General features: G+C 34.9%; 1 pseudogene; it reads left to right on the top strand.

The window, feature by feature from the left end:
- The first annotated feature begins 57306 nt into the window (after window positions 1-57306).
- Window positions 57307-93160, top strand: LOC123818703 (annotated as a pseudogene).
- The last annotated feature ends 51019 nt before the right edge of the window (window positions 93161-144179 follow it).

Below are 144179 nucleotides of genomic sequence, written 5' to 3'. Positions count from 1 at the left end.
CAGCTAAGTGGTACCTGAATCCCTGGCCTAACTTCATGGACATGGTACAAGAATTGTTGTTTTAAACTATCAAGTTTAGTGTGGTTTGTAATGCAGTAGGCAACTATATTGAATTTCAGTTCTACTCATGGAGTTAGAGTGTCAAGTATTTTTTCCCTGCCTAAAATCTTTGCAGAAAGAATAGAACAACAGCTATAAACATAGTGAGTGATTAGATCTTCCACAAATTAGAGGGGGGCAATTTTTTCTCAGCTGGACTTGAGTGTCAGATCCTCAATGCCTGTACATGCCTTGGACCCATTAAGAGTGCCCTAAAGTGATAGCAGGCAGGCAACCCAACAAGCACTGGGTGAAGATACTGACAGACCGAAGAGGCCTCATAATCAGGGACTCCTGTTAGGAGGCTAGTGTGGGACAATAACATTTCTCACACCATGTTTAGTATATGCTGAAGCAATATAACCAACACAATCTATTCTTCTGTCTCCTCCTTACTCATTGAATGTTTCCATTTCTCTAACCTTGAGAAATAAACTCTACCCTGATGGTGGTGGCCTGTATTTGAAGATATATCTAGGCTTCACTTAGAGACTATGTGACAATTAATTGCATGCAATGAATAAAGCTAGGTAATAGAATAGTAAAGCTGGTTAATGGAATGTTTAATGTAAGATGAGTTTATTCATTAAGAGACTAACCCTATTTACCTATTCTCAAATTTTCCAGTGAGCAAATGCCCAAGACACAAAGAAGTAGTTAGCACAAGTGAGAATCACTACCATCTATGGTGTATGGACTGGTGGGACTTATGGGGGACTCTGAAAAGCCATATATATCTCACAGCTAAAGTTAGTTAGACCATGGAGGGAGCCCTTGTAAAATACATTATGGGGAGTTCTGAGCTCTAGAGAAGCTCTTTCCACTGTGTAGCTGCTCCCAAGTGGGTCCAAAGCTAGGAGATTGGTGGCAAATTTGGGGCAACTTTGATCAGTACTACCAGTTCTTGGGAAGAGAAGAAGAGAGGAAAGACCAGCTGGGACCCACAGAGAGGACTCACCTCTCTGTTGGTCTGTCACTATGTCTGATTTTGCTGACTTTCCAGGAGAATGCCTTTTTGTTTAACCTCCCCAATCTCCCTCAATTCCTCTTTTGGTCAGTTCTAACCTAAAATCTTACAGAGTATGAGATTCCAGGAAAATGTTCCCACCTTTAGTTTAGTTAACCTCACAGAATTCGGGACCCTAATCAATACCCAGTTTAGGTGGGTCAAAGATAACCAGTTGTTTTTTTTTACCAAAACAATTAATACTTCAGCGCCTTCTCCCCATCTCTATTCTATAGAGAATGTCACAAATAAAAATTAGAAAAGGAACATGTTGAAGCTAAAGGACACATTTACATGTTTATGATATCTGCTGGCATTGTGAAAGCAATTGGTGTATTATAGCATACCTGAAGTAAAGGCATAAATCTTCATTAGTGTTTGTGCAGATTATAACTTCCTTAAGAATTACAAAATATCCTTCCACATTAGCAGTCCTCTTATTTTCAAACTGCAGTCCCTAAAACTTAGAGGGGTTTTATAAAGAGAAAATAGATTTAAAGGATTTCAAGCTTGAGGACTTCACCTGTAATTTGGAGGTGTCTGTGCTCAGGGTCATCTCATCTTTGCTCTCATTTGGTGATCTGATTCAAATCTTTTACGTTCTCGGGATCTCACTACACACAGCACCTGTTTCTATACCTGGAATATTAGATCCTGATCCCAAAATGCCACCTTACCATTATCTAAGATCAGACCATTTAAAAGATTGTACACTGTACATCCTAAGATCTCAGATCTCTTTAATTCTTCCGTCACAAAAGGATGAGGATTCAGAATGTCAAAAGCACCACCAGAGTTTTTTGAGAAACTGAGGAGAAGGGGAGCAAGGGCTCGCCTGGATGAACTGTAGAATTTGCTTCTGGTTGTTAGGTAGCCCTCATTTTACATATTCTTGGTTCCCAAACCCTGCTTAAGACAAATCGAACCAAAAAATAAAAGTGTAACTAATGAAAGAGGCTGGAGGTTAAAAATTGCCAAAAAATGTGACACTGAATGTAAAGATTACTCTTTGTGGAAAAAAAGGACCTGTGGACACTTTGAGTTTGCAAATAAAATGTTATCATGTCATTCATACAGGCATAAATACATTTAAATTAGATATATATGGAAAGCTGACCTCTCTAAAGTACTCTGAGTTCCACTGATGAATTTGGACATAAAGATCTTTCGACCTCACCCCACTTCTAGGTGAGGATGTCTGTTGTATTGACTAGGAACTTGGGTGATGTACTCCCTTTCTGCTCCATGGAATGAGGTGGTGCCTTATCTTCAGTTTCCTTCTGCAAATGGAATGCAAAATTTTCATTGCATCTATTCTAGTCTATCTTTAGAAATGTAAATTTTCCTGAAAGAACTAAAATTGTCATTTAAAGCCTTGCACTTAGCTACAGAATGACTCAAGCAAAGACAGTAACTCCCTCACCAGTGATCCTTAATTTTGACTTAGAGATTCTGGCTCTATAGGAGACACTTCTGTGTCCGTGTTCAGGCAGTGCCAGGTTTCCCTGATGAGACTGATAGAAAAGGCATCGACTTGCATCAATTGCGATGATAGGTTTTATGACTGGACTGAGATCCGAAATTCATTTTACAGACCACTGAACAATTTCTAAATGCTTGCTCACCTCAGTTTCCAAGCATTCACTAATAATTTTAGTCCTGGGGTGGATTTTATGAATACTGGTCAAATACCACAAGATTAAAAATATGAATTATGGAAAAAAGGGATGATTTTGCTTTAATATATGATCACATTGTCTTCTAAATTACCTTTTCATTTCATTGTGGCATCTTCTAAATCCATAAAAGCAACTAATTTCACATACTAACACATTTTTACTGTCATTTTATTTTTTCATTTTTAACTATTTTATTTATTTTTTTACAGAGAGGGGAATGGAAGGAAAAAGAGAGGGAGAGAAACATCAATGTGTGGTTGCCTCTTGTACATCCCATGCTGGGGACCTGGCCCATAACCCAGGCATGTGCCCTGACTGGGAATTGAACCCACGACTCTTTGGTTCACAGTCTGACTCTCAATCCACTAACCCACACCAGCCAGGGCTCTCACTGCCATTTTAAATTAAGCACCTTATAATGGATTGAAGTAAAAGAAAAATATAAATCCATATATTATATAATTTATTTTCTCTTTGTTTTTCCTTTTTTATATGTTTAGACTGTTAAAAAGAAAACAGTTTGCCACAGCTAACAGTTAATAGAGACACTTAAATGTAATATCATAGATACCATCAAAATTATTAGTTTACTATTACTTTTTGCCATGGAAGTCATAATAGGGTCACCAGCTAAGTTTGAATTATAAGAATATATTGATAAGTTAATGATGGTCAGTAGTGGTTCAGAAAGCAAGAAAAGAGGGTTTTTAATTTTTTTTTTATTCTCTGTGTAGCAGTCCAGTGTAGGAGCTCCATACAGGCTCCACATCTGAGTTCCAGACTGCTCTATACAACATTGTCTTAACGTGGTGAGTGCAATCCTCTGGAAGGGATAAAAAACATAACAGGATATATTAGAGAAATTATGGAGAAATTTTAAAAGAAAGAGAGGAGTAAGAACAACAGAATCTATAGATGGGAAAATATATATGTAAGCAGTTCCTTTGTCAGGAAGCTTAATTTAGGTTGACAGGAACATAACTCAAAATGCCTAAGAGAGGAACAGGGATGTGTCAGCTTCTGGATCTAGATGTGCAGATATATACCAGCTTCAGGAATGGCTGAATACAGGTGCTCAAATAGTATTGGCCTCATAAGGTCTCATTCTTCCTCTGTCCCTGGGTTCCGCTTTCCTCTCTGTCGGCTACATTTTTAGTAGATTCTCTAGTCATGGCTACCTCTATGGTAACAAGGACACATCTTCACAGTACCACCAACACTATAAAAAGAATATTTTTTAATTTTTATTTTTTAGGAAACCTTAACATTTGGTGTCCTTAGCTGTGTCTGACCATGTCTAGGTCACATGGCCATCTCTGTAGTCAGGGGATACATCTTAATGCCATAGGGACTATCTGGTCGGAGAATGACACATGCAGGTTTCCAAGAAAGCTGGGTGCTTTGACCTTATGAAAGGGCAGACCACACAGTCACAATCCCCAGATGTCCTCCACATATGAAGGAGAACATATTTTTGAGGTAATATATTAACTTTAAATGTAAAAAGAATTCAGTAACTGTGCTTTTTTCTGCAAAGATAGTTTTAGAACCCTGTATTCACTTGTCTCTTCAGTTAAGATTAACAGCCTTTTTTTGTGTTTTAAGAACAACTTGAAATCTATATTTTTAAGATGAAAATACCTAATTTTCAAAACATGGCTTAGGCTACACCAAAAACACCTGCAGGTTGATTTTTGCTTTTTAGGCTACCATATTGCAGTCTTTGATCTAAGCTTATCAATGGGAGCAGTTGGAAATTTCCACTAAAATAGGAAGTGTTGAAGGCTGCCAGTTTGTGAATAAGAGAAGTGAAGGTTTTTTTTTTAAATTGGTGGAAAAAGAATGACAGTTTCTCAAAGTTTCAGAGTGACACCAGACTCACCATCGGTGCATTAAAGGCTGAGGAGCTTGGATGGGAGTAAATGGGAAATACCTGTGATGATTTAAAGCCTTAGAACTCTAATCTTGGAGGTTATAAATGTCTCTGTGGCAGAGCTTTGCGCACTGCTTGTGGAGACTTCTCCCTACCAAGGCAGAGGCAAATGCACTTGTTTATGATGCCCCGATCAAGGAGCTTTAGCAAGTGACAGCTTTAACTGAGAGGCAGTGGAGTCCATTGTTTCTGGAGGATGGTGGCTACAGATTACAGGTGAAACTCGAGGGAAGGAGAGTGAACCATGAAAAATGATGAATATTGGCCTCATGCCACTATTGGTAAGTAGCATAGTTGAACCACATTTTTAAAATGAAAAAAGGTGACTCACACTAGAGATATCATGGAACATTTACACCTGATACGTTAGCATAGCTCAGAGACCCAGGCATGGCACATTCATAGATCTAGTAATGTTTTAGTGATCAGTACCCATAATTCCTGGTAAGGACACACACACACACATCATTGAGACAGATGGAACAGATAAAAGTGAGAAATAAAGTACAAATCATAAGGGTAATAAAATAGCCCAATATTTTCAGTAATCCCAAATAAATGGAAGCTATTGCAATGTTAATTACGGAAGAGTTTACTAAGTGAAAAAGTACGATGATTATCCATTATAGTCTTAAAATGAGCATTTTAAAGTAGGCAGTATCTGCGAAGAGTGACATCCCCAAGAGACATACTGGCCTCTTCTACTAATGAGGAGCTTGATTTTACTTTGTTTTGAAGGCATGTTCTTTCATCTCTCTGGATTTACCCAGGGCAGAAGTGCTGTAACCACACTCCAATCACCACTGCACCTAGTTAGTGACAGTTCTCACTGACACAGGTCTGCGTCCCTGACCTTCTCCACCTCCCATATTAGGAGAAAATGAAGATCATTACAGTTCTTTTTTTCCCACTTGCCGCAAACTCTCACAGAGCGATAGAGGCCGTGCTCACAGGGGAGAAGGTTGGGGCCGGGCCGTCTGTTGCCTCCATAATCCAGTTCTAAACCATTCAAAAAGAACATGTGTAGCTTCATTCTCTTTCTCTGCTACTTCCCTTTCTTTTTCTATGTATAAAACAAAGAAATTGATGTAGACTTTATTTCTTTCTAGTTAAAGGTTAAAAAGAATATTGATTACATAGTTGGAAAGGCATTCTAATGATTTGATAAAAGGAGATATAGTGAAAAAGTGCTAATATAAAGAGAATTAGTGAATGATAAAAATATACATACTGGAAAATATAAAAAAATATTTGTATCTCTTTGAAACATTCTTTTTATTTTGCAAAACTAAGATAAGAAATATGTATAACATATAAATGAAAGTGTATTATGTAGGAATTAAATTACATTAAAAGTACCATCCTAGATTTTGCCTTTATTTTTAAACCCTAAATTAACTCAAGTAATGATTTTTATGATTAAATCATTTGCAGATTAGGCAATTTTATTTTATGTCTTCTGGAATGAAGATTTCATAGAGTTATAAATAAGGAAACAACCCAACTATTTAAGGTAAAAAGTCCATTTTTAGTGTATGTGATTTTACATTTAAAAAGAAACATGCATTTTCTCACTGAAGACAAAAGACTCAATAATTATGCTGACTGACATAAAACATTTTATTTCGACAACTAAAATCAGATAATATCACCTTCTACCTTCAGATGCATTAACATTTTATTAACTGAAAAATGAAGCTTGTGTTTCATTTACCTTTTTTCCTGGATAGAGGCCACGGCTGTTGACCTCTGCCTGCTGGGGCCGCAAGTCTGCCTGAGAGTCTCTCTGCCCCTCCCGGCGGAGAGGCCTTGTCCCACAGCGAGGGTCCCTGGGGCTGATGAAAGAACTCAGGACTGCACCAATATCTTGAATATTTAGAAACAATAAAGAGTTAGGTGCAGCTTCAATTAATTCTAAACCTTGACTCAATGATGAATCAGATGTGAATTTATAGGTCAGAGTGATTTAAAACATTTAGGATTTTTTTCTTACTTATTAGAGCAAATAATTAGAGCAAATATATATGTGTGTGTATGTGTGTATATATGTATATATATTTGATATATATATATATAAACTTCTCAGTATCACTCATGATGGCTTCTTTGTTACTTTTTCATTTGTAGTCCAGTAAAATAGAGGCTTTTCTAGCCAATTAAAAAATGCAAAGCTTCACAGGCTGTAACTATTTGTTGAGTGTTTGTCTTTTTACCATAGGTTACAACTATTACTTGACTGTTTGTCCTTTTACGCATTTGGCCCTAAATTGCTGCATCCTGAGGAGACAAATCAGCCCTGTTGTTAAATTGTTCCCTGGCTAAGTGCTCTGTGGAGAAGACTGGCTGTGAGCAGCCAAGGGCCATTATGGGTTAAATGCATGAGAAGGTCATCTAGAGTGGGCTGGATCTTTTCCCCATTTTCAACCTGTTTAACAATTACTACCACTGACCTTCACACTTTCTTCCACCTCTGTTGGGGCTTGCTGTGGCCTCAGGGAAACAGAGCAGGCTCACTGCAGTGCAGCCTGGGAGAGCTTCTGTCTGACTGCCTAGGTATTAACCAGTTTAGTCACCTACTGAAGAATAATTAGTTAAAGAAAAATAAGGGAAAGAAAGAAGTAGGAATCTGGCTGACTGAGCAGTCTAAGAATGCCAAGGAGTTTATTTTAATGAACTTCTGAAGAGAACACCAGCAAATTTTTAAACATATATTAATCTAGAAATTCGATAAAATGTTACATGTTTGGATTTTCTGGCATTTTTGAATGGATTTTCATTATTTTGTTTATTTTGCCAAGATAACAAACCAAACAAAAAAACAAATCTAGGCTTAGTAAGGAGATGCTTTATTAGAAAGGGTTTTGTTGTGGAGGGGTCAGAAGCTGGTAGGAGAGCACACTGGTAGCAAACAGTCTCTGATCATAGGTCAACAAGTGACTGAAGGTTAGGCACCAGAGGGTTTTTCTCTTTTAGGGAGAACTGAACTGGGTGTGGAGAGGTGGGACTACAGGGGAGCTTTATAGGATAGAGCATGTTTTACAATTTTAAAGCCAGTCTATTCTCATATCTCTCAGCTGTATGCTTGCTCTGGCTGAAGGAAGACCTCATCTGTGTTCCTCCTTGGGAAGGAAAAAGGTTTGAAAGAAGTTTAAGCAACAAGCATTTTGTCCTGACTAGTCAACTAGTGGGGATAATAGACCAACTAATGCTTCAGGAGGCCCAAAATAAGGATTTGGAGGCTCTGTGTCTGTCTTTGTTATAGGTAAACAAGGGAAACATCCAAGTTTTAAAAGGTTATAAATACCATCACAACTTTAAAAAGTGCTATAATTTTAACATAAAGGAGAAACAAAAGTAAAGTGATTTATAATAAAATAATATGTATTTTACCATGTAAATACTTGGATATAAATTTATTACAAGTCAAAGTAAAGTACATGAGATTCTTGCATCTGTAGATAGAGCCACCCAGAACAGGATAGCTACAGAAAGCAGACTTAAACAGGTGTTTCTTGGGTGATTTAAAATTTGTGATCAGCAAAGCTGTCAGTGACATGATCTATTACATATGATGATGAACAAATTTTATTACTATTCCAAAATAAGTAAACAAACAAACAAACAAACAAATGCAAAACAAACTATCTTCTCTAAATGTAAAGTTTGTTTCATTCCTGGATGATGCATTTCTATTGAAAACATGTGAAAATAGTTGTGTCCATATATAAAATAGAGTGGTTGCCAGCCTCACATAATTATGAATAGTTGTTTCACTTATACAAAAGCAGGAGATGGAGGCAGTTTTTTCACATACGGGGCCTGAACAAGATAGCCCTAACTTCCCCCTGAGCTGGAGTAAACTTCAGAAAGCTTCTTCCTGGCTGTGAACTCCTAACTTTCCTTTTCTGAAAGCACTTACTTAAGGAAACTTACAATTGTAAATTCTTACTCTGCTTCTTTGAGATGCAAATCTTCCAGCCTCTTGCCAGCTTTAAAATCCAGAAATATCTTTCTTAGGGAAATGGAAGCCATCTCTTTGAAATTTAATCTTCAGGGAAGACTGAGCCACTATCTTCCATTCTCTGTGGGAGGGTGACAGGGTGGGAGCAGAACTTCCCTAAGCAACAATCAGCAAAAACAGATAGACTATTTCCTGGATCAACCAGCACTTAAAAATGCTCTTTCTTTTTTTTTTTAGGAGTTAAGTCTAATCTCTCTGTCTCTGTCTCTGTCTCTGTCTCTGTCTCTGTCTCTGTTTCTCTCTCTCTCTCTCTGCAACACCATTGCAAAATTCTTGAATAAAGTCTCCCTTGCCTGTTGCATTGGTCCACTGCAATTTTTCTTGGACAGACTCTTCTGCACATTGTAATAGATCTGCTTGCCAGGCCCCTGCCTGCTAAATGTCAGAGACTTACCTCCCAGTTAACCAGTATAATCAAAAATCTCCCACTCCGTTTTTCAGGATTTCTTCTGCATACAATATGTCTTCCCAGGAGATCTGATTTAAATGTTATGTATGTGAGATTTGAAAACCAGAGTTTATAATCTGTTTCCATACTACCTATTTGTACATAACCCAGAGAGAGTTACTTAAATTCTTTAAGACTTAGTCTCCTGCTCTTTATAAATATGTGGATAACAGTGTCGTGATTGCTGTGGGGAGGGAGTGTAAAGGGACTAAATGGTAATGGAAAAAATATAAAAAATAATAAAATGAATGTTAAAAAAGAAACATCTGAGTAGTAAATAATCTTTATATTAATGTTATGTTGAAATCATACTATTTTTGATAGAGTTAAATTAAATGTATTGTTAAAATAAAAAATACATACTAAAGATGCCCACTCTTTATATGATTAATTCAAACATGCTTGAAATTAGAACTACTGTATAAGTAAGTTACACAGAATTATCACAGCACACTATTTTTCAAGCTATCTCAATTCAACTGCATTTGAGAGAGAGCAGGAGGCTGAAAATATTTAGTGATCATCTGGAAGCAGATGGATAGAGGTTTCCTGGACCTCCTGTAGGAAGTCATTGAAGAACTAATTAAGGGCCAAAGAAAACATTGTCTAACAAATAGTTATATGTAGCTGGGAGACAAAGGCAAAATAAACAGAAAAAAAAAGGGTGAAAGCCTGCTAATTTTACTGAAGAATTCTAAGCACTGAAAATCTTGAATAAATTAACTTCCAAATATGATCCTTCCAGGGAACTTTATATAAAAATATATTCATAAATACATTATGCACCTATCATATAAGACAAAGTTAGAGTTGTGTGGACAAAAACAGGTTCATTGTACTTTATGGGTGAGTTGAGATTTTCAAGAGTAATTTTGAAAATTACAAAACTTTTGCAATTTTTTCTGCATGCGTTGACTTAAGACGCCAACCCTCCAGGTTTACATGACTTCTCTGTATAACAGACTATTTCACAGCCAAGAGCTGCTGGGTGCTTAGTGCATGCTCCACCTAGCACTAAGCCCTTCACATTCATGAATTCATTTAAATTCCACAGCTCCATGATCTAAGTACTAGTTTTCAGGCTTTTGTTCATTTCTACTCTCCTCAAAAATTTTAAAAACATATTTACAGATTGTCTGAGATAGGATGTACACAATACAAGGAATAAACTTGGAAAGATTTACCTTCAGAGAGCATACTGTGCAGAAAAAGAGGTAAGACTATAGAAAGCCAACCTCACAGGAAGGACAATAGAGATAAAATTTTATGTAGCACTTTAGAAACCACAGAAAATAAAAATGGCTGCTAATTAGGGAGGTCACAGATGTGGCCTTGGAGCATGCCATATGTTCCACTTGGTAACAAGGGATAGATTGAGGCGAAGTGTGCCAACTACACCAGTTTTAGAATCTGAGGATCCAGCTTCTCATCCACAGTCACTTAACTGCCCTTGCACTTCATTTTTTTTAAAGATCTGTAATGGGTATAAAATAGAGGCTGGATTGGGATCCAGGCCTTCTCTAAGTTCCTTATACTGGTTGCTAGTGACAGCATTTATTCTGATTGGTCAGTGCTCGTACTATACTGGTTGTTCACTATTCTGAATATCACCTCTGCTTACATGTTAACTTTTATGAATATAAAATTATTTTATGGTAAAAATACTTTATAAAATATCATACAAATGATAACAGTTATGTTTGCTCAGTAAGTACTTTGTCAATTTACAGTATAAAACAGTTTGCAAGTATATTTTATGAAATCAAAAACCCTGCCTCACTCATCTTTGATTCCCCCATGTCCATCCACCCTAAGGAATGGGCCTTAATCCTTTGTGACCCCATCTACCTTGTCTCAGTTGGTTACAGAAGGTGGCTACATAAGGAAGAACAGGGAACCAAGACCTGTAGCATGGCCTGGACATGATTTGCATAAATCACATTCCCGTTCTTGACATTCTGAACTAAGAATATAAGAAAACATTGACTACGGATAGAGAAACAAGGGAGAAAAAACAAAAGCTAAAAACAAATCATCCCAGGTACATACATATTTGTAAGGTCTCCAGAAATTCCTTGAGTCTGGAAACCTCCCTCAACTTGGCTTTGAGTAAGCTCTGGCCTTAAATTGTGTGGACTGCTCCTACTACCTCTAAAAGATACTTTGTCAATGTGATCTATTTTTTATGAAACTGTCATTCTTATAGCAAAATTATCCTAATTGAAATAAATGTCCAATTTTGGTTCCTAGTGTGCTGTGTACCATGCATACAATAAGCAACTTAATATCTAAATAGAAAATGTACATCTAAAATATTTTGTATGAGTTTTTGTTTGAATTGTCAACACTATCATAATACATGGATATGTATTACTTGTCATATATATGTACATATGAAAAATAAATGGGTGAAATAGGGAAGAACTTAAAAAAACATTAAAATGAAAGTTTTCTCTTTTCAAAATGCCTTTGTGACATAATATTCCCTAAAGGCATATAAATTGACCTAAAAACTTTTCCTTTCCTTACTCTTTTAAAATACACACTGCAAATTGCCCTTAGACAGCATTTGTATTCCCGTTTAACTTGATAAACACCTTTGTAGTTCACTGCCATCTTTATTATGCATGAAATGTGACTATATGGAATACACTGTGACTCTACAAGCAGTAATGTATTGCCTTGAGGCTCACATAGATCAAAATCTGATGGCTAGATTGAGAGGTAGGATGAAATGCAGGTTGAGTGAAATTATTTTCAGTTGAGGTTTTTTGACTTGACAGAATAAAGGTTTTATGACCATTTGGGTTACTTTATTGTGAGTATCATGCATCCATCAAAAACGCTGATGACCAACCTGTTCCACTATTGACTCTAACAATGTGTTCATCTCTTTCCATTTCTCATGGTGAGATTTGTCATTTTAAAATTCAATCCTTAGTATAGTGCAACTAAGCACATTTTTATCACTATGATACCTGGTGATAATGACAAGATACCCACAATTTCTGGTTCTTAATTTACCTCTGATATATAATTGTTCATTAAGTAATTAATAGTCTAGGCCCTAGCTGGTGTGACAGTATATTGAGTGCTGGCCTGAAATTTAAAAGGTCACCAGTTCGATTCCCAGTAAGGGCACATGCCTGGGTTGCAGGCTGGGTCCCCCAGTGGGGGTATTCGAAAGGCAACCAATTGATCTCACATATCAATGTCTCTCTTCCTCTCTATATCCCTCCCCTCCCCTCTTTCTAAAAATAAATACATTTAAAAAATTAATAGTCTAATCTTGGTAATAGCCTAGGAATATATATTTGGATGATTTTTTAAGGCAAAAAACTAAGTATGCACTAACAATTAGAAATTTGCTTATATCGATTCACTCTTTATTCCTGACTGGGGCTAGATTTCTACCAATGTCAATTCTCTGTTGTTTTTTTAATAAGATTTATTCTTTAAAATTATGTATTAATTTTTAGAGATGGGGGAAGGGAGGGAGAGAGTGGGGGGAGAGAGAAACATCAATGTATGGTTGCCTCTTGCATGCCCTTAACTGGGCACCTGGCCTGCAACCAAAGCATGTGTCCCAACTGGGAATCAAACCAGTCAGTCACCCTTTACTTTGCAGGCCTGCACTCAATCCACTGAGCTACACCAGTCAGGGCTCTCTTTCTGTTTTAATAGAACTTCTGAGTTTTAGGCAGGCACAAGGCTACTCAGAAATTATTACACTCCCCAAACTCATTTGAAGCTCTCTGTGAGAGGAGGTAATATGAGCCACTTCTCAGAAAGGTATTTTGTCCTTTCTTCACTCTCCAGATACACAGACATGGCAGGAAGAGCTGGCGCCGCTTCCTCCGGTCCAGAAGTTAGAAGCTGTGTATTGAGAGCGGCAGTGCCGCCAGAGTAGGCATGTCTTTCTAAAGCATGAATATGAAAGAGAGAGGTGTGGTATTTTTAGCTTCTATAAGTTTGCTCTTCTTGCTATGACAGCTCATACTATACCATAATAGTATACTAGCATGTTAAAATTGAACTTTCATTTTTATCTGAATTCATTTTCTCCTGTTCTTTTCTCTCAAACAGGTTTTTTCCCATTGTCCAGCTTAGAGAGCCTTAGTTATTCTCCTATTCCTATATCATTGTAGCCTTCTGTCATTCCCTCTGCACTCTATTCTATGTCCCTGAAGCACCATGGCCACCATGCTTTCTGCAGGCACTCATAGGCATTTTAAAATCAGCCCATAGCTCTTATTAACTTACATATTTCTAAAAATCAGGACTGTAACTGATGCTTATATCTTCACCCTCAGCCCTTAGCACATTGCTTGGCACACACTATGAACAAGAAAATTGACTTCAATGAACAAACACAGACAACCTCCAGAAAAGATCATAACCCCAGAAGTGCAGTGTGGGGGCAGGCACTGGGACCAGCAGGGAGGAGCTGCCTCGCTTTGAGACTTCCCCGTGGACTGAAAGTGGGAGAGCTCCAGGACTCAAGGCTTGATTGTTATGCATGTGTGCCTCGGGTTGCTTTTTTTCCCCTTAATTTTAATTTTAATTTTAATTTTTTAGTGCCAGCTGCCAGAGCCCACTCCTCCCCTGCCAGCTGCCTGCCTGAGATACTGGCCAGCCGCCAGCAGCTGTGCTTGTGGAAAGAGGTCTCCCTCAGACGCTCGGGGAAGGCCACTGAATACCACTCCTTTAAGGTTTCTTGAAAGATAACCTGTAATTTTTAGCATCTAATCATTAGGTTAGTTATCCTTTGAATAGTCACTTTTCTTCAAGAATTAAAGTGCTTGTGGTTCTCTAAAGAAATATTTCATTCAGACCAGCTTGTTTTCATGAATTCATTTACATATTCTAGTCACACTTTAGATTTTTGTTTGTAATTCTTAAGTGCCAAGGTATTCTAAAACCTAAATATCAGAACAAAAATAGATACTTCAGTTGAGTTATAAAAGCTTATTTCTCTTACTTCTTGTTACTTTTCCTGGCAAGTGAGATAGGTTTTTGTTGTTGCTGTTGTTTTGTTTTGCTTTTTGGCTTAGGTTTGTATTCATGATTCTGTCTGTATTAGTGACCATAAGTTGTCACTTAATGGAATAAGTTTAGTGACCTGTACAAACTAAATTAGTACTCTCTATCTAGTTTCTACTGGATATGTGTCTAAATTACAGTTAATTATCTTGGTAGCTGCCTCAGTTAAAAGTTCAGTTCAAGAATGAGCCCACCTTGCCTTTGTCCCAGGGGGGTGTTGCCCACCATACTGGAGGCTCATTAGCAGAAATTTTGCGATGAGATTGACCAGGGTGTACTTGTTCTAACAGGTTTTCTTATTTTGAAACATGGTAAATGTCTACTGAAAATCCAATTGACATTCAATTTTAAATCATCTTCTGTATTTGTTTGTAATTTGCTCAGGAAGTATGCATAGTTCCCATCTGTTGAAATATTGATTTTGATTTATGATTTAGTAAATTAAAGAATGGTTGGCTTGCATACTAAATTTCACAAGTGACTCAGAGTACATTACATTTATATTGCCCTTTAGAGTTCTACAAAGTCCTTCCATGAATGCTCTCTGTGAGCATATTGGGGAAAAGAGTCATGTTTAATTCATCTTTATATCCTGAACATCTAACTCAATGCTAGTACATGAAAGCTACATAATACAGGATTTTTAATAAATTAATTTGAATTTCTCAATAAGTCAAAAAGGATGATGAATGTAATACTTCTAAAACATGCCCACAACATATTTGATATTCCTTATATTAGATTTCTATTGTTGCTATATAACAAATTACCATAAAATTAATGGCCTAAAACAACACAAATTTATTATCTCATAATTCTGCAGGTCAGGATTCCAAAATAGCTAGAAAATCTAGGCAGGGCTCCATTTTTCCTGGGGGCTCCATGAGAGAATTTATTTTCTAGCCCTTTCTAGCTTTTAGAGACAGCTTTGCCCTTGTTTGTAGTCCTACCTCACCCAGACCTCTGATTTTGTTATTACAGCCCGTTTTCATATTCTGACCCTCCTGTTCCTTATTATAATGACCTTTGTGGCTACCTTGATCCCACCTGAATAATCCAGGATAATCTTTGCTTCGCAGGATCCATAATCACATCTGCAAAGTCCCCTTTTCCATGTAAAATAATGTGTACACAGGTTCTGGGATTAGGGAACGGACATCTTTATGGGAAGTAGAGGTAATATTTAGCTTATCATGTTCTTCAAAAACAAGAGTCTAATTCCATTTCCCTTAAGTGTGAACTGGCCTTGGTGACTTGTCTGTAGTATAAGGTGCAATGGGAGTGACAGTTCATGGTTTTAAAGCTGAGGTCATATCAATCAATATGGCTATACAGCTTCTACCAGGCTTTCTATCTTGGAAAATGAGTTTTGGAACTCTAAGGTTTTATATATATTATAAAGCTAATTTTAAGAAGATTTTATTTATTTTGTAGACAAAGGGGAAAAGAGGGAGCAAGAGGGAGAGAAATATTGAGTATAAGAGAAGAAACATGGATTGGCTGACTCTCAGAGGCCTTCTAGTGGGGACCTGGCCTGCAATGCAGGCATGTGACCTGACTCAGAATCCAACTGGTGACCTTTTGGTTCACACTGTTGCACTCAGTCACTGAGCCACACCAGCCAGGGCTACATACCAGATAGATTATATAAATAGATAGAAATAAAAATATGTATATATGTATATAAATGAGGTCACACTTATGACCTCATTTAACCTTAATTAGTTCCTTAAAAGCCCATCTCCAAATTCAGCCATAGTGGGGGTTTAGGCCTTCAAAATATAAATTTTGGACTGAATATAAACATTCAGTCCATATTTTCATTGCAAATAAGCTGTGAAATAAATATTACTATTACTATTTTACAGGAAAGCATATTGAAAAAAAAGAAGCAACTTACCCAATTAGCACTATAAAGCAGAATTTCTTGATTATTGGACCTGATTATAACCCAGAACAATAATACCAAATTATTAAGCATATTGTCATTTGCTGAGTTCCCATAGACTTTACAAATAAATCCCTTTAAAATTTTTTCCACTGACTATTTGCCTCTTCCCTTTTGCTGTTCTAATTATCAGCTTATAGACCATGACATAAAAGCCTTTGTGTCTTTGTACATGATTCTGTGTCTAGCCAACTTCCTATATATTTTCCAAAATTTAATATATATGTCACCTTCTGCAAGAAACCAATACTTAGGCATCCTCAGCTGCATACTTTGTTGGGAGTAATTCTTTTCCTATGACCTGTCATAATTCCCTTGCCTATCTCTTAGCACACTGATTTGTCATTGTTTTCTCTACCACTTCCCCAGTTATTTATGGATTCTTTAGTTTTAGTGACTGGTCTTGGCATTCCCTAGTAGATGGCACAGTACTTGATACACAGGTACATTTCCCTAAATGTTCGTTAAATGAATCACCTAAGGTTCTATATAGTAAGTAGGTGTCATTCCATTCTAGCAGCAGTAGTTTTGCTATTCAATCTGTTCCTAGTTACCTTAATGACAGGAAAGTTCACTGTTCCAGTTTTTCCTTCTTAAAATATGTAATGTGTATGTATAGATTGAAAATGATTTTGTATTTCAAGTAACAGTGCCCATTCTTTGGGAACAAACTTTACCTAGACATCAAGACTTGTGAATGTAGACCTTACAGAAAATTTTATTATACTATTAAACTTTGGAATATAATTTTTAAAGTGCAAACAGACTCCAGGAGTTATATTTAGTTTCTAAATTGACATTTAGTTGGAGCATAGTATTGAAAATTGTTGTTCAATTTTCTGTTAGCTTGTCAGCTGCTATATTGTTCAATAGCTTTAAGATATATCTGCTACCTTAGTAGACTAACTACCTTAAAAATGATCTGTGACTAGTGGAATTAAATTTTGTGTAGAATAGGTGTCTTCTTATATAATAATGATCATAAATTACTGTTCCTTTATATCAAGAATATAATAAGAAAAGTTCATGATGTTTTCATTTAGAAGAATAAAGAGTTTAATAGAAGGCTTTAATCTTATTATGTATTAGATAGATAACAATATGTTCATTTTATTTATCTGAATAACAATAAGATACTTTATGAGTTCAATCATCAGCCTAGAAAAAGCTCAGTCAGTAGCAATACCTGAAATCATGCATTTTTCATGTTGTGTTAATTAACAATGGCAGTCATAACATAGGTTGCCAAGACAAAGAAATTTTTCAGCTGCTAAATTTCATATTTGTTTATAAAACAAAAGGTACTTCAGAGTTCCTTAACCTGGAACTTGCCATTTAATTGTAAAGACCAGATGTCAAGTTCTCTTTATGCTAATACTTAACAAAGCAATTTTTAACACTCTGGTACCTTATACAGTCTTTTTGTGTTTCCCTATTCTGGCATAGATTTTAAGATGAAAGTGTCTCCTTCTCTCATTGTTATGTTTTATTGCAAAAGCAAACACTTCAGAAATATATTAGATGTGATTATTTTTTCTTTTCTAATTTTAGTGTAGTACACCCTGATTAGTCTTTCTTGAAGACATAGGACAAGGCAGATTTGTGTCAAGGTGAAAAACAAAAGAGAGAGACAGCACTAACATTAATAAAGATAATTTTAAGTTTATGTATCATTTATAAAAGTGCTTCTGAGAAATACTTATAGCCTCAGCAGGTTTTTTGTTTTGCTTTCATTTTTCAGAGTGATGATATTTCCCCCCCATTTTCACATTATTGTCCTCATACTCTTAGTAGGACTGAGGAGCAGTGTATTTAGTTTGATAGGGTTGCCATAATGAAATACCACAGACTGGGTGGCTTAAACAACAGAACTTTATCTTTAAAGTTTTGGAGACTGGAAGACCAAGATCAGATGCTAGAAGGTTTGGTTTTGCCTAAGGCCCTTCTCCTGGGCTTGCAGACAGTCATCTTCCTGCCCGTCTCCACAGGGCTGCACTCTGTAAGTACATTGCTGGTGGCTCTCTGTGTTCTAATCTTTTCATCTTATGAGGCCACTATTTAGATTGGATTAAGGCATGCCTTAATGACCTCATTTTACTTTAATTACTTCTTTATAAGTCTTATCTCCCAATATAGTCACTTTCTGAGGCACTGAGTGGCAGGACTTCAATATATGAACTTTGAGAGGACAGGTAGTGTCGGTAGATTGACACAAGCTATGCGATCTCTTTCCCCTTATGTTTTGTGATATGAAAGAACTGTTTTTATATGAAAGAAGGTTTGGGAGGTCTGTAAATGTCTATATTAATAGGGCTATTTTGGTTTTCTTATTCAAAGGGTAAGAAAACCAAAATTATCCTTAACAAGTCACTTTGACTTGTTAAGGATAATAGATTTTATTTAAATAATGATTATATTATCATTTTAACCAACTTTATAATAATTTTACCTATTTATTGTAATTCCTGTGTAATTATTCATGTATTATAAATTCTATTTATTATGACTGTCCAAAAATGAAACAAAATGAAACAAAATAACAAACAAACAAAAGACTGTGACATGAGATTAACCTTTCACTCCATCCATTGTGATGGGAGTAAGAAGAAGAAACAATTCCATGTGAGCATTACATTGGATGATGTCCTTAAGGTGAGTAAACATCTCGAGGATCATAGCAGCAGAAGTATAAATGAAAAACTTCTCATGTGAGGTCTCTAAATAGAAATTGGAATACTACCAAATATTTTAGTACTAGTTTCTCAGAAAAGTGAAAAACAAACTATAAGAGTTGAGATTTCTTTTTAATGACATAGAAAAATAACAGTCCACTGTTTTTTTAACCCTATCATTTGTTTACTATGTAGCACATTTAAAACTGAGTTATCATAAGGTACATGATTATCCACTGGTTTAGTAATTGAATTAAGTATCTCCCATCAAATGTGATGACAACAGTTGATTCATTCAAAGAGTATATCAAGATAGAGGTATATAAAACTCAAACTGTGACATTAGCTCAGTGTGAACCAGCACTGTAAAGAATGACATCATGGAGTACCTAAAAATACAGATGTTATTCAGTGTTTGATCTTCATGTTCTGACTAGACAAAGACCTCGTACCATTCTGTGTTTTCCATCCCTGTTAAGGGATTACACATCAGGGTTTCAGATGTTATTTAGCCTGTTATATATTTTTTCTACCAATATTTCTAGTCTTTTTTTTTTCACTTACAGTATCTTGATAATTTTTTTTTAAAGTATATGTGATCCTCTTACAAATTATTGTTCTTGGTTGAGCTATTGAATGGGCACTCAATAGACACTGGGATATAGACAAGCTAAAGGAAAACCTCTTGATCCCAAGTGGCTGGGATGTACTTGTGGAGATGGAAAAGCAAACTAACTTTTCAAAGCAATGTGATAACTGAGGAATTAGAGGTAAATGCATGATACTTAGAGGCAAAGACTATAAATAGTTAGGCTTAGGAGCTGGCTTGATAGTTGGTTTCACAGAAGTTTCACAGAATATGACAACATCAGAAATAAAGGTTGAAAAGGATAGAAAAATGTGCAGAATCAAAAATTCTTGGTGAAAAATCATTCACAGTTTCTGATAAATACCTATTAGACCATATTCCAGATTTAAAGAGGAGACTTAAACTAGCTTGGTACTACTGGGGACGGACAAAGACTTGAGAATTAAGACTACAGAAGGAGGCAAGACACCTTTCATAAAAAGCCTCATATGTTGTACTAAGATCTTTAAATGTTATCTTGTACGAAATGGGAGTTTTGAAGAGGTTGATGCTAGGGGTAATATTTATTGAAGACATATTCAATACAAACTATCACAAACTTAGTGTTTTAAAAAACACAGTTTCCATGGGTCAAGAGTCCAGCCATGGCTTATTTAGGTTCTCTGCTCACAGGGATTCAAAGAAGGTGACAGCTAAACAGTGTTTTCATCTGGTTACTCAACCAGGAAAAAAAATCTACTTTCAAGTTAATTTAGGTTTTTGGCAGAATTTATTTCCTTGTGTTTGTATGACCGAGGTTCTCAGCTTCTTATCAGCTGAGGCTATCAGCTGGAGGTTGTCCTCAGGTCTTAGCAGCTGCCCTTATATCTCTACTGTGTGCCTTCCATAAAGACAGTCACCAAGTACAGCATGGCTGGTTAGTTTTTCAGAACCAACAGGAGAATTTGTCTCTCTCTTGTCTTTTAAAATAAAGTCTTATTTATCATAATATAGTTATGGGAGTAAAATCACATCACTTTTGCCATATTCTATTGGTTAGAAAAAAGATATAGGCTCCTCCCACACTCAAAGGGAGCACAGAATACAAAGATTTGCAATAATGAAAATATTAATAAACAACATATGAACTGGATCAGAATCATTCTTTTAACCTACATCAGCAGCATCAGCATTTCCTATGAACTTCTCAGAAATTCATATTTCTGACAAGTAGAGGAGAAAGAAAAACTCCTGATAATGTCTTAAAACTCTGGAACCAGCCACAACTGATCCAGTCATCTATCACCTTGGACTTCCTATGAATGTACAATAATAAATTAATTTATTTAGATATTTGTTGCTTTAAATGGTTTCAGTTAGGTTTGTGTCACTCATAATTGAAAGTGTCCTGGCAATCTTATTAAATCAAACTCTGGAAGTTGGGTCCAGCATTCTGTGTGCTAAGTTCTCCAACTGATTATGCTGCTTGCTAAATGTTAAGAACCACTGATCTGCATGATGGATCTTTCTGCCCTCTTAGGAGTCAGGTTTGCTGTATCACTTGATGACTCTAGTAAATGAGCTAGGGAAAGTTTTCAAAATCAGATTATTTCCTCTAGGATTAAAATTATAGTTGTGAAAGATAGCAAAAAGAGAAACCGAGAAGCAAGCGTCATTGTGTGAAGCGAGGCTAACACAGTTAAATCATGTACAACGGTGTATGATTAAAAGATGGGAATTTGAGGAAGTGGGTGGTGAAAGCAATTCCTGAGCTAAAGCACAGAAAGATACAGTGAATTTTTATCTGTTTTTTTTTTGTATTTAGGGTCTTGGCTCAAGCATTACTAATATAAGAGGGGAGTAGACAATAAAAGTTGGTGCTTTTATTCAGAGAGAATCTATTGAATGAAATGACAAAAAGCTGAAATATATCCACATTCAAAGGGCATACGGAGAAAGAAATCAATAAATGTATTGAAAAATGCAGGAGGGAAAACTCAAGAGATGTATCTTGGAAGTTTAGGAAAGGGATAGTTAAAAAATAAAATAAGCCATATATAAGAATATCATGTACCACAGGACTGGTAGGACACTTTCAGTTATGAGTGACATGAACCTAACTAAAACCATTTGAAAAAATAAATACCTGGATAAATCAATTTACTTGTTAACATTCAAAGGAAGTCCAGCCTGGTGGCTGACTGGACCAGTTGTGATCGGATCCAGGGTTTTAAGACATTATCAGGAGTTTCTCTCTCTCTCCTCCTCTCTGCCTCTTGCCCTCAGTTGTTCCAAGTTCATCTTTTATTCCAGTGAGGGTGAAAGGGGGGACATGACTTTCTTTCCCCCAGCATCTATAAAAGTTCTGAGGATAGACTCTGATTGGCTTGGTTTTACTTAGATCACACAACTACTCCAGGAAGGTAAACTTCATGCCCTGGCCAGCTTGTGCCACATGCCCACTCTTGTAAAAAAGCTGAAATAACCAGTTAATGGATAGGCCACCAGAAACACTGTTACTATGAGTGAGGTAAGTTCTGAAAAATGTCCCTTGGTTTAGACAGTCAAAACATTATTGATGCCAGAGCTATTCTGGCAGCTAGGCAGCTACAAAAGAGAGATTGTGCCCTGGCTGATATGGCTCAGTAGACTGAGTGTTGGCCTATGAACCAAAGGATGGCTGGTTCAATTCCCGGTCAGGGCACATGTCTGGGTTGTGGGCCAGGTCCCCAGTTGGGGCATGTAAGAAGCAACCAGTTGATATTTCTCTCACACAGTGATGTTTCTCTTTTTCTCTTTCCATCCCCTCTCTCTAAAAATAAATGAATACAATTTTTAGAAAAAAAGGGACATTGCATTGGTCTGAGAAGTATAAAGAAAAGGAGTAATAGTGAATTGTTCATGTCCTGTCCATGGTGTCATGGCCTCTGAAATGGTTTTTCCACACAGAAAATCATCAGTAGCCACCCGCCAATGTTGTATCGCTTCAAGTTCAGTCACTACCACAGTAAATGAGAATTTAAAGTTACTCTTATTTTCTCACCTGAAATAACTACCATTATACCAAAACAAGGGGTTCTCTCTCCTGGCCCTGTGTCCTCCAGCGGCACGCTTACCCAAGGAGCATGAAGTCTACATGGGTCCAGGGCCATGCCCCAATTTCTACACTGTGTCCAGGGTTCCAAATTCCCTGTCCGAGTGTCCCCAAGTCCACTCATAGGGGTTATAACCTTCTTCTCCATGTTGTTCTTGCAGAGAAAATATCATACCATAGTTGGACACAACCCTATGTCCTACAAGGACATTTTTGCAGTCTGGAAACAATAAAAATTTAGAAATATGGACTATGATAACCAAACCCAGAGGTGTGATGCATCTTACAGTGCTGCAGTTAGGACATGGAGCACAGAAGAATATTATCTCCTTGGTCTCCACATTCCAGCAAGGAACTTTAAGAAGTCCAAGAAATTTGAACTTGGCCTTTCAGGCCAATATGAACATATATTCGTCAAAGTAAGAGAGTTGTGTATATTTATTTAACACCTTTCAGTTTGGTTTATGGCTTTTAAGTATTTAGATATATGGTATATAAACATCTGTTTATATTCTGGCCTCATGCTTCACAACTGTTAAGGGATAAATATATAAATACTAGGGACAAAGGATAGTATATATTGTGATTCTGGTCAATTTGTTAGTTATAAATTATTTATAATTAACACACGATACTCTATGCTATAAAGTTGTAGGTCAAGGGTTGTTTTCAGTAAATGGCCATGATTGTGCCTATGTTTGTATCCATGCTTTTGGGGAGTTCTTCCCATACTGATGCTGGCCTTAGCTATGGGAATTGCCTTGGCCAGTGAGACAATATCAATGTAATACAAACAGAAACTTAAAAAGTGTTTTACATTGGGGCTTGCCATCTCTTCTTACTTGGAGATTTCTATCATGTGATAAATCTTGAGTTAGGAAGTGGGATGGTAAGAGGTACATGGTCAGCTTATTGCATTACCACAGCGTGCTATCAGATACATGAGTGAGGCCATCATAGGCCCTCCAACCCAAGGTGAACTGCTACCTGACTGCATGGATCAGCTGAATTAGGCCAGGGCAGAACAGTCCAACAAAAACTGAGAAATCATAAGGATTTGCTGTTGTAAAGGCACTAAATGTTGAGGTGGTTTGTTACACAGCAAAACATATACCTTTTACATTTACTAAAACATATACCTAGGACTTTCACCCTTAATTCATTACTCATTTTCTTCTATTATATTCTAAACTCCTTAACATGCCAGATCTTCTAAGATATAATCTATGCTTACCTTTCTAGATTTATCTCTTATGTCTCTCCCCATCTCCAATCTTTGCATCTCCTTTAATGCTATTTATAGATGTTTGCAAGCCTTTAAATATCTCAAGTTGTTTTATAAATCATTAACTTTGATTTTATCACTTATTACTATTTAAATTGCTTTTCTGCTCCATGTGTCAATCCCTATCAACAGGTAAATATCTGCTCATATATTTCAAGGCCTATTTGCTATCTTTGACTTCTTTTTGATACACTCATATAGAATAGTGCATTCTTATCTCCCTTCATTGAACTATAAATTTTTATTGTACCCATTTATGTAAATGCATTGTTCTCCTTTTATTACATTATAAGTAAACTGGCCCCTTAACAGCATGAACAATATTACCTAGTTCTTTCTGAATCCTCAACCTCTAACTGACCTTATGGTATGCACTTCATGCAGATTTATTGAATGACAGATGAATGAAGGAGGGAAAAATGAACAAGAAAAAAAGAAGGGAGACAATGTATACAGATTTCTTCTTAGTTTGTTTCCAAGAATGAGATGGAAGAAAGACAATTACACAAACAAGGAAAGAAAATATGTTTAATTTAGTTATCTTTTCATAGTTATAGATTTTTTTGTAGTTGTACCTTGTACTTTTTTTCTTTTAAAGTTTTCTTTTTCTTAATTTAATTATTTATTTTTAGAGAGGGAAGGGAAGGAGATAGAGAGAGAGAGAGAAACATCAATGTGCGGTTGCTGGGGGTCATGGCCTGCAACCCAGGTATGTACCCTGACTGGGAATCGAACCTACAACACTTTGGTTCGCAGCCTGCGCTCGATCCACTGAGTTATGCCAGCCAGGGCTTAAAAAGTTTTCTTGAGAGGCTTCCCAGAGCATGGTTTTATTATGATTTAAAAGACTCAAAGTAGAGGCAGGAGGATTAGCTTGTGAATTAAGTACCTTGAAGATGATGCAGTTGTATTTATCAGACTCCCTGGCAGTCTGTATGGAAGGATATTTATGATTTCTGATATAGGATGCGAGGATATTGGTGTGCTTGCACATAGAAAATTGAGAACTTCCTCTACCAAATGTGCATTACTTACTCCATGATGTTTTAGGCAAGTAGGGAAGATCTTCTGCTAGAAATGAAAGGACAAGAGAAAGATAAGAGGAATGGAGAAGTTCAGTAATGGTCCAGAACAGCCAATTATTTGACCTTGAGAGAGAGCTAACTGATATTTAATGAATATCTAGGCAATTTTAATTTTTCCATTATCTTTCTTTGTAGGCCAATCTATTTATTATGCTCTTCATTTTTTCCTGTTGCCTGTTTTGTTTATTTGTTCTTTATCATTCATGCTTTCCCATCTTATTTCATAACTTTGTTTATATTTTTGGAGGATAGAATAGTGTCTGAGATTATGTAATTCTTTCTTTTAATATATCTAGAAATTTGCAGTTATAATTAGTTTATGACTAAGGATCATTGGTTAAAAATGGTTTCATAGTTTGTAAACCTTTTGATTTTAATGATACCAGAATTTCCCATAACCATTTTGCTTTTAGTACTTATACCTATTTTGTGAGAAATTCAACAGTGAAGATTTATTCAACTTGAGTCATTCAGCATATGCAAGGATTAAGTTGACAGAGTTGTTGTGATTGAATTAATATCCCCTTTATTCCTTGGCCTAGTAAGATATGAATAATTGAAATCTGGCCTTTTCCCTCACCTTCAACACAAGCATCTGCAACTTCTCAAGAAAAGATGTCCTTGTTTCAGAACTAGCTTATAAATATCTCACTAGGGTATGGCTGTATCAATATGTGGCTCTAAAATAAGTACTTCAGAGAAAAACGTTTTGGGAAGAATCACAGAGAAATGAAAAATATCCAGATGTTGGAGCTAATAAAAAAGCTTGGGTTTAAATCTTAACTTTGCTTCTTATTAACTTTGTGACCAGGATCATGTTTCACACACTCTCTTAGGGGTAGTTTTTGGATTTAATACGAGAGGGTGACTGTTAACATTAACTGAAGTAGCACTTCTAGAGTGGTGAGCAAAATGTATGGCATGTAATAGGCACTTGACAAATGGCATGCTTCCCCTCCTTTTACTACTTTCAACAGCAGCAAAGAAGAAATTTACAAATATATGGTCATTTACTTGTGAATTTACTTCTTTATGAAGACACAGAGGTTTGCATGAGTTGTGCCACGTGCTGGGGTGTTTCACTTTAAACATTATATACAAACACAGTATATATTGATAATTTACATTAAAATGTTAAGTTGCTTTGAATCTTCCTTAGGGGTGTCTGCCTTTGCAGCACCTTATTTACTTCTCTGTTCTATGTCTTAGTAAATTCATAACAGGTGTTAGAATCTAGCTGGGTAAGCAAAATATCCAAAGGCTATTCAAATATGTGAAGAATCTTCAAATATATTTTATCCAAAAAAGAATGAGTAGTGGAAAATTTGTGAAGAACATTTTAATGGTAAAAAATATGATATATCATATATGTATTTCAACATGGGAGACGTTTGGAATGAAGTTTCTAGGTTTATTCAGGATACCAAAAAAGAGAGAAGGAAAGAGGGAGAGAGAGAGAGAAAAGGGGGGGGAGGAGGAAGGAAAAGAGGGAGGGAGGGAGATAGAGTGATAGAGAGCTAAACCTATCATCAGGTTTAATTTGTACTCCTAAGGACAGCCTATCACCTGTTCACTTCCTTTCAGCCTTAGACAGCACACTGCCTTTTAGATCTCCCCTTTACCCGAGGACATAGAAAGAGGAAGTGTCATATCAGTATCAAGAGGGACCTCTTTAAGAACAGAAAGTCTAACCAGACCTCGCAGGTATATTCGGACTGTGTCAGCATAAAAGAGAGTGGAAGGCCTTTGGGAACTGTGGGAACAGCTCTCTCTTCTTTAGTCCTGCTCTTTCGTCTCATGCAAGCAGTTTTTAGAGTTTGATTCTAGTTCTCTGAGCAACTGCAAAGAGTTGCCTGGGCTTTAAATTCTAGAGCAAGAAATTGCCCTTAAGTGTCTATCATGGGCCAGTGACAACAGGAAAGCAGGCAGAAAAGGTCTTATACTCAGGAATTTTGAACTTAGTGGGTAAAATAGACTAAAAACAAAATATGCTAGTAAGATAAAAGTAAGGTGTATGCAAGAGACAGGATATTCAAATATAAATAATAATGCTGTCCTAGTTCCTTTACCCAAATTTTTCATTATATTGAGTAAGCATACTTTTACAACTCTAATCTTATTCCTAGATGCTTAACCTATAATTGCATATAATTTATTTCCTTGAAAAGCTTCATTTTGATGGCCAGGGAAGAAAAAAAATATCCAGAAGTTTGAATGAAGACCAGTAGTAAGGGTGCAGACTTACTTCTTTGTAATAATAATAGCTGCTTCTATATGTATTTAGAGAAATGCAGGAACCAGCAGCCCCTGTGATTTTTCAGCAATTAATTCAGCTAGGAAGAGCTGAGAAAACTGACTGGTGTAGACCAAAGATTTAAAGAGTCTCAAAGCCTGCGTTTGAATTTTAGTTCTGTCTTACAGGCTGATGATTTTTGACAAGTTACTAAACTTTGCCAATCCCCAGTGTCTTCATCTCTAAAAATGGATATTATAATAGTACCTACATCATGGGATGAAGAATTAAGAAAGGTGATCCACCTAAAACACCTAGCACATAAAGTCCCCAGATATTAGCTATTTTTACTCATGAAAAATGTTTTGAAAACTACAGCGGTGAAATTATTTTTTTTTCATTTACTCCATTTGTAAATATTTCTATTTGTATGTGCGTGAATGTAAATGTAATTGAACACATGTCCAGCTGCCTACCACTATGAAAGCCAATACTTGAGAGGCAGGTGCACATGCAAAGAAAAGTGGATGATTCAGATGCTGGCCACCTGGAAAATGAGGAACTTGCCACAAAGCCCAACTTCTGAAAAAATAGGGTCTGTCTCAAAGTCACTCTCCACCTCTCAGTGGAGGCAGATGTTTCTATAACAAGAGAGAGGGAACAGAACAAAGAGATCAAGGGAAGGATCTGAAAAGTTCTTTATGTGCAGATGAGCACAGTCCGTTCCAATAAGGCGAGTCATGACCTAGGGTGCATCATCCTCATTCAGTCATCCTGGCTTCACGTCATCCTGACTTTATGTCATCCATGTTCCACTGTTGAGGGTCAGCAAAGCTCCTGGAGCTGGGGTATCTAAGGGTCAGAGTCTGTATCTTTTGAAGTTCCTTCCTAGGATTCTTACACAAACATGCTGTTCATCTACAAGCTACACGTTACTGAGTCAGCTTTTACAGAAACAATGTCAAAAAAATGGTGAGGTGGGTTACAATTCCTCCCTATTACAATTCCCTACTGTTACACAAGCAGTTTGCAACTATATAGAGTATGATAAAATGATGAGAACATAAGTAAATTTGTTTTTAAAAGCATATACTGCACATGTATATAAAAATGTGTCCACATATTTTTATTGTCATTGCCTTTTTTATTTTTTATTTGAAGCCTTTACTTTAATTACCTTTTACTTTCACTCTCATTTTTCTTAGACTGTTGCTTGTGTATAGCATTGTCCCAGGGACATGGGAAGCACCAAGAAACCCCTTGTTGAATGAATGAGTAGATGAATGAATGAATGACTAAAGTATTAGATAAAAGTAATCACTACAATAGATACAGAAAAGGGGTAGATTCACAAGTTCTGTAATATAGAATAAAAATTGGCATGAATAATTGGCAAAAATTAATTTTATTGGCATAAAGTTGTCATGGATATCTGGAAAAGTGCATTTTTTTCATGATTCCTCTAACACTAATATTAATATTATCGACATTTATGGAGTAGGTAATTATTATAGGAACATATGCAAAGAGTTATATACAGTTCAACTAAAGAATTTCTTTAGCTCATCAGTGGATGAATGGATAAAGAAAATGTGGTATGTGTACATATATAAAATATATATCCTATATATGAATATAATGGAATATTATATTCCATTATATAATATTCAGCCATAAAAATAATAAAATCTTCCATTCACTACAATGTGGATGGTCTTGAGGACATTATGCTAAGTAAAATACATTAAAGACAAATACCATATGATCTCATATGTGGAGTATAAAAATAAAAATAAACAAACTTTAAGCTCATAGGTACAGAAAACAGATTGGTATTTGAGAGAGGCAGGCTGTGTAGGATAGGTGAAATGTTTTAAGGGGGTTAAAAAGTATAAACTTTCAATTATAAAGTAAATATCCTGGAGACATAATGTGCAGCATGATGACCATAATTAATAATGCTACATATTTGAAAGTTGCTAAGAGTAGATTTTTAAAGTTCTTATCACAAGAAAAGTTTTTGCGTAACTAGGTAAAGTGACAAATGGTATCTAGACTTGAGGTGATCTTTTTTCACAATGAATAAGAATATCGAGTCACTGGGTTGTACAACTGAACTAAAAATAATGTTCTGTGTCAATTATACAGCAATGAAATATAAAGAGATAGTACTGGAAAATCTCTTCAAAACATTATAAACACACATACTTATAAAACTGAGTGTGTGTAATACATGCTGAGGTACATTGATTAGGACATGGCACCAATTGGTCCATCCTCCCTTTATCCACATACTTTGTAACATGACTTTGCTGCTCCTCTCAATCAAAAGGGGGAAGCATTTACACTTGCTTTTGTCAAAAGGGTATGTGGAGGGTGACCTTGTTCTAATTCCAGAGCTGGGTGGTGAGTGGATTTGCATGTTTCCTCTGTTGGGACCCTGACACTATCACACGAACAGACCCAGCCTACCTTTTTGTATGATCAGAGACGCAAGAACCATGTCAGGCACAGCTGATGACAGTTAATCATCACATGAGTGAGCCTCCACATGACTTACCTGCTGAGGGCAGAAACCTAAGTAAAACAAAACAAAACAAAACAAAACCAGCCATGCCTGGATTATATCACCAGAGTTGCCAGGCTGATCAATTGTAGAAACCTACATACAATGATACATTCTTATAATTTTATAACATTGGATTTTAGTGTAGTTTATTATAGAGCAATGTGTAACTGCTCTATAATACTTAGATACTCATGGGGAATCAGTTATATAATATATGCATACTAATTTACACAACATGAATGAAATACATTTATAACTTTACATAGATATGTATGAGGGTGGACCTCTAAAAATGGAATTATCTTTGGGGAGTGGGCCCCTTGTAGTTCAGTCTTCCCCCACTAGGTGAGTGTTCTAGGAAAGGGTCTCTATCAGTGTACCAGCTGGCATTGTTGTGAAAGACTGCATTTGGCTTCAGTGAAGTTTCTTTTTTTTTGAAGACTCTTTCAGTGTGTTTGCCCATTTTATGATGGGTGATTTACAAGCACACCTGTCCACACTGTGCTGAGTGTTCAGCAGCTTTGAACTAAAAATGACATGACCCCCCTCCCCCCCCCATTCACCTGATCTTTCCCCTAGCAACCTTTTTTTTTTGGTTTTAAGATGGAAAAAAAAGTCCTCAAGGGGAAATATTTTTGCTGATGTGGAAGAAGTAATACAAAAAACAGCAGGAGCACTAAAAGGCATCAAAATTAACAAGTTCAAAAACTGGTTTGAGGAGTGGAAAAAACATCTTGATAGGTGTATTATATCAACTAGAGAAACTTTGAAGGGGACTGAAGTTTAAACACATAAGAATAAATACACAATTTTTTAAATAAATAAATTCTGATTTTTCAGGGGCCTCCCTCATGCATTTTTATGCACACATATACATATCTTATATAAATAGAGAGGGCAGAGATAGAGTAAGAGTAAGAGTGAGAAAGAGTAAGTATGTGAGTTTGAGAATTTTTAAAAATCTTTTCTTTAGCAATGCCATTGGCAAGAGAGAAAAACTAACTCTAGCTTTAGGTGAGAGATTTGCAGCAGCAAATCTTTCTACATAAATAGTCTTAGCTCATTAATTTCCTGTAAGTAGCAGCTGCCACTCAGTGGTCATGCCAACTGCAGCAAATAGGATAGGAACAGGAGAGATGTTTGAATCTCTCTGAAGGCTATCAGTGAAGATTCAGGCTTAAAGCCCTAGTGGGTAAACTAATCTTGGTTTCATAAATGTAATCTCAAGCAGATGTGGAATAGCCAGGGTCCATGGGATGTCATAATTTTAGAACTTTTTATCTTCTGAGAAAGAGATGACTGGACCAAACTTGTCAAGAAATAAGTTTATTTATAAACATATGAAAAGCCTACATTACTTTTTGTAGTATTCCAATATTTTGGTCTAACTCAGATTGTTATTTCCAATATTGTCCAATATTAACTCAATATTCTTTTACTACTCTAATGCAAATTGGCAAAGTGTAATTATAATTATAAGTCTGTTTGATCATGGGTTTTTAAGTTCTATATAGAAGTTTAATTCCAAGTCTTCTTCCTTTATTTCAATTTACACATATGAAACACAGAAAATAATATCCTAAAAAATTCTGATTTTGATAAAGGTAGATAAGATATTATTGGGAAATTTTTTTCAATGAAAAATGCTGCACTAAATAGAATGCTTTAAAAACATAAGAGAGAGAAAAATAGTAAAGAATTACTAGGTAAATTGTGACAACTGGACAGGCAGCCAGATAATATGAATAAAACCTGAGGACTCTTGTCAATCAAGACCCAACCATGTGGCAAATTGTACCTTAGTTTTGAGACTTTGAAAAGTAAAAGTCAAAATATAGACTATCTGGTAGATCTGTCTGCTCATTAAAATGAGATCAGAGTAAAGAATTAGCCATAAATAAACCAGCCACCCCTCCTTGTTTCACCCAGGAGACTAGAAAGAAAAGTTGCCTTGACACTGAGAGAGAGAGAGAGAGAGAGAGAGAGAGAGAGAGAGAGAGAGAGAGAGGGAGAGGAGGAGGAGAAGAAGAAGAAGAAGAAGAAGAAGAAGAAGAAGAAGAAGAAGAAGAAGAAGAAGAAGAAGAAGAAGAAGAAGAAGAAGAAGAAGTAGAAGAAGGAGAAGGAGAAGAAGAGGAGGAAGAGGAGGAGGAGGAGGAAGAAGAGGAAGAGGAGAAGGAAGGAGAAACAAAAGAAAATCTTGGTCAGCTCTGTGAATAATGTGCAGCCAAAATTCTCATCACTCAACTAGTCTAGAGGACTATCTTAAAGTAAAGTGTTTAAAGAAATGTGGTCCTTGTCACCTGTTAACAGACAGATCAAACACTAATCCATAATGAAAAAAATAATCTATTATAGGCTTTTAGAAACACCCAACAGAAATAATATTTCCAAAGCAACTCACAGTGCAGTGGTTGAAGTCTTCTAAACTTGCCATTTAAAAAGGTATGGAGAACAACCCTGAAGAAAACAAAAATAGAGAACTTATAGGTTTTTGTTAAAATGGAAAGTAGAGGGTAAGGACTAGAGAAGAGGTTGCAAATACAGAAAATTTTATAATGACCAGAGGGCACAAAAGTATTCAGGAACTGGAGAAGTAGGAGATGGGAAAGGAATAATAGTGAATAATTTGTGGTGATGACCTGGGAATTATGGAATTCTTATTGGAAGTAACATAGCCCCAAAATATAAGACATTCTGTGATTGGTAGATCTTGATCTCAAGGTAGAATGTTACAGTGTTCATGAGCGTGGAGATTTTTCTAGTAGCATGTGAATTCTTGGGGTTGGGTCTGTTGCTTGGCTCCTACAGAGCCCAGATCAGAGCAATCTTATACCCCCCAAATTTAGGGCTGCTTCATAACCTCTCATGATTAAGACAGGAATGAGGATGGAGGAGAATGCAGGAGGAGATGTCATAACCATGCTTGGGGCTTCTTCTTGACTCCCGAAGGTGGACATATGACAGGTCACCCTAAAGTTCTCTAACTTAAGGGATCTCTTACTTTTAAACAGAACTATAAAATGTAGTTTAGATATCTTTGTATTGCTCTTATAAAATGTTGGAATATATTTTAACTGCTTTTGTTTATGTGTAAAGGATCAATTGATTTCAGAACAGTAAAGTTATTCTTACAATCTTTGGTAGATCTTTGTTAAAATGTATATATGTGTAGCTTGAGAACAATGCCAATTTCATCATAAATTACATTTTCTTGTCATATTGTTTGGACTGGCATCAGTAGTAAAAATTGAAAGTGAGTGATGATAATAGATATCTCAGTTTTGTTCCTATTAAAGGAGAATATGTCTATTATTTTATCACCAAATGTGATTTTTTGGCACTTTTTTTTTGGTAGATACCTCTTAGTTAAGGCAGTTCCAAGCTGTTCAAATTCAGGAAGACATTTTATCATGAAGATTACTAAATATTTTAATTCTCACAATTTTAAGAAAATCATATTGTTTGGTAGACAGCAGAATTGGATTGAACTGTTTATTCTACCAACAATGTACCTAAACGCAGATACTTCTCCAGGCCAACCAATCAGTATCAACAGTTTACTTCTGAAAGTCAGCTGATGAGGGAAAGATTTATTCAAATACATCTGTTTCTGAGACTCAATCAATCAACTACACTCTCACCTCTGAGTAACTAAATTTAACTTGTTAATATGATGAACTACATGAGGTTTTTGTTTTTTGTGTCTGTGTGAAAAGCTGTTTTTATTATTATTATTATTATTATTATTACAAATGTAATCACAGATAAACTGAAACCATTTTTGATGCATGACATCCATTTCCTATGTGGGTGTGTGCACACAACACCTAAATGTATTTCATATTGAGCAAACTCTTTTTAAAACTAAAAATTAATACATTAGCTTATTAAGATTCGAATACAGTACAGGTTTCTGGTCACGAGCTCTTTGAACTTCTCATGGCCAACAGGACCTTTGATTCCATGTCACCGTTTTTGTTTTCAATGTTAAACTATTTATATATTTCTGGCATATATTGAACTTAGTAATGACAACTTTTTGTAAATGTAAATTAATAAATTTTAGTTATTAACATCGAAATTAAGATTTTGCCTCTTTATTGTGAGATTGGCATATAATCTTTTTTCCTATATTTTCCTTTTTGATATTTTTTACCAAGGTGTTTCAAACTTTAAAATTTGACTTTTTTCTACACTTTGGAATAAATTACATGAAATTTGAAAATACCTGAAATAAGTTATCTGGGTTTGTTTTGGTTGGTAGATTCATAAATTTGGTTATCTCTTTTAAACCACTTCAAACTTCTTTCAGCCCTATCACTGCTACAGCAGACATTTCTATGAGATGTTGATTTGCTTTGTGCAAGGACAACGGAGCAAGCCACCACAAGGAGCCTGTTCTTGTACCTCTCACTTTCTACCATAGAGCCACCTTCACAATTACTTTCCACTCAGCCATGCACAACCCAGAAATGCAGAAAAAATAGTGGCCATAGGGCTACCCTTGACAAAAGAGGAATGAGAACAAAAGGATATATGCTCCCTTCTCCCTTTTGTACCCCGGTGAAGAGTTCTGAGACTTACCGTCTTAGATTCAGGATCATTTACCTAGAGCTGGGTGTAATTTGATCAATCCCTCCGCTGGTTGTCACTCCCCTCAGTTTCCTTTGGCCTCTCCTGTACTCCCGACCCACGATCCACAGTATTACATTTCCACAAAAATACCACCTGTGAAGTTTTATGTCTTTTTTTGAGAAAACTCAGGCTAAAGCATTTTTCTGTTGTCTATCTCATTTGTCTACTTGTGTTAATTACAACAAGTTAAACTATTTGTGTAAATAAGTTAATTTTGACTCAGTTTTCATTTTTGACATAAAATCACTTTTAGTGCTTTTTTAAAATAATATTTATTCATTTATAAGTATATGGAAAATGTATATTCCCTTAAGGAAGACAAGAGCTTCACCAATAGTCAATGATATTGATTATAATGAATCCTGATTTCCAAGATGTTAAAATATAAAATATATACATTTTAAAATTTTAAATCCTAGCATTGATTTTTGACATTTTTATCTTCAATCTATTTGTTTGCATAGTCTTAAGTCTTAAAAAATAAGCTTTTACTTTCAGGGACCCACAATTTTTATATTTTAATTTTCTTATTGTGGTTTAGTGTCATTAATTCCTTAACTTTTACCTTCTTGAGAGAGTTATTCCATTCCTTTTCTAGCTTTTTATGTTGTACTCTAACCTCATTCATTCTCACTAATCTTTCCATTAATGTGAGCTTATGGAACTAAAAATTCTCCTCTAAATACTACTTTAGTTGGATCCAAAACAATTTGGTATGTAATTTTGATAGTCGTTGACAAATGAGCTATTTATATACTTATTTTAAAACTTCCAAACTTATATATATGAGACTTTTAAAAGTTCAATTAAGAAATAGAATTATAACATTTATATTCTTATTAGGAAACATCTCTGAATGGTATTCTTTCTTTCCTTCATGTTAAGAGTAATTTTCATGACTTAGTTTATTGTCATTTTAAAAATATCTATAAATGTTCTATGTAGGCTTGAAAATATGTTTATTCTCAAATTTGTGGGCTCAGGGTTATATCACTCTATTTTTTAGACCTGTTTTTTTTTTGAACTTCTACTAGAAGTATGTTGGACCTTATTATTCTGCCCCTTTTAATCCCACATTCACATTTTCAGTATCTTTAGGTCTCTACATTTTTATTTTCTGTAATTTTCTAGTCAAGATGTTTCAAAACTTAAAATTTCTACTTCTTGAATTCTCTATTCATTTCATTTGTATTTGATTAATCAATGGAAGTGATATTTTTGGTATATGAGGTCTGTGCAGAAAGTATCCAGCCATGGAATATGAAAAGTGGAGACATTTATTGAAGAAGATACAAGAAACATTGTATGTAGGATAATGGTGCCTCAGTCCCCTTCAAAGTAGGCACTTTGGGACCTCACACAGTTCTCTCAGTGTCTCTTCCACTGTCCAAAACAGAGGCAAAGTTCTTTATTGGAATCACCATCAGCTGCCCCATTATATTTTCCCGAGTCTCATTGATGGTCTGAAATCTCTTCTATTTCAAAGGTGATTTTAGCTTTGGAAAAAGCCAGAAGTCACAGGGCACCAAATCTGGGCTGTAGGGAGGCTGAATCATTAGGGTGATTTGATGTTTAGCAAAAACCTCTTCATGAGTCATGATGCATGAGTAGCATATCAATCACCAGTTGCCCAAATCTGTAGGCTTCTGAATTATCTGGTTAATTCCCACAGCGGAATTTTCAAGCTTAATGCAAAGTTTGATAGAGATTTGTTGCTGTACTCAGTCATTTTGAATGTGATGGCCACACAATACACATTCTCACTCATCTGGCATCTACTGTCCCCACTGACTAATACAGTGAAGTCATCATTGTTTATCATATGCATTCCAGTCTACTCTCGTTGGCTGCCAGATTACATCAGTGTCATGCAAACCATTCTCGTTATTTACCAATGGCTGGGCTTTTTCTGAACAGACCTCATATATTGTATTGACAGAAGTTTATTTTTGTTATTTTAAGGCCTGTTTATTCATTGTCAAAATGTTTTTATATCCTCAAGCATTTTATTCATCATTTAAAAGTCTGTATCTAATAAGTCTATTACATAGAAATCTTGCCTTTGTCTGCAAATTCTTGCTATCATTTGTGGTTGTGATTTTACATTCAGTGGGACTATCTGTGGGAATCCTTTCTTGTCTAAATTAAAATTGTCCTTCTAGAACCCTTTTTACATATTTTTGTCACTTGTGGTCCCACTTGAGGTCACTTTTTGTATTAATTTGTTGGCTTGAGTATTTCTGGTTCACACAGAGTTAAATATTCAGATGCTATGAGTTAACAGTCATATTTATTAACACTCAGGAAAGGCTTTTTACTTCCACATTGACCCCAGCAAAAATGAGTGTCTTTGTTTTCTAGCTGTCATAGATTGATTTTTTCTAACTTACCTGTCTAATGATAGTTAAGTCCTTTAAATGTCCAAGTAATTGATGATGAAAAAATTTAAATATTCTCAGTTTTAGTTACCCACCATATAATGGCTCAAGACTTACCTACTGTAAGTCTATTAAAATCCAAACTTTTGTTACTTAGACTGAAATACTCAGTCTCTACCCATCTCCCCTTCAGATAGATGCAATATCTGTTTCTTAAATGTCTTGTTTTCAGTTACTGTGTTATTTTTGACCCACCCATTCTTACATACTTACCTATGGATTTAAATAACTCTCTTTTAGTATATATGTGGAAAGGTATTCAGGACATTTAGTTTACCTAAACACTGAAAAATAAAATCAAAATTTAATCATGTATTAAATTTATTTCAAAGTTTAATAAAGTAACATCCTCAAATGTTTCACTTTTACACTGATGTGGGGGATACTTAATCATCTTTCCCTACATAGTAGAACTGCACAATGGACGGGGCACATGGATCCCTGAAAATCAATCTACTACAACGCATTGTACAACGTGGAAATGTTCAATGGCTTTGCCGGTAGAAGAGAACATAGTTGTAGGCCTTTCTGTCCATCCCAGATTAGCACTTGCTATTTTTCTACTCCAGAAGAATGCATCTAATAGCAGTTTACTGAAACTTCATCATTGCAAATGTCACTATTACAGGAAAAAAAATCTCCACTTACATAATCAGGGAAACACTATGTTTAGCTCATTTCTCCAGTCTCTCAAACTCTAAATTTGATAGTTTTTAAGTATAATTCAAAGTACAGCTTTGATTTATGAAGTTATAAAGAAATGATTCCTTATATAGGCTTTTGATTCATTCACTGCCACTAATGACTGTGGTCACCACTTGCACGTGTTACTTTGAACTAAATTTTAGACAAATATTATAAATGTGTAATAATGTAATGTGTAAAATCCTCAAATAGAAAACGAATGCTCTGGATTCAAAATTAAATATACAAATATAGAGTTGGTGATTTAAGCATCTTTAAAAATAGTCGCTTGTATAATTTTGTTCAAATGAGGTATCTAATCATATTTTTAAAAATATATCTGCAGTGAATACTTATTATGACAGCTACTAATTTATTCTCTTTTGGCTTCAAACTCACTCCTTCCTGCCTTGTCTTGTGTAATTGGAGCCGCTCCACCCCCAGGCATTTTTTCTTTGATACCTGGTACAATGTTTATTATGAGATGGCATTGAAAGGAGTGTAGAAGAAAAAGTAGAAGGAGCTTTTCCTTTGGGTTCCGATGTCTTTTGTTCCCTCTGCCTCTGATGGCCAGCGGTTTGAGGGGCAGCTCTTGGGCCTGCGCCTGCAGCAACACTCAGCCGTCCCAGTGGGCAGCTTCCTGCCGACTGGGGCATGGGAGGCCCATGGTGCATGCCTTCTAGCAAGTTTCATATCTCTGCTGAGGAAAATCATCGGATTTAGTAAATAAAGATAGATACCCAGTTAAATTTTAATTTCAAGTTAACATACATTTTGAAATATCTGAGATATACCTACATTAACCTTTTATTATTTATCTGACATTCAAATTTTGCCCCACATTCTCTATTTTATGTGGCACCCTTTGTCCAGTGGCAGTTTTCTGCTTGCCATGCCCGGGCGGGAGGCACCCTTGCTGGCAGTCCCCTGCTCCGCAGCTGTGGTGTGCAGAACCTCTGGAAACTTCATTGTTTAGTGGGCCACAGCCACACCTTCTCCAGCACAGTTTGAGCTTCTCTCTGGGTTTGGACATGGGTGGGGTGGGGTGGGTGGGTCGTTGTTCCAAGTTTCTTCCCTCTTTGCATGCTCTCCCTAGGCCTTAGATACAGTAGCTGTTTCCCAACTATGGTTATTCCTGTATTTTTTAATTATTGCCTTCTGTTTAGTAGTTAATCACCTTTAATTAGTTAATAAGTATTTATATTAAATTTTCCCTGTGTCAATGACTTGTAATGGATCTGTTTCCTAACTGGATCATGACTGATGCAAGATCAGGACTGGAGGTGGCCCTAAGAGATAAACATTTAAAGATGAGATTTAGGATTTAGGGATTGGTTTCATCATGCCCTTGGGCTTCAGCACAATGCTTATATCCTGACCACTGGGAAGCAGGATGCTAATAATTGGAGGCATGCACTGATATCACAATTAATCAAACTACCACCTGTTGCTGACTCAGCTAAAGTGCCAATTAGTGCACGTGCTTTTGGGAGCCTAAGTGGCTGTAGCACTTGACCATGAAGCAATCATGATACATACAATTGTTGTGGTATGAGAGTCATCTTCATGCACTGGAGTAATTACAAAGAAATAAATGACAAGCTCAAGTCCTCTAACTCTCAGTTCAATTTGTGATATGAAAATCAGAGAGTTTTCATGACAGCCCCCACAGAATATCTTTTATTTATTTGTTTGTTTATTTATTTATATTTACTCTAGAGCTGATATTGCTCAAAAATCAAACAATTGTATAAGTTACAAAATAACATTTTCAATTGAATCCACAATGTCACCACGTGGCACAATCTTTCATCTGAGTGCTGCTGTGATTGGGAAAGAATGGAACTTATCTTGGAAATGAAAACCTATGTTTGGACTCATAAAATAGGCACATCAAGCTCACAAGTCAACCTGAGGTCTCTGCTGGTGGAAGAAGCTTTTCCTCTTGGGTCAGAGGCCACTCGCCACATTTAGTTTGAAAACACTGTCATAACCTGACCTTTTGCAGATGCCTTGAAAGAGAACATCTTTTTTCTCCTCAAGGCCCATTACAACTATCCCCTGAGTTCACTAGGCCCACAGCAAGTCAAACACCAGAACACTGCCAGCGATGTGGGAGAGACCCAGTGTCTCTCAGCTCCCAGCATATTTTAAGCACCTGAATAAGCAGTTTCCTTGCTAGGACCATGTGAAAGACACAGTGGAATCACCCCCAGCAATTCCACTGTCATTTTTCTGAAAGCCTTCTTAGTGTGTTTTGCTGGCACCCCAGCAAGTGGCTTCCTTGGGAGAAGTATGCTGGAAATGTAGTGTTTATCAAACTTTAGAGAGTTTTGACAGCAGCCCAGCACGTGGCTTCCTTGTTATTCCTGTTCTGGAGAGCCAGGGCTGCACACCTTTCCATTTGCATCCTGAGGAACCTAGTGTATTTTCTTATCACCAGCTAAAATGAAGTGCTGTAAATAGACTTTCAGTGATGTGGTAATGAGGTTTAGGTGTAGCAAGTTTGTCCTGGTCTTTCGGTGAGTTTTTGTAGCCTCTGGACTACTGACTACATAAAACACAGGTGGCAAACACAAGGCCCTGGGGCCAAATCTGGCCCCCCACCCTGTTTAATCCAGCCCGGCACCTTGTTTCTACCTCAGTGGCAGCGCTGAGCTCCTTGCCTCTAGTTAAGGAGTAGTTACATTTATACAGTCCTAAAAGTACATTCAGCCCTTTGAAGGCAACTGTGAGGCTGATGTGACCCCCAGTGAAAATGAGTTTTATGTCATAAAACTTTCTCAGTGTTTTACCCCATTCTCCCCAGACTCTTACGTGAGTCTGGAAGGCCAGAGTGAGTTGGGGTTCGATATTTCGCTTCTTCCACGTGAAAGGCAGGAGCCAGCTGGAGTTGGTTAAGGCATACCTTATTTCAATGGTTTTGCTTTACTGCACTTTGCAGGCAGTGTGTTTTCGACACACTGACAGTCTGTGGCAACCCTATGTCGAATAAGTCCACAGGTGCCGGTTTCCAGCAACCTTCGCTCACTTCATCTCTCTCTGTCACGTTTTGGTAATGCTTGCACTATTTCAAATATTTTCAATATTACTGCATTTGCTCTGGTGATCTGTGATCAGTGGCATTTGAGAAATTGTACATGGAAGAGTCATTCGATGTGGCAAACTTTGTCTTATTTTAAGAAATGGCCACAGCCACCCCAGCCTTCAACAACCACCACCCTGATCAGGCAGCAGCCATCAGCATCAAGGCAAGACAACCACCACCAAAAGGATTAAAACTTTCTGAAGATTCAACCCTTAGCATTTTTAGTAATAGTGAATTTAATTAAGGTATGTAGATAGTGCAATTGTACACTTAATAGACTCAAGTATAGTGTAACATAACTTTCATGTGAACTGGGAAACAAAAAATGCTTGTATTTCCCTTCCCTCCAGAGAGTGAGGGCTCTGGTAATACCCCAGCAGGTTAGGCTGTGGTTAAGTAGTTCCTCCTGAGGGCAGCCTTTGTTACGAAGAACACAGTGTTTTGGAGTATTTTTAAATGTTTACTTTTCCCCTACTCCTGCCAGAAGCAAAGAGGGGTTTTACTCTGATACTTACTATAGGAATTTGGTGAAGTTCTTGGAGGTAAACCTCACAATATTGTGGGGGCCTCAATTACATATGTCTCTCCTGGAGTTTTTAATTCTCAAGCTTGTCTACAAGGAGCTCTAGCAGTTCATGGATTACAGTTAAGACTTTCTCACCAGCACCGATTCCAGAGGAGGCTTCCAGAATTGAGTGCGAGTTCTGGTAGCTGTGACTTCCTGTGTTTGCTGGTCTCTCTCTCTACTCTTACATAGTGGTTGATTCCTTGTGTCCTCCATGTAGGCTCTCTTATGGATCTGAGAGGAATGGTTGATTTTTCAGTCTGTTTAGCTTTTTGGTTATTGTTAGGATAAAGGGGCTACTCCCAAGCTCTTTCCATGTCGATCTGGAAACCACACATTCAGGGCACTATTTACATCTGTAGTCTTTAGAGTTCTCTTTCACTACTTTAAGTAATCCCCTTTTTTAATTAAATTCTTCAGATAATTGGTGTGTTTTCTTTCACTTGGACCCAAGTGTAATTCCACAGTAGTCTCCCCTTCTCTGAGGTTTTGTTTTCTGTGGTTTTAGTCAACTGTGGTCTGGAGATATTAAATGGAAAATCCAGAAAGAATTCATAAGTTTTAAATTGCATATTAGGGCAAAGCAGATGGGTCTGTGATATAAAGATTGGCCAGTAATACATTTCTGATGGCAGGAAAACGTGCAGTATTTTAAGAACAGGGGCATTGACCATCAATTTCTAAGGTTTTTGTTTTTTAGTTCAAATGGATGATCTTAAAACTACTTGTGTTTGTTTGACTTAATTATTTCAAATTCATTTTATAGCTTTACTTATAACATTTTAAATTAAGTATTAAACTATTTATATATTTAAAAGTTTGATAGAGTAATAATTGAGGCCACTCTAATACATATAATTATGAAAATAACCTATTTGTCTTTCTCCCACACAGCACTGCGTTTTTCTCCCCTCCACCCCATTTTCTCACAGAGGCCTGCTGCTTTTCCACATGAACACATAGAATGCAGTAACCATGCACTTTCCAAATGATTTTGTCAGTGTGCTTTCAAAGTACTATTTCCACAATACTGAAAATAAACATGTGGATATGGAAAATAAGTTTAATAAACACAGGCATTCATTACAATGTATTTACCCTCCAGACTTGGACACATTAACATGTTTTTAGATTTGGCATTGAGAAATTTTGCAAATGCCAAAAAAATGACACCATAAATCCATAGTTAAATTAGCCTCTCGATTGCTATTGAGTAGTCTGACTTTGTTTCCCAAATCTTACAGCTTTTAGATGATCAGTACAGAGAATTTAATGGGACTTTTGCCCTGGTAACAGTACAGGATGGAAGTTGTTTGTGGAATAAAGAATAGATTCTCAAAAAAAAAATCCTAAATATAAAATCACAAAATAATTTTCCTATTGTTTATAAAAAATGAGATTTCAAGTTTGGAAACTATAAAAATATATATTGATCATATCTTAACATGTAGCTTGTATTCTGTGCTTTTCAATGGACAGGGCTGAATTTTAGGAAACAATGGATTGATATGTATCATGCATACAGATGAAGATTCTTAATGCAAGTTAAAAAAACACATGGAAATTAATTTAACAATTGTGTGATTATTTGAATATGGATTGGAGACTGGAAAAAATGACAGCATTTAGAAAAAAACTTTAAAAAAGCCAGCTTTCTTAAGAGTTGGGCAACAAAGAAAAGGAACAATAATCAGAGAATATCCACTTATTTAAAATAAGAAGAAATAATTCATTTATCACCTATAAATTAACATACAAAATGCACATGTAGCAAATTCAATTAAATTTATACAAAATCACCTCAAAGAGACTGATTCAGTATAAGACAAACTTTACAGTAAATTAATGCATGAGTTAATTTATCTGTAGAAAATTAAAACTTGAAGTGGCAGTTTGTTTAGAAAAAAAGAAGAAAAGTGAATCAAAGAGATTAAGGTCAGCAGCGCCAATCCAAACCTTTAATAAAGTCAGTGCTTTGAACCAGAGTGCATGTCTTTTTCCAATTCACATGTCAGATTGCTGCACATATACCACACTGAATCAGAATTCCCTGTCTGAAGTGAGATTTGGGCACGGGTTTTGAAATAGCTCCCCAAGTACTTCTGATGCCGACCCCTTGGAAAAATTATTGACTTAGAATATTTGAAAATTTGTGGGGTAAAGTTGAGTAGGTTGTTGATATATTCATTTAGTTAATTGATTAAATTTGCTAATAATTTTTCAAAGCATAATGTCTTCACCTTTGTTTACAAATTTAATCCAATACAAAAAAAAATGGTTACTAAGTATCTGCTATGTGAAAACTGAACCATATTCATAAAACACATTTTGAATTTTTGGTCTTAATATTTGACTGTGCACCTATTTTCTTTTTTCAAAGAGAGGGGATACAAAAATTGTCCATAGCTTTCAAACAGCCATGTTCTAACCAACAGAATTTTGCAGGTTTATTTAACAGATTATAAGTATATTTTAAAAGAAAAAGTATGTGCCAGTGTACTTTTTACCTAGAAAAGGAAAATTAGTAGTTATCTTAGTGGCATTGTTAAATCAATAGTCAGATGATAAGCATGTAACACTAGGGATTGTGTATTTAACAATACACTCAATGTCCTCATGAATTCAAGCTTTTATCCTAAAACTCAATTTCTCCCCTGAGCTCCAGTTCCATATTCCCTAAAGTTAAGTGGCAGTTCTATTGGGATAGGGTTCTCAGCAATAATATAGCCCAAAAATATTTTTGTCTCTGAGAAGTCTTCCAGTCCTAGTCCTCCCCATCCTAGTAAATTATACCACCCTCCCTCAAGTGCTTAAGCCAAAAACCTAGTTGTCAACATTGATTTATCTCTTTGCCTCAAATCTATATTCAATTCATCAGGAATTTTAATTTACTCTCACTCTAACCTAGAATGTTAGATACCCTAACCTAAAATGTAGCTATTAGCCATTCTACACCTAGAATGTAGCTATTAGCCACCCTTACCTAAACCACCTTTATATCTCTCTGAATTCCTGTAATAGTCCCTAACTTGTCTTTCTGCTTCTACCCTTCCACCTCCCTTAAAGGCGATCCCTCAGGCAGTCGCCAGTATCACTTAGAAATCTTAAAATTAGTTATTGTCACCCCACTGTTCCAATACCTTATAAATGGCATCATACATACATATATGTATATATTGCTTCATTATATACATATATTTTATACATATATTATGTGACATCACATATTGCTTTATAATGCATACTTGTTACGTATACTAATATATATATATATTGGAATATATATATATATTGCATGCATATATATATATATATATATATATATATATATATATGCATGCAAACTCCTTATCCTGGTCTGCAGTCTACTTGACCTTACCTAATCTATTCTGGAGGCCTCTGACCTGACCACCCTGCACTCTTTTCTTACCTTTTACTGTGCCCTTTATAGTCAAAGTTTGACTTAGGGTCTTCTCTTTCTAGAAAGCTATTCTTTCTGACATTGGTGGGCTCATTCCAGCTTGTCATTTGTATCTCTGTTCAACTGTTCTTCCTCAGATTAGCTTTTGACCATCCTAAGTAAAATAGTCTTCCCTGAAGTCACTATCTATTCCTTTATTTTGCTCATGTGACTTTATTACTTTTTCATAACCTGAAATCACATGTTTCTTGATTACTTGTTTAAAATCAGTTTCACTCATAAGAGTATAAACCATGAATCAGACTCTTAAAATATTAAATTAATTTTAATTTTAATTATGTTTTATTGATTTTTAAATTATTGAAAACTCAAAGTTTAGAAGAGTACCTATATATTAGATAAACAGTAAGTATATTTTAAATGAATGAATTTGGAATGAAGAATGTTATATAATATCATCTTTCCCCCAAAATAAGTCACCTCCTTCACAATGCCTGAATTGCCTAAACCTTTTGAGACCCTTCGTCTGTTCTGCATTAATTCTGATTATCGACAATTTTCTCATAGACAACGAGAGGGCAGCTGCTCAGAATACGTATTTTTAACATTCTCTGCTATCAACTTCTACTACCACTCACCTTTTCAAAACTATGTCATATGTGAATTCCCAGTATTTTCACTGTAACTACTGGTGACAGATAGCATTTTTAAAAGACTTTCCATTTTTATTTTACACATACTGACTAGTTTTCATATATTTATAACTAAATAAAAATCTAGTACCCCTTTTCTCATTGTGTCCCCTCAACACAAATGTTAAGTGAACAGCTAGAACACAGAGAAGGTAATATAGAGTAAGGGACTGGTGAGAGGGAATGAAAAAAAATATGTTTTTATACTTCACTAGTTTGTGAGGAAAATTGTAGGGACATATGTGGAAGAGTATGGTTATGCAATGTTAATTCCTGAAAGATTTATATACATACATACATATATATGATTATATATATATGATTATATATATATATATGCAACTAACTACTCCAATCACTCATACAGTCTAAAAGTTATAATAGAATGCCCTTTAAAGTCACTATAGGTTTACTTATTTCTATACAATTGCCTGAATGTTCATCTTTGTATCAGAATGTTTTAAGCTTCATAGTCCTTAAAACTCATTATTCGTCAGGAGGCATATGTTTTTGCATGCCAGATGGTTTGTAGAAGAAATGTAAGACATTGGCATTACTTTTTAAATATCTTTAGGTTTTTGCCTGAAGCATTTCAATTCCCTTAAAAGGAGAGATAAATCATAATATTGTCTCAGAATGTTTCAACTTACTTTTTATTAGGCAACACTTATTAAGTCACTGAAGAGCTTTCAAAAATGATTAAGACATTTAAAGGTAAATGAAATTCTTGCTTTGTATTGCTTATGATGAGAGATGGACAAAGTTTGTATCATGTGTTGGAAAAGGAGGCTAGGTAGAGAAGGAGAAAGAGGGATATGATATCCTTGAAGATCTGTAACTACAGGGAAATAATTTAGTAAGTGCATGAGTTTCCCAAGACTTCCTTAACAAAGTAGCACATGGTGGCTTAAAGCAACAGAATTTTGCTGTCTTATCATTTTAGAGGCTGAAAGTCTAAAATGAAAGTATCAGCAGGTTTGCACTCTTTCTGAAATCTGTAGGAGCATCCTTCCTTGCCTCTTCTGATGATTTGCTGGCAATCTGTTGTGTTCTTTTGTTTGCAGTTGTATAACCACAATGTCTACTATTGTCCTCACTTGAAGTTCTCTCCAGGTATCTGTGTCTTCTATAAGGGCATCTCTCATTTTTGGTAAGGAGCCTACCCTACTCCAGTATGATCTCATTTTAATTCAGTTACACCTATAATGACCCTGTTTCCAAATAAGGTCACATTTGGATGTGCTGGGAGTAACAACTTTAACATTTCTTCTTCTTCTTTTTTCAGGGGAACTACATTCAACAATACCTATAACTTAGGAGTGTAATGGAGTATAGGCTTAACAGGGTGTAGGCTGAGAGACCCCAGGGTCCCCCACAAGCCTAGCTTGGGGGCTGGGAAAAGCAGAAGCACAGGGATGGAGAGAGAGTTTGCATATCAGTAACAGCAGGCTAGCTTCCAAGCTTGTGCGAAGGCAGGGAGATGGGCATGGCTTTGACCCATGATGTAGCTGGGGGGCAGCTTCCCCCTTTACAATGCCTGAACAAGAGCTTGGGGATGATTTTCTCCATGCCACAGGGCCATGCCTGCCCAGACTAACTATGGCAGCCAAGAAAGGCAGAGAATATGGGAGTGTTAGCAGGTGTAGCCGATTGTGGGAGGAATCAGAAATGAGATTACAGAGGAGGTTCCAGGCTGGGATTTAAAATAAAAGGTGGGTTGCCAGGTGGGATGGGAGACAATGCAAGACAATGGGAGACAATGCAAGACCATGCAGGAAGGAAAGGGGTGAAAGGAGTCTCTTTGGTGGGCCGTGAGGGTTTTGGATTAAGAACTGGAGATCACAGGGGATACAGCTGATGATGCTGGGAATCTCGGAAGACCAGCTGAGCACAGATTACTGGGAGGAACCAGAAGAAGTGAGCTTTGATTTGTGGACTTCTGCTTTTTTTTTCTTCTGGAGGGTGGTACTTTTGACTGACCTGACTGGATAAAGGGGGGAGGGCAGAACTGTATGTTTGCTGGGGTATCTTCCTTTCTAAAGGGAGTAAGATTTAATGGTAGAATTCCTCCATTATTTAAATTCTGTAGTTTCTTTCCTTTTTAGCAAACTCTGACATTGAAAGCCATGATTCCTACTGGTGCAGGCAAAGAACCATAGAACAGAAGACCCCGGGGGGAGTTGTTTCTGTAAGAAGAGAAATATTAACAAAAGTGTATTGATTGTATAGAAAATTTACATGACAGAACGGAGATAATGAAAAGCTTCCCAAAATCAGTAAAGGAATGTAGATATATCTTGAAATAGATGAAAATATAGACCATTGGAGAAAATAGAGATTGTAAGTGGGAAACTGTGAATATACAATTTGATGGGAGAGTAAGTTGTGAATATAAAAAAGGGAAAAGATTTGAAAAACTGGGTTGGGTATAATTTAGGGAGAAGCTTGATAACTACGCCAATGTATGGTCAGCACATACCACATCAGAAGTTGGTGTGTCTCTATGTTAAAAATCAGTACAGTAGGATTTTGTTGGTTAGATAAGAGTAGACTGAATGTAGACAGCTGGTGTAAAAGTCCAGGTGAGAGAAATTATACCATGGCCTAAGATAGTAGGAATGAGAATGAAAATAATGTGCTGGATTTTTTCCCACCCAAGTTTGAATTTCTTTGTACACATAAAATATAAGGTTCATTTTTATTCCAGGCATATTTTTCTTTTTTGTTTAATGACAAATGACAGAACTCAAAAATCATTCCTCAACATTTGGTGTTTATATTATTTCAGGATAGTTTCACACCAAATTGTATAAAGCAGTTAATTTAAGATTATTACAGATTTAATTTATTTAGAGAACATATTATTAAAATTAGCCAGTTTCCATCTTCATTTATATTGTTATAATTCATTTATAAAAGTCACAGTTTAAAAATATCAATGCAGTTTTTATAAGAAGCAGATTGTATTTCTATTTCTTAAAAGGTTTTCTTAAGAATAAGTATTCCAAAAATATATTTCAGGAAACATTTTATCAAATCAAGAAAAAAATCTACTTAATCACAGCAAGAATAAACTTGTACAAATGAAAACCACATGCCAGACAAACAAAACCTTATAAATGTACTCACTCATTCAAAAAGTTTTATTGATTACCTATGATAATTAAACCACTGTATCAAGTAGAAAATGTGGGATTAAAATGCTTTCCAATGTGGTCTCTTCTTTAAAATTACTTGCATTCTGTAAATTAATTCAAGACTCTTACAAAAATAAATACAGTTCAAGGAGAAGAGTGATCACTGCAATAAATGTGGGATTAATATCAAAGCGTGTGTGTCAGACCCACCAATAACCTTTTTGTCTTTGCCATTAGAACTTGTATATTGTTTAGGTAGCAGCAAGCCATATGCTAGCTGATCTTCAGTAATCTAGGGCTAAGCAATTTTGGTAATTTTATTCTGTCTTTCCAGTGGTAGGTATGTGAATGGCCATGTGACATGATTCTAGCCAATAAATATGACTGGGCTAGACCCACCTGTGAAAATTGCCTACATTCTTAAAAAGGAACGTAAAAGAGAGGTATGCTTTTTTCTCACCCCTCTGGTTTTTCAAAAGTGTCATCTTCCTTTTATGCCTGGAAAATGGCGACCATCTTCGAATTATGAGGTTTGCTAACACCAAGTGGATGGCAGACTGGAAAGATGAACCCAAAGAAACTGGTGTTTTGATGATTTGAGCTAATGAATTTATCAACAATAGAAACATATGACCATGAGATTTCTAATTCTGTGCAAAAATATATTTTTATTGTTTAAAAACTAATTTTGTTTCTTGGAGGAGAAGTGATATGAAGCCAAAGATACCCTAACAAAATTCAATGTAGGGGTTTTGGGACTAGTTCTTAAAGAAATATCATGGTTTTGATAAATAAGTAACTAGCAGGATATATAAATTGGAAGAAGGATTGAAATAAAAAATCTTTAAATGTCAAATAATCTGTTACGTGGAAATACCATTCATTTTATTGTTATGATTTATCTCAATAAATGAAAGTTACTGTCTCCTGTTTTTATTTACATTTTAATCTAAAAATTTTAAATTCACTTATATTTAAAGACCAAGCAGATTCTTTTAAGTGTTCTTTGCATGATGAATGATGTATGTTAAGTCTTATAAAAATATTTTTTACCTTGTGCTTTCTTATTTCTTTAACTACAATTTAAGGCTCATCATTTCATGCTTCATAGAATGTATCTAAAATTGCATAAAAAGACATCACATACATAAATATGATACATAAATTTTATTATGAAAGAAGATAAAATAACCATGAGTCAAGCAAAATTTAAATTGTTTCTGATGTTAATTTTTATTGTCTCTAAAATAGCTGTTACTGTCAGGAGGATTGATTTTTTTTCCATGCTTAAATTTTTTTCATTCATTTATTTGGAACACTAACACTGTTTCTATGTTGATCTCTTAGATGCCTAAAATTCCAATTAAATTCCATGAGATTGAAATGGAATATTAATCTGAGCTTTAAAAATACATGAGAAGCAAGCTACACTCTTCTGACAATACTGCACAACAAAGTTTGTAAGTCCTACACATACCCTGCGTGAAAACTGTGACAGCACATGAAGGGGTTTAGGAAGATTGAGGTGGGGCACTCAGGCAAAGCTGACATTCCGGTGACTTCGGATCAAAACCGCTGATTATTTGTGGGCCTTTCAAAGTCTCTCTTGTTTTTAGTAAAGCCATGTGTGCCTGCAAACGATGTATAATATGTGTTATTTCTGGATGAATGCACTTAATTATCTCTAAAAATCATTTCACCAACAGATGTCTCCTCCTCCTTTCCTTGTACTAATCATTCTCTGCAGTTGCAAAGTTTTTTTTTTTTTGTTTTGTTTTTCCTGAGTCCTTGTGTTCCCTCTCTTCTTCTTTCTGAAGAATTTCTCCTCCAGGGCAATTCTCCTTCTCAAAACCAGAATGTGTAGCAGCATAAAAGACACCATAAAAGCTTTGAAAATGTTCCCTAGTGCATATTTTAATATAACTACCAGCTTTGTCCAAACAAAGAAAATGAATTTCATCCTTTTAGTAATTTTTACAACAGCACCATAACCCAAATTTATCAACTTATCTATCTTTTATTTATTTATCCATATGTGTTGTCATACTTCATTGTTTTGACAGTGATTAGAAAATGAAAAGAACTGTACATGATTTTACTGTTACTGTTATTCATTTCCATTTCTATATCTCATTTTGTGAATCATGACAATTAAGTTGTTTAGGTATTAAGATCACACAGGGTCTATTGGGGGATATACCAACTTACCAGGCTCCATCTGTAGCCCAACTTCCAACGTCTACAAAAACAAACATGTTACATAGTTTTAGAAGTGCAAAGACTAATTGTGTTTGCACACATATTAAAGTTTTATTAGGCCTTAAGTCAATATTACTAATACATTCTAGATTTCACAAGATCTTGGCTCATTTAAAGTGATTACTATAGACATATTTGCCTTCTAATTTCTTATTCAACTGAGGATTCGCTATGAGGAATCAAATGAAAGCCGCTTAGTGTTCAAAAATGATGGAATGAAAACAGAGGGTTCTTTGTGTGTGAAGACTGTACACTTATGCCTGCTGGTTTTTATAGCTATTTTAATTAAGGATGAGGTTTTAAATTTCACTAATTTAAATTTTATCTATTTAGTCATTATCTCAGTTCTTGATATTAAATAAGTTTTTAAGTAGCAATGTCTACATGTTGCCCTAAGAAACTTTCTTTTGCTTTTTCTTTTTCCTTTTTACATATAGAGAGCCTACAACAAGTGATTTTCATCTTGAAATTAGCACTGTAATTATGGGTTTAAAAATCTCCTGAGATGATGATTCTGAATATGTAACCCTGATGGCTAGGGTAGATTTGTATTTCCTCGATGAAATATTTAAAAATTCCATTAGATCTTGGAAATTCCATTAGTCTTTTCAAATTTGAATCCATTCAAAAAAGTACTCCTGAAGTACCAGCCAATTTAAAGAAAAAAGATTCAATTGGAAACTCTAAAGGGATTAAAATGTATTGTACTAAGTTTGACATGGCATAGATAGAAAGGAATGTGACCTTGAGAACACAATTTAAATTTCATGTCTTAATTTACTTCTTTGTACCAATACAGTGTTTATCTGATTTTTCTTTGAGGTCTAACATTCTGTGATATGTGATCTCTATTCAATAGATTCAATAATTATTTTATGGTACTTACTGTTTTCAAAAAGAATATAAGAAAGACACACACAAAAGAACATTTAATTTAAAAATATAGGACTTGAGAAAATGAGGATTGATGCAAAAGACCAACATTATCAACATCAAATTAATAAAGATTCCTTTTGGGGGCATCATCCCTGTCTCTGAGTTTCTCACCAGTCATTATGTGTAGAAATGAAATGGTAACATCTAGAATAATAGTCTTCATGGGGGATGCTGTAAACATTTTAGCATTTCCAGTCATATGGTTTAATGTTAATTTTATATGCTTTATGATATATTGGGTTGGCCAAAAAAGATTTTTTGTTTCCATAAGATGGCTCTAGTAATGCTTGTTTTAACATTAAATGAAGTTGTTTTTAACTTCATTTGAAACAATTTTGTTAGATTGTATTGTGACATATGTCATATCAGCTTGCATTAAAAAAATCAAAATTGGTGAATTTTTTGTGTAGCCTTTTTAATATTGAAGGTAGAAGGAAATACACAAGATTTTTGCATGTTATGCTTTATTATTTCAAGAAAGGTAAAAATGCAACTGAAGTACAGGAAAAAAAAGGATTTGTACAGTGTATGGAGAAGGTACTGTGACTGATCAAACGTGTCGAGAGTGTTTTGCAAAGTTTTGTGCTGGAGATTTCTTGCTGGATGCTGCTCCACAATTGGATAGACCAATTGAAGATGATAGTGATCAAATTGAGACATTAATTGAGAACAATCAACATTATATTGTGTGGGAGATAGCCGACGTACCCAAAATATCCAAATCATTAAAGCTATTGATGAAATGAAAAATGTGTCTTTTATTTTATAGAAAAAACTGAACAGACATTTGGCCAATCTAATATGTAATACATTAAAATAGTGTTTAAATATATGCATGTGAAAGCATGATTGGTCAAGAAATTTTTAATGATTATATAAACATTTGGAAGACATAGTTGTTGGTGGGGGACAGATAATTCCTTAGCCTAGACAGAGTTTTAGTAGTCTCAAGTCCTCAGAGAAATTCTCTGTGAGAAATAACATTTAGAAATGTAATAGGCAGGGGAAAGAAAAAACACAAATGCCTTCAGGACTCAGCCAGGTAATACAAATGCCTCAAGCAGCTACTTGAACCATTTGTGTTACTTTAAGAAAGCTAGTTTTATGCCCTGTGAAAATGTGGACAGTAACTTGCCTAAAAGGATTCAGTTGTAAGAATATACATTTTTTATTTTTTAGTGTTTAAATAAAAGCACATAATTTTCTCTCAATCTATACATTTTGTATTTTAGTTATAAATTTTTTTTAGGTTGTATTGTATACAGGCACTTCATTTGTCTGTAGATTTTATGTTGCTGCCCTAGAGGACACAGATATGAATGAATACCCTTTGCTTACCCACCTTTTCTCATTCGGTAACATGTTTATTCTCTTTCTTCTTGGTCATCCAGTTCACAATAATGTCAACATGTTCTTTTCAATTAAGCTGAGATTTATTATTTAAGTTACTGTGTATATTCTCAAAATGAATGAATACAAATGTACATAGTGATATAAGTTTATTGATTTTTTCTGGAATTTGAAATATTTGAGTGATATACTTATAAAAATTATAGCCTTCAGTGAGAACCCTTAATGATGTAGTATATTATTATATCATGGTATTTGCATACAAGCTAAAAATGTCAAGGATGAGAGGAAAAATAAAAGGATGTTTATATGACATTGATCCTCAAAAAAAAAAAAGACTTTCTAAAAATGTTTTTAACCCAAGGAAATTGAAGTTAGAAGGTTTGATCACAGCCATGTTACTCTTCATTGTAAAAATGAAGATTTGTTGCATTGTCATTAAAGAGAAGCCTGGAGGTAGCCACCCAGAGCTGATTGCATGTGCTGTGTTTAATAAGGTTGCTGCCTAATGGACTTCATCACAGGGAAGTCTTTATTGCCCAGGAGACCTTGACATCAGGAACATTATTGGAAGGCTTTCTGTCTACACATGTATCCAGCTATTTACCCACCCAGAGTTAACATAAAGTTTTTTCTAAAGGTTGATCGGTTCAGCCGTCACTTTGATTTCCTGTCTCCTGTCACTTTTTGAATTAATCACCTAAGTAGGTTTTGTTGTTATTTTTTTAAGCAACTTGGATTAAGGAAATAGTTTTTCACTTGTACTAAGAGGCATTTTTCATTAAACAACCTGATCAACATTTCTATTTTCAATTTATATGCTAATAAAGTGTACTTTAGAATTTATAAACATGTGTTACCCAGTGGGATTTTATTCCAGGATTCAACATAATCTGTGGCCTCAGAGGATCTCTTCAGGTTATAAGAGCAAGAGAAAAGAGGTTGTCGATTGAAAAGTAGGAGGCCGTATTCACAGGCAGTAGAAGATTGGAACAATAAATAATAGATTTAAGAAAGGTTAGAAAGAAATGTACAGATAACAAACATCACAATTTTTCTGCCATTAATTATTCAGGATTCATTTTTCAAAGATTATTATATGACATATGAATGGTACAAATGCATGTTTATCTCCTAAAAGTCCTTTACAATCCTTTGTTTATAACACATGGAATAGCTAATAGACACTACTTTGGTCATAGTAAGTGTTCCAAGGCTGCAATGACTGCAATAATTTTTAAGATGCCACGTAATTATTATTTCTGCTCTTAGTAGTGAACCTAAGGAATTCCTTAAGCATAGAAGTTACATTTGTTTTTACATGACTACTCTTCCCAGAAAAATTTGGTGGGTCCAAGGAGAGAAAAGGATTTGAAGGAAAACAATGGAGACAGTCCTGATCTATGATGGTTTGATTTAAAAATTTTTGGCATCTAAATGGTGCAACAGCAATACACATATTAATTAGATAACATATTCAACACTTAATTATAAAATAGGATAAATTATGATAAATTATTAAATTATATTATAAATTATTATATTTTTGTAGGAAAATGTTGCCCAACTACAGGTTAATGGAAGTTTTCTGAGTATGTGTAAAGTAGTTTAGGCTAAGCTATAACGTTTGTAGGTTAGGTATAGTAAATGCATTTTCAACTTACAGTATTTTCATCTTTTATGGGTTTATCAGGACATAACCCATAAACAGAGGAGCATCTTATGTAAATCAGTTCAGCTTTGTATAAAGAGAATTCAAATCAAGTTCCTGACCAAATAGGCATAATGTAATTAGCTGGCTAAATCAGGTCTTTTCTGAGAAATTTAACTGTGTTACACAGAAAAAACAGAAGCATTTGGTTATGATAATACTGCCTGAGGAGACACACTGAGACCTTGAGATAATATAGGCAGTGAATTAGCAGAAGCCATGAGTAAAGTTATGAGTCAGAGAATTCATAGGTAAACAAAAATTGGAGGTTGATTAGAAATTAGAAACCCAAGATAGGTTAAAAGCTCAGGTTGCAGGAGTTTCTTCTGCACTGCAAGGGCCATAGAAACATAGGAAGAAATTTGAGTGTCCAAAATAAAGTTCTCTAAACACTTGATGCTGATAGAACATGTCTTGACATAGTTCTGGGTTTGGAGCAGATAAGAGAAAGATATAACATATCAGAATTCTGGGGATGAAAACAACTCTGGAAACTGCTCTACTCTACATATGAATGTCTTACATAGAGACTCTTCTCTTCGATTTGATGATGGAGTGGTTTTGGAAATGGAAATAAGAAGCCTGTGCATTCCAATATCAGTGAAGGATCCATCACTCAGGGCAGATAATCCACTTTCTTTTCATTTTGAGTCCTCTTTTGTAGATGATTCTTATTAAAATTGAAGATTTATTCTGTGCTTTATTAAATTGCTGCATTCTGTTGCTTTCCAATTTATGCTTAAGTAGTTTAGTTAATTAAGGCCCTGCATTGCCATATTCTTGAGTGATTTGTATAATTTGGTCATGGAGGGAGGGAGGGAGTGAGTGAGTGAATGTGTGTATATTGCATATGAAGAAGTATATGTTTAGATGTGGTATATTGAATGTTATAAGCATCAATAATAATGATTTTCTAATTTAGATTACTTATAGTTTCAAAGCATTCCTATGGCAGATATTCCTAGTATCCAGCTATACATGATTTTCTTCTGGGTAAACAGATAAATTGTACTTACCCATCTTGAAAAGAGATGAAGCTATGTGACTTCCTGTAGCCAATGGCATTTGACCTGAAATTACATATATCATCAGTTCTAGGTGGAAATATTTAATGCACAAATATCAACTTTTTGGCCAGATTTTTGTTCTGCTATGTAGACATATAGTTGCAGGTTGACACATGGGCAAAATATTTAGTATATGAAGAAGAGAGGCACTGGACAATTTTAAAGAATAGTAGCAACCCCAATGAATCAGAGAGAAAACTTCACTGTTTTCAAGTTGTTCGCTATCATAACATAATCTAGTCTATCCTGCACTAGAAATAAAGGAGGAGAACCATTACAAATATTTTTTAGGTGTTAAAGATAAAGATAGAGACCTTTAAGAGGTGAAGGTTATTCCCCAAATGTTTCCACATTTCGGGAACATAATTCAAAAGGTGCAGCCTCATGTTCTTTTAATCATGCAAAGATCTTTAATGACATTATTTTGTGAATAATGATAATCACTTGTGAACTACTTCTTTGGAGCAATATGTTAAAAATAATCCCATTTGTAATCAAGTGAAATCTTTTTCTACCTAATATTTATGGTTTTATAATAAATTATATACTATTTTTAAAGGAACATTAAAGCATTAATTTGTAAATTGAAGGTTAACAAATCAGATATATAAAAATTTTCCACATCTTATTCTCACTTAACCTTTTATTCCACATGAACTTCTCATAGTTGTGGCTGGAAATGTTTAGTAACTAATTTCTGCTCACTTAGTTAAATTTTTAATAAATTATTATTTATGTCAGTTGAATTATTTTTTATCTAGTTTGGATGGTGGTAGGACATCTTCTTTTCTGGCCTCTTGTATCTGCTTCTATAATTAAATTCATCAAAATAAAAGGGAAAATATAACTATTTTATCTTCTTCTGAATTGAGTTTATTCTGATCAAATCTGATTACAAAGAAAATGTAGAGTAGTGTCCATTGTTCCATTTACCAAGAAATGGCTGAGAGAAAATTATGTATGTATATAAGTAGCCATGTGACTTGCTCTCATTTTATTTGTCAGAACAAGTCCTATGGCTACTTGTACTGATTATATTCAGAATAATAGTGAATAATAGTGACAAAAGGTACTTGTTCTTGAATTAGTGAGATGCTTTGTATAATATTGGCTATTAGTGTGAGAAAATATCAGTTTAATCATGATAATTTTTCTTAATTTACCAAGAATTTTTACTGGGAGCAGATGTTGATTTTTATCAATTTTTTTTAATTTTATTAAGAAAAGCAGGTAATTTTTAAAAATGTTGTTGTGATTACTTCTGTAAATAAATCTCTTTTTATTTACCAATCCTAGTCCTACTTTAGCACACTCTGTATTTGGTAATAGATACTTCTTTTTCTCCTTCTTAGCTGCTTTTCCCTTTCTTCCTCTTTTCCTCCTTCATTTCTCCCCTTCTCTTTTTATATCCTATTGCACAAGTTCAGTCTGTTAGTATTTCATTTAGGGTTGTTGCACATTCTGGTACAGACAATAGAAACCATGCCAGATATTTTTAAAAGTGTTTTATATTGGAAATGCAGAAAACAGAGAAATACCGGGAGAGAGAGAAAGAGAGAGTCACCAAAGGGGAGGGAAAACAGGGATGGTAACTAAGAAAGCAATTATAACTCTTAGGACAGTAGGAACAAATTGAAGTTATGGATGTTATCAAAATCTGCAATGTAGTAAGAAGGCCCCTACAGAGCTTGAACCTAGATCTCTCAGGAGCGAGACTGCTTGTATCTCAGGAGCTTGGAGGTAAGGCCCCCTAAAGAGCAGCAACTCTGAAGAAGGGGCAATTGTCATCTAATCTTGGTATCTCTGAAGGAGCACAATTAAAAATGGTTATGTGTATAAAATAATAAAATAAAATAAAATAAAATAAAATAAAATAAAATAAAATAAAATAAAATAAAATAAAATAAAATAAAATAAAATAAAATAAAATAGAATTTGAGGTACCTGTTTTTGCAGAGGTGAAAAACTGTTGAGGAGGTGGTGCTGACAAGGACAGCAAACCAACAAGAGTGAGGAATGCCCATTCTCTCATCCTACCTGCCAGCTTCCCTTTGGCACCATTGGTTGCTGAAAGCTGCTGGGGAGCCAGATGACAAAGGAGAAATGTTGTTCGCAGAAGTGCAGCTCCAGCAACATGAAAGTGTATAGGAGGATGGATTTGGAGTTGAGAAACAGTAACATAATAAATGACTGATAGGAACTGGTTTCTAATTTCTATTTTAAGTGTTGTTAGTACTATAGATACACAAAATTTGTAAAATAAAGAAGTGAATATTTTACATTTTCTCTGCCCTAGAGTGATTTACATAACAGGAGAATTTTCTGTCCACTGAAAGTGTAAACACAATTTGAATGAACTCTCAGGGACCAAGGACATTTTGGAGGGTATTCAGCAAAATTTATTTCATTTCAGCCATGGTTACTGGGATGCATATGTTTGCTAACTTTTCTTAATTCTTGGCTGCTTTCTGACACAATTTGTAAAAGCTATCTTTCCCTACTTTCACTTGTGTTCCTTCTACTTTGGCAAAATATTGCCATATATACTGTGTGGTATTGATATTTGAAATTATGAGATGAAGTTATAATTTATAATATAGATATGTTTTATAATGCAGTAGCACAAACATATATAGACAGACTTACAAGTGCCAACACACTTATAAATTTCCACAAATAATCATATTTTGAATAATGAAATGGATTTATCATTCACTTGATTTATCAAAAAATTATAAGCAACAGTTTAAATATGATTGCTATATGTGGGTCTTTGTGGATCTTTTCTACCAGGTGGTTAAAAGAGCTTACATAAGTTAGATGCCTTAAGATTTAAAGATCAATACCAACCTACCTGAGGTAAACAAAGTCTAGCTATATTTTGTTTAGTCAGTGCCATTTACTGCTGGACTTAAACAGAAACTATTTCTGAGGCACATGAAAAATCTTTTGAAAGTAACTAGTTTTTTTTTTGTTTGTTTGTTTGTTTGTTTTTTAATTCGGTGATCTCTAGGTTCCATGCCCCTTCTGGTTCACTTTCCTTCACAATGATTTGGCCATCATGTCTACAGATTTCAGGTTACACTGCCTTCAAATAAATTACTTCCTTTTTTTCTTTTTTCTTTTTCTTTTTAATATTTTATTTATTTATTTTTAGAAAGGGAAGGGAAGGAGAAAGAGAGAGAGAGAAACATCAATGTGCGGTTGCTGGGGGCCATGGCCTGCAACTCAGGCGTGTGCCCTGACTGGGAATCGAACCTGCAATGCTTTGGTTCACAGCCTGTGCTCAATCCACTGACCAGCCAGGGCTCCTTTTTTTCTGTTTGTTTGTTTACAGCTCCTTTTTCCAAGTATTTGGATATCTGCATTAATTTATATTAATTTTACTTATTTTTGTATATATTTTATTTTATTTACTTATTTTTAGAGAAAGGGGAAGAGAGAGAGAAAGAAAGGGAGGGTAACATCAGTGTGTGGTTACCTTTCACATGCCCCTCACCAGGAACTTGGCCTATAACCCAGGCATGTGCCCTGACTGGGAATTGAACTGGTGACCTTTTGATACATAGGCCAGAGCTCAATCCACTGAGCCATACTAGTCAGGGCAATTTGTATTAATTTAAAGTCTTGATATGAATTCAATGATATAATGGAGATAAACTTTCTAGTGCTTTGAGGTATACACATTTAATTCCTCTTAGTTCCATGTTCATTTTCAGAGCATATCAGTAAGGAAAATAATTATTTCTTCAAAGAAAAGAGTATAAAAAATGTTTTCATGCATTGTTTTCCTTTTCTAAACACTTCCAGGTTTATAATAGAAAAGCATTGTTTAAAAGACATTTTATCATGATAAATAATAACCTAAACTTAAATATCAATTTATTTAGACATATAAAGTATGTTCCTTAGAGAGATGAATATGGAAATTTGAAATGAAGTAATATTTATACATTTGGTTTTATTAATCTTTATAAAAACATTTGCTTTTAAGCATTTAAATATCAAAAGAGGAAATTTGACTTTAGTGAGAGTGTTCTCAGAAGAAAAATTTGCCATTGATGCTGTCTTTTACAGTATTTTTTTTGTTTGTTTTAAGAGCATTTTGCCTGCTCTACCAGTAGAATTATTCTTTTCCTCTGTCTCAACTAGGAGTGTTCCAAAAACATGACTAACTACAAAGCAAATCTCCCAATGCATGTGTCAAAACAATGTGATACATGCCTGAGTGCAATACCAGAAACAACGCTCTGGTGATGTTTCTAAAGCAATACTTAATTAAGTTGTTGTTCATGCAGTAAATACAACATCAGACTCTTGGGCCCAGCTTTCTGAACCAAGGGACAACACAGCTTCACAGTCTCTGATAACAGGACATGCTCGGAGCAGAACAAAAATACTCATACAAAGGAAAAGCAGACATTTTAGTAGATTGCTGATTAAAAACGAGTTTTATAAGCCCATTTTATTTTAGAGGCAGTTATAACAAATGGGAAAAGTATTGTGATAGCTGATAGAGGTGTCAAACATATCAATGTAATCATATAGAAAGAGCAATCTCACTTTTAGTTTAAAAGATTAAGGGAAAGTTGTTTTAGAACTATGATTTGGATGGACACAATCTTATGTCTTACTTTGAAAGTAAGTTTAACCCTTTGCACTAAGACAGGACAACATCAGCCTATGCATAGTTAAAGCAATTATACAAGAAATAAAGTCTAGTAAAAACCACTGTAACAATGAAATATGTTGGTTTTATGAGGCAAATAGGTTCTTATATGCTGTTTCTTTAAATAATTTTTTGCTAGTATGTCTAAAATTAAAACAATACAAATTTAAGGTCTATAATGCTGAACATATACAAAATATTTTGCCTGAGTAATGAATGTCTTATCTCAATTAAAAATTATTTTAGAATCAAGTTAACATTTAAAATACTTTTCTTCATAGCCCACATCAGATTACATTACTCATTTAGTATTTGTACATTTTGATTAGACATATGTATTATATAAGTAACATTTGTTCAAAACAAATATTCTGATGAAATAATATAATAGTTATCTAAGTCCATAGTTGATGAATGATTTTTAATGTATATATGTTCTCATTTTAACCTTGTAATGTATTACTTTATTAAATCATAGAAAAGTGGTCCAGATGTTGAGTTAATGATACAGAAAATATGCTGGGTAAGAGCAATATTATGGAAACACAGAATTGTCTAATGTGCGTACACAAAAGGACAGGAATGAGATTTAGCAAGGCTGGGGGAGAGTTAAGCTGAATATAAGACAGAGATCTAATAAACACCCATTTATAGGTGCAGGTCAGATAATAGCAGAAGCATATTTTGTGCAATAGGCACCCGTTCCTTGTCAAAACACACACTCAGACACAACCCGAGCTAGTAAAACATTGTTAGAAGCACACAAAGCTTGGACAATGAGCCTTTTCTTCATGTATAATGTTAAAATTAAGTTACAATTTAATGTAATTGTTAATAATAAAAAATATTCTGATTTTTTATAACCACTTTCATAGTTTTCTGAAGAGTGAAATATTAAAAATTCTTTCTATCAACATTTTAACTTTCCTGCCTGCTAATGCTCTACAGAAATTATGATATGCTTATTAGTTATCTATCAGTGCCTTTGAACCCTCACCCTCTCTCCATCTCCTCCATCTCACTTCAGTATAGTTGGGCCTACTTCTTCATCTTGATGTCTATTATACTAGGAATCTATTCTTTCACTGGTAAACCACTCTCCCTACTGAGACTATTTGGGTTGCCTCTTCTTGGTTCTCCCTGTTTCTAGTTTCATTCAAGGACTAGAGCACTAGCTTATGTGCTTAAGACTCGATTTACCTGTCCAACGTTGGCCAATTCTATTTCCTTTGAATAGCTACTTCACTTACATTTTTTCCAAAGTTATTTTATTTCACACTTTGTTTCATTTTCTATTTTTGTAATTGTTATGGCCTTAGATCTCAGTATAATCTTTCATACAATGTAGCACACATTTAATAGTGCTTTTTATATGAACAAACAGAAGGAACTAATGACTTTGACTTCACTCAAAGATAATTAGTATTAACAGTGTATGTTGAATATGATTGACTATTTGTCCTTGAACATTAATGATTATAGGTACATATTCAACTTTTCCATAGGAAATATAGTTGTTATTTAATGTTGAAAATATACTGTGTATTTAACTAATTGGTAATTGCTACCATTGAACACTAAATATTCTTAGTTCAGACCAAAATCGTACAGAAAAATACTGAATTAACTAAATGCCTATGAAGTAAAACTCTGTATAAAAATTAAGGAAATGGGAATGGATCTAATAAAATGAAGTAATAAGTGTATTGTGACATATTGATTACCTGTAGATTAGCTTTTACTACCTCCCAAAGCCCAACATATTTCTAAGTAACCTTATAGTTTATTTGGTAAACAATTTCCCATGTATGCAGGAAATGTAAAGTAATTTGAGTTTTTGCTTAAGTAACACACAATAATGTGGTAATGTTACCGCACACATGCACACACACAAAGATTATATCCCCAAATTGAAAACAAATGCCTTCTGGATTATTAATAGTTTTGGACAATCCATGCTTCTGCTCTCTGAGAGTTGAGAATTATATATAAAAACATTCCCAAAATGTGCTAATTACTTAAGATAAAATATAAATCTTTTCTCTACTTGTAAGCATTATTTTGATATTTGTATTCTGGATATTTATGCTCTAATATCTGCCTGAAATTTCATGTGCTGTTTAAATTAACTATGGTACATTGAATAAATTACAAAGATTTTTATTAAGCAAGAATAACAAAAATAACAGCTTTAAAAAAACAAACCACATCTCTGCATTTGCTATTATACTTTAGAAAATGATATTACATAAATACAGATATATTTATTACTTTTTTCAAACCTAACCCATTGAGAAATCCCTTGACCTCTTGAATAGTTTAACTTAGTACCTTAAAACTTTTATACTAAAAAAGCTGCATTCACATAATATTTGCTCACATTATTGAAAGTCACTCTGATATCTGATATATACAGTTAATTAACAAAAGAACTGACTCATCATTTCTTAGAGTTCCTATCTTCTTCAAATAGCTGACTTTGTTCCACTAAGAACATGACTGGATGTTAGAAAAGTTTTCCAGAAAAAAATATTAAGTATTTTTATAGATAAAATAAGTCAATTTTAGTGTGGTTTATCATCCTATGAAAGGTAAATATGTAAACCATATCAATCACTGTTAGGAATCTTCACAGCTTTCTCACACACTGATTGACTTGTTATCTCATTCACTCACTCTGGAAGAATTCATCAAGTCTATTGCATACCCAGGAGTGTGCTAGAAACTACCTACTTGTGAATGGATGAGCTTGGTTCTTTACAGTAAGTTAACTATGGCAGAGAGGTGCACATGGTGCCATGGGAGTAAATGTAAGGAGCTTTGTACTTGGGAAACAGCTGAGTAGAACTTTGCATGGTTAGTAAGAGTAACCCTGCCCTCTTGATTCTTTTGATTCTCTTGATCTTTCCAATATATTCTCAGATCTGCTAGATTTGTTTTTCATAAACATGAATCTCAGGTTACTTTTCAACTTAAAATTCTCCCACTGGTTTCCCTACAAACTCCAAACTTCTTTTATGGCTCATGAGATTCTTCATGATTTTCCTATGCTTGCCTACAACTACAGACTCATACCTAAACCTTCCATAAAATATTCTACACCACAAAACCAACAACGTGAGTTGTATTTTCCTAGATTCATCTTTTGATTCTTCTTTAAGCTGAAATATTTTTATCCAACTTGTTTAATGTTACTCATGATTTTAGACTCACGTCAGGTTTCACCAAATAACATTTTCCAGATTCATCAGGTGCTTAGATAGTCCTATATTGTGCTACCATGTTCTCTGGCACTTCCCTTTGAATATTTTTATCATATTGTAGCACAAAAGCCTCTCTGCCAAACTGGACTTGGAAATATTTAAAGACAAATACAATTTTATTTCCTTATTTCCAGATTAGCACACTGTCTGGCACATTGTGGACAGTCAGTGAAAATCATAAATAATTGATTGTGGAGCAGCACTTTTTTATTTTCTTTTTCCATCACACTAATTTATCCCAGGGAGACAAGAATCGAAATTTATAAGTTTTGGAGATTACAATGCCTCTGCACTTTCTAAGTGATAATGCCACTTTCAGCCTTTTCCTCATGAAACTTTTTCTCTGACTGTGTTAGGAGAGCCTCTTTTGAGCGCTTGTATTAATCTTAGCTTAACTGGGCTGGATCTGAAGTATCACATTATACTATGTTCATACATATATATGTTTACTGTGCCCACATTTCCATGTAGTGTTTTGTATGCCTAATGACATAGCACAATGCCTAGGAGATAATATTTTCTCAATAATTTTCTATTTATCAATTTATTTATTTAGTTAGTATGTATTTAGCAGTTCCTAATGAGCAGGGGACATGTATTAAACAATCATCAACACAATGTTTGCAATATTACAAACTGAGATAAGTTATAAATATCCATATAAAAGAGACAATTGACCAAGAAGCTATGACACCAGATAAGGTTTCCCTGAGTATTTCAGTACAAGAAAAATATTAATGTTGAATTTGAATTAACTAGGTAAAGTTGGACAAAGGTGAGGGGGGTCCAAACACTACAGGAGTATGCAAAAAGTGAGTAGGGAGAAAAATGACATAATCCAAGAATGAGAAGGACAGTATGTTTGAATTTTAAAAAGGAAGCTGATATGTGGTATGAGATTAAGGAGAAGAGGTAGAGAGATAGGTGTCAACCCATTAAAGTCAATTGGCTACAGAAAGGATTTTAATTTTTTCTAGAAGTAATAGGAGCAATTAATAGGTCTTAAACAAGGGATAACATCATAATATTCTATTCAGAAAACCACAAATATGCGAGGAACAGAATATAATGAGGAAAGAATAAATGTGGAGAGACCAGGAGTCCAAACAACAGATGAAGCAACCAGAGCAGCAACCAGGGTTAAAATAGTGCCTTGAAGCCAATGAAATGGATTTTAAGAAGAAGAAATAAAACCAGTAAGGTTTTAATCAAAAACCAGAATACTGTTGTCAAAATACTCACTGTGACCTGAGATGTTGTGAGATGTTGTCTCTGCTTGGAAGACCTCACTCACATGTTACTCTTTTGTTAGCGGTGAGTAAGGGGTGACTCCTCTTAAACTACGTAGTATGAGGACCATTTTTTGAAAACAGGGTGCTACTTCCAGAGCAAGGGCATTCCCACATACTCAAAAACAATATTTATACACAATGTACTTCAAAGACAACATTTCTGCACTGCACTCACCTTTCTTTACGAATCTATAGGGTATGGCAAATGGATACCCTTTGTGTAGGTAAAATAATACAATGATTAGTAAATAATACAAAAATAAATTCTATGTTTCATGTACGTGCAACTGTAAATGTACTTTTTGCCACACCCTCTATTTCTCCATCACTACACTATTTTTTTTTATTTTTACACAAGGACATGTCCATTGATTTTAGAGCAGAAAGGAGAGAGAGAGAGAGAGAGAGAGAGAGAGAGAGAGAGAGAGAGAGAGAGAGAAGGAGCATCATGTGAGAGAGAAACATTGATCAGTTGCCTTCCATACACACCCCAACCAAGGATATAACCTTCAACCTAACTATCACCTGGGAGTATTTCATTAATTATTTCTTTCACACAGGAAAATTAATTTATATAAAATAATTTAAAGGAAAATATTTAGGTTAGTAAGCCTTATGATATGTGAGCTTTGTCCAGAAAAAGTCTAGGCATTGTTAATAAGATGAGAACAGTTTGTGTAACATGGAATGTAACCTGGCAGCCAAGGAGATTGGACTGGAATGCATATGTGTGAACAATGATGACTTCACTCTACTAGTCAGTGGGAGCAGTGGATGCCCTTGAGTGAGCATGTGTACTGTGTGGCCATCACATTCAAAATGACTGAGTAGAGCAATGAATCTGTATCAACTTTTGTGTTAAGTTTGAACATTATCTGACTGAAACTATTCGGATGATTCAGAAGCCTGTAGCTATGGGCAACTGATTGGCAGCTTCATCATGACAATGTGCCTGCTCATTCATCATGTCTCGTGCTGAGTTTTCTGGTGAAACATCAAATCACTGAGGTGACTCAGCACCTCTACATCTCAGATTTGGCACCCTGTGACTTCTGGCTTTTCCCAAAACTAAAATCACCTTTGAAAGGGTAGAGATTCCATTGATGAGATTCAGGACAATGTGATGGGGCAGCTGATGGTGACTGGGAGGACTGTGTGAGGTGCCAAGGTGCCTACTTGGAAGGGGAATGAGGCCTCATTGGCCTATGTACAATGTTTCTTGTCTCCTTTATCTTCTTCAATAAATGTCTATATTTTTTATATCACATAGCTGGATATCTTCTGAACAGACTTCATATACAGGGAAGATTTTTGAAGTACTTGAATACTACCATGATATTAATGAACGTTTTACATTTAGGGACTAATGAATCCTATAATATGTATTATTATGATTGTTTTTTAATAAGTCATTTTCACACATAATGGCTAAAATGATAGGATATGAAGTCAACAAATGAATCTGGATTTTAGTGTACTCTGACACTGGATACATTTTTTAATCTGTAAACTGAAGGAAATTAAAAAATCTTACTTGGAGATACAGTAGGAGAATAAAATAACATAATGCATGTGATTTGCTCTATATAGTGTCTCATTCATGATAAATCTTTAATAAATATTAAATATTATTCTGTTATTGCTACAACTTGCCTCTGCTTTGGAATTTTGTCTTTTCTCTTTGTTATAACTTTAAAGGAGAAATATGCAGTTATTTCTGTTTTTATTGTTTTGCTTTTTTGTTTGTTTTAGAATGGCCTATGTTTAATAGCTCTAGCTAAACTTTACATTATTTATGTATACACCAAAATGATGGAGAATGGAAAGCTGCATAGTGTCTGACTGCAGACTAAAAACTTCACAGTGTTACCCTGTCTTTAAGCTCAAAGAAGGAAGAGAGGAAAAGAGAAAGCTAATATGTTTCAGAATCTAAAAATAGCAAGGAGAGTGAGAAAATAGAATAAAGAAGTAAATTTAAGGGCATCTTTTGGTCTCTACCTTTTGTGTTGCTCCAGCAACCTGAGTCTCAATTTTTGTGGTTATTCAAATGGCTCTGCTTATCAGTTCTCCTTTTTCACCTCTCTCTCCTGTTTAAATTTAATAGTATGGCTAATTCAGTGTTTCTGGCACATTGTACTAACTAATCAGATGCAATTTAAATCATTTAATCAATAAAGCAAATACGTCTTCTGCAAAATATATTAGTTTTTCCTTTTTCTTCCATTCAAGAAAAAAGTCACTCTATATGCTTTATTAGAGCTTAAAAAGATAGCATAAATAAAATTACTTAGTTTCAATTGGTTACACTTCTTGTGTGGTAGTCTTAAATCCTACCCCACAAAAAAAATAAAGAAAAATGTTCATTATTCTTCTGAGAGTGAGTTCAACAAATGCATAGTACAAAGTCAAACCGTCTTCAAATTGTCATGGGCCCATGCAATGAGAATCAATTTTAAAAGTGTAAACAACTCACATTTGATAAATAAGTGTAAAGGGTAAGGAACCTCCTTTCTCTTTTCCTTGTGTTTCTTTGTTGAGGAACCATAATTAGTGTGATGTAATCTGGTCCTCTTATTATAGCTTCTTCCCCTAATCCTCACCATGGAAAGATGAGTGAATTATCTGACTGATAACTTTTAAAGCAAGAACTGGGTAAATGTAATCAGGATCACCCCCTTCTTTCTCTTAGGGTTGTGCCTCCTTCCAAAGAAAATTAATTGTACTCTGTGCTGGTCCCTTTCTTAAGCTTAGCTCAGGGTCTGCCAACCATCACATGACTGACATTTTGAACCAGGTCATGTTTTGTTCTGTGGACTCTCTTGTACATTGTAGGATGTTTATCAGCATTCCTGAGTTATACCCAATAACGTCAGTGGCACTATCCAACTTGTGACAATCAAAACTTTCTCCAGACATTGCCAAACGTCCACTGAGCGGGGGATCACCTGCAGTGCAGAAGCACTGCTTTGAGGCTTGCTTTTACAGGAAGCTTTCCCTAAGATTGACTAGGAGACTCAGTCTAATTTTAATTAACCGGAACCAAGTTTTACAGTAACCTTAATTTCCATCTATGTAACTCCTTTCTCTCTCTTAAACAGCCTAAATAATGGAAGTAGTGCTGGTTATATGTCTTCTACAATTTTTTTCAAGTATATGTCTTTTTTTCTTTATTTTTATTGTTGATACCTTTGCAGATGTCTCCATATGCCCTGTCCCTGGCCTTTGCTCCTCTCTTCCCAGCCCCTGCTCTGCTTTTCCTCTGGCCATCCCCACACTGTTGCTTGTGTCTATCTATGGGTTATACATATATGCTCTTTGGCTAATCCCTTTACCTTGTTTTATCCAGTCCCCCTCTACTCTGACAGCTCTCAGTCTACTCCATGTATCCATGCCTCTATTTCTATTTTGTTCATCAATTTATTTGTTCATTAGATTCCATATATAAGTGAGGTCATATGGTATTTATCTTTCTCTGACTGGCTTATTTCAATTTGTTTAATAATCTCCAGGTCCATCCATGCCCTCACAGAAGGCATGCATAGCGATAGCTGCATAGTATTCCACTATAGAAATGTATCCACTCATCTACTGATGGGCACTTGGCCTGTTTACATGTCTTGGCTATTGTAAATAACACTGCTATGAACATAGTGGTGCTTATTTCTTTTGAACTGGTATTTCAGGACTCTTAGTATGTATTCCCAGAAGTGGGATCACTGGGTCAGAAGGCAGTTCCATTTTTAAATTTTTTGATGTCTTTTACAATTTTAATTATGTCTGACAAAATTTAATTTTGTTGTTTGTTTGAAAAACTAACTGTGAATGCAGGATAAGGTCACTGATGGGAGGGGAGACATAAATATTTTAATATATAATCTTAACTTCCCTGTCCATACCAATAAATTGTTCAAGAGCCAAACATCTGTTTATTAAATAGGCTTATTTCTTTAGATGTGTAAATAGGATGGCAAGTTTTTGAAAGAGATCAGAGCATGGTCAGAGAAAGGCATATGTTTTCCTAATCTCACTTTGCCTGGGAATGATTTCTCCTACTGTTGAGATTAGTGGACAGAATTGTAGATTTTGATGTCAGACAAGATTGAGTCATTTATTACCTCTGTGACTGTACTTAATATAAATTTTTTCTGATTTTGTTTTATCTGTAAAAGCAGCTAATATCAGTACCCTTGTTACATATATAAACAATTAATATATATATAACAACTATATATATTTTTTTGTTTTTGAGAACTATATTAAATGATATGTATCAAGTCTTCATCACACTGGCATATAGAAAGCACTAAAAATGATAGCCATTTTTCTAATTCACACTCAAAATGATGACAGCGGGACAAGAATTTGTTCATGATGTTCTCAGGGTAGAAAGAAGAGGGATCATGGAGACTCTGGGGTCAGCAGAGATAAGAGAGACTATTTAGCTCATCAAACCACAGACCATAACCTGGTTGCTCAGCAAGCATACAAGGACGAGGCGGTAAATGAGGCCATGAGACTGTAGCTTCAGTGCAAAGCACAACACAATGACAACACACAAACTTCAAGAGTGGCAGGGGATGTGTTCCAATAAATTAAAGAAAAAGGTCACAGAAAACATTAACATCATCAGTTGTCTCATTTGGGAAAAAAATCCTTGGTTGTTAGAGAGTACAGTTCAGATGGAAATGAATGCCAAAGGTATCCAAGCCCTGCAGACAGCCGACTTCTGAGGTCTTTGAATTATTTAACCAGAAAATAACCAAAGAGGTCAAGAAAATAGGATGACACACATAGGGAATCAATGTGCATATTAAAATATTTTCTCTAGCCACAAAATATTTACAGCCCCCTTGATTTAGAAGTGGTTGTTAAATACTGCTCATAGTATTCAATTGTGTAAACGTACCACAGCTTTTTATCCACTCATCCACTCTTACCTTTTGCAGCAACATGGATGGACCTGGAGACTATTATGCTAAGTGAAGGAAGCCAGTCAGTGAAAGACAAATACTATATGATCTCACTAATATGTGGAATCTAATGAACAAAATAAACTCTTCTATTTGATGAACAAAATAGAAACAAAGGCATGAATACAAGGAACATACTGAGAGCTGTCAGAGGGGAGGGGAGAGGATGATACTGGATTAGAGAAAGGGAAGGGTATAGCCAAAGAACATATCTGCATGACCCACGGACATGAACAATAGTATAGTGATGGCCATAGCAAGGGAGTTGGGGCTGGCTGGAGGTAGACACAGGGAGAAAATATGAGGACAACTGTAATAGCATGAATAATAAAATTAATAAACAGAAGAAAAATTGTTAAATAAACATGACCATTGTGCATATTGAAATTATCATCATATAGAATATATGGTTTAATTTTCTAATAACTATTTTGGTGATTTTTGAGAAAGCCATGGTCAAGTGTTGATGCAATGGAAACCGAGGAATCCAAATGGACATAACCAGCTGTGTAAACACAGGAGTGTGCTTAGGACACAACCGCCCTCAACTGTGTCTGAGAGCTATAGTGTGTCTCGAGACACATGTGGTGTCTGAGCAAGGACCATTACCAGACAACTCATTATTGCAGTAGCACCTTAGAGAGATGTTTTCACACTGTGCTAAGTGGGACCAATGACCCTTGGGGGACACCTTTTCCCAACCTGCTCAGCTGGTGAGACGTTGAAACAAAGGTAGATAACAAGCAAAGCCTCAGGTAGGTGATGTGAAGTAAAGTGCTGGTATTCTTATTGCTTTTTTTGTGCCTGCGAAGAGTTTCACTTGGTCACAGTAACTCATTTTGAAAATTCTTTTGTGAGGACAGTAGAGAGTTGTCATGGAGAAAATGTAAAAAAAAAAAAGAGAGAGAGAGAGAGAGACACAGAGAAAATAACAAAACTTAAAAAAAAATTCCTATGCATCCTAACCTTCGGAGAGTTTTTCAAGAAGAAAGTGACATATCTGATTATCTAATTTCCAATTTTTCCAATTCTCTCTTAACTTATGTTTGGTTATCATGTAATTCATCACTCAGGCACAAAGATGAGGCTATTACAACTTTTTTATGTGAAGGAGTTCTGTACTTTGTGGAAACACAAAAAGCAACATGATTATCCTTCTCTTTTATCTTAAGACTTCTCTCACAGTTTGAAGAATTTTTGGTACTATAATACAAATTTAACGAAGTCATTTCCCCACCTTCATTTCACATGGTAACAATGTTGAATACAAATCTAGAAAGAAGCTAAAGTTTAGTCTTAGGAAATATTTTTCACTTTAAACAAACTACTGAAATATATAAGGCAATATATCAGAAATATAGAGATCTTGTTTTGTGTACATATTAATTTCATCCTTGTTTATGTGAATTACTTGTTTTGAGTAAAACCATCATGTAAAATAGCTGTTTCCCTATTAGAATGCTCTCTGATGATATGTGACCATTCAAGTATAAAAATTATTTAAAAGCTGTATTTTAAAAAATCTCTAGGTAATCTTAAACTACTCTAAACTTTGATAGTAGAATTTTTCAAAGAATTTTGAAAAAGTGAAAGTTCTCTATCAGTATTGTAGTATTATTTCCATGAAGAATAATGAAGAGTTAGAGGAGACAGGGGCCTGAACATTTTTCAAACTGTAACATGCTTTCTGGTCCCTATAGGCTTGGATCAGCAGGTTCCTTTAGAGAGTGTTCAGTTCTTAATACAATACTACTTGTTCTTCATCACTCAATTCAAATACCACTTTCATGAAACCATTCTCTGAATTCCAAGACTAGTTTATAAATGCTTCCAGAGTACTTGGCAAACATACAGTGTATCAATATCCCTGGTGTAAAATACTGTATCTGTGACTAAATTGTCTGTAGGATGTTATGAATCTTTGTGCCTGTTTTGCTCCTTTTATCACTCATTCAATAAATAGTTGCTAAATAAATGCTGAATGAAATATTTATTCATCTTGGGTAGAGAAGTTGGCCAAGAATAATATTTACTGATTCTGAAAGAGAGGTTTTGTCTGTTTTTTGAAAAAATCTTGATTCATGCTATTAATGTTTGTTCAGCCACCCATTTCTAAGCCTAAAAGTCATCCTATAAAAGCTTTCCTTTATCTCTTGTGTCCAATCAGTTATGATTTTGACAATTCTATTCTGACTCTAATTGTTCCCCCTTCCTTCGCATACCAAATGCAAATGGCTCTAGTTCAGGACCAAAAATGCAATTTCATCAAGAAATTTGTTGCTGATTTTACATACAGATTTCCAAGATACACAATAAAAGTATACTACTGCATACTTGGTTTAAATTGTAATACTTATCTCAATTCTATCTGATTTTACTTCTATCTTATATTTTTCTTTATTTCTTTATTAAAATGTCCTTGCTAAATTCTCACTCTGTATTCTAAAAGATATAGAGCAGCAATTTCAAATGGTGTGCAGCAAGAGTCTTTAAAATATGCAATTCATGATTATTTAGTCAGGGGCACTAACTTCTTTTCCTTTAGATTATCAAATAAAAATAATGACAACAGCCAGTACAACAGTAGTGGTCTGGTGTGAATGGTCTATCTTGACTGTAAATATATAGATCATGTCACAGGGTTGTATCTTATTGGGCAAGTTGCTTAATAAGATTGTGTCTGATTGGTTAATTGTTGGTATTAGCAATCCTTATACACAGGTATGGGCACATGATTTTAAAAAAGTCACTTTGGAGCAGAAAGGGTAGGTAATTACTATTATTTTGGTGAATCAATCAAAATTATACCTATTTTTGTCATATGGGCAAAAATATATTTTTTGGTTTGTCACAGAATTTTAGTAATTAGTTTGTGTGTGCCATGAGATGAAAAAGGTTGAGAACCACTGAAATAGGGGATATGAAAACAAGTTTATATCACCAAACACCTATCATTAAGGTTCTTGTACCTAAGTATAAAGAAAACAAATATAAGTCAAGGACAAGTGGGAAATGATGGGAACTTTATAAATTTTTTGTGGAATGACTAAGTAAAGCTTAGGTTTGTAAAATAAAGATCATAGGCAAAATGATAATGTAAAAATAAAGGAAATCAGTGCGTACAAGATGAAGATGCCTGTAAGAAGGTGGCTACAGGTCAAAGATGTGGGGTAATTCGGAGAAGTGGATAGCAGAAAACAGTACAGATGACAGAAACAATGGCCTTAGATGTTAAGACCATTAAAAAATAGATATAAGCACAGGAGCAGAGTCTGGAATTTTCACAGAGACTTTCGAAAAATGACCATACTGTATAGAAAATGTGTGTCATTCAAGTTCACATATTTTGCTTTTTTTCATCTTGCCTTTGAATTTGTCTATATACCTTGACTCCTAAAAGCATACTAGGATTGAGCACTGCTTGCTTTGATTTCTCTGTACCAGATCCAGTCATGTTTCTCACTCGTCATTCTTATGGATTAGATTTTGGCATGTATTATATGCCATGGATTAGGGTGCCATACGTGTACTGTGAATAAATTTTCTAATTTTGATAAGGATTGTAAGTTGAAGCATGGGCTACAAGCTGGTGGCTCAGTTTGAAAGGCAGAGACCTTGTATAATCCAATAAGAAATATTTCCAGCTAAAAACAAAGCAACAGACCTTTTACTGGCTAGGTCAGAAAATGACATCTGTTAAGCTCACCTGGCAGATTTGTTGCTTTTGGTCCAGAAGGGAGCTGATGAAAAGGAAAGTGCAAAACACACACAGAGAACATGGGCCTGCATAGAGAGATGCCAGTAATTAAGGGAATTTGCTTGTGTGCTACAGATGGTAGTTGCCAAACCACATAATATGGATAACTCTGTATTGTGTACTTGGTTTCTTTGGAGGAAAAAACTGTCACTTTTTTTTTTTCATTTTCTCAGAGTGGCTGTGGCTCCAAGCATATTCAGTGGAAATGGTCTGCATTTAGCTATGAGCAAGAATAGATGTCTGCATTCATGAGTACGATAGGCTTTTCTTTGAAAGAACAGAAGTGAACTGCCTTTGGCAACACATTACTAGATGTTCATTTACAGCAAGAGGGAGTTGACACATGATTACTTTGCCGATACATTCACTTAGCACTTGTGGGTGGACATGAGTGGGAAAATTGCCCAATTTTAGTTTTCTGTTAAAAACTGAATCTGCTGGATATGCTCATTTAACAACAGTTAGATTCAGTCTTCTGAAACAGTTAAGAGTGAACATAAAGGTGAAGAGACATCAATGAAAATTGACTAAACCTCCTCACCAATGAAGGAAAGTGGGGGAAAATATCACCTGTATAAGTCAATCATTCTGTTTTCTTATCTATTTTTTTTCAAGCTGAAGCTTTGTTCTCTCTTCTAGAACTATGTTCTGTCTTATGTCTTTATTCTCTTCTTTACTCCCATTTTACTTTTTAAAGTATATTTTATTGATTATGCTGTTACAGTTGTTCCAATTTTTCCTCCTTTGCCCCCCTACACCTGGCATGTGCCCTCCTTCCAGAGATCCCTTCTTAGTTCATGTCTGTGAGTTATGCATATAAGTTCTTTGGTTTCTCCATTTCCTATACTGTTCTTAACCTCTCCCGGTCTATTTTGTACCTACCCAGTTATGCTTCTAAATCCCTGTACCTTTTCCCCCTATTCTCCCCCTTCCCTTTCCAGCTGATAACCGTCCATATGCTCTCTATATCTATCATTCTATTTTTGTTCTAGTTATTTCCTTAGTTTATTTTGTTTTTGTTTTTTAGATTCAGTTGTTGATGGTTGTGAGTTTGTTGTAATCTTAATGTTCTTAGATTTGATCTTTTTCTAAAATAAGACCCTATAACATTTCATAGTATAAGGGCTTAGTGATGATGAACTCCTTCTGCTTTACCTTATCTGGGAAGCACTTTATCTTCCCTTCAATTCTAAATGACAGCTTTGCTGGAGAGAGTGAACTTACTTGTAGGCCCTTTCTTTCCATCACTTTGTATACTACTTGCCGAAGTTTACTTTGAGAAATCAGTTGATAGTCTTATGACAACTACTTTGTAGGTAACTCTCTGCCTTTCTCTTGCTGCTTTTTAAGATTTGCTCTTTATCTTTACCCTTTGGCACTTTAATTATAATGTGTCTTGGTGTGGATCTTTTTGGGTCCAACTTGTTTGGGACTCTCTGTGCTTCCTGGACTTGTATGTCTATTTCCTTCACCAAATTATTGAAGCTCTTTTTCACTATTTTTTTCAAGTACATTTTCAATTTATTCCTCTTCCTCTTTTCCTTCTGACATTCCTATAATTTGGATGTGGCCCTTTTGGAGATGACCCAGAGTCTTAAACTCTCCTCATTTTTTTTTGAATTCTTATTTCTTCATCTTGTTCTGCTTGACTATTTATTTCTTCCTTGTGTTCCAAATTATTGATTTAAATCTGGCTTCCTTCCCTTCACTGTTGATTTCCTGTGGATTTTTCTCTATTTCCCTTAGTATAGCCTTTATTTGTTCCCTTATGCTTTTGCTATATTCAACGAGATCTTTGAGTATTCTGACTACCAGTGTTTTGAACTCTGTGTCTGAGAGGTTGGCTATCTCTGCATCACTTATTTCTCTTTCTAGGGTTCTGTTCCATATTTTCATTTTATCTATATTTCTTTGTCACCTCATTTTGGCAGCCTCCCTGTGTACTAGGTAGAGCCATTTTAATTTTCTGTCTTATCACATCTATTAACTTGTATGGGGCAGAGCCTTGGTTATTCACCATGGTGGGGTAACTCGCCTCCCTGCTTTGTGGCTCCATGTGTGGGGGTGGGGTAGATGAGGGGATAATGCAGCTGTCGGCTGACTTCTAGGGCCTGCCTGGCATTTGCCCCTTTTCCATTACTTCACTCTCTTCCCATATGTGACTGGCACCCCTCCAGCTGCTATCCTGATTATGGTTACCAGAGTGGGTGGGTTTGCATACATTCCAAGCTCCCCTGAGAAACCTGCAGTTTCTTCTGGCATCCCAACCCACTTTGGGTTTACAGCCAGAATTTATAAGCCTTTTTTTTTCCCTGGCACTGGAAACCGTGCTGTGCTATCGGACCTAGGGCTGGGATTGCTTGCTTACAAGGTGTCTCCCTGATTTTTATCCACCACACATGAATGCGGAATTGCCCATTCTGCTGGCTGTCACCTCCTCACTTCCCCTTCTTGTCACCGTCACACCATGTACTCTTTGCCAGGACCCTGATTTCCATCCCTCCTACGCAACTGGATGAATATAGCTTCTTTAAATCCTTGGTTGTTGGACTTCTGTACAGTTCTGGGTAATTTTCTGGGTGGTTTTTTGGCAGTTCTTAGCTTTTTCATTTTTAAGTTAGTTGTGTTCCTTCTTATGACTGTTAGACATGCAATGAGGCAAAGTTTGTCTATGTACTCCTCCATCTTGACTGGAAGACTCACATTCTACTTTAACGTGCTTGATTGAACACTCACAATAGAAGAACCTTGGCTGATATATTTATTCTAAAATGAATCGATGTTTTCTGTCTTGTTCTGCTTCATTATTTGTTACTTGTATAATCAGAGAATAAATACAAATGTCTTAGGATCATAATACTGTTGGAGACACTCATATACATATAGGGATCTGGGGTAATGACCATATTTATTTTATCTAAATTTTACATCCAAAGGAGAAAATAGAGGAAATAAAAGACAGTAGATAAGGAGAAAAATAATATATCAATATTTTCAGAATATATTTTATAGAAGAGTTAAAAGCTACTCAGAATCAACAGCTGCATGCAGAGTTTAGCAGGCTGTTCAAATGGAGAAAGATGGATTTGTACATCTGTATCTACTTTGGCCGCAGTCTGACTCTAGTGCTTATGACTGATATTCCTCGGCCTCTAGGGCCACATTCAAACACTTGGGCAGAAACAAAACAGAAATGGTTGAGCTCAGAAGAGAGCATTTATGAGAGCTTTGCAAACAGCTCATTTAAAAGGTTTTCAAAATATGGTTGTAATATTGCTCAGTGACTTCATTTCGAAGACTGAAAAGCACTCGCCTCAAAAATTGTATAAACACTGTTCTTCATAGTTCTTTCTTTTGTAGTTCCACACTATTATTTTCAATGGTGAAATATGGACGTGAACAAGATTGCCTTTTGTGATCAGCATGAGAACTCAAATCATACTTTGGTATCCAGGAACCAAAACCATTAAATGCTAATATGTTTATCTTTTAAAAAAACAGATATTAACATATATAAAAATGTCAAAAATGTCTGCTGGTGTTATCAAGATCAGTGCATTTGTCACTGAGATCTGCCAGTCAATTTTCCTAATTGCTAACAACATCTTTTGGGTTCTATATATGCCTTTTGTACTTTTCTTCAGCTCTCATGGACTAACACAAAGATAGTGGAAGTTTAAAATACTTTTAACTGTCAGAGTGTTTTATGGATGCTACTTTTTTTTAAGATTTTGTTTATTTATTTTTTGAGAGAGGAAACGGGAGGAAGAGTTTGGGAAAGACACATCAATGTGTGGCTGCTTCTCCTGCATCCTGTACTGGAGACCTGGCCTGCAACACAGCCATGTGCTCTTACTCATAAATTAACCAGTGACCCTTTGATTTGCAGGCTGGCACTCAATCTACTGAGCCACATCAACCAGGGCTGGATGTTATCTTTTTAGTAACTGTTTTTTTCTAGCTCTTCAGGCAGAAATTTTTATTTGATACATCATCACTATAATTGCAGAAAAAATAAAGATGGTTCTCAACTTTAATACTTTGTGATATTGGTTAGATTTTGTGGTTATTTGTAATTACATATGTTTTTAAATTTTTAATTTAATTATTAAGTAGGCAATCATGAATATTTTAAAATATATAAATTAAATTAAATTAAAATTTACTTATTTGCCTTCACCATAGAAAACTACTAATATATTTTTCCCATGGATAACCTTCTATATAAAAATACTTTGTGAATTAACAGGCATATAAAAGCAAAGATATAAATGATAAATGCAGTCAACTATTTTTACATAAATAATACTATTACATAAAGCATCTTCTGAATTTTGATATTTATTTTTTAGTTGATAATATATTGACAATTCATATAAAATAAATGTATTTTTTCTGACACATTTTGAAAAATCTTAAAAGGTAATAACTCTGAACTATGGTATATCAACATGGCCATTGTAATGGATAAACTGGAAGGTGGCCCACTATGTCCTCTATCTCCTAGTATTTATACCTATGCAGTTACCTTCCCTTGAGTTCAGGAGAGAACTATGGTTTGCTTTTAATCAATAGTATATGGAAAAGGTGATGGCATGTCACTTCTATACTTATGTTAGCTAATTAATAACTAAATATTATTAGCCCTGGCAGGCGTAGCTCAGTGGATTGAGCGCGGGCTGGGAACCAAAGTGCCCCTGGTTCGATTCCCAGCCAGGGTGCATTCCTGGGTTGCAGGCCATAACCCCCAGCAACCGCACATTGATGACTCTCTCTCTCTCTCTCTCTTCCCCCCTTCCCTCCCTAAAAATAAATAAATAAAAATCTTTAAAAAAATATTATTAGCTGATTTGCGCTAGAGACTCTTTGCTCTCTTGATGGAAAAGTAGCTATATTAGGAAAGCTCATATGGAAACAATCTGTGGGCAACTTCTAGGAACTATAGATAACCTCTCAGAGTTAAGAAAATCCTTCAACAAATAGCCAGAAAATAACAACAACAACAACAACAAACAGGCCTCAGCCCTACACTCTCAATAGTACATAAATTGTACCAACAATCTTAGGGAAATATGACAACAAATCTGGAAGTGAAATCTTCAATCAGACAACCAGATGAGAACATAGCCTGTCAAATAGCTGGATTCCAGTCCAGCAAGACATAATCCAAGCATCCACCTAAGTCACTCCTGAAATTCTGACCCATAAAATCTATGAGATAATAAATACATATTGTTTTAAGCTTTTAAATTTGTGGTAATTTGTTCCAAAGTAGTATACAACTCTACACCTATAAGTTTACATTTAAAGACTTGTCAATAACAAACAATTATGAGAGGAGATGAAAGTGCAAAATGAAGATGAGTGTAGATTAACAAGAGAGGGAAAAATCGTTAGCAGGCGACATCGATTTCTATTAAGTAATATAAGAAAATGTCATAATGTCACAAGATACACTCCTAAATACAAACTAGTATAATATGGTCATTTTTGCATAAATATAAACATATAAGGATAACAAAGTTAGAAACAAGAGCAAACATATCTTATATGGTTTTCACTGAAAGTTTTATTTAGAGTTAAAACTAAGAGCTATTGCTAATGATTATGTCATATATAACTAATATCTCCAAAACTCATGACTATACTCTGTTGGCTTTTTAAATTTTATCAATTTTAATATCTATTATTTTAGAATTTTTTGTTTCAGTGGCATTCAATAATTTATTGGTATTTTAATATTCTTTCTATTTTCCTTTTTCTATTCTCACAGGGAGAGAAGTTATGATATAAATGCAGGACACCAATAGTTATATGGTGTTTGGATGTGGATAGGGAACAATTTGGAAAAAGAAATAAAAGAACTATAAATAGACAGTGATTTTGTCAAGTATTCCTTTGGCTTTGACTTCTACTCTTTGAATTTTATACATCTGGGCCCCTCACACTAGCACAACTCTCCTGCTCTTGATAAGTCTACCAAATTGAGAGTTGGATCCGAAATCTCAGAGTAAGGCTTCTTTTTCTTAGTTTTCTCTCTTCTTTCCCTCCTTCATTCCTCCCTCCCTTCTTTCCTTGCTTCCTTTCTTTCCTTTTTTAAATATAGTTTATTGATTATGCTGTTACAGTTGTATATTTTCTCCTCTCTATTCCACTCTGCTCTGCATCCCCCTTCCTCCAGCATTCCCCCCTACCCCTTAGTTCACATCCATGGGTCTTACATATAAATCCTTTGGATTTTCCATTTCTCAACTATTCTTAACCTCTACTGTCTATGTTGTACCTACCATCTGCGCTTCTTGTTCCATGTATCATTTCCTGCATTCTCCTTCCTCCCCGTCACTGCTAACCCTCCCTGTGATCTCCATTTCTGTGGTTCTCTTTCTGTTCTAATTGTTTGCTTAGTTTGTTATGCTTTTTTTTTGTTGGTTTGTTTGTTCAGTTGTTGATAGTTGTGAGTTTGTTGTCATTTTACTAACATAGTTTTTTATCTACATTTCATAGAATAAGGTCTTGGTGATTATGAACTCCTTTAACTTGACCTTATCTGGGAAACATATTATCTTCCCTACCATTCTAAATGATAGCTTTGCTGGATAGAGTAATGTTGGATGTAGATCCTTCCCTTTCATGACTTTGAATACTTCTTTCTAGCCCTTTCTTGCCTGCAAGGTCTCTTTTGAGAAATTAGCTGATATGCTTATGGGAACTAATTTGTAGGTAACTATCTCCTTTTCTCTTGCTGCTTTTAAGATTCTGTCCTTATCTTTAATCTTGGCTTATATGATTATAATGCGCCTTGGTGTGGCTTCCTTGGATCCAACTTTTTTGGGACTCTGAGCTACCTGGACTTCCTGGAAGTCTATTTCCTTCGCAGGATTAGGGAAGTTCTCCTTCATTTTTTCAAGTAAGTTTTCCATTTCTTGCTCTTCCTCTTCTCCTTCTGGCACCCCTATGATTCAGATGTTAGAACTTTTAAGTTTGTCCCTGAAGTTCCTAAGCCTTTCTTCATTTTTTAAAAATTCTTGTTTCTTCATTCTGTTCTGGCTGAATGTTTATTTCATCCTTCTGCTCCAAACCATTGATTTGAGTCCTGATTTCCTTCCCTTCACTATTGGTTCCCTGTACTTTTTTCTTTATTTTACTTTATATAGCCTTCACTTTTTCTCCTCTCTTGGGACTGTACTTATCCATTTCTGTGAGCATTCTGACTACCAATATTTTGATCTCTGTATCTGATAGGTTGCCTATCTCTTAGTTGTATTTTTTTCTGGAGCTTTGATCCATTCTTTCATTTGGGCCATTTTTTTTTTTTTTTTGTCTCAGCATGCCAGTTACTTAATATGGGGTGGAGCCTTAAGTATTCACCAGGGCAGGGCAACCCACATTGTTGTGTTATGGGGCTGTACATGGGGGAGGGGTTCAAGAATCAACAGTGCCTCTTGCTCAGTTTTCTGCTGGTTTTCAATCACTTCACACACTATCCACAAGCAAATAAGGCCCTTCTGGTGCTGATTTCCAGGTGGGTGTGTTTGTGTACATTCTAGGACCCTGTGGATCTCTCCAATGAACTCCCTTGTGAGGCTAGGAGTTTCTCCTGCCACCTCAACTCCCCCACATTTTTTCAGTTAGAGGTTTTGAGGCTTTATTTTCCAGCACTGGGACCCTGGGTTATGTGGTCTGTCTCACTTTCCAGTTGTTCCTCCTGGTTTATCCATACTCATATGTGGGACTGCCCACTCTGCCAGCTGCCACTTCACCAGGTCCAGGCAATTTTTGCCTTGCCCACTCCAGTCCTGTAGCTACCACCTTGTTATGAGTCCTCTCCACCATGGCTGCCTGTCTTCACCCATCCTACTGGTCTGGATGAATGTTTCTTAACTCCTTGGTTTTGGACTTCCATACAGTTCAATTTTCTGGCAGTTCTGGTTATTTTTCTTTTTATATTTGTTATCGTTCTTCTGGTTGTGTGAGGAAGCAAAGTGTGTCTGTCTATCCTTTCATCTCGGCCAGAAGTGTCTCTTCCTTTTTTTCTTTCTTTCAGAAATTTTTTTCTTATACAAATGTAAGCTCTCAGTGATGGAAGACTCAATGGTATGGACATACTGGGTTGGCCAAAAAGTTATTTTTTTTTTCTTCCATAAAATGGCTCTGGTACTGCTTAGTTGCTTTAAATTTCATGCGAAACAATTTTGTTAGATTGTATTGTGACAGTTGCCATTCAAGTGTGCATAAAAAATGAATCAACATTGTTGAATTTTTGTGTAGCTATTTTAATAATGAAGATGGAAGAAAATATGGAACATTTTCTGCATAATATGCTTTATTATTTTAAGAAAGGTAAAAATACAACTGAAACACAAAAATAAAATTGTGCAGTGTATGGAGAAGGTACTTTAACTGACTGAATATTTTCAAAGTTTCATGCTGGAGATTTCTTGCTCCATAGTTGGGTTGACCAGTTGAAGTTTATTGCAATCAATTCAAGACATTAATTGAGAACAATCAATGTTATACCACATGGGAAATAGCTGACATACTCAAGCTATCCAAATCAATGAAGTTACCAATGAAAATAATAAAAATGAATTCTTTATTTTCCAACAAAAACTAACCAGGTTTTTTTGCCAACCAAATTACAAAAATGATCCAGGACAGTTTTTGAGTCTGTTTTTAGTTTAAACCTTAGTTTAGTGGGTCAAAGTAGAAAACATGTAAGATAAATCAGTTCAAGGATTCCCAAATATAGTTTTTTAAAATAACCTTTGTATTAGAACATGTTTTGACTTAGAGAAAAGTATAAATATAGAAGAGAGATCGTCCATACACGTTACACTGACTGTCCCATATGATTCATTATACCTTATCATATTGTCAAAATTCATGAACCAGTATTGATACATTTTTATTAACTATAGTATATACCTTTTTTTTGTTTTACAGATTTCCTTAGTTTTTACCTGGTTTTTTTTTTTTTAAATTCAAGAATCCCATCTAGAATAGTATACTACAGTTAGTCATCACATCTTCTTATGCTCTTTTTGGCCATATAATCTCTCATACTTCCATTGTTTTTGATGATTTTGAAAATTTTGAGGAATACAGCTCAGGTTTGTTGTAGAATTTCTCTGAACTAAGATTAGTTTGATGCATTATTTTGTGGTTGCCCTGGGTCGTGTGGTTTCAGTTGGAAGACTACAGAGATAAATTCTCTTCTCATCACATTATATCAGGGGTAGATAAATCAACAAGACTCACTTTTTTACTGTATTGTTGATGCTAATCATAGTTACCAGGATGAGGCAGTATTTGCCAGGTTTCTATGCTGTGATGATTTTCCTTTTCTCTTTCCAAAGTGTAGTCTTTGGAATCAAGACACTATGCATCCCACATTTAAGGTGTAGGAAATTCTATACAGAATTTTAACACTGGTAAGTAACAGGGTAGAATCATTATGATAGATTCAGTAAAATGATATAATTAGAATATAGACATAGGCATAGACATATATAATATGTATTTTCAATCATCTGTACCATTTATATATGTATTTTATTTATCTCTGTATCTATAGAGAAACTATTATATTCCAAGTTGTATAAACTTCAATGGCAAGGATAAACTTAGAGACTGAGAGAGAAATAGAAAAGCTTTCCATTGTGAATTTTAAAACTATTTCATAAAGCTTTATTAAGTCAATCATATTGTGGTAAGAGTAAGATAGACTGAAAAAAAGGAGTACCATGAAAAGAAAAAAGATTCTCTGGATTGGAGAGCTTTATATCTATATCAAAACAGACACAAAGGAAACTATCTTAGAAGCTGTATGTAATTAACAATATGAAGCCAAAAACGTAAAAAACTTAAGAGTCATTGACAGTCAGCCATAACAGAAAAAAAAAGAAAATGTTAAGAATTTTCACCACTAGAACATACATGATGTTTTTTATTTGTGTGTATAAATATATATATATATATATATATATATATATATATATATATATATATGCATACCATATAGCTTGGTGTACAATTAAGAATTCATATCACTATAGAACATGGATTAAATTATGATAAGAGTTAATTATACAATTTTACTTGCAAATTAGGGAAACTGATACAATATATCCAACATGAAATCTATCTCTATCAACAGAGGAGATATACTGGTTCATGAGCGGTAAGGAAGGCTTGAGACATAGTTTGATCAGGGATTAATCTCTATTTACTTAAGATTTCTTCATTTTGTCCTCTTCCTTTGTCCATAGGCTGATTCCTGCACGATTAAAGGTGATTTGAAATAACAGATTTTAAATTTTCCTCTGAGTAAGGGAAAAACACTTCTAACCTAGCTATTCAAAGGATAATCCTGTAATTTATTCACAGTTGAGATGATAATTTTGGGTAGGCCAATAGAATTTGTTGGTTGTTTTAATAGAACTTTCTACCAAACTGGGTTCTTGAAGCAGAAGGCTGAGTGTAAACCTGTGCTTATCTAAATAAAAACGTGCAGAGTCTTAGGAAGAAGGAAATATAGTAATCTACTATATCAAATGTTCTATGTCCTAACATATTAAGGAATATATTTTTCTGCTTATATTAATACCCTGTTAGTTATGAAAAAGTTACCATCTATGTTCTGCTTATTATCCAGACAATATGAAAATGATCCATGTACTTAACTATAATTTAATGATCAATATATCACAATTTTAAAGTCAGACTTTGTAACTTAATAAATATGTAATTATTTTAGAAATTTTAACAGGGTTTCAGAACACTAAAATCATGACCATTTGAAACTGGTATTGTCACATATTCCAAATGCATGGATGTGTGAGAGATTTGTGAAATCAACTGTGTAACTTTTTCTACTGGAAACATTTTTATTAAATTTATTGTGGTAACATTGGTAACTAACATTATACAAGTTTCAGCTGTACAATTTTGTAATACATCATCAGTATATTCTGTTGTGTGCTTACAACCCTAAATCTAACTTCCTTCCATCACCATATATTTAACCCCCTTTATCCTCTTCATCCTTTCCAGTTTCCTCTAACAATGACCATATTGTTATCTGTATCTATGGGTTTGTTTATTCATTTGTTGCTTTCTGTTTTATATTGACATATGAACAAAATTATGTTTTTCTCTGTTTCTCTCTTATTTTACTTAGCATGATACTCTAAAAATCCATCCATGATGTTTCAGATTGTCTTTCTTATGGCTAAATAGTGTTCTATTACTTACCACATCTTCTTTATCCAATCACTGGTTGAAGGACACTTAGGTTCTTTCCGTGTCTTGGCCACTGTGCATAATGCTGCAATAAACATAGTGGTACATATATCTTTATGTGTGTTTTCAGAATTTTGGGGTAGATACCCAGAAAAGGGGTATACAAATGAATATATAGAAATTAGTAGTCTGTGAAATTTTTGAACTTATTTAATTGGTATATGCAAGCATAGATAATAAGTCAAAAATATGTTTATTGTAGCTATGTCATGTATGCCATGTTACTTACTATTATGACTTTTCCATACTCTGACACACTTGCATATATATTTTTGTTTAGGCTTTTTCATTTTTTAATTCATAAATTGAAATCTTGATAAAGCTTCCTTAAGTCATCTATTTATTCTTTTTCAAGGCCCACTTTTGTTATAGAATATTTCCATGCTCCTATTTATTTTAAAGATTATTTAGGAAATTCTCAACAACTTCCTTTCATCTTTCAGGAGCTCTATCTTATTTCTAATAAATTACATGTCTTCTAAATAATGATATTGCTCATGGACTTAGAAAACCACATCACAGTTGTTTGTCTGCACATTCTGATGTTGTCCTGCTCTGTTTCTTAGAGCAATTGAGGAGCTCTATAAGACATAGGTACCCTAATTTGCCATCTTAATGGTCACAGAAAGCCTAATAATACTAACATGATTTATTAATCTTTTCCTTTACTATGCCCCAACTTTTCCCTAGGAACAGAATAATGTTAAAGAAACTCTCTTATGTAAACAATGAAGATCAATATTTTCAAATGCGTCTTTTTGAAAAGCAAATGCAAAATGTACTGTAATAGGACAAGAGAATTTCTAGTGAAGGGACTATTTTCTTAAGAAGATAGAATTTTGGAAGAAGAAAAGGGGGCACCATCTAGAAGGGAGGAAGTTTCTCACAGACAGCACAAATTCTAATGCATACAACTTGACTTTTCACAAATGGACCAATACTTAAATAATACATTTTAATCAATTAAAGTGGTATAGGAATTGCAAAGAAAATAATGTGATTTCCCTTTGTTTTCTAAAATTTCATAACTCAGATGAGAAGTATACTTCTATGAAATTGTACATGTATGTATATGTGTGAGTACACACATATATGCATTTGTATGTGTGTGTATAAGAATATATAGCTACATAGATATATCCATACATATGTACATCAATATACACATACATGTGTATGTATATATAACTGTATATGTCTACAAATATATAAATAAATAGATAGGTAATATCCAGATGGATATATATTTAACCATATGGAATTGCTGATATTTGACTATTTTTGACTCATAGAAAAAGCAATTTTATTTCCCAGTCAAATAATAGCTACCAGAGAAATTTGGTTAGAAGTATAGTGAGAACATCCAGTGTCATGAAATTAATATTGCCCTTGAAAATTTGGATTCTCATTTTAATTCTAATTCATAACATTAATTATTAAATTTACCAAATTTATGATTTTTAGAAGGTTACTTTCTAGGAAAACTGTTAGGAACTGCTCTGCCTGGTTTCAAGAGCGGTAACCCCCCTATGTTTAAGGCTGAGTGAGTAATCTTTGGACCATAAGCCACTAAGGAGACAAAGCTTGTCTCCCTGGCAGGGGCAGCACCTCTGCCTCTTTTACTTCACCCTGCTTGTCCCTCAATGCTTGATTGGTTAGCCAATGATGGGTAGGTAAGATTCCTCAAGGGCGGGATGACCTAATACAGGCACGATCATGGGGCCCCCCAGGGAAGGACTTGGGAGCTACAGAAAAAGGGTGATGGACCCTCACCCCTTGGCTTTGACATAGCCTGAGTCCTCATTCTGTCTGCAAGAAGTCTCCTAATCTTTTGGCTGCCTTACTTCCCCTGTCTGAATTAAGACTGAAACAATGCCTTAAGCTTGAAACAATGTTGGTGGTATGTACAGCCCTGTGCTAGAAGGGGCGAGTTCCCTAGGGCAATCAGGACTAAGAAAGAATATGTAAAATCCTGTGAAACCTGCTTTGTTTAGAATGTTCTCAATTAAATGATAAGGATCCATGCAGGGAGTTTGTTCCCCAAAGTGGTATGGCCATTTAGCTGTCTGACCCTGACTCAAAATAGGTCCTGAGTTCTTTATATGTTATCTATTGTTTGATCGTTACTGCCTGATAATGATTAATGAGCTTTACATATACACCCTGTATTCCAATGCAAATTGAATCCAATAAAACTTCTCAAGTCAAGGGTCCAGGTGATCTCTTCTTGAGAGGGTGGCCGAGGTGCTCTGAGGCTTGCTCTCCTTTTGAGAGAGAAGTCATGCCATCCATTTCCCTCCACAGGACTTGGTAGTCTGTGTGAATTTATTTAGTCTCAATCATAATGCCATAGACACTGTGGGCTGGTGTCCATGTCAGACAAGGTTTAATCATTTGTAACATAAGGAAGGTTATTAAGGTCCTAGATTTTTTCTCCTTAGCTTCAAATGTTTTTATACTCATTCATATTTTAATATTTGTTGAATTCACTCAATAAATATTTTGTGATTTCTTTTGATACCCAAAGGCTTTGAGAGTATAGCAGTGACCAAACTGGGAGAAATTCCTTTATAAATGATAAATAATACCTATTTATCCATCAATTACCTAGAATTATAGAAATTTTTTTTAAGAAAATACACTATCCATGACCTCAGAGTTATTCTGAATATAAAGATTACCCTCTAAATCCAAGGATACCTGCTGGGTGGTAGATGTAAAGAACTGTCTATCCTAACGTGTTGCTCACCAGGAAATTTGGAGAATGCCACTCAATGCTGCCACTTTTGAAAATCTACATCTCAAGATAATCCTAAAGTTGGTCTGCACGTTTTATCAATTTCAATAAGAATGCAATGAGTTGGAGCAGCAAATGTGAGCAGAAAGTAGAAGAGTCATTACTAAATTTTCACTTGTTTTAAATTCAAGGCATGGCTTCTCAGTGGTTTGAGCATTTGTACATAAAATGTCCTGGTTTTACATATTATTAAAATACTTTGGCCACTTGTGCTAAAACCAAGACATTTGTCCATAGCAACTAAAATTTGTATTCTGTGGCCCTCCTCTTCCCATTAACCTTTTTGCTTAGCAACTGCATTCATTGCTGGGTGTCCAGAGAGCTAGCAGAAAACACATTCTCTTCAATGACTACAATAAACATTTTGACCTAGTGTTTTTTCTTACACCAATTCAGGCATATGGATTTTGGTTTTCTTTTTTCTCTCCTGACACCAAACACATGGTATTTTTTCCATCATCACTTCTTCAACTCTCTGAGACCAACTAGTTATCTAAGAATTCAATTCTGATGCTGTCAACCTGGAGTTAGCATCAGATCCTTCGTTAAAGGACCCAGTCCCACAAGACTGTCCACACTTCAGGCACCATTTTCAAATCCCTGTCCACTGGTATTTCTGACCCACTATCTACTAATAAATCATGAGTTCCCATAATCTCTACTTAGGTTTAATAATTCTTTAGAGAGACTCTTGGAGCTCAGGAAAGCTTACTATTACTAGTTTGCTGTGAACTATACAACTCAGGAACAACCAAATAAAAGAAATTCATAAGGCAAGGTTTGGTGTCAAACCAAGAACTTGGCAGTTCCAAGAAGTGTGGAACTCCCTGAATCTTTCCTGGCATACCACTTTCCCTGCACCTTGATGGTTTTTCTGACCCAGAAACTTCCTGAACCCCATCTTTTAGGAATTTTTTAAAAGGTTTCATTATATAGGCATGCTTTGATTAAATCACTGGCTATTGGTAATTAGCTCAATTTTAAGACCCTTTCATTCTCTGGAGGGTGACAGTGGGACAGAAAATTTCAAGCATCTAAATAATCAATGTTTGGTATTTCTGGTGACTAGCCCCCATTCTAAAGGTATCTGAGATACTACCCTGCCAAAAGTTGCTTCGTTAGAATAAAAAGCAGCTTCTGTCATCTTTATCACTCAGTAAATTCCAAGGGTTTTGAGAGTTCTGTGCAGGAACTAGAGATAAAGATCAGATGTCTTTTTTATCATACCACAACCACAGGCAGAAGACTTTTTAAGACTTCCCAGTTGCTGCAGTTATAGCTGTACTAAAATATTGAATATTTTAGGGATAAGTGAGATTCAGCTTTTTCATCACTCAATCAGGTATAGAGGCAGTATAACTCTAACAAATTGCTCAGAGTGTGAAAAATAATTAAAGAATACACAGACTAGTTAATAATCCTTGTATAATAAAAATAGTATGAATATTTCTATGATTCTTTAAAACATATATACAGTAATTATAACTTGATGAACTGCAAAATTAGTTCTCCTACAATTCTCTAATTAGCACCTTTGCAGGCTTTTCTCTATTCAACTTATCATGTCAACTTATTTTATCTGAAAGAATATAGAACAATTCAGAATGAGAGGAGTTAACAGTTTCATTTTTTAATTTTGAAATGCTTGTATTGTTATCAATCTTTCCCTACTCTTTAAATAAATGCTATACATTTAAAATGTATTATTTTACTTATAACTACTCTATATTTGCATGTTTAAAATGTCCAAATTTATCATTCCTGAAAGATTGGTATAATTTCATAGAAGTAAGACTTGATGCATGAAGATTTTCATGATGTTTTAGGTTTGTAAGTAAATGCTGCCTAACAAAGGTAATAATACCTTCTTCCTAAAATGGAGAAAACATTGAAGCCAATTACTTGAGGGTTGACTTAATAATAATGGGCCTGGAGTTCTGGGAATATTAATGTGATTACATCATTTCTGCTCTGACCACCAAAAATTTTGGTTTTAGCTTCAGTAACTATACTAGTTTAAAAAGTTATGAGACCATGGTCTCAACCACTTGTTTTTAGTCTAATTATGATCCACTGATTTAGTTTTTTATTGCAGCTTTAGCATGCTCTACCAAAAATTTATTTGTGTGTGTGTGTTTGGTAGTTTTTTCCACTTCATCCAAGACTCTATATAAAGGGATACCTTAAAGGCAACTTTATCAGCCATAAAGGAGTAAATAATCTTTGGGTTACCAAAGGTAGCTTTGCTTTTGGGTGGAGAGTGATGTAGAGGATCACTTAAAATGCTAAGAGAAGACCTTAGAATGCTGAATGAGTTCTTTTACTATATGAGACCTTTTGTGTTGTGATTGCAAAATGAGAAGCTTCCAAAGCTGGTAAGAGACTAGAGTATATCAGGGGATGTGGGGTTAATTGAGATTAAATATATAAGAAAAAGGGGTCACAGAAACAAATCATAATTTAGAATTTCAGGGCCAGCTGAGCTCCTTGAAGAGGACGTTTTGAGGATGTGGATAGGTTTCCCCACTGGGCCGTGTGAGCATACTCATTTCAGTAGCATACTGAATATTCTAGACTTCTCTTGTTCTCTGGACTCAATGACCAGCGGGTTTTACTGTCCTCAGTAATACTCACCGTCACTGTGGGACATAATGCACTCTTAATTGCTTGTTCATATGTGAATCAGGAATTTTTCTCTTTTGATCTTTTTAAAATAGAATTTAACTTGACCAGCTGCTCTTTCCTCACTCCCTCATGGGAATCACTGTAAGAGATTATGAACTGTAACCTTCCTGATTGCATTAAATTGGCAACTTCTAGGGTAAGCAAGAGACTTTGGGAGTAGACTAGGGCATGTTAATTGTGTCTAGCACTGAAGAAAGGAAAGGTGCTTACTGTACATCAGAGATATAATGAGAAAGAAGAGAGTACATCAGTTTCTGTGAAATTCACATTATGGTGAGAAAGGATGTTCTATTAAGCTCTTGTGGTTAAAAGCAAGAGAGTCATGCAAGTTACTCTAGTAATAAAGAATATGTTCACTCAAGCAAAAAAAATGCATAATTATGCCAAAAGCAGCTAGAAATCATAATATTGCAGACCACTGAGAAAATTTAGACACCTAAGTTTCTTCAGGAATCTAAGGCAGTACTGAGAATATCAGCTGTAGAAGATTGAACAGAATAACTAATGATTATGTGAGCTCTGCTATGACTCATGACCTTCTAAATTTCTGTCATTTCCCCTTTTTGCTACAAGATTACTTTTTCTTACTCTCCACTGTACATAAACACTTAATTTGTCATATAACTCCTGTTTACTTGTAACTTTTGCTTCCTTATAACTTTGGCATGCCATGAACATTTATGAACCTAGTGCTTCCTTGCCTGTCATAAACCACCTCAGAGTTTCCTTAAATAAAACTTTTTAGCTTTATTCCCTGCTAAAAACTGCCTTATTGCCTCCATATTTTCCAATTCAAATTCCTGAAAGATTAAACATGATCACATAGTTCATCTGAGTTTTATGTTCAGTCTATTGAACAGGTAACCTTGGATTTGGTGCTCATCCATCATCTGATATTCTATGAATTAGGGAGTCAAATGATTAAAAACAGTGTTACTTAGAGTATTTTTTATGATTCAACAGTAGAAAAGCTTGAGATGATGGACTTGTTTTCTGGAAAGAATACTTTAAGAGCAGTGTAAAGAGTACAGATGATAAGATCACATAAAATGCATTATGGGAACAAAAGGAGATACTAAACAACCAAAATTAGCAAATCAGAGACATTTTGTACAAACTGTGTACTTGAGTTAGAGTTGAGTAACCACTTTCTAGGTCATTAAGTAGGTGGCAGAGCTTTTTAAAAGGAAAGAGGAGAATATATGCCAATGTACAGAGACAGGAAACTATAAGTATTTGACCAACTATAAATAAATTGTCTGGTAGAGGAGAAAGAAAAGGCAGAAAATCTGTCAGCAATTATTTTCAGAAATAGTTAAGGGCAGGGTAATAGAAATCTTCCATATCAATAAAAATGATTATAGATATTATTCGATAGGTGATACAGAAACATGGACATTAAGTAGGAGGTGTGTGTTATAATTAGACATGCATTTTATAATGGGCATTCTGGCCCCACATAAGACAGGACTGAAGACAGGCTAAATGAATGATCAATAAGGAATCAAGTACAATGGTGCTGTCATTAGACAACTAGGGAATGGCACTGATGGGTGGACTGAAGACGTAAGGGTAAATACTAAAGCTGTAAAAACACTCAGTGGTCCCTTTCTCTGTGAAGTCACCATCTCGACTGGGAACTTGTGCATATATCGTGAAAACTGGAGGGCCTTTTAGGACCTCATTGCTGTTCAGTATAGCGAGGCTCAGGTTGGCATGCTCCCTGCACCACCTTACTTCCACATTGGCCAAACCAACCTCACGCCTAGATTTCCTGATAAATTTCCTGACAGCAAGTTTCCAGAATTTTAGGGCAACCATAGATTCTGTCTGCTTGAGACCAGTGTCATGGCTCATTATGTGAGCAATGAGGAGCTTCTGGGAAGTACCCCAGAGGTAGCAGCCCATCGAGTGAATGGGTGACCCTTACTGATAGTGACATAATGCCCTCAGCCAGTAACTGGGTATTCCCCACTTAAGGCATCAGGTACTCCAACAAGCAGGCTACAGAGAATGCAAAAGAGGTGATGAGGTGAATTCTGGGGCTGCTGGATACTCACTTCAAGATGAAGACTTTTCTGGTGGGCAAATGTGTGACACTGGCAGGTACCACAGTTGTCTGCACCATACTGTGGCTCTATGAACAGGTCCTGGAGCCTTCATTCTGCCAGGCCTTACTCAATACCAGTTGCTGGCTTCCCATTTGCATTAAACAGCACCATCTTCCGCCTGTCTCTTAGGAGGTGAAACTGTGATAAGATGGTCTAGTTTTATGTTAAAATGCTTGCAGCCAGCCAGCCTAAAAAGAACACCACATGGAAAGATGCCACAGGGGAAGGGAAAACTGTGTGGGAGGAGAAACAGAAGCCCAGGCTGAGCATAAAGAGGAGAAAGAGGAGGTGGCTGCCCCCACTCCTGAGGAATAGATGGGCAATGTGAGCAGGCACGGACTGCTGAGCCAGAGCTAACACTACCTTTGCTCACCTGCCCAAGGCCCTTTGTGTTAGATGATTTTCGCACAAATGCGCCAATAAGGACACATTCCCTGAGGTACCACCATATTTTGAGGACTGTTTTGATGAGGATAGCTATTCCCTGTGGTACTTCCTTGAAGTACTTCTTCCCTAAAGAGATCAATCAGGTCTTCATGAGTTGTACTTTCATTATTGAAATATTTTAGGGATTGGGCAAGCTGAGGAAGATGTGTTTGCTAGTGTCATCCTTTTTGGAATCAACAACAGTTCCATTTTGGGAGTCTAGGTCTGATGCCATGAGCTTACCTTTCTGCTGAGTGCAGACTGACAGCTGATCTAGGAGTCATATAAATGGCACATGCGTGGCAAAGGCTGAATGCTGGTAGCAAGGAGATTCAGATGCTGGTTACAGCATGTGAGCAAAGCTTTCAATTAGGGCAACAATTTCCAGTGGGACGTTTCTCATCATCGCCAAACTTCCTGCACCTGCCCTTCAGAGAGATGGGGGTCATTAAAGAAACTGAACATACAAAGAAAGAAAAAAATCAATGGGCCACAGTGATAAGCCCTTGAATTAAAAACCAATAATAAAATATTAACAATATGAATATTATTTTACATTATCATATTAAAATAATCATTATTTTATATTTTTAGCTATGGGATTTTTATTGAGAAAGACAGCTAAAATTTTATGAATGATGTCTAAAGCACAAAGAATTTTTCACAGAAGTAGAGATGAATGAAGTCTGAGTGATCATTTATCAGATTGCTAAATGTGTTGCTATAAGGTGGTGGGGGAGCATCAGGTACTACAGAAAAATATTATTTCCTCTGCTTCTACAAAACTGAAATTCACCCCCTCAGTTACTGAGGGTCTAAAGCACCTCTGCAGTCAAGAGGATAAAGAATTCATAAACTTATTGTAACATCTTAGATATATAAAGACTGATGTTATGTACAGACATTTGATTCATTTTTTCATTTATAAAATACTTATTGGCAAACTATTTCCTCTGCCTTGGCACATAAATTCAGTGAGGGTGATAAAGACAAAAATAAAGAAGTAAAATATATATTATTTGTCAGATACTGATAACTATGATCAAGAAAAATAAGATGGAAAGTCCCGCTAGGAGCATTGGAGTTTTCCCTGGCTGTGCCCCACTACCCCCACACCCCAGCCTCCTCTTGTCTCCTGCTCAGGCCAATATAAAGGCCAAGGGAAAAAAGCTTCTTTTTTTTATTCCTGGAAGGAAAAAAGACTTAGAACTTCCATCAGACTATCCCTCCTCTTCACACATCTTATATATAAGCTTAGTTTAGACACTTTCAGAGTTTGTTGCATATGTATTGAATAAAAAGCCTATGAAAATAGAGTCGGTCTGACCTCTACAATTTGTATTCTGATGTAATAGAGATGTGATGGAGGTCAGGAACATGACTTTTCAACCACATCCCAGGTCATTTTATTTGAGTGGTCTGCAGAATACAATTTCACAAGTGCCAGTGCAGTTATTCTCATTTCCAAAACAATACATTAGAGTGAAGTCAAGTGATTGTCCTGAAGTGAGCTAGGAGGACAGGTATAAGAAAAAGATGCTAGTGCATATTTCATATACAAATGTTCAGCTTAGCTGCCAGGTGGTATAAAAGGGCCTGAAAGATGGCCAGAAGACTTGCAGCATTTCCAAGAACTGGCCGGGCATGGGTAAACATCCTTGTCAAACTTGTGCTGTATCTGAAGCCTATCTGTAATGCAACTCCCTGCAAGGTACTGTCAGTGGGCATGGCTACTTAGCAGTCATAACTCTGGGATTAATCAACCTGCACCAGAGAGCATTTCTTTCATTATTTAATTTAGGTTGGGAAAATGATTTCCTACTTATAGCATCAGAAACAATCTTTAGGAAATATACAATGATCTTGTTTTTAATCTTTAAACACAAGTCTGAATTGAAATTCAGAAGTTTTTACTTTATGTGTTTACAAATTGAAAAATGAAGGCCAAAGCATAATTCTCACACATTCAATAATGCGCAGTCAACTTAGTTTTGTGGTCTTTTACATGTTTCCTTTAAAAATATGGATTTGCATTCATGTTATGAGGCAATATATTCACTCTGAAGTAGTACCTAATGCAACTGCCTCAGCCACATTCCTTCTGTCTTTAAGGTGATTAATCTACATGTATAAAATATTTATATTTTGGATGTTAGGAATTAGTTTCTTCCTTAAGAAACTTGTTAGTATTTTCATTCTCAGTAGGGAATAGGAGTTGCAACCTTTGTATTTTAATAATATTTGAATAAAAGTTATATGTGTATGGTATAACAGTAATTTACTATAAATGAAAAGGCAGTTGGCTAGCTTCAATAATAATTTTTATTATGGACTTATTTTTTACATCTTCAAGGTTTTATTTCAAATGTGTGTCTTGGAAGGTACACAGTATTTTAGAGATCAAAGAATTTTACAATATTATATATGTTTAGAGGTTTCTTTTCCTCCTAATTAAGCTTAGAAAGTTCACTGGTTCTATACCTTTTTGACTTTCCCTTTTCCAGAATGATGGAAGCACTGATAATAAGCTTAAATTAATTAGAGTAATGGGCTAAGACAGAGTTACTGTAACAGCTGGAAGGATATGGATGTTGCTTCTGGAAGTGCAGTGAATCTAGATATTAACAACAAATGGTCATATGTACTGATATATATCAAATTCACTTTATTTGTAATATTCCCTAGCCTTCCAGTCGGTGCTCTAGGATATTTGTTCCACATCAAGATAAATATATCAAAGGATATTTCATTTTATTTTTTTAAAAAGGACACTTGAAGCAAAGACAATAACTTTGGATAATTTAATGATTAGAAACTTACATGAATTTGAAAATAATTTAAACCTTTAGCTTAACTGATTTAATTAATTAATTGATTTCAGCTTATATTGACATCAGTAGCATAGATACTAGATACTTTAAAAAAGTCAACTAAGGAAATTCGATAAAGTTAAAGATATAATATGGAGCAGGAAATGAGGTTATCATAAAAATAGGTACCATAAATTCTATTTCTTTGCCAGGAGTGGACCAGAATTTTGACATTAATCAGTGAACACAAGGAAAGAAACCTAGTTATTTACGACATCTATAAAAATCTTAAAATAAAAATAGAATAGCTATTTAGGAAACACAAACATATCTCTAAAAAACATAAAAAGTGATGCAGTAAAGTTAATGTTCTAAACACTGTGAGAATACTCTGTATGCAAAATTCAAAAATTTAGTACAAAACTATATAAAAATGCAGTGTAAAAAAACCCAAAATGTTGGTGCAGGTGCAGGATAATAAATAATATAGTCAAGGCCTAATGTCAAATGTGATGGTATTTTTAATTATAATGTCCTCCAACTTGAAATTTTACCTGAATTCTTTTTCTTATAGATTTTCGTCTAAGAACATTTTCTACTTTATTTTTCTATTGTTTATTCTATTAGAGCTGTCCCATTTTTTTCCCTCTTGCTTCCCTCTGCCTAGCCTTCCCCTCTCTCCTACAGTCAATTCCCTCTCCGTTGTCCGTGTCCATGGGTCATTCATATATGTTATTGGACTAATCCCTTACTGTCCCTTCTATTATTTTCCCCTCTCTCCTCCCCTTCTCCAGCTGTCAGTTTGTTCCATGTTTCCATTTCTTTGGTTCTGTTTTTCTCATTAGTTTATTTTATTCATTAGATTACAGTTATAAGTGAGGTAAAGTGATATTTGTCTTTCACCAACTGGCTTATATCATTTAGCATAATAGTCTACAGTTCCAACCATGCTGTTGCAAAAGGTACGAGTTCCTTTTTCTTTTTTTTACTGCGTAGAAATTGTGTAAATGTACCACAGTTTTTTAATTCATTCATTTACTGATGGGCACTTAGGCTGTTTCCAGCACTTGTCTATTATAAATAATGCTGCTGTGAACATAGGGGTACTTAAGTTCTTTTGAATTGATATTTCAGGATTCTTACAGTATATTCTCAGCAGTGAGTCATTGGGTCATAAGGCAGTTCCATTTTTATTTTTTGAGGAAATTCCATACTGTTTTCCACAGTGGCTGCACCAGACTGCATTCCCAAAAGTGCACCAGGGTTCCCTTTTTTCCACATTCTTGCTAGCACTTGTTGTTTGCTGTTTTATTAATGATGGCCATTCTGACAGGTGCAAAGTGGTATCTCATTGTAGTTTTACTTTGCATCTCTCTAATGACTAGTGATTCTGAGCATCTTTTCATGTGTCTATGAGCCCTTTCCACGTCCTCTTTGGAGAAGTGTCTGATCGGGTCCTTTGCCCATTTATTAATTGGATTGTTTATCTTCCTGGAGTGGAGTCATGTGAGTTCTTTATATATTTTGGAGATTAAACCCTTGTCCAATGTATCATTGGTAAATATACTCTCCCATATATTTTAATATAACCTGAAAATTAGAATATAAAATAAAATATAAAGAATAAAATTGTATTTAAAAATATTTAAGATGACATGGTAGTGCCTTTTAACCTAACACTTATTTTCTCATTTTATGTCTCAAAAATTTTGTATCTCCATGGAAAACACAAATAATGCCTTAAGAATGGACATTGAAATATGTTTTTCAACCTGATACATACTGTGTGATGAAGAATTGTGACTTTTTTAGATTTTACACATTTTCTACTTCATATTATTCTTAAATTTCAGCACAATAGCTATAATTTAGTAGTTCCTCAAAACTATTCAGTAATGTTATTTACTGAATAGAGACGACAATTTGAAATAGAAATCATGTCACTTTTTTTAGGTGTCATTTTTGCTATTATGTCACAATTACCTCTTTTATGAATGGCTTATAAGCATTTTTAACATAAGCAAGTTATTAAAAATAATGAACTTGTATAGATATTAGTAGATATTATGAAACCATTCTCAAATATTTTTCTCATGTTTTGTGTAAGGCTTTCAACATTAACAGTTTGCATACATACAAAACAAATTCTTAGCAGATGGATATCCTATGTAGTATTGAATACCTTATTAATTATTCAAGAATTTGTAGGTCTGGTTACAGGATCAAAAATGTTATTAATCATTAATACTGCTTGCTTAAATGCATTAGGAAAATGCATTTACTTCTCACAACAGAAACACTAAACATATAGATTACCTGTGTTTAAAAATTGCTTTCACATTTTATCCACTTAAAAATCATTTTATGTTTAGTCCTCAAAGCTGCATTCTACCAGGGGAATGTTTCTTTATTCTATGTTTTAAATGAATCAATTTAAATAATTATTTAAGTTATTTTCTAACTATATATATATATACACACACACAAACACCCTTTATATATGCACTTTATATACTTTAGTATATATACTATATACTAGTATAACTGTATATATTATACTAGTATATAGTATATATAGCATATATACTATATAGTTTATATCTACATATACTTGATGTACTTTATAATATATTATACTATACATGTTTTATATACTATACTATACATATTTTATATACTATACACACTTGATATACTTTATAAAGTATATATATATACTTTATATATAAATATATTGACAATTTTATCCAAAGCTAATGTCTTTAATTAAAAATTTTGTCCAAAGATATGTTTTTGAATTATATTTCTAACAAAAAAAAGTAGATTTGGTAAGCCTTTTAGCATCCTATAAATCTGGAAATAGTTTCAAATAGAATAAAAATGTTAGGAATTTGAAGGCTATGTTCTAGGAGCTACAGTGAAGTGAGAATTGAGATAAACAAAATATTAGAAGAAAGACACACTGACATTTGATAGATCAGGAAACAGACCAACTGAGAAAAATTTCAATTTTTTTTTGAAATTGGTTTGACTAGTCCAAATTCACACATGTAGATAGTATGAAAGCTAAATGCAAGAAATAAAATTCCTGACCCCATTGGCAGTGGTCATCTAAAGCATGACATGATTATACAGTCTGTATAATGTAACTTCAGACTCAGTCTGCTAGTATTGTATAATCATCTAAAATTACTTTGCTTATGAAAACATAACCTTAGGGTAAATTGTTTTGCCCTTTTCTAGATGTATAATCTATGCTTCTTAAATGCCAAGCCATGCACGAGGAAATCACAGGACTCCTTGTGGCCACCAGTTAGAAGTTTTGTGCAGTTTGTACAAAACTTCAAGTTAGTAATTTTATTTTTATTTGCATGACAATAAGAAAATACAACAAATTAAGTTTGAAAATATCTGCTAAACATTAATTAAAAAGTATTTTCTCACTAGAGCAATGGTAAAAGTGACAAGGTATATATGATTTATGAGCCTTTAATCAATTTAATTTCCTGGAAAATCATAAGACTGAATGATTCCAAGAAAAATTAATTAATAAGGTGATTATTTTCTAGACAATTCTGACTTATTCATAGTGCTGGCAGGTTTCTCAATAGCATTATTTGTGTTGCTAACTGCATCCATTTCTTATTTAATCTCCATCATGTATAAAAGATCCTAAGGTGCATCCTTGGATCGTTATGAATCCCCTGTAGGAAAAGTCAAAAAAGGAGCACTAAGCAATGAAGCAATATCGTTAGATCCCCATATATATTATAGGAATCTGGTAACATGAAATACATACCAATGGACAAAACCTACCTACATATAAATAGAAGATGATAGATTATACAGATATAGTTTTAAAATTGTGTAATTTATATGCTGTAAAAAGAAAGAAAAAGTAAATGTATCAGATTATTGGTATATCATAGATAGAGTTTAGAAAGTTTCCCCTGAGATGCTTTTGTAAAACAGAGAAACCTGATTTATAAAAAGAGCTGAAGAAAAACTCCAGGAAGGCCTAAGATATTTTCAATGTAAGTGACTAAAGTAGGTTTTCATTTTTTCTTATGGAAACTACAATGATTGATATATAATAATGTAATAATAATCTCTGTGTTTCATGTACTGATAACTATAAACCTACTTTTTCCCTACCCTGTATATGTTACCTCAGTATATGGCTTATTTCAGCTAGTGAAAAATGCTTAAAATCAGAAATAATGAATTAATGTTAAATTCTGCTGGAAAGAGATCAATTTGAAAAACAACATATCAAACTTTTCAAAAATAATGAAATAATCAAACATATGGGACCTCATCATATTTTAAAGTACTTAACAAATTTCTCAGCAATTAATCACATAGTAACATAAAAACAGTGACATAAGTTGCTTTGAATCATTTGTCCATTGTGACATAGTTGTTTGCAGTATGGAAATATAAAAAGCACTGTCTTCATGAATATTTATTACTTATTGCCTGCATATAATTGTTGCACTAGTCATTAAGTCAGAATAAAGGTACCATCTCTCTTTTATTTCTGGAATTTCCAGCATGCAACAGCAAAGATATTGAAGAGTAGTTCTTTGATTAATTAAAGATTATGTGGGTCTTTCAAGCTTTCACCAACCATAAACCCTAGTTAGTCTCTACTTAGTTATTAGTAGTGAGTAAGAAGTGTAGATTCAGGGTCTTGTCCTTCCCACTATTAGAACCATTCCATTGCCTTTTGTTCTCTCTTTACATGGTTGAGTCCTAATGTAGTCCATTAAATTTAAACCCTCAGCTAGTGAGTTCAAAACATTTGAATTAGTGCTAGTTTATGTTTGCTTGGGTATCAGAAATCATGTTTCCCCTATATCCGTGGGTCCTATTTCAAAGAACTTGTAATTGTTTAGATCTCTCAATGAGATTTTTCAGTTATTATTTGACATTTCTCAAGGTTTATGTTCAGCTTTAGCTGTATGCTTTATTATAATATAAAATGGTAGGGTTGCTGAATTCTAATAGTGTGTTTGGAATTTGGGAATAACCAACTGCAGTGAAGATGAATAACTAAAAATAATGTCCACTGGATAAGGAGATCCTCTGAGTTTCACTAAGCACACTCAATATGCAGCAGTTCAGCTTGCTGAGCTTCAGTCTGCCAGCTTCATTGGACACTGGGGCTGGGTAATTGGCCCTACTGGTTACCTTAAGAACCATTACCTGTCATTTCCTAGGTCTCATGGTAGCAAGCAACAGTGTTCATAACAGTTGTTATCTAACTAGTAAGTAAAATTTAGTGGTGTGGAGATTTTTTCTAAATTAAAACACACAATCATACAGTCAGAGGAAATTAAGTGTCATAGCTTTTCTTTCTTTATTTTAAATTGGGGAGGAAGAAAAGATTTGCTTACACAGAAAACTCCTCTGAAAACTTTCCTTTTATGTGCTCCAGAGAGTTAACAGTACACTTACACTCAGCAAAGAAGTGATGTCACTCCAACTTTTAAAATACCTCTATTTGGGCTTCCTCTAAGAAGATAATGGAACAAGACTTTATTTTGCAATCAATATTCTTGTTAAAAGACATTATGGCTTCATGGAACTCAGTTAAAAGAACCCCTCAGAAAAGTAACTGAACAAGAGCTGATGTCTGACTCTTTCTTTTCTCTTAATTTAAGACAGAAACTTCAAAGTTGCCAGCCCTCAAGCTGTAGCAAAAGTCAAGCATTGCCATTAGACTACAAAGCAGGCTTTCTAAATTATTAACTTTCCAACCACAGCATCAAGCTAGCTTCTATGTAAAATCATAAATATTAATCAGGCAAAGAATTTTTTAAAATATATAAAAATATTTAAAATCTTATTTTAAGGAGCTGTAAAGCATGCCTTTTAAGCTTTTCTAGTTTAGAGCCATTGATCATTGCAAACATCTGCTAAAGGTACCTGTGGCATCCTTAGCATCACTGGAGTGATTTGCAGCTTTATTCATTTCTTGAGTTGGCAAAATTAAGGAAGCATTCATACCCAGGAGAGGTAAACATTTAATTCTCAAACCCTTCTTAACTACCAGATCAGAAGCACATATCACTTGGGTGGTAACATGTGGCTCATGGGCTGATGTGATTTCTTTGCCAGACTGAAAGAGGGAAGGGATCTGTGTTAGTCTTCTACTTTTTGAATGATTAAGAAGTTTTTAAGGATTTTGAATTCTTATGCATTTTCCTTATCACAATGTTCACAGCAGCACAGTTTACAATAGCCAAGTGCTGGAAGCAACCTAGGTGCCCATCAGTAAGTGGGTGGACCAAAAAACTGTGGTACATTTACACAATGGAATATTACACAGCAGAAGAAGGAGCTCCGACCCTTCAAAACAGCATAGATGGAACTGGAGAACATTATGCTAAGTGAAGTAATCCAGGGGGTGAAAGACAAATACCATATGATCTCACCTATAAGTGGAACCTAATCAACAAAACAAACAAACAAGCAAAATATCACCAGAAACATTGAAATTAAGAAGAAACTGACAGTAACCAGAGGGGAGGGGAGAGGGAGATAAGAGGTGAAAGAAGGGGAAGGGTTGTGAAGGAACATGTATAAAGGACCCATGGACAAAGTCAAAGTGGGAAAAGATGGAGAGTGAGAGGTGGGGGTGAGTGGGGCAGGGTACAGTGGTGGTGGGAAGATGGAGACAACTGTATCTGAACAACAATAAAAAAGAAAGATAAAAGAATTTTAGTTATTGCCCTGACCAGCATGGCTCAGTTTGTTGATCAATGATGGGTGGATGTTTCCCTCTCTCTCTCTCCCCCTTCCCCTCTCTGTAAAAATGAATAAATAAACTCTTAAAAAATAATTTTAGTGATCTGTCAACCTGTTTTATGGCATTAGACTTAATCCAATAGCAGCCTTCTTTTTAAATTGTATGAAGTGGCCCCGTTGGTAAGAATATGGAATTCCTCATTAAATGAGGTGTTAGATACTCTTTCAGGCACACTCCCCTCTTTACTTGATTAGTAATTCTCTGCCACTTAAAGGGTGGCAGAGAATTACTTTATCTTCAGGGATTCAAACTTTTGTGGGAGCCACTTTCCTTATGATTTTCTGAAGTGTGGTCCCAGGAGTTACTATCACTGAACATCTGTCCCTTTATAAGATTTCTTGTGTCTTTTTTTTAATGAAGAAATTTTTTGAGAAATCCAAGAAACCACAAGGGCCATCTTCTTACATATTATTTTCCTCTTGCATATCTTGTTCGTTTCTGCATGGGAAAATGAATATTGACTTCCTAAGTTGGACAATACTTGAGTTTGGTTAACAGCTGAGCTCACACACACAAATATTTGGGAATGAAGGTTATATGCAAGAATTAAATATTCTTTCTCTAACCTTTAATATTGTTTGTGCTATGTAACTGGGTCCTCCTAAGACTATGCATATCAAATTCATGTTTCATTGCATTTAATAAATATTATTTACTTTATGAAATTAAATATATATTATTACTCAGTTGATGATATGTTTTCACTGATTTTTTAGAGAGAGAGGAAGGGAGATAGAGAGATACTGATGTGAGAAAGAAACATCGATCCATCGCCTCTCACCCCTGACCAGAGGATTGAATCCATGACCTATGTATGTGCTATGACCAGGGATTGAGCCTGCAAACTTTTGGTGTATGGGCTGACGCTCCAACCAACTGGGCCACCCAGCCAGGACAAATATTTATATTTTAAGGGATACTTTTTACAATTTTAACTAGTGAAAAAAATGGAAATTTTATCAGTTTGGCTTTCTTTTACAAATAATGTCGTGTTAGAAGAGCTACAGCAGGATTTAGGTAACACAAATAAAATTCAGAAAAGACTGGCTTCTGTTTCTAATGAGATTTATTTGCCAACTGTGTGACCTTAGATAAATCATTTGTTCTCTGAGCTCTTAACTATCATATTAGACATAAACCTTCACTTTATCTCATAGAGCCAGTGAGTGGACAAAAGAGGAGACTGTATAAAAAGATAAACACTTTCAAAAGTGAAGAGAAGTACAGATAAAAGTGTTACTCTTTTAGATAATATGAGATCTAATATACATTATATTATGAGATATATTTATGTTTTAAAATTATGTTGTATTTTGAAATAAAAAGTTATCAGTTTCTTCATGGTCAGCTGTATTAGACTGAATTAGAATAAATGGATTCTATGTAATTTGACAGAAGTGACACTTTGTGAATGATATTGAATATAATAACATGAGAGTACATAGTGCTTTCCTCCCCTCACCTAAATCACTCCAAGGAACCCCTATTGGAAGTGTATCATGTAAGCACATATTAGGTGACCTAAGAATAAAAAATATGTATATATTGGTATCATTAATGATAAATGTATTTACTCCCAAAGTAAAATAAAACTTTATTTCTACTGACTCCATTCATCATGATAAATAGTTCCATTAGCTTTCAACATATGTATAAAATACTGAATGATTACCTATGCCAAGATACTATAATACTGTTGCTGCTGGCAGCTCAATGGTTTTTACTGCCTTAAATATAAAAGTAAATATATAAATCCAAGCTTTTCACACCATGTATAATCCATAAAGGGAATTTAGATTTTATTTTTCAGAATCTTATTACTTTTGCATCAAGAAAAATTAAAGTGTAAGAAGGAGCTTTAAATCACTTTTAGCTATCTTCTTCTAAGGGAAATCATGAAAGAATAACTCCAAGGTGTTTGATGGTGTGTTATTCGATAGCATAGTTGCCACCATCACTATTCCTAATTATTCTTGACATTTGGTCCATTGTAACATGAAATTCCTCAGAGGATAGAAATAATCAGCTGAAAGTGAGTACTAGCTAATTATCTACATTGTACAAAAGGTTGTGGTATTGTAGATGAAACATCAATTATGAAAATTGGTGATAAACCCTGATAGTAGAAATATATCTTGGAAACGATTCTTAGTCCCAAGTTTAGAAATGTCATCATTTCTTCCTACTCCTCTATAAACCAGTAAAATCTCATTTACAACAAGAAACACATGCAAGAGTTGTTTAAGTGTATTACATCATAAGGAACTAGTTTATAAAATATAATCACCTTTTAAGCCTGAACACGTAGTGTTTTTTAAACTTAATTATTTATGTGGGATAGTTATATGTGTATATACATGCATTTCCTGTCTACATTTAAAAGCAATTATAATTGTTATTTAAGTTTTGCTCACATTAAACACAAAAAACATTGGTTAACTTTAAAACATAATTTTATAAACACAGTTGTAAGTTTTGTATGTTATTAACCCAGGATTTGGATCATATTATGCTTTTGGATTTGAATGTGGGTTGCTATAAAGTCATTTGCATTGGAATTTCATTAAACCACCATTAGGCAAAGGTTAACTGATGAAAATAATTAGCTTACCTATAATATTGGCAATGAAGTTGGTGTTTCTACATAATCTTATGACAATGGATAGGAAAACAAAGATTATTTTTGTTTCCTGGAAATTTTTTTCTATATTTTGCAACTTCTAACATCAACAGTTTGTTTTTCTTAAAATCTCCTGTCTGATTCTTTGAATTTAAAGATTACATGTGCAAATGCAACAAAATGACTGGTTTTTGAAGAATGCTATACATGAAGGAGAATGTAAATGTTATCAACTGGAACATTCCCATTAATTGACTGTACCTACAAGTGGGAAAATAATAACAAGCAGGTGTGGTCAGACTGCCAGTCACAATCTGTTCTCTGGACCTCAAGGTCAGTAATAGAAGCTCAACCAGATGACATGCTGCTCACTAGGGAGCATATACCCACTGGGGTGTTTTGAGCCCTCTCAATGGTTATGGGAAAACTACAAGGATTTAGTGGGGACAGAGGTATTAATTTAAAAGATGGTCTATACAATGACAATTTACTCCATGCTAAGTAACCACATATCAGGCTAGTGAGTGCTCAAGATGAAATTTGATGTGCAGTAAATCTCTCCTTATCCAAGGTTTTACTTTTCATGGTTTTAGCTGCCCACAGTAAACCAGGTACAAAAATATTAGAAAACTCCAGAAATAAGTAATTCATGAGTTTGAACTGTGCACCCTTCTGGATAATGTGGTAAACTCTTGCCCCCTCCCAATCCATCCAGATTTGTACTGCCTGGGACAGGAGGCATTCCTTTGTCCAGCCTTTTCACACTGGATATGCTACCTACCATTAGTCACGCAGTAGCCTTCATGGTTATCAGATTGACAGTCACGGTGTCACAGTGCTTGTTTGTGTTCAAGTCACCCTTATTTTATTCAATACTGGCCCTAAAAGTCAATAGTAGTGATGCTGACAATCTGAATATGTCAAAGAGAAGCTGTAAAGTTCTTCCTTTAAGTGAAAGGATGAAAGTTCTCAATAAGAAAAGAAAATCATATGTTGAGGTTGCTAAGATAAAATCTTCTGTACATGAAATTGTGAAGGATAAAGAAATTCATTCCAGTTTTGCTATTGCATGTCAAACTGCAAAAGTTATGGCCACAGTGCATGATAGTGCTTAGTTGTGGGTGGAAAAAGGGTTCTGACTGAGTGAAATATTATGCCAGATAGTGTTGAGCCTATATGAAGACCTCAGTTAGGGTTTCCCTGAAATGACTGACCCCCAATCATTTACACTGTAAGTAAGGAATGCTTACACTGATTCAGGAATATTTTTACACTGAAAAAAACTATAAAAATTACTGGACAGGCTGCATCTGCCAATGAAGAAGCCACTGCTCCAGAGCAGCAGAGTTGAAGAAATTGATTTAGGGGAAAGGTGTGTGTGTATGGGAAATGTATATAAATGTATAGGTATGTATAAGAAAAAACAATATATAAAAAGTTTGGTTCTATCTGTGGGATCCTTGGAAGATATCCTTCTGGATGAGGGCATCTACTGTTCAGAGATAATTCTGAATTCTGATTTCTATTTACATGTATCTAAAAATATACTAAAGGTTTTACAATATTGGTATACAGATTAATATAATTACACGTGACTGATTCATACAGTATATGAATATGCATAATATACTTCCATGTATCCTCAAATTTACTGATAGAAGTTTGCAATAAAATAAAGCAATGCAAGAAAATAATGTTTGAAGAACCCTGCTTCAGAACAAATATCTATTAAATCATAGCTGATAATGAGCATACTCTCAGCATTATTGGTAGAGTTTAATGAGTTTATCAAGACATTTATTTGATTAGCTTCAAGGTGAAGGGACAGTAAATTTTGAGGTGAGGTGGCTGCTTTTCTGCATTTTTTCCTTTATCCTAGAGTCCAATTTTTTTTTGCTTGATTTTAGAATAGTTGTGTTAGTGAATCTTCAGTCAGAAAAACAGGTGAGATATGTATGTGTGTAAATACACATTCACAGAGAAAAGCATAATTCATTAAGGGATTTGACCTTGTGCAATTCGACCTTGTGCAACCTGTTAAGTAGTCTCTTTAAGGTTGTTGTCTGAATGTCTGATGTTAGAGTTTAAGGTCTGCAGAGCAAGTGGACACACTATAACACTACTCCAGAAGTCGTTGGGAAGATGAATTGTGTCTCCTCCTTTGAGGCTTCTATGATATATAGAATCTATTCTCATCAAGTAGGGCTATAGTCTAAATAAAATTGAGTTGAACGATTTGTAATGGGCCAATGGCAGGCCTATAAATATGATCTGAGTTGCAAATGGTTATATACTCTTAGGCAAATATACTTTCAATGTTCAGATATACAATTAATATCTATGGAATTGGTTTCTTAGATAGTAAATTAATTTAATGCAATATGTTATTCAGATTCATTTAAAATTTAGTGGTTAAAGTAATATGAGGAATACTTAAGTGATAGAACATGACAAGCAAAGCAGTAGTTCTGATTAATGTACTTCTTTGGTGTTTCCAATCTGTATCAGAAGGGTATTAATCAACTTTACTTCACAGCTTGCTATGCCTTGCTGTAATTATAAAATTATTTATTATTATTAATATTTTTAAAATATTAATAATAGTGTTTGCCTTTTCACTGACAAACTATATCTAACTCCTAAAATATGAAGCTAAATATATTATTAAATATCTGTATATATTTATTATGGTAGAGAGCTCTATTACCAGTTTTACAATTCAATAAATTTCATTGATAGTGTGTGTGCCATGTAGTCAAGGCTAAAACCCAAACTTGGAATAATAAAAAATGACAAGATTTAAGCTGAAATATTTGTATATGTAATTTTATTGTGGATTTTAGTTATAAATGTAAAAGGTATGTGTGAACTTACTTATCTTATATAACTTACCAAACTGCTATGTAGTTGTTTACTTATATTTACTTGCTCCCACCAAACTGCAGGTTATAACTGAGGACAGTTTGTACAGGTATGCATGTGTGCCTTATGCTTTGTTGTAATTATAAAATTATTTATTATTACTTACAATATTAAAAATGTAAAATGTAATACAATATTTTGAAAAAAAGACTCCACCTTCTAACCTGTACAACTTAATTCTACAAGTTATCAAACCCTTTATCTTTAATATAAGGATTTTAAAGGAGATAAATTAAAAGTACATTCTTTTACAAATATTTATGAACTGTGGCTCTACTTAGCTCCAACTTCCCTTCCTCCTCTTTGTTTTCTAAACATGTAAGAGATGCATTAAATGAATTTCATATTTTTAAAGAGGAGAAAGAAGCATGGGCAATGTGGAAGCTTTGCCCAGTGTAAGATGGGATCATTCTGCACATCCGCAGTGAGCCTTTTTTAGGCACCTGGATTCTAATAATCTTTTCTAGAAGACTATTCTCTTGAATGTTTGTTGTTTTTCTCTTATATTGTCATTTCAGGTTAAAGATGCTGAATAAATCCCTCTTGCATTGCTTAAGTAAAATCTTTAAGGGGAGAGAAAAACTACTTTCCTTTGAATGCTTAAATAAATATTAAAGTATGTTGAATTTTTGTCAGATAATGGCACTTGTTTCTTCCCCAAGACATTTAAGCACAAGACAAACTAGGTTTTCCCAGATAGTATAGAAGCCAGTTGACCCTCTCAAAGTTTGCTGGACAGGGATTGTCTTAACATTTCTCTATACATGGACTCTGAGAAGCAGATTAGCAAGCTAGAGGGGTTTATGGATGCAATCTGGAGATGAACACTAGAAGAATGAAAGGGAGGAAATCAGGATAGAGCAGCTGTGATACAGTCTCAGTGACAACCTCAGGTGATTCACAGGGAGATCTGCAGAAGGGATGGACCTTTAGAGATGTTCTGGTAGGAGCATGGTGGACAGGTGGCAATAGCTGTGCATGAATGTTATTGGCTTCTGATTGCCCTGGGAAGGCCCCCACAACTTGAAGGAAGAGGATTCACACATGGCAGTTCTGAAGAAGGATGTTATCTTAGATCTGTCTTCCAGCAACATTCTCACCAGCTGGAGGATTATGCTCTTCAGTCTCAAAGGGGCAGGACATTAGAAAATATACTACAGAACCTTGTCACCTCTGCCTCATGCATTTCCACACCTCTATTAAAATATCTATTTTCATTCCTTCTATTTTGAACCTGAATAAATTGAGCTAATAAGTAAATTGTATTTAATACAAATTTTTTAATTAATAAATAATGTTTGAGCTACAAAAGTATCAGATAATGAACATGATTGTTTTAATGACAATAAGGAAACTAGAGGGTCCAAAATCAAATCAAATCAAACAAGTCAAATTAAAAAAACCTGGAAATAATATAGCAATATTTAAATAAATGATGAGAGTATTATCTAATATTTAAGGTAAGTAATTTACATAATATTTTCTCCTTATTGATTTTCACAGGTAATTTCATTAAAAATATGATTTGATAGAGCCACACACAAGAATGCATTTTGACCAGTATGCCTCTGTTTAGCATACCCTGGATGTACCAGGATTCATGCCAGAATGGACATATTTCATTAAACCATCTAAAAACACTTGAAGATAATTGGACAGAGTATTAGAATGAGACCAGGCATGTCCACTCTGAATTACAAGTTAACATTCCATTTTATCTCAATATAATGTTAAATAAAGATCTACGCATGTATAATGGGAAAGAATTGATTGTTGCAAAAAAAAAGTTAAAGCAGAAGGCTTTCTGTAAAACGTTTTTAAAAATATTTGGAAAATAGCCTGTAAAAAAGTCAATAAAGGTTAAACTTAGTGGAAATACAATTTTGGTGGTGTTTTTACAATAAATGTTGCATTAAAATTCCTCTACATGTATAAAAATCATACAGGCACTTAGCCCCATTACAGAATTTATCAAATCATAGCAAAATTAATTGCTTGTAGGTACCTGTTCACAAAGCTGCATGTTCATTGATGGAAGGAATAATGTCTTAATAAATGTGAGACAAAATTAATCTTGTAGCAATTGTTTGGTATTATTCAGACTGCTGATGTTTAAATAATTCTTGGTAAATAAAAATATCCTTTGTTAAAAAATATATATTTTTATATATAGGGATATATATAATCCTGGCTGGGGTGGCTCAGTGGATTGAGTGCTGGCCTGTGAACCAAAGTGTTGCCGGTTTGATTTCCAGTCAGGGCACATGCCTAGGCTGTAGGTCAGGTCCCCAGATGGGGGTGCATGAGAGGCAACCACACATTGCTATTTGTCTCCCATTCTTTCTCCCTCTTCCCCCCTCTCCAAAAGTAAATAAATAAAATATTATAAAAATAAAAAATATATGTATCTATATATTTTTTTTGTAGAAGAAGTTCTAGTATTATTTTTTCTTTCACTAGATTTTAAAATCCTTGAGGACAGGGGTCATGTGCAATTTGGCTTAGTATCTGCTGTACCCAGCACAGGCCCTGGCACACTGTCGGCACCTAGCCATTGTCCATGAAAATATCAGTGAAGTAATAAATGCATTTTCTACTGCCTGGATAGAGAAGCAAGATTTCCACTGCTAGTCAAGAGGAAGCATAGTGTTTATCAGCTACTTTCCAACCAAGAATACTTCAGAACATAGTGTCTTACATGCATGTACTCTTATCCCTCCTAAGAGCATAATGACAAAACAATACTGGTATTATTGGTAGTCATACAGATATCATAGAAACTTTAAATCTTATCTGAAGTAGCAAATCATAGCAACTTTAAATCTCATCCATAGTATCAAATTATATATATATATATATACACACACACACAAATATACATACTTGTGTGTAAATATATGTGTGTAAATATGTGTGTATATATACTTGTGTATATATATATATTTCTATTTATCTTGTGTGTGTATATATATATATATTTCTATCTATGTGACCTTGATAGCTAGAAATAATTAAAAAATCCTAAGAAAATAATTCATTCTTGCCCACAAGGAGGCCCTTGGTTATGTCTTCTCCAGTAAGGAGGTAAAATCTGTCTTTAGCATTCTTTTAGAATACTTAGCTAAGACGAATTTAATTTTGATTGTGATAGTATAAACCACTTCAGACTAGATAATACAGAATTAGTAAAAACAGCGTTAAAACCATATTTTGCGAAGAAAGCCTATTTCAGAAGAATTGAAAATAAAATATTCAATACAATACAATAAAAAGACTGAATTAGGTTGAAAAAGTATGTTTTTGGATGACTAAGACACCGATCAAGATGTACCACCTGTTCTTGACTTCAAATGTTTCTTCAATTTTCATTCAAGTCAATCTCCACGCCCCATAGTGAACACTGTTGTGATTTCTATGAATGATTTATTTTTAACTCAATTTACCTTTCACTTTTTAATTTAGAAACACTGAAACCATAATATCACTCTAAGTTAATTTCATATGCATTAATATAAACAAAAAGAAATTGTATGCCATGGTATATTTTTTTCTGTAGAGGACTAAATGTGTGCAAAAAAGGCATCACTATATTTTGTACATTTTAAATAAAATATTATAACAAATCACTGTCTAAATTTCTTTTACTCAAAGATTAGATTTAATTTTTCAATCATTTTATATTGCTTTTGTATGGTTTATATGGCCTTATATGTTTAAAATGTTTATATGGTTTTATAAAATAAATGCAAAGTTTTTAGAAGCAAAATTGCATACATTAATTTAATGAAACAATTTGGTGTATGATAATTCATAAGTTAAGACTATATAGTGGTGAACTAGGCATATGTAAGTAGAAAAATACCAGAATTAATAATAGAACCTCTTTATGTCACAACCACAGTGCATTAATAACTACAGTGCCAGTGGAAAGAGGAAAGCAGTGGAAACTTTCTTATGAAGAGTCATTTATTTTTGCAGTTATTAGGGAATTATTTTGATATGTTTTGCTAGTTATGCCACTGGCTAAAGCATTTTATTAGCTCCCATATCAATCATGTAAGATGTTGCTTTTAGTATTTTTTCAAAATGGAAAGTGCTGGAGTCAAAAGGCCTGAGTTTTTATATTGACACCACCATTTGCTAAATGTGTAATCTCTTTTTGTTTGGAGTCCTTATCTTAAAGTGAGGATACTAATTGTATCCACCTCAGAGGATTTTTTGAGCATTAAATGAGATAAACAGCCCTGGCTGGCGTAGCACAGTGGATAGAGCTCGGGCTGAGAACCAAAGTGTCGCGGGTTCTATTCCCAGCCAGGGTACATGCCTGGGTTGCAGGCCATGACCCCCAGCAACCACACATTGATGTTTCTCTCTCTCTCTCTCTATCTCCCTCCCTTCCCTCTCTAAAAATAAATAAATAAAATCTTTAAAAAAAAAGCATGGATGCCTAGTTTTAAAAAAATGAGATAAACAATGGATGTAAAGCTATTAGCACTGTGCCTAGCGCTAGACAAGCCCTCAATAAATGTCTGTGGTTTTTGTTGCTGTTGTCATTGCTACAAAGCATGCAATAAAAATAAAAGAAATATTGTACATGGAGGAATTTATCTTAATGCTTAATCATTAAAAATATTTATCCCTTCTTTCAAAGAGCATTGTTGAGAACATACTGTATGAAGCGCTGTGTTAATGGAGTGCCAGAATGGATGCTCTGTTGTCTCTATTCTGGAAAAGTGCCTGGTCTTGTGGGAGATGCTGGCATATACAGTGTTATTATAATGTAATAAGACAAATGCTATAATAATGACATAGAACAAGTTCTATGTATGCAACTCAGTAGATAACTGGCCTTGAATTGTAAGAAAAGACACATAGAGAAATTTATTATTTTTTATTTAATCTTTATTATATTTTTCCGTTACCATTTAGTCCCTTCTCCTAGCATCCACTCCCTAACCTACCCCCAGAAAGCTGTCTTATGTCTTAAAAGTTGGCAAATAAATTTCCAAATATAAGGAGAGAAAGGAAGAAGGCAGGAGGAGGATATTCCTGGCACAAGATGTAGCCTAGACAAAACAAGGAGATATGAGTGGGCCTGGACCATCTATTGAATGGCAAGTGCCATGTAGGGAGCGTGTAGGAAATGAAAGGGAGATGGTGAAGTAATTTGGATCCTATCATGGAGGGTTTTGGGTGTAAAATTAACCCTGTCGTCTGCTTTATTGTTGTTGATACTGTAAACACAGTTATCTCTCCTTATATCCTGACTTCAGAGAATAATGTTGTAAAATTAATGCATACTCATTTAATTTATGAGAATCTGGAATTACTTTACTCAAACAGAAGAATGGACATTGAATACAACGGGATGAAATGTTCATTTAATATTTGATAGTTTTTGATTGTGCTTCTCTAACTGATTAATTTTGGCACAATTACACTTGACAATTTTAATAATCAATTAAGGACAACAAATCACATATTGAATGCAGCCAAGACTTCACCAATCTTTTTTAAAATCTAATTTTTACCTGCATAATTCAGCCATTACTCACTCTATTTTGAAAAACACTCACCTATGGCAAAAGCGATTTGTTCAGTGCAGTTTAATGTTTTCAGAATTTCCCAGTTGACTCTACTGTCTCAAACAGAAATACTTGCCTCTTCACAACATCAAGGCATATGTAAACCGTTCTCATATATCATTCATGCTGTTCTATGACACATTGTAGTAATTTGTTGTAGTTGACAGGAGCCTATGAAACTCCCAAGTATTATCACCACATATACACAACCTGCTGGGTACTAAGCAGCCAGAGTATTTCCTTGGCAACACTTTGACATACATTGTCTCCTTTGATCGATACAAGTCATAGTTGATTTGATAGAGTAGATATGAGAAGGGCCTAGAATACTTTACGGTTTACAGAGGATAAAATTCAGTCAGATCTGAAGTTTATTTTTTAACTTTATTTTACTGTTGACACTATTACAAACGCCCCTCTCCACCTCCCTTTGCCCACCTCCACCCAGCCTCTGTCTCTCCTTCCCTCTGGCCATCACCACATTGTTGTCTTTCTATGGGCTATGCTTACATGTTCTTTGGTTACTCCCTTCGCCTTCTGTCACCCAGTGTTCCCTCCCCTATCCTTCTGGCAGTGCTTAGTCTGTTGCATGTGTCCATGCCTCTAACTGCATTTTGTTCATCAGTTTATTTTGTTCATTAGATTCCACATATAACTGAGATCATATGGTATTTGTCTTTCTCTGACTGGCTTATTTCACTTAGCATAATAATCTCCAGGTCCATGTATGCTGTCACAAAGGGTAAGAGCTCCTTCTTTCTTTTTTTTTTTTTTGTAGAGAATTTTTTTATTTTTTATTTTTTTTGTTTTGCTTTTTTTTATTTTTTTTATTTTTTTATTTATTTTTATTTTTTTTATTTTAATCATTGTTCAAATAATGTTTTCTCCTTTTTACTCCCAATCCAGTCTCCCCTCCTACCCCTCCCCACTTCCCTCCCATTACCACCCTCTCCTTAGTTTATGACCATGTGTCCTTTCCATAGTTTATGACCTCCCCTTTCCATAGTTTATGACCATGTGTCCTTTAAGTTTGTTCCTGTAAACCCTTCCCACTGTCCCCTTAAATTCCTTCTACTCTCTTCTGTGGGCACTGTCAGCCTGGCCTCTATTTCAGTGTCTTTGGTTATATTTTACTTGTTTCTTTGTTTTGCTATTTAGGTTCCTGTTAAAGGTGAGATCATATGGTATTTGTCTTTCACTGCCTGGCTTGTTTCGCTTAGCATAATGTTTTCCAGCTCCATCCACACTGTTGCAAAGGGTAGGAGCTCCTTCTTTCTTTCTGCTGCATAGAATTCCATTGTGTAAATGTACCATAGTTTTTTGATCCATTCATTTACTGATGGGCATCTTGGTTGCTTCCAGCATCTAACTATTGTAAATTGTGCTGCTATGAACATTGGGATGCATAGGTTCTTTTGAATTGGTGTTTTAGTATTCTTAGGATAGAGCCCCAGCAGTGGAATTGCAGTGTCAGAAGGCAGATCCATTTTGAGTTTTCTGAGGAAGTTCCATACTGCTTTCCATAGTGGTTGTACCAGTCTGCAGTCCCACCAGCAGTGCACTAGGGATCCCTTTTTCTCCACAACCTCTCCAACACTTGTTGTTTGTTGCTTTGTTTATGATGGCCATTCTGTCTGGTGTGAAGTGGTATCTCATTGTGGTTTTAATTTGCATCTCTCTGATAGCTAGCGATATTGAACATCGTTTCATGTGTCTTTGGATCTTCTGTATGTCCTCCTTGGAGAAGTGTCTGTTCAAGTCCTTTGCCCACTTTTTAATTGGATTCCTTGTCTTCTTAGAGTGCAGTCTTGTAAGTTCTTTATATATTTTGGAGATTAAACCCTTGTCTGAGGTATCATTGGCAAATATGTTTTCCCATACAGTTGGTTCTCTTTTAATTTTGATACTGTTTTCTTTAGCTGTGCAGAAGCTTTTAATTTTGATGAGGTCCCATTTGTTTAATCTTTCTTTTATGTCCCTTGCTCTAGGGGACAAGTCAGTAAAAAAGTTTCTGTGTGAAATATCTGAGATTTTCCTACCTACATTCTCCTCTAGGACTTTAATGGTGTCACCTTTTATATTTAAGTCTTTTATCCACCTTGAATTTATTTTTTGTATATGGTGTAAGTTGGTGCTCAAGTTTCATTTTTTTTGCACGTGGCTGTCCAGTTCTCCCAACACCATTTGTTGAAGAGGCTATTTTTACTCCATTTTATGTTGCTGCCTCCTTTGTCAAATATTAATTGACCATAGAGACTTGGGCTTATTTCTGGGCTCTCTGTTCTGTTCCATTGGTCTATGTGCCTGTTTTTATGCCAGTACCAGGCTGTTTTGATTTCAGTGGCCTTGTAGTATAGTTTGGTGTCGGGTATTGTGATCCCTCCTACTTTACTCTTCTTTCTCAAAATTGCCGCAGCTATTGGGGGTCGTTTATGATTCCATATAAATTTTTGAAGTGTTGGTTCTATGTCTGTGAAATATGCCATTGGTACTTTAATAGAAATTGCATTGAATGTGTAAATTGCTTTGGGTAGTATGGACATTTTGATGATATTAATTCTTCCAATCCATGAACACGGTATATGTTTCCATTTGTTTGTGTCTTCCTTGATTTATCTTTCTTTAGTGTTGTGTAGTTTTCTGAATACAGGTCTTTTACCTCTTTGGTTAGGTTTATTCCTAGATATTTTATTTTTCCTTTTGTTATTTCAAATGGGATTTTTTCCTTGATCTCTGTTTCTGCTGTTTCATTGTTGGTGTACAGAAATGCCTTTGATTTCTGGATATTGACATTGTATCCCGCTGTTTTACCGAATTCATTTATTAGGTCAAGCAGTTTTTTGGTAGAGCCTATAGGATTTTTTATGTGTACTATCATGTCATCTGCAAACAGTGACAGTTTTGTTTCCTCCTTTCTGATTTGGATGCCTTTTATTTCTTTTTCTTGTCTGATTGTTGTGGCTAAAACTTCCAGTCGATATTGAATAGAAGTGGTGAAAGTGGACAGCCTTGTCTTGTTCCTGATCTTAGTAGAAAAGATTTTAATTTTTGCCCATTGAGTATGATGTTGGCTGTAGGTCTCTCATATATGGCCTTTATTATGTTGAGGAATGCTCCCTCTATTCCCACTTTGCCAAGTGTTTTTATCATGAATGGGTGCTGTACCTTATCAAATGCTTTTTCTGCATCTATTGATATGATCATGTGGTTTTTGTCTTTGCTTTTGTTTATGTGATGTATTACATTTACTGACTTGCAAATATTGAACCATCCTTGCATCCCTGGAATGAATCCCACTTGGTCATGGTGTATGATCTTTTTAATGTATTGTTGGATGCGGTTTGCCAGTATTTTGTTGAGGATTTTAGCGTCAATGTTCATCAGTGATATTGGCCTGAAGTTTTCTTTCTTTGTTGTGTCTTTATTTGGTTTTGGAATTAGGATGATGTTGGCCTCATAAAAAGAGTTTAGGAGACTCCCATCTTTTTGGAATTTTTGGAATAGTCTGTGAAGGACAGGGGTTAGCTCTTCCTTAAATGCTTTGTAGAATTCTCCTGTGAAACCATCTGGCCCAGGGCTTTTGTATGTTGGGAGTTTTTTGATTACTGCTTCAATTTCTTTTGTTGTTATTGGTCTGTTCAGGCTTTCTGCTTCTTTTTCATTGAGTGTTGGAAGATTATATTTTTCTAGAAATTTGTCCATTTCATCTAGGTTTTCAAATTTTTTGGCATACAGTTCTTTGTAGTAATTTCTTACAATCCTTTGTATTTCTGTGGTATCTGTTGTAATCTCTCCTCTTTCATTTCTGATTGTGTTATCTGGGTCTTCTCTCTTTTTTTCTTGATGAATCTGCTTAAAGCCTTGACAATTTTGTTTATCTTTTCGAAGAACCAGCTCTTGGATTCATTGATCCTTAGAATTGTGCTTTTAGTCTCTATGTCATTTAATTCTGCTCTGATCTTGGTTATTTCCTTCCTTCTGCTTGCTCTGGGCTGCCTTTGTTGTTGTTCCTCGAGTTCTTGTAGACGTAGGGTTAGGTTGTTTGTTTGGAATGTTTCTAACCTTTTTAGGTGGGCCTGTATTGCTATGAACTTCCCTCTCAGGACTGCCTTGACTGTGTCCCATAAGTTTTGGGTTGTTGTGAGTTCATTTTCATTTGTTTCCAGAAACCTTTTGATTTCTTCCCTAATATCATTTTTCACCCATTCATTGTTTAATAGCATGCTATTTAATCTCCATGATTTTGAGTGTTTTGGGGTTTTTTTCCTTGGGGTTGGTTTCTAGCTTCAGTCCCTTGTGGTCTGAGAAAATGCTTGGTATGATTTCAATTTTCTTGAAATTCTTGAGGCTTGTTTTGTGTCCTATCATGTGGTCTATCTTTGAAAATGTTCCGTATACATTTGAAAAGAATGTATATTTAGCTTCTTTTGGATGGAGGGTTCTGTATATATCAGTAAAGCCCATTTCATCAAGGGTATTGTTCAATGCCACAATATCTTTGTTGATATTTTGTTTAGAAGATCTGTCCATTTTTGATAGTGGGGTGTTAAAATCTCCTATTATAATTGTGTTGCTGTCCATATCTTTCTTGAAGTCCTCTAAGATTTTCTTTATGTATTTGGGTGCTCCTATGTTGGGTGCATATATATTTACAATATTTATGTCTTCTTGATGGATTCTTCCCTTGAGTATTATGAAGTGACCTTCTGGGTCTCTCTTTATGGACCTTTTTTGGAAGTCTATTTTGTCTGATATGGGTATTGCTACCCAGGGTTTTTTTTTTCCTGTCCATTTGCATGGAAGATTTGTTTCCAGCCCTTCACTTTCAGCCTGTGTAGGTCTTTTATCCTGAGGTGGGTCTCTTGTAGACAGCAGATATGTGGGTCATTTTTTCTTATCCATTCAGCTATTCTATGTCTTTTGATTGGGGCATTTAATCCATTTATGTTTAAGGTTATTATTGATAGGCACTTATTCATTGTCTTTTATGTACGTGTGTTCCTCTCTCTGTCTCTCTCTTTTCCTTCCCTTCCTTAAAGCAGTCCTTTTCGAATCTCTTGCAGAGCTAGTTTGGTCAAGGCGTATTCTTTTAGACTTCTTTTGTCTGGGAAGCTCCTTATTTGGCCTTCTATCTTGATGGAGAACCTTGCTGGATATAGTAGCCTTGGTTGCAGACCTCTGGTTCTCATTACCAGTAGTATTTCTTACCATTCTCTTCTGGCTTGAAGTGTTTCCATTGATAAGTCAGCTGTTAGCCTTATTGGGGCTCCCTTGTATGTTACTTCCTTTGTCTCCCTTGTTGCCTTTAAGATTCTCTCTTTGTCTTGAAATTTTGTCATTTTAATTATGATGTGCCTTGGGGTGGGTCTCTTTGGGTCCCTCTCGATTGGGACTCTCTGTGTTTCCTGGATATTTGTGACTTTTTCTCTCATCAAATTAGGGAAGTTCTCCTTCAATACTTGTTCAACTAGGTTTTTGATCCCTTGCTCTTCTTCTTCTCCTTCTGGTATCCCTATTATACGGATATTATTACGTTTCATATTGTCTTGCATTTCTCTTAATCCTTCTTCATTCTTTCTGAGCCTCTTTTCCTTTTCTTGTTCTTTCTCGATATTGTTTTCTACTTTGTCCTCCAGCTCGCTAATCCGATCTTCTGCTTTATCGATCCTGCTTTTCATTCCTTCTACTGTGTTCTTCAGTTCAGAAATTGTATTCTTCATTTCCTCTTGACCTTTGTTATGAGTTTCTCCTTCCTTTTTCATGTTTATATAGTTTGCAGTGAGATTGATGTAGTTTCCCTCTAATTTCTGAAAGCTCATTGTGAGTTCATTGAACTTCCTGGTAATCATTGTTTTGAACTCACTATCTGATGGTTGAGTTGCCTCTATTTCATTTAGCATTTTTCTTGAGGCTTCCTTGTTTCCCTTCAATTGGGGGTTGTTTCTTTGTTTTCTCATTGTTCGTGGGTTTCTTCTTTTTTCTTCTTGTTTGTTAATTTGATCTGTTCTGATTCCCTGTAATTATGGTGTGAACTTCTGTGGTAGAATATTTGTGAGATTCAGTGGTGCAATCTCCTCCATGTATCCTGGTGTTCACAGCTTCCCCCTACTCTTTTTTGTGATTAGTTAGAGGAGTAAGGCAAAATGGTTTAAGACAGCAGGACAGTATACTATGATATTTACATTAGCAGCCAGTAGAGAAGAGATGGGTTATCCTTTGGCTCCTTATAGTGTTAACTGTGATCCTCCACCCCACTATCCACGTTTTAGAAAGGATGGAAAGAAGGGTAAGACTCTTATTGGGGACGAGAGGATTGTTAGTTGGATCTAGAAAGCTGTGAGGCTGTGGGAGGCCAGATTCTAAGGTAGGGTTGGACTAAAGATTAGTATATAGGAGTAGTGTGTAAAAGAATAGAGACAACCCCCACAATGGTATAGATCAGAAAATTGCAAAGTGGGCTGAGATCAGGTAGGAGTATTGAGAAGTATTTACAACTGTATAGACTAGGTCTTACTAACATTAATAGTAAAGTGACAGTCTTTTGGCAGAATTGATGAGGTCTAGATAACAAGAATAAAGAGTATAGAACCTTGAGAGGTGTATTAATGGAACACAGATGAAGGATAGTAACTTATCAACACCTTGTGACTGAGATACCGGGGGAACCTATCAAATGACAGTATAACCAGCCAAGCAAAGAAGATTATACAGAAAGAAAAAGAATACCAAAATATTATTAAAATAAAAAATGTCAGAAAAGTGAGAAAAAGATAATACAAATTTACAGTACTTTGCAAGATTTAAAAAAAAAAGGAAAGAAAAGCAGAAGATTTAGTGCAAGAGAGATAAATTTGGAGTGGAAAGAATAATATTAGGATGAATGGAAGAGAAACATAAGGGATTGCGAGGTATAAAAATAATAAGAATTGAAAAATAAAATGTCACATAAAACACAAGATAAAATCAATCAACCAACAACAGCCACAAAAAACAAACAAAACCGAACAAAACCAAACAAAAACAAAAACAAAAACAAAACAAAACAAAACAAAACCTCTTGTTGGTTTCTAACTGGCCAGACCAGTTTTTCTGATCTTGCTGGCTTCAGCTGGCTGAGGGATCTTTGAAATGCTTCTCTCTCTCCCAGCCAGATCTCAGCAAGTCTGTCAGGCACCCTGGGTGCTCTGGAACACACGGCTCTCTGGATCTCACTTCCATGTACTTCTGGACTCCAGGGTCCTGCAGGGTTCCAGCTCTATGATCTCAGGAGGCACCCGTGACGTTTTGGGATTCACTGTGCCCTCCCTGGGGATCGTAAAATGGCACGCCCCTCCCCCAAACTTTTGAGATTCGGAGTCTAGGATTGCTCTAAGCCCCTCGCTGCGACCCTTCTGGGTTCACAGCGCGTGAGAGTCAGTCTTCCGGATGGTGCGCAAGCCCAGCCGTTTCCAGCTCCGAGTTCCCCGCTGAACCGCACTCAGACCGGGTGTTGGCGCCTTTCCCGGCTCCCCTGGTTGGGCTGGCTGGAAATTTCTGAGCCACTACTGTAGGAACGCACCAAGCACTATGTCCCTCCCAAGATCACGGCGCAAGATTCAGGCCTCCCTATGGGGCGCAAGCCGAGCGTGGCCCAGCTCTGTGCTCTCCACCGATCTGCACTTCCACCGGGCTGGGGGTGCGGGCGCTCTTCCAGGCTGCCCCTGGTCCTGTCAGTTAGAGGCCCTCACTTCTCCCGGGTCTCTGGGCGGGTGTTCATAGTCCCTGGGAGATTTTTTCCCAGTCCAACTGGCCAATCTGTTCCTTCTAGCAACACTTTCTGCCCTGGAGTTGCTCACCCCTGTATTCGGGGGAGGGAGCAGCGACTTCCCTCTCCCGGGAGCCCTGGGGCAGACCCCGGAGCAACAGGCGGGCCTGGGGTCTGCACACCCCTAGACCCCGCGCTGATCCCTGGGCCCTTTTGTCCTGAAGCAGTCTCCTTACTGTCTGGTTTTCCAGTGAGTGCAATAATTTTTGATGTCCTGCTTTCAAAAGTGATTCGGTAACCTAGCCCCACTTGCTCTGTTTCTCCGCTGATCCGCGAGTTTCCCTCTTCTTCACAGAAGCCGAGAAAAACCGCTGCCTAGAGTAAAGCCGCCATCTTCCCTCTCACTCCTTTTTTTATGATCATGAATTATTCCACTGTGTAAATAAATAATGAGAAGGGAAATGTGGGTGGTGTTAAGATATACAACTCATATCCACCCTTTTTAGAGTAACTTGTATAAATGACGAATACCACAAACAGTGTGTAAATGTAATTCTTATAAACAATGCATAGAGAGAAAAAGTTTGAGAGTCTCTAGCAAAGAGTGTAATCTGAAGTTCTGGTGTTAGTTTCATAATGCACCAGAATAAGGCATCAAGGAGCCCAAATAAATAAAAAACTCCATGGTTATTTAATTTAGAAAAAATCATATGTGGCAATTATTTTTTAAAAATTAACATTTTGAAAAACCAAAGAGTGTCTAATATTTTGAAGAACTTTTGTCTTCTGTTTTTTGTCAGATTTTTTCTCTAATGTCAGTTTAATTAACTACTAAAACCTCTATAAAGTTTGGACATTTAAAGACCAAGATGGCTGTCTATCTATATCGTTTCTAGAAAGGAAATTCAAATTGAAAAGAAGCAGAACACATATTTAAGAATACGCAACAATTGTTCAGACATTTTGTTCTCAAAATTTTAATTTTACCAACTATTACATTAATTCAATTTCAAATGTTGCAATATCATATTTTTGTTCTACATATAAAAATAATAGTGAAAACATATAAGAATAGATAAGTGATACAGTGATTACCATCTGTAAAGTAAATTTTAATGCAGACCCAAATAGATATTCCAGATTTCTTAGTAATAAGGTGTTTTATGTTGTACCAGAATGCCGCAGACACCAGCCCACAGTGTCCACAGCGTTATGGATGAGATAAGATACATTCACAAGGACTACTGAGTCTTGTGGAAGAACAGGGATGGCACCGCCACTCTCTCAAGAGGAGAGCACCCCAACCCTTGCCTTGACAGACTTTTATTGGCTTTCAATTTGCACAGGAATACAGATAAAGCTCACTAATCATTGTCAGGAAGTAAGGGTCAAACAACAGATAGTATACAAAGAACTACAAGGGCTTATTCTGAGTCAGGGTCTGTTAACTAAAGGGCTACAAAACTTTGGGAAACAAACTCATTTCCTACTCTGACCCTTATCATTTAATTGAGAGCATTCTTAGCAAAGCAGGTTTCACAAGAGTTTATGTATTCTTTCTTAGACCTGATCATCCTGGGGAACTGGCCCTTTCCCGCACAGGGCTGTACTGCCCTCTGTCATTGTTTTAGGCTTAAGTCAGGCAGGGGAAGTAAGGCAGCCAAGAGATTAGGAGATTTCTTGCAGACAGAATGAGGACTCAGGCAATGTCAAAGATGAGGGGCAAGGGTCTATTCCCCCCTTTTGCTAGAGCTCCCCAAGTCCTTCCCTAGGGCCCCTCTTAGGGCCTGTCTTAGGTCATTTCCCCCTTGGGGTATCTTACCCATCATTGGCTAACCAATCAAGCACTGGGGGCCAGTTATGGATGAAGTAAAAGGATCAGAAGCAGTGCTCCTGCCAGGGAGATAAGCTTTGTCCCCTTAGTGGCTTATGGTCCAAAGGCCGCTTATTCAGCCTTAGCCATGGCGGGGGTTATAGCTTCTAAAACTAGGCAGGACGGTTCCCAACTCCAGCATGACTAGTAAAAGTATTATGCAGCTCAGATGTTTAAAGTATCATCCTCATACCTCACACATGTATATATTTTGGAAAATTTAGTTCCATATAAATTCATAAAATCAAGTTTTTAAAAAATTTCATATTGTTTTCTCAATCACTTGTAAATCTACTTCAGTCTTCTTTTCCCCTCCATGGGCAAGATGCCTGAAATGTGAATAGCTTGTGGGGTGTACATGAATGTGTGGGCCCTATTCCTCTAACAACAGAAGGATGAAGCTCATTGAATTACTTCTTTACACACAAAAGAAGAAAAAACAATTCAATGTACTGTACCCCCTTAGTAGATGGTGTTTTTTGAAAAGATCATCAGAATTTTTATAACTATAGAAACATATTGATTCATCATTTAAGTAGGTTTCTTTAAATTTTAGTTTATTATAAACTTAGTAGTAAAATCATATAGTTTAGTAGTTGGAAAAGCTTTATAGGTGAATTAGCAATATATGAGCTTAAATTCCCGGGAAGTTTAAGGAGATCTTAAGATGGCATTTAAAGTTTTGACAGAGTTCCATTAATCCTTTTCTAACATATGCCATATGGTCTAATTAGTTTGATTTTAAGTTATGTATTGAAATCTAGCAACAGTTGTGTACATACATAGATATTTTTGACTAAGACCCTTCTTTAGTTCAAATATTGAACATATTAATTAAAACAACCACATATATCCACCTATATCCATGATATATGACATTTGTAGCATTAAAATTAATAGTTAGCTACATGCCTGGATTTTTGCACTCAACAGAATTCCACAATGAGCTCTGTTTTAAGTGCAACTATCATAATTATTTAAAGCTCTGTACATTTGGCATTTACTGTATGAACACACGCCCTTCACGGTGCCAGTGTTTTCTGTGAGTGGTGTGTGAGTGTACTCATTGATGAAGCTTTGGTGGCACTTGAGCACCTAATAGAGGTTTGGGATACGGAGACTATGAAGTGGTTTAATGAGTCATGAGATTTTTAAAAATAGCATTGATGCTAGGCTTTATAACTGTGAAGTGATTTGCATTCTTATTTTCAGATAAGAGAACTTGAACCCTAGTGTGGTCAAATAAATCATGAATGACTACTTCAGAGAGTGAATAGAGAGTTAAGTATATATCCCAGTACACCATTTACATGGAGATGTTTTTAAAATAAGGGAATTCGATAGGCTAGTAAACACCAGAATGTCCCTGTATTCAGTGAATCTTTATCAAAAAGAGATAATCTAAATCATAATAAATTCTTTCTTGGTGGTAGATACTATTAAGTGACATTTGTTCTGGGCTGGCAAGATCCATTTCTTTTTTTTTAACTTTATATTTTTTGGTGACACTACTACAGATGTCCCCATCTTCCCCTTCATTGGTCCACTCCCATCCATTCTTCCCTCTGGCCATCACCACATTATTGTCTGTGTCTATTGGGTTATGCATATATGTTTTTTGGCTAATCATTTCAGATTCGTTTCTTATCTGTTGAGTTAGTTAGTAGAGATCTTTCTCTTTTGCTACTTATATGTTGTTTGTCTCATCCAGGTTTACACTGAGCTCCTTGAGGAAAGAGACAATGGTTTATTAATATTTGTAGTACATAAAATGCTTCCACAAAATAAGTAATTAAGTTATTTTTAAAATATATATCTTGATACAACTTGACAATTCTGAAAGGAATTCATCTATGGTGAAAAACATTAATGGATAATTATACTCATATAAGGGATTTCTTAAGTCGTCACTAGATAGTATTAATGGCTCCTAGATAATGACCCCTAGAACTCAGAACCCAAACTGTGTTCCCTATGGTGAGTCTTTTTGTTGCACCCTTTGATAATGAGGATCATTTGTAGGGGGGAAGAATAAGTTGATTCTTTTCACAAAGGCAAAGTGTGTTCTTAGCTGACCCCCAAGTTAAGAAGCCATAGGTGCTAATATTCATTTTTTCCCCTAACTTAGCTATGTGGATATATCTGGTGCATAAATGCAAGTTGGGTGCAGGTGAACTCTAGCAAAGTTTGTTTGTTTATTTGTTTTTCCTTTTAGCAAGCCATTGCCACCTATATGTAATTGTTTAGTTACTTCCCCTTGGTGAGAAATAGAAAGGAGTACTGACAAGAATTTTAGAGCAATAACTCTATTAAATTCTCATTTGTATTCTCTTAACATGTATTAAGGACCAACATTATCAGTTCAGTTAAGTCAATGGATAGCCTGAAGTTACTGTGATTTTGTTTAGACAATACATTTGGTATTGTCTAATACCAGACAATACATTTGGTATTGTCTAATGCCAGACAATACATTACTTTCCCAACCTTTTCCCTTTAAGGGAAAGTATGGTGTGTGTTTGCATGTGTGTAGCATGTTCAGGTTTGCCCTTAAGTGAGGTCTACTCTGAATTTTGGAAGTCCAGAATTTTGTGAAAGAGATTACCCAGGAAAGTTTATGTTCTGAGATTCTTGTTTAAACCACATGCATCTACCAAGGATTAAAATCTATTAGACAACTAACATATAATTTATAATTAGAGTCTGAGCAATTTCACTGAGAGGAATTCAGTGTTTCCTAAGTATCAGGTATGTGTTTCGATGGGGACATCAGGATAATCCCTCCCACTCTAAAAGAGACTTCTTCATTTCTGCAGCAATATTTTCTTTTCAAGTACTGGTAAATCATCATCGTCATCATCATCATCACCATATAATTTTTATGGTGAGTTTGAAACCTGAGATTCGAAGACTATAAGGCTATTCTGAAAATTTGTAATATCTGTACCCTGATAGATACTGTTGATCTGTTTCAGATTAATCTTTGTGTAAATAGATATCTCAAACTGCCAGACATGACTTTTACATAAAACATGTAAAATAAACAAAAACAGCAATTCTCCCAATATATTTCAGTTGTGCCCCAATAAGGTTGCAACTATGGCTACACCATTACTCTTCTTTTTATTATTTCATTTTATAATACTTTTTGAATATAACAGTTAATATTTTGTTGCTTAAAGGTAAATTGTAGCTTCTAATGTCACCTAGTTTCTAAAATCAACAACACATTATATCTAAGGAAATTTGATTCCACCATAGGAGTAGAAAAAGCTCTGTTATATATTCAATTTACCTCAATGATGGCCTGTGTTTAATATTATAACTAATTTTACATCTAAGCCTTTAAAGTTTTGTCCTTTTACTGATGTACTAATTAAATTATTGGTAGTGATCTGTATGAATACTCTTCTATATGATCATCCAACCAGTTTTAGATTTACTATCTAAAGAAGGCTCCTAAAATATGCTTGTCTCAGAGATATATTGGCTTTCCTACTTTTCTTTTTGAGTGCATTCATACATACACTAAATTTTGATAAAAGTTAAAAGCCTTAACTTTTTTATTATTATCATGGCCTCAATTTATTGACTATTTACTCTTTATGTTAAGGGTATCATTTTTTAGGCCACAAGATTAAGATTCATCACAGAATTAAATGCAAGAAAATGAAGTTTAATACTTTATAGTTAAATATATTGTGAATATTAATATAGTAGAATATTACATAGAAAATATTCATGACAGAATGTTGAGAAAATTTGTATACACAAAAACACATCTACACACACATACATCTATATCTCGTTTGCAATGTGTAGGTGTAAAACATTGGAAAAATATTCCAATATACAAAACAGCTGTTGTCTATAGATGGTGAGATAATAGGACTATCATTCTGTGTATGGTGCATAACCGCTGCTGCCAAGATCTTAAATATTTAGTGAGTTCACATTCAGGAAGAAGAATTATCTTTATATTGTCTCACTGTCCCCATCTGCTCCACTCTTTCTATAGAGAAAAGCAAATAGACAGATGTATGAGCAGGAAACCTCTCTAGAAACATTAAATATTTAACAAAGTTGAATGCCATGCAATTTATATAGAGATTTGCAGTTTACATGGTTTTAACTAATCTTTATTTCTCAGCTACATTTTTTTTTTGCCTTGCATGGAGAGGCCTTTAAATATTCCCATGCAAATAAATGTACTTTATGTTAAACTTAGTTCTTAAATGATGTGCTAAAATAATTTAAATTACTCTAGATACCACTAATTTTTAATTATTATATATGGCAATGCAAGGCATATTTTCAAGATCATAAGATGCTCTCTTATTAAACAGGTATACTAATATTTTTAATTCTATGAAAATATAAAATTACAATTAAACATTATTTTAAATTGTACATATTATGGTTTATTTGGTCTCAATTTCTTCCTCTTTCATTATTCATTAAATATGTATTCACAATAATGATTACCTATCTTACAAACATTTTACACAGATAATTATATTACAAGGCTAAGCATCTAATTATAAAAAATTATAAGGAATACAAATCAGACAATGAGGTTTAAAAAGGAACAAGTATGTACAGAGTTTTACAATCACTTTTTCTCAAAAAAATTTGGTATTCAGATTTGGATAATCAAATAAACAGCAATGCATGCTCTTATTATGTGATTACTTTTTCCAGAATTAACCTCTATCTCAAATTTGTCTATGAAATTATTAACCTTAAACAAAGAGACAGCCAGATATTCCTCCAGCAAAACAGGTTTATTTGGAAACAACAAAGAATTGTCATTCAGGACATGTGGTCTAATGGTGAATCACACCTAGTTCAGAGAAACAAATGAGAAGAGCACTCTGCCATGGACTTATAAATGAATAGTATGTTGGAAACTGAAAGTTCCAAGCATAGTGACTTTTCACTGGCTGAGCTATGGCAGTCTGACATTGGCTGAGTGGTTACAGGGCAGAAGGAATCTTTTCTTCCTTCTTCTGCTGTAGTAAATAATTATTATTTCCTGTTGAAGAGGTAGGGTACTTTCTCCTGATGGGGTAGTAGTGTGTGAGTGACATGTGCTTCAGAGTTCGCTCTGCTAGCCTCTCAAGTCCATTTTAAGTGACATTTCTGTTTGTTGATTCTCACAAAATGAATTTTAGTAGTGGAATTTTATATACACTGAGGTCACTAAATAATGTTGGGTAACATTTTTATATTAACTATAAACTCAGAAACAGATTTCATGTAGCGATTTTATAGCTATTACCCATGGAAACTGACACTGTTGCTACTTAAACACATTTTTCTAGGTATAGGAAATTGAAGACTGTGGGGTCTGGTTCAACTTGACCAACAAAAATGAGACTATACCTGGAGAACAAATCTGTAACCAATGAAGAGGCTATGGCATGCTACCATTATTGATTCTTTAATTTTGATTAACTCAGGAAATATGGCATACTGTTTAAAAGAATGATAGAATTGAACTTGACTTTATGTTGTGCTATTGTGCTGTTTATATTTTACCTCGGATACTTTAAACTCCTATAAACTTAAATTTCTGTATTTTTATAAATTCTGTGTGTGTGTGTACACACACACACACATATAGTTCCTACTTCAGAACTGGAAGTATGAATTTACCTGTTATTCTGCATGGTTGGCTCCAGAGCTAGGTCTTTATTAAAAAATATAGTTCTAGTACCCTCTTGTCAATTCAAAGTTATTCACATAACACAACTATGTTTTAATATCTCAAATAGTCCTTTTCACACTGTTATGTATGTGACTATAATTTAATTTTCTTAATTTTTGAAAATAAACAAATCACAAATCAAATGTAGTTATTTTAATTATTTAAAATTCTTGGTTTTCATTGTTGGCCTTAGTTGTTTTGGAATTGTGTTACCAATATATCCTTAAATATATGATATTATTTTGTTTTAAAAGTGTTTATACTATACAAGTCTTGCATTATCTATAGGAGTTTTATCCTCAATCACTATTCTTACTTAACCCATTTCTTAAGATACTGCAAAATTCTATTTAATGTAATAAATGAGTATTCTTCATTATGATATCCTGAGTCAACATTAATCAACATATCCATTCTGTACAGATGAATTATTTACATGTGTTGTCCAACAAGAAAGTGAGAGTCAAGGAAGATCAAAACATACTCTTTGGATGGCTTGGAGTTTGAGGGTGGAAAGGGAGAAATTGTAATCATCAAGGAAGTGAAGAGAAAGGAGTTACAACATAAATATTACCTTGGCTTCAATGACATGTCAGTAAAAGTCAATATTGTTCAAAACTTTTAAAAGTGTATTAGAATACCAGGGAAGAATACTCAGTGAATTCTCTGGTTTTCCTGGTATTTAAATACAGGCTTGATAAACACTTTTGGGGGATCATATATGGGAAATTTAAGTGTGATTCAATGGCAGAACAAGATGATCTTAAAAGCTTCTACATTCTCATGTGCAGGCCTGCCCTGGAACGCATGCACCTTGGTCCTCCAGCTGTCATGATGAGTTATCTCCAAAGCAGGAAAACATATCTCTCAACAACATTCTTGTCCTTGCTTCCACCCATTTTTTATGCTGCTCTCCATGTTGCTGCCAAAATAATTTTTCCAAAACATTAATTTCATTATGTCAGGAATCTTTCCCTATCCTCCAAATGCTCACATTCTATTCTGTTTTCCTACTTACAGCACAAATGCACATTTAGAAACATGCTTGACAAAGATTCATCATTAAGAATTTACCTTAATGATCCACCACTTTACAGTATACCATATGCCCCTATTCCACCCATGCTGGGCTACATGTTATTTGCCATACTAGTCATATTCTCCAAACATCAGTGCCCTTGCTAGAATGTTTTATTCTTGCACAATAGGCAAGTTCAAAAGGACTCCTCAGTGTATTCACAGAATGTCACTCTCTGGGAACCTCCCCTGACCACAGGCAGAATTAGGCCCTTCCTTGTTGAGTTCATTAATGCTCAGTACAAGTCTTCTTTATAGCACTCACCACATTGTATACTTGTTTCTATGTTTATTACCCTACTTAGATATGAACTTTTGGAGAGTAAGTACTTAACAAATTTCTTTAATGTACTTCTTCAGCAGAATGCCATACATACATACAGTAAGCCCTCAATAATTAATTAGTAAAGGACCAAGTCAATTTATCATCTAAATTCTCAGTAATTTTCCTGTGTTTTTCTAATAATTCAGATTTTATATAGGCAATGGTTATATGTAAAATGACTGTGAGACTGTAATGATAAGTCCAATAAAATTTAGACCTGAGTCTACCGTGCAGCCAATCAGAGCAGGTGTGTAAGATAAAATCCACTTTATTTTAACATTAGGTCAAAAGTATCATTGGAGACAAAATGAGTGATTTCTTAAACAACAGAAGGCTGAGTGAACACAGTACTTGTGATTATTTATTAGATTGTTTATTGAAATATTAAAGAGACTTATTTAAGAAAAAGAACATAACAGGAAAATCTACATAAATAAGAAAGCAGAAACAAATTAGTTTCTTCTAAAAAATAAATATAACAGATTTGAAGATAAATGAGATGGTTGTTGAGTGAGATCATTTTCATAAGCTTATCTTCTAAAAATGTTGTATTTTATTTGTATCTATTTACCTAATTATCTACTTATCTAGTCATTCATCATTAATTTTTCTATCTCTATCTAATTATGATTTTTAAGTTGAAAAGTAATAAATTTGGTAAAACTTTCAAATACTTCTAAGTAATATACAATATAACCTTAAATCTTATCACACAACCTCAATCTCCATTCCAAAATAATGTAGTTCGAAACAATATTTGGAATCCCCATTCCAAACAGTGTGTGTGTGTATGTGTGTGTTTGTGTGTGTGTATGTGTCTGTGTATACATATGTATGTGTATATATATGTATATATATGCATTTAATATATATAAATATATATACATAAATATATATATTTCTTTTTTCATTGTTGTTCAAGTACAGTTGTCTCCATTCCCCCCACACTATTCCCCCTTTTCAAGAAATTTTCAAGACTCATGTAAACAGAACTTTTTTGTGCATGAATGCATAGTATGCATATTGCTTATGTTTTTAGCTTCATAATGTATCTGGAGATTATTCCATACCAGTGTATTTTGATAGAGGTTTTGTTTGTTGTTTATCAGCTGTGTAATAGTATCTTCTTATAGGATTTGGACTACTATACTTACTAAGTCCTTTAAACCAATGAAAATTAATTTTGTTTCTTATTGTTTGCACTTATAAAAATGTTGCAAGAATCCTCCTTTTAAATTTGTTTTTACATATTTGTGTGAGATATTTGTAGATTCTATTTCTGGAGGTGGTATTTATTAGATTTGTAGTTATTTCAACTTCCTGTCAAACATCTCCTGACATTTCCATTTGTAATAATATATTGGTTATTGTTCATTTGTCCTTTGTTCTACATTGTATGAGTCATATATATAGGGGATCAATAAATACTTATATAGAAATTCTGTAATTAGCTATATTATCCAGTACATTTTTAATAACCTATAGGTTTTATATTGGGCTCTAAAATGTGCACAATTTCTAGTACTAATTTATCATTGCAGTTACTTACTTTCCTTTATTGCTCCTGATTTGCAGTGAGCTGTGTTATCATTAAATGTGATATGGTGCTTTGGTTTTTAAAAATTATGTTAAAGATTTAAAATTATATTAAACATTATATTAGACATTATTTATTTGATCAAATTCTATGAAAATATATTTGAGCAGATATTCTGAATAATATTGGACCAAAATAAGAACCGTTTCTAGCATTGTGGAAAATAACTTCTATTGACTTACTTATCTAGTGAATTATATTAATAGAGTTCTTAATATTAAACCACAACAGAATAATCTTACTTGATTTGGTGTTTTAGCCTTAAGTGTGTTGCAACATTGTAGCTGTCTAATATTTTATTTGCATTTGTGGATTGATATTCATAAAGGAAAAATTTCAGCATTTTTTGTGTGTACATTTGTGCATATGTGATACTGTCATATAATATACCTGTAAAAATAATTAGAAACTTGCCTTTTTAAAACTGCTGTTTGAAATATTGTCATTAATATTAGAATTTCTATTCCTCAAGCTCTAATAGAATTCATTTTAGAAGTTCTGTTTAGTGTCTCATTTTTGGAGTGGGAGTAATTCTTTTAAAATATTTTCAGTTCTTTACCTACTACTTAGTATATGTTTATATTTCTCAGGTAAATTCTACTAATTGGTAGTTTAATAGAAAGGCTCTGGTGTGTCTTTGATTTTAAATAGAATTAGCATCCCCATGTAATATCTAATATATATTTTTTGTGCATAGTTTAATTTTTTTTCAGGATAAGAAATTTCCCATCTAATTGCCATCTAAGTAGTTTGACAAAAATACTTTTTAATATGCTGACTGTGTATAGAATTTTACTGAATGTTTTATTCAGCATGCATTGATATAATTATGTGTTCTTTTTAAATTTGTTGTGATAGTTAATTAAATTCAGCAATTGTGAAATGCTTATCCCACCAACCTGCTTTTCTGGAATAAACTCAACTAGGTTATGATGTATGACTTTTTTTGTACACATTGCTGGATTTTATATTCTCATATTTCATTTACAATTTTCACATTAGTATCATGAGCATTTTAAGTTAACAGCATAAGTTTTTTTCATCATATTTTCTCGTTAACTTTTAACATTCTGTGCCATCTGGTTAAATCCTTCGGTTCATTGTATCTTCTTAATAACATTTTAAGGTCTGGAGAATCTGAGTTATATCTCCTACTTTATTTTTAACTATGTTATTTATGTGGGCCCAGTCTCACTTCTTCTCCCCCTGCTCCCCTCTTTCACTCTCTCTGCCACACACCACACCCCTTTCTGATCAGTTTCACCAGAAGCTTGCCAGATTTATTGGGCTTTTCAAGGAAACAATTTGGGCTTTGCTTATAACAACCATATATTTGGTTTCTGTATTATTACTTCTACTCTTACCTTGACTGTTTTTCTCTAATTTCTTTAGGATTGATTAGTGGTCTTTTATCAATCACTTGGGAGATATACTCTATGAAGATTATTATCTTCTTTTCTGTGTGAATAGTTAAGCCAGGGGCCAGCAAACATTCTCTTGTACATAAGCAGAGAGTGAGTATTTTAAGTTATGTGAGCCACATATAGACTTTGTTCAATATCTGTATTTTGTCACAACCCTTTAAAACCATACAGAAAAATTCTTACCATGATAATTGTATTAAAATGGCAGCAGGCTGGAGTTGCCCATAAGGCACAGTTTATTGAAGCCTTATTTTGTACAAGTTTACTCTAAGTAATATTCATAGTTTTCAATTGATAAGTTTTGAAATCTATTTTATTAATTTCACTTTGTAAATATATTTTTTTAAATTCCAGGAGCATTGTGACTTTGATGCATGAATATCTGAAATATCTTACAATTTCTTAACTTATTTTTCTAGTTATTATTTTACTTTTGCTTTCTAATCTATTCACATTCTGTGTAATTACAAACCCTTTACATTTGTTGAGGCATGCTTAACAGCAAGTGAATAGTCTACGTATGTTTGAAAAGAGAGAGTATTCTGTAGTTGCTGTTTTCAATATTTTATAAAGCATTTAGATCAAGCTTTTAAACTTTCTCAATCAAAACTTTTATATTTAGAACTTTCCTAAAATCTCTGAAACAGGCAGCATCTGGGCTCTGCACACCCATTCCTCTTGCTCAGTGTCCCCAGCCATGGCACTAGCAGCAGCCAGCCTTGTTTCAAGCTTGGCCACGGCTAGGAACCTCCAAGCCCATCACAAATAGCAGCCATCTACAGATCTCTCTATAGCTCATACAATGTGGTTGCAGGGAGGGCATGGGTGGTGGCTGACCTTGTACCTTCAAGGAGGCCCTAGAGCCAGTGCACCCAGTGGAGAGCTTCAGACCTCACCGGATTCAACATTAACACCTCCAGAGTGATACACTTAAGGGGCAGACTTGGTGAACACCAAAGTCCACTGAAGCAAGCCCTGCTCCACAGGATCATCCCCCATAGAGCAGTCCAACACTATAGTAGCAGATGGTCCTTGCAGTATATTGGACCGAGGATCAATCCCTCCCAGGGATGCCAAAAACAATCAAGGCCCAATTTCAATAAAACAGGGCATACAGACTACACTGAAGGGCACCTGGAATCTCCAGCTTGAATGACTGTGAGGCTGGGTCACTAGGTCCTACAGGACACTTACGGCACAAAGTCCCTCTACCAAGTCCTGGAGACATAGAAACTCTATCTAATACACAGGAACAAAATCAAACATAGGGAACCCGATAAATGAGGGGAGAGAGAAACAGGTATGAGATAAAAGAACAGGAGAATTTTCCAGGAAAAAAAACTAAATAAACTTCTGCTCCAGAAGGAGGCATAGGTTAACATGCTTCATCTCCTCACACAACCACAGAAAAAATTAACCAAACCTCAAAACAAATATCACTCAGAATCATCAGAAAATTGAGCTGTATGGAAGTCTGACAACCAAGGATTTAAATAGCCACATTAATCCAGATGGGTAGGAGGAACAGAGACACAAATATGGGTGGAGAGGTACAGAGAGGTGTCAGTGGTGTAAAGGGAGGTCCCACATTCACATGTGGTGAAAAAAAAATCAGGAGGGACACCTCAGGAGTGGTGATCTCAGCACCAAGCCAGACCGCACAGCCCAGGGTTCTAGCACTGGGGAGATAAATCCCCATAACTTATGCTGTAAAAACCAGTGGGACTTGGGGTGGCTGAAGAAACTGCCAGATTTTCAGGAGATTCCACTTAAAGGGCCTGCATGGACTAAAACTTGTGCAGACCCACCCCCTCTGGGATTCAGTACCAAGGCAACAGCTGGAAAGGCACCAGTCATACAGGGCGAGTGCCAGGCAATCCTTCAGAAGCCAATCAGTGCCATTGTCTTCTCTCCAAGCCTCCCCTGACACACACAGAGCCACAAAGTGGTGAAGTGGGTTACCCCACCCTGGTGATTACCTAAGGTTCTGCCCCAAATAATTTATAGGTCCCTTTTCTAAAATAGGCCATTCTACTAAGACAGGAAGTCAAAGCAGCTCTACCTAATACACAGAAACAGACACAGGGAGGCTGCCAAATTGAGGAGATAAAGAAATATGGCCCCCCAAATGAAAGAATAGAATACAACCTCAGAAAAAGAACTAAATGAAACAGAGAAAACCAACCAATCAGATGTAGAGTTCAAAACATGGGTGATCAGGATGCTCAAAGAACTCATCGAGTATGGTGACAAAATAAAAAAGACTCAAGGAAAAAAAAGAAGATTACAATAAGTGAAATAAAGAAAAATCTACAGGGAACCAACAGCAGAGAAGTTGAAGCCAGAATTCAAATCAACCATCTGGAACATAAGGAAAATATTCAACCAGAATAACAAGAAGAAAAAATAATTTTAAAAAATGAGGATAGTATAAGGTGCCTCTGGGATATCTCCAAACTTACCAACATCCAAATTATAGGGATACCAGAAGGAAAAGAGGAAGAGCAAGAAATTGAAAAACTATTTGAAAAAAATAATGAAAGAAAACTTCCAAAATTTGGTGAAGGATAGACATACAAATCCAGGAAGCACAGAGAGTTCCAAACAAGTTGCACCAAAAGAGGATCACACCAAAACACATCATAATTAAAATTCCCAAGGTTAAGGATAAAGAGAGAATCTTAAAAGCAGCAAGAGGAACACATGGAGTTACCTATAAAGAAGTTTCCATAAGACTGTCAGCAGCTGATTTCTCAAAATAAATTTGCAGGCAAGGTGGGACTGGCAACAAGTGTACAAAGTAATGAAAAGCAAGGACCTATAACTTAGATATTACTAGACAGATATCCAGCAAAGCTATCATTTAATTGGAAGGGCAGATAAATTGCTTCCAAGACAAGTTAAAACTAAAGGAGTTCATCATCACCAAATCATAATTACATGAAATGTTAAAGGGACCTATTTAAGAAAAAGAAGATCAAAACTTTGAACATTAAAAGGGTAACAAATTCACAACTATCAACAATTTAATCTAAAAAATAAACTAAGCAAACAACCAGAACAAGAACAGAATCACAGATATGGAGATCATTTGGAGGGTTTTCAGCTGGCAGGGAGAAGGGGGAGAAAAAGTGAACAAGTGCAGGGATTAAGAAGCATAATTGGTAGGTACAAAATAGACATGGGGGTGTTAAGAATAGTACAGGAAATAGAGAAGCCAAAAAAACTTATATGCACAACCCATGGACATGAACTAAGAGGGGGATTGCTGGAGGAAATGGGGATACCAGGCAGTTGGTGGCAAAGGGGGATAAATTTGGACAACTGTAATAGCATAAACAATAAAATATATTTTTTTAAAAAGCAAAAGAACTAATGAAATGAAGGCAAGCAAACTACCAGATACAGAGTTCAAAACAATGGTTATGAGGATGTTCAAGAAATTTAGAGCTTCAACAGCATAAAAATACATATAAATCATAAAAAGGAATCAGTCTGAAATTAAGTTTACACTAACTAAATGAACAATTTACAGAGAATCAACAGTTGAGTTAATGAAAACAAGAACAAAATCAGCAATTTGGAATACAGGAACCAAAAGAAAAACAAAAACAAAACAAATAAAAAACATGAAAGTACACAGTCAGAACAACAAAAAGGAAAAAGAATCCAAAAAAATTAGGATAGTGTAAGGAGTCTCTGAGACAACTTCAAGCATACCAACATTCACATCATGGAAGTGCCAAAAGGAGAAGAGAGAGAGCAAGAAATTTAACACCTATTTCAAAAAAATAATGACAGAAAACTTCCCTAACTTGGTGAGAAAATAGATATAGAAGTTCTGAAAGCACAGAGTCCCAAACAAGATAAACCCAAAGAGGCCCATACCAAGATACATCTTAAGCAAAATTCAAAAAGTTAAAGACAAAGAGAGAATCCTAAAACAAGAGAAAAGTAGTTAGTTACCTACAAGGGAGCTCCCATAAGACTGTCACCTGTTTTATTAGCAGAACTTTCACAGACCAGACTGGAATAGCAAGAAATATTGAAAGTAAAGAAAAGCAAAACCTGCAGCTAAGATTACTCTACCCAGCACAGCTATCATTTAGAACAGAAGAACATATAAAGAACTTCCCAGACAAGACAAAGCTAAAGGAGTTCATCACTACAAAACCAGTTTTATATGAAATGTTACCAGGTCTTTAAGAAGAAGAAAAAAAAGGTTTAAAAAATGAAGACTAAAATGACAATAAATACATATCTATCAACAATTGAATCTAAAAAAACAAAATTTAAGGCAATTTTACATTTAAATCTTTAAATAAACAAAATTTTGCATTGTAATATTATTACCTGTTTTTTCTCATAAGTTCCATGAATTTTGAAGCTATGCTACAGTCGTGTGCATATTAAATGTGTTTTGTTACATAATGAATTAAAATTTTCTCATAATAAAGTAATCATATTTATCTCTGGTACTTTTTTTTTTTGCTTTAAAGATTCTGCCTAGTATTATTACTATAAAAGCTTTTGCTATATTTAACATTACCTTGTATTACTTTATTCCTTTTATATTTTAACATTATTGTAGCATGTTTTTTTCTCTTGAAAATAACATATCTAGGATTCATTCTTTTATCCAATCTCATAATTGGATTTAGTTAATTTATATTTTTTCATTACTGATATGCATTATTTATAACATCTTCTTTGTACATTTCATTTGTACTGCTGTTTCTATAAGCTATTTCTAGGCATAGTTTTACTGTACTTTAGCCTTTTTGGAATTCATTATATGCTTTAAATGTGTAGCTTGATATCTTTTATTAGTCTACAAATTTTTCATTTTCTCTTCAAGGATAACTCTTTGTAGCTTATGAGCAAGAATATAAATAAAATCAAATTGAATGTGAGTTCATTGTTAAACTGGGTACAGGTAGTAGATAAATAATGATTTATGATGATTATGTTTTGTATATATTTTACACATTTCATAATTAATAATTTTTAAATGCAGACACAACCGGCTAGCTAAATATCACTTTTTAAAAAATACGTTATTTATTTCTTTTTAGATAGAGGAGAAAGGAAGGAAAAAGAGAGGGAAACATCAATGTGTGGTTGCCTCTCACTTGCTCCTTCCTGGGGACCTGGCCACATCCCAAGCATGTGCCTGACTGGGAATCAAACCAGCAACCCTTTGGTTCCCAAGTCGGCACTCAATCCACTGAGCCATACCAGCCAGAGTTAAATATCATTTCTTATGCATACGTATAGAAAAGTTTGAAAACTATTTGCTCCCAACTATTTTGTAGCAGTGGCATAGCCATTTTCACTGGTTAATACATTCATATATACATATTATAACTCTTCATATATAATATTTATATATTATAACTATATATAACACTTCATATACATTCCTTATATATAACTCTTAAGTATAATCTAGACACAGGAGAGTACAAAATTCTTATAGAGCTCCATAAATTTTACAAGGAACACACCCATGTACAACCCAAGTGGTATATGAACAATTGCAGATGGTGAGCCAGCCAAGACAGGGAACTATAGAACCAGAAAGAAACCTAAATTAATGCCATGTTTTTGCACAATAGCATAAAGTTTTTTCTCCTTTATTCACATCTACAGAGCAGGCTGGGTTTTACAAAATGCTATCATAAAGTCAAAGTAAAATCCAGTTTTTCCCTAACTGGTGTGGCTTGGTTGGAGCATCATCCTGTAGACCAAAAGGTCACAGGTTTGATTTTCTTTGGGGCACACACCCAGGTTTTGGATCCAATCCTCGATCAGGGTATGTACAGGGAGACAGCTAATCAATACTTCTATCTCAGATTAGCTTCTCTCTCTTTCTCTCTCTCTCCCTCCCTCTCTCCCTTCTTACCTCCCTTCTTCCCTCTCTCTCTCTTTAAAAAATGTCCTTCATGAGGATTCAAACAAACAAACCAGTTCTAGTTATTAGTATTTTGGATAAGCTGTTATTTAAAAGACCAAAGAAAAGCAGCTAATGCACATTAAGATTTAATTTCTCCTTCAATTAATAGCTTATTCCTGAAATAATTGTTTATTTCAGTGATCCAAGAACTTCCCACCTTGTTAATCTGAGATCACAAAACATTACTTCCATTCAGTCAAAGAGAGTCCAAAGTTCCATTTATTAAGTCTGTATTTCAACCCTAACATAGGATAGAAGAGATATTGGATGTGTGCCCCTGCCCTTAAATGGTGTGGCGTAAAAGTTAAACTCATCACTTCCCATCAGCCTGTATATAGTCACATAGCTCAATATTGCTGAAATTGAGGCTAAGAAATGTAATCTTTAGTTACGTAGGCATATACACTGATAAGAGTTAGTGTCTTTATTAGTTAAAAAAATTTAAAAAAAAACATTGGGGGAAATCAATTTCTGATTCACCAGATAAAACTAAACATGGATTTATTAAGTAAATTGATCTGCTTCTGAGGAGCAATAAGGATATTTTGAAATTATGCAATAAAGGCTTACCTAGTTCATGGAAGACATACAACACATTTTGAATGATTGAATGAGTGAATGTCTCAGCCATCAAAGACTGGGTTAAAAATGACAATAACACAGCACATCACACTCACAGATTTAATTCAATAAGCATTTATTGAAGAAATATAGACCAAGATATTAGGCAACTGGGTTAGCAAACATAAATAAGACAGAACCTGCTCTAATATTCTAAAATTTATAATAAGGAAGAATTTCAAATTAATTATATTAAAAGGTCTAAAATTTTTAAATATTCTTGAATGTTTACAACTCCTCTGCAGGGCTTAAATTCTATTGGTTTACTACTGTGAATAATCACCATAAGTTTTCTGTGATGCATGCACCTCTTCCTAGACTTGTGCACATCCAAAAATACATTATTAACCAAATTCATGAATCTGATGTACAAGCAGAATGTCAATGGATTTCTGTGCAATAAAACACTCTTGTAACACAGACCACAAGACTTAGTAGTGACATGATAAATATCTTTTCTGCCTCGGAAACCTTCACAGGAAGGCAAATCACAATAAAGGTTTGCTTGATGAATGCGAAATTCCAAAACTTCATGAGGTAAATCAATGTTTAATATCTATAATAGCCAAATACATTCATTTTACTATAGAAGTTTCCTCACCAGTTTGACCAAAACATTTGTAATAATTTGGTGAAAGCTTCTCCTATAAGTATTTTAGAAATGGTTGTGCCATCATACAACTCATATGTTATCCAACACTGTTCCATTCTAAACCCAGCACTGAATGCATATATATATATGCTCTTTTTTCCAGCAAGCAATTTCTAAGTTTCTGAGTTTCTAAGATATAGATATCTCTTTTTTTCAGCAAGCAATTGTGGAAACATCTTATTCTTTTCATGTGGCTTTGAATATTTTTCAAAGTTACTTACTGTGTTAATTTTATCATTAAAAGTTATTAAAGGGTGCATTAATATATTGCTCATATATTTGAAGTACAAGGCAAATGGGGCTGAATACTATATTTAATGTACAATAAAATACAATGGAAATGCAAGGAGGGAATATATTTAATTAAAAGCATCAAGACAAGCTCTCTGTATAAGCAATTATATTTGAACTAGGGTTTGAGAGATTAATATGATTTCAAAAATGGGGCAAGGGTAAAGAGCAATTCAGGTTAAATAATCTGTGCAAAATAAAGAGATGAAAATTATAAGGCATTTTTATAGAATTATAAATAATATGATATGCCTAGAAGATAGCAGTATTTTAATATAAAATGACATTAGTGATATAATATTATTTACAATAATTATTTATAATATTTATTATAATTCTTAATATGATTTTAATAATGATTCACAAGATTTGTATCAAAAGGTCAAGAGGGAAACTCGGTAGCATGAATAAATAGAATGTTCTCAATGTAGGGGACAGAAAAAGCAGAAGATAAATAGAAAATAGGCTAGCCAGCAAAAGATTTATTTATCTTCAAGCATTACTGAATAGAACATCTTGAGTTCTACCTTCTCCTTTGCCCTCTCTTCATCGTCAGGTTTCTTGAATAGAGCAGTATGTTAAGAGATGAGATTTTCTGGATCCATCATATCCAATAACCTTTCTTTCAGTATAGAATGATTGGAGCTAAAAATAGTCACCCTAAAGAGAAGATTTTAAGTCTCCCCGATAAAGGCAGTCCTGCTTCTGCAAATGAACTTCTAAATCTAATATTAAACATTCAGTAAATGGAGCTTCTCTGGAGAACTTTGTCAAATCAATAACAGAAGTTGCTTTCTTTGGGGCATTCTATTATTACAGCCTCATTCTTTATTTCATGTAAAGGAAATATTGTATATATGAGTAAGATTAAGACACAAAGAGGAATATAAACTGACACATTTTGATCAAAAGCACTGTTAAAATCGAAATTATCTTGCAACCAATGGTGGTTTGTCTTAACACTGTTTCTCCTTAAGATGTCACTTTGCAAAAACAATCATTTTAATGTAAGTTTGGCTTCCAAACATGGTGGCTTAGAAATATATCATGGGAATATGTTTGAAAAGTATTAATACTATATAGAGGCTCAGAAATGTATGATCTGAGAAACGCTGCTCTATGTCTTTCTTGCCATGCTCCTTGGAGAAAGGTCATAGGTACACATGATGCCCAACTCAAGTGGCAAGGACAGTTCCACAGGTGAACCTCCACAGGGGGTGGCAGCAGCCAGTACCATGTTACCTTCTTCCAGGTGTGGCCAATGGCCAGATGACTGACCTTCAGATAGCTCAGCACAGTTCATGTAGCAGAACATTGTTACTGGAAGATGTTTATTCATTATAAAAGGCATCAATTACTTGTAGTTTTGAACATTTTATAGCATTTTCTCTGGACTGATTTACAACAGATTTAGGAAAGCCACTTGAAAGTATTGGACCTCCCTAGGGATAACATTTTAGCAAAATGAAAACAAAGGAAAACTTACTGCAAGTATTAAGGAAAAAAATTTACTTTAATGAAGAATGTATATTGGGTTTTTCAAGTCAGGTCCATGTACATTCACTTGAATACTGAGGATGAAGGAGACCAGGGTCATTACTAAGGAGAAAAGAAATTTCATGGATTATCCATATTAGTTTATGGCCTGAATCAATGACCATGTTTCAGAAAGGGCAAAAATAACCCAGGGAGCAAAGAAGAATGTTAAAAAAAAAAAGCCCCACAAAGTTATAAATTTAAAAAGTTTAAAATCACAGTGAAGTTTAAAAAAAAAACTACCATGTAATTTTGCTCCTAGACTCCAAAATGAATGATATGAAGTTATTCTCTTTCTTGATATTTGATCTAGATATTCAAAATCTGCATAATGTGAGTGAGAGATTTTAGGAGTTAGACAAGGGTGTAAGTTGTAGACGAGCCTGGAAAGTAAATATGCAAATGTTGTAGAGGTCTCTGAGAGATCTGGAGTTTTCCACACCAGCTCTAGGTAGTAAGTGCAGCATCAGTTCAACAAAACCGTCTTGTCCAATAATGATTGCGTGATCACTTCTTTTTTCTGTAGGATGACCTTAATGTTGCTACATTTACAGTTCTTTGGAGACTACACAGCATTTTGATTACCAAGTTTTTAAGTCCTTTCCATTTCTTACAGGTTTACTGATATCTCTGTAAGGAACGTGTTTAGGAGCAACACCTTTGGTCATACAAGCAATGAAGCAAATGAAAGATAGAAAAGGAAAGTGCTTCCTTATGTATAGATTACTGACAAAGAGAGGGCTACTGAATCACAAGGGATACTTTAATTAATATCCACACACAAACATTTACCAGGTATGCATGCATGCTAGGCAAAATTCTAAGTGCTTTGTGCTTAATAACCACAAAAATTCCATTAGGTACTATTACTATCAAGACTTACAGATTAAAGCCCTAGCTGGCATAGCTCAGTGGATTGTGCACAGGCTGGGAACCAAAGTGTCCCAGGTTCGATTCCCAGCCAGGGTACATTCTTTGGTTGCAGGCCATAACCCCCAGCAACCGCACATTGATGTTTCTCTCTCTCTCTCTCTCTCTCTCTCTCCCCCTCCCTAAAAAAAGTAAATAAATAAAATCTTAAAAAAAAGAAAGAAAAAGAAAACCATTTTAAAAAAACTTACTTAGTTTATTACTTAGTTTATTACTTATAAACTTACTTAGATTAAAAAATTAGACACTGGGAGTTTAAGTAACTTGCTCACCTCAAAAGAGCTAAGTGGTGGGGCTGAAAATTCTAATTCCAGTCATTCTGCATCTATGGGCTTTACATCTTAGTGCATAGTAAATTTTTCTGACATCTAACATGAGCATTTCTGAAGGCAATTTTATAATAAAAATACCTTAAGATTTTTCACATATAATATGTGCTTACATTTAAAATACAAGTTCATTCTCAGTAGAAAGTAGTCTCAATTAACCAATTTCAAGGTAATAAGTGCCACTGCACTTTACATTTCTGCTCAGGGCTACTGCGTTCACTACTTTATGCAACAAGCTGTGGGGGAGGGAGAGTATCATTTCTGTATGCATCTTCTTCAACTGCCTATGACACAGTGCAACTCATCTGGCCGCCAACTTTCTTGTTTTTAGATGACCTTTTTCCCATTGATTTTATTTACTTTCAAAGTGACATTTCAACAGAGGTGTCCACTCTCATTTCTACTCTCCTTTGACATTTCTGTGAC

This window comes from Phyllostomus hastatus, unplaced genomic scaffold (genome assembly GCF_019186645.2).
Source record: "Phyllostomus hastatus isolate PE091 unplaced genomic scaffold, TTU_PhHast_1.1 phas_contig_29, whole genome shotgun sequence".
NCBI lineage: Eukaryota > Metazoa > Chordata > Mammalia > Chiroptera > Phyllostomidae > Phyllostomus > Phyllostomus hastatus.
The sequence above is the reverse complement of the archived record's forward strand: the minus strand, read 5'-3'. Positions and strand labels throughout refer to the sequence as shown.